The sequence below is a fragment of the Polyodon spathula genome, chromosome 6 (genome assembly GCF_017654505.1).
Source record: "Polyodon spathula isolate WHYD16114869_AA chromosome 6, ASM1765450v1, whole genome shotgun sequence".
In the NCBI taxonomy this organism is placed as follows: domain Eukaryota; kingdom Metazoa; phylum Chordata; class Actinopteri; order Acipenseriformes; family Polyodontidae; genus Polyodon; species Polyodon spathula.
In genome coordinates, this window is record NC_054539.1 from 20438503 (window position 1) to 20564209 (window position 125707).

The 125707-nt window shown below is 37.3% G+C and overlaps 4 protein-coding genes across 11 annotated transcripts; 2 read left to right on the forward strand and 2 right to left on the reverse strand.

Annotated features, from left to right (window-relative positions):
* The first annotated feature begins 6440 nt into the window (after positions 1-6440).
* On the forward strand, positions 6441-78274 carry LOC121316989 (cAMP-specific 3',5'-cyclic phosphodiesterase 7B-like). Of its 3 annotated transcripts, XM_041252461.1 has the most exons (14): positions 6441-6833; positions 20526-20586; positions 35891-36333; positions 53997-54080; positions 63119-63270; positions 64035-64098; positions 64211-64306; positions 68378-68478; positions 69415-69546; positions 70654-70745; positions 72153-72297; positions 73513-73609; positions 75620-75700; positions 76409-78274. In XM_041252461.1, exons 3-14 carry the CDS (start codon positions 36099-36101, stop codon positions 76600-76602), a joined length of 1473 nt encoding a protein of 490 aa, XP_041108395.1. In that variant the 5' UTR covers positions 6441-6833; positions 20526-20586; positions 35891-36098; the 3' UTR covers positions 76603-78274. The 3 variants fall into 3 exon arrangements, with proteins under 3 accessions (XP_041108395.1, XP_041108396.1, XP_041108397.1); XM_041252462.1 differs by lacking the exon at positions 35891-36333 and having other exon boundaries at positions 6445-6833; XM_041252463.1 differs by lacking the exons at positions 35891-36333; positions 53997-54080 and having other exon boundaries at positions 6445-6833.
* Positions 78275-79680: 1406 nt separating this feature from the next.
* Positions 79681-87610, reverse strand: mtfr2 (mitochondrial fission regulator 2). The gene is made up of 8 exons (XM_041252465.1): positions 87555-87610; positions 86851-86997; positions 86450-86554; positions 86066-86190; positions 84666-84886; positions 83457-83781; positions 81388-81568; positions 79681-79926 (listed from the first exon to the last, which is right to left on the reverse strand). Exons 2-8 carry the CDS (start codon positions 86920-86922, stop codon positions 79858-79860), a joined length of 1098 nt encoding a protein of 365 aa, XP_041108399.1. The 5' UTR covers positions 86923-86997; positions 87555-87610; the 3' UTR covers positions 79681-79857.
* A 70-nt stretch (positions 87611-87680) lies between these two features.
* On the forward strand, positions 87681-95847 carry armc1l (armadillo repeat containing 1, like). 2 transcript variants are annotated; one of them, XM_041252466.1, is made up of 8 exons: positions 87681-87755; positions 88114-88259; positions 89184-89364; positions 89895-89986; positions 90691-90880; positions 91039-91155; positions 94447-94521; positions 94614-95847. In XM_041252466.1, exons 3-8 carry the CDS (start codon positions 89212-89214, stop codon positions 94803-94805), a joined length of 819 nt encoding a protein of 272 aa, XP_041108400.1. In that variant the 5' UTR covers positions 87681-87755; positions 88114-88259; positions 89184-89211; the 3' UTR covers positions 94806-95847. The 2 variants fall into 2 exon arrangements, with proteins under 2 accessions (XP_041108400.1, XP_041108401.1); XM_041252467.1 differs by lacking the exon at positions 87681-87755 and having other exon boundaries at positions 87765-88259.
* Positions 95848-99563: 3716 nt separating this feature from the next.
* On the reverse strand, positions 99564-118139 carry LOC121316993 (bcl-2-associated transcription factor 1-like). Of its 5 annotated transcripts, XM_041252469.1 has the most exons (12): positions 118031-118139; positions 115412-115566; positions 114135-115034; positions 113277-113951; positions 112986-113158; positions 111077-111182; positions 110808-110871; positions 110062-110246; positions 109251-109416; positions 105371-105523; positions 104485-104694; positions 99564-100156 (listed from the first exon to the last, which is right to left on the reverse strand). In XM_041252469.1, exons 2-12 carry the CDS (start codon positions 115513-115515, stop codon positions 100151-100153), a joined length of 2742 nt encoding a protein of 913 aa, XP_041108403.1. In that variant the 5' UTR covers positions 115516-115566; positions 118031-118139; the 3' UTR covers positions 99564-100150. The 5 variants fall into 5 exon arrangements, 2 of the variants coding, with proteins under 2 accessions (XP_041108403.1, XP_041108402.1); XM_041252468.1 differs by lacking the exon at positions 99564-100156 and having other exon boundaries at positions 102528-104694; XR_005950474.1 differs by lacking the exons at positions 99564-100156; positions 104485-104694; positions 105371-105523 and adding an exon at positions 109798-109938 and having other exon boundaries at positions 109324-109416.
* Between the last annotated feature and the right edge of the window lie 7568 nt (positions 118140-125707).

Here is a 125707-nt window from a genome sequence, read left to right on the forward strand (position 1 = left end):
ACTTGGGAGCAGAAGCAAGTTTTAAATGCCATGCTGGTATGTAGGCATCAGAAAATGAGATATGCACATTTCAGGAAATATTTCGTGCTGCCAGGGCACTGACTGCTGGGTACACACAATGTGAAGCTGTTGGGCACTATGGGCCTAATTAACCGAGTATTTAAATTTGACTTCTCTGTTTTGTTCTTGTTTTAATTGCTAATTATCTTTTAATGTTCATGTTAGCGGATGTGGAAATTTACATATACACCTCATTGATTTCATATTTACAAAGTTGAATCTGTTTATTATTAAGATAAAACTGTAGACTACCTTTTAAAATGCATGATACTGTATCTAATGTACAGACATGCTTTTGTTGTGATGAGCTCATAATAGTTCAAAGAGACTGAGTCAAGTAAACAAACATGTTTACACATAACAGGTAACCAATATTTTATCAAAAAATGTATTGCAAGCTTGTACCTTGTATTAATTCCTCTCAGCTCCAAAACATATCACGTGAAAGATTTATTTAACCCTTATAAAAATCTACTGCAATATCACTGAAATTTTTATGAAGTACAAGGAATGTTTTTACTGAGGTTTTGCTTCTAAAACCTTTTTAAAATTGAAATAATCACATTGGTTTTATTGCATTTTAAAATAGTTTTTTTTAAACACCTTGCCATTGTACTTTCTGCACAATAAACACAGTGGCAACAAGACACATTTCCATACAGTAATAACTAAGGTTTACATATGCCTTTTATTTAACTGAACACACAGATGAAAACTGTCAGATTTAACTAAAATAAACTCATCTAAAACTACATGTGGAAAAGAGGGTGTTGTACAAAGAAAAAATCTTTCTGCTTTGCTTTTTGTTTATTAGTACTCAACTCATAACAGAAAATAGAATCTTTTCGGTCAGTAATCAGTGATATAGAAACAAAAGACACTCATGTAAAAATATTAGACCACTTTGTGCTTTAATTAGGCATCTTAAACAACTTGTCTGTGCTTCTTTTTTTACTATTTTAAATTAATTGCATGTGTGCCCTAAGTAATCAATTAAATCAGACATTCCCTGATTTGCCTATTTGACATATCTACAGTTGTTTGATTTCATATGCACAGGAAATCAAAACCAACATAAGTAACAGGGTGTTCTAATAAATGTGCATATTACTGTAACTACAAATCAAAAACTATGTTCAGTTATGAATGTATATACCTATTCATTTTAGACCCAATCTGCCTAAAAATTAAGGGCCATATTCATAAAAGATGGCATCAATTTCCAGCCATTAAAAAGATTTACCAGGCAGTATTTTACCACGTGATTTATAAAACTGCTGCCTGGTTATTTTACCAGCCAGTAATGGGTTTAGATGATTTATAATGATGGCTATATAGGAATGAAAAATATTGAGTGTTTTCATGCATTGAGTTTATATGCATTAATACAGGGACAGCCTTGTTTCTAGCAGTTCAACTCTTCAGTACATTAGTTATCCCAAAAGGTGAATAATTGTGCTCCTGTTAAATCGATACCTCAAATCACATCAACATAGTAACATACAGAGCAAGTGTGGATGTGGTCACATGATCAGGAGCAAAGTTGGCAAAATGTGAAAAAGGCCATTATGGAGGAACCAGTGCAAAGATTCTATGATCCTGCTGAAGACACAAGAATATCAGCAGATGCCTCACAGTTTGTCTTGTCAAAATGAAGAGACCTAGCAACCTGTTGCATATCCCAAATTGTGATAGTACCTCTGTGACAAGGTAAAATGATCCTGTACTGCAATTTAACCTCCCAGCCGCCAGAGGGCTGTGAATCGACCACAAGGTTCCCAACAAGGATATCGTGATGGGGGTGGACATCCTAGTTTGAGACAGGAGGCTTTTGCCGTTGGGGCAGAAGTCCAGATACAATGGTCACCATCTTTGTTGGGCTGGCAACCCGGGAACACGCTGGAACATTCTCGAATCGGCAGATGATTAGAGCGCTGCTGTTTGAAGGGGCATTCCCTTGTGTATATAGGGCCGGGGTTGTAAAAACTCAGGCTTGGTTTGTGGAAGGAGACAAGCACACTGCTTGCACAGGTGCTCATTAGAAGAGGACGCAAACACTCTGTGTGGACTTTTTATCAAATAGATCCAGAGAGCAAGAGAGATGGAGAGAACCCAACGGGACGCTGACTCTTCCCACTTGGTGAAGCCCTCCAGGAAGCTAAAAACTTTAAATCAGTCTTTTGTTTATTGTAAGACCTTGGTTAGCGGTTCTCTTATGTTCAAGATTTTTTAATTTAACCAAAACAAATATCATTTTTGGTAGGAGGGGAGGGTTTTCTTGGAGTTTAAAGGAACTTTGATTTATTAAAATAAGAAGGAATTTATAAACAAACGTGTGAACAGAAATCCTGTGGAATTATAAAGATTTGATTTGTGATTGCGAAATATAATAAACAAAAAATAATTCTTGGAGAAGGTCAGGGTGGAGCGACAGTCCTTCTGGTCACTCCTCTGTGGCCTTGTTTCTTGACTCTAGTGCAACTCAAAGTCAACTATGGCAGATCCCTCTGCGAGTGGCTCTCCTCTCTCAGGTGCAGGGCGAGCTGTGCCTCCTGGACCCCGGAGCTGATGCAGCTGTGGGTCTGGCCTTAGGGCTGTCAGTGGTGGTTATCTCCACCATACAGAGTGAGAGAGATCCCTCAACCAGATCACAATACTCAGTTAAGTGGTAGTTGTTCCAAGACTGGCGTCTGGTGGAAAGCCAAGACACTGTCTTGTCCTATGGCCGTAGTCCTACAGTTTCTTCAGAAATCCCCCTCCACTTTGAATGTATACTTCCATCTCTGCCTGCTACGTTCAGATTGATGTAGCTTATTTCCTAGCAACCTACAGGTAGTGGACTACAAGCATGGCTACAAGAGGAGACCTCAGTGACTTTGAAAGGGGTGATTGTTGGGGCATGTTTGGCAGGAGCTTCAGTGACCAAGACAGCTCAACTTGTTGATGTTTCACGAGCAACGGTGTCTAAGGTGAAGTAGGCATGGAACTCCAAGAGAAAGACACCATCAGCAAAGGGCAACAGTGGGTGGAAGCTCATACTCCAGGATCGTGATATCCGTGCATTAATTCGAAGTGCAAGGCAAAACAGGCGAGCAACTGCAGATCAATTGACTCCAAATTTCAACCTGGGCCGTGAGCAGCCAGTTTCATCAAAAAGGTTCCGCCAAGAACTCCACAGAGCGGGATACCATAGTTGGGTTACAGTGCACAAACCGCTCATCACACCTGGCAATGCACGTTTGTGAGTCCAGTGGGGCAAAGAACACAGGCAATGGACTATCAAGCAGTGGAGAAATGTGATATGTCCAGCTGGCCACATGTGGTGGCCCAACGCCCTATTAAGTGAATTTACATTGGTGTTTCCATTTTTTTGTCCACTACCTGTAGTTCCTTAAGTGTGCGATCGAAGCCCTTACCAAGATCTCATTTTAGCCTTTCCACTCTGCGAATTCGAGGTTTCTATCTGTGAAAATGGTGTTTCTGCTGGTTATTGCCTTAGCAAAATGGGTACTTTCAGTGGTCCCTTCATGCATTCACTTTGCAGGAGACGGTAAGAGGTAATTTCCCCATTTCACAGGAACTAATTGGTGGAGTTGATGGCTTTCCAGGGGGAGAAATTGTTTCACACGCTCTGCCCAGTGCGAATATTATGGTGTTATATGGACCATACAAAGGGGTTGTGACACACAGAACAGCTGTTCTTGTGCTATGGTTCTAGGACATTGGGCCAGGCCTTGTCTAAACAACGTCTGTGAATTGTGGACAATGTCAACTGAGCGGGTGATGGCACACTCGACCAGAGGTATGGTGACATCATGGGTCCTCTTTCGAGGTGTGCCCCTACGATATTTGTGCTGAACCTTTCTGGGCTACGCTGCACACTTTTATGAGGTTCTATAAGTTGAATGTACTGGGACCTTCAGCTCCGTCCTTTGGATCATCTCTTAGGCTCTATACTACCCTCAGATCCGGACACCTACTGTAGGGTGTCAGTTCATTGGTCTGTGGACTGTCATACTGTATCAGAGTACTGTATTCTCAGTATGTGGAGCTCATTGTGTTGTGCTGTACATAGGCCAAGTCCTGGACTATTGCCCTTGTGGTAAGGGCTTGCACAGCGTTACACTACATGTATATTATGTTTAAGGACCCCTGTATTAATAACAGTGTATTAATAACAGTGAGTATCACTGTATCACATAGCACACTTTTAATTACAAAAATAAACAAAAACAAAACAGACACCTAGCTCCTTCAGAGCACTGACTAAACATTCGTTACAGGTTCCTGGCTAGCTTGCAGGACGGCTACGCCGATTACCTGCCACATACAAAAATAACCACACAGGTTTAACATAAAACTTACAATAATTATACGACTGCTCGGAAACAGAGCGCACCTTCTGCTTCCTTCTACTCAGCAGCCCCCAGCAGACTAACTGCTCACCTTAAATACCCTGCACCTGCACTAATTTATAATAACTACCAGGTGTGGGTGATAATTAAACAATAAAATAATAAACAAAACGTGTATTCGCCCATGTTTTTGGCAGGGAGGATATTAACCCCCTCCCTGCTGTGTTACTATATATATATATATATATATATATATATATATATATATATATATATATATATATATATATATATATATATATATATATATTATATATATACACACACATACATATATAGTGGCAGCAGTGTGCTGTGGGTTCCCAGCGACAGAGGAATGAGGAGACAGGTGCCAGTAGTCAATTCAAGCAGCAGTGAGCAATGCTATTTATTTGGGTTCAACAAGCTCTATTAGAAGTTCTCTTCTTGCAATCAATTTCTCTCCGTCACCCAACACCAACTACTACCCTCACGCTGCTCACACCGAGCACTCACAGATTTGCAGGCATTCAGTCACACAAAGCACGGACCCACTAACACATTACAACACTTAGGATGGTGACTCTCGAACAACACAGTACACAATCACGCTATTTACAGTACATATCCCCAATCCCTCCCTGAGCTCAACCCAAAGTCAAAGTCTAGTCGGTCGTCCTCAGACTGCCTCTCTGCTACAATATGATGTCTAAAAGTTCGATTTTATTTGTAATACCGAAAGTTCACAGCAAACCATGCCGATGAATAAATGAATAGCTTAAGTAATCACACGGACAAACTTCAATGAAACAATCTCAAAGTAGCACAAAATTCAGCAAGGGGCAGAATTCGTCACGACAACAGTGTGGGAAGAGGACTGGGTGGAGGTGTCTGAGGCTGATAAGTCCACAAACTTGGAAGATTGTAGTCTTGTGCTGTGCAATGAGACCAGGAACCTACAGTTTTTATATATGCATTGGCCACAAACATTTGCTGTTTTTCACTTTTGACATAAGCAACCAGGAAGAAAAAAAAAACCCAACGTACATGTGCTAAAAGCGACAAAGGAAAATTGTAAGTGACTGCCTGCACGTGCATGCCTAATTCCGCTAGCTTTAAGTGGAACTGGCAACCCTGGCTATTAACCCTCCCTTTTAATTTCAGAAATTAAAGGCGATATCTACTTTTTTCACGGACTACTGATTTCCTGTGACACCAGCATCAAAATAAATCCTGGTACTGAGTACCAGTGAATACCAGCAGAATTTCACCCCTGGCATTTGGGAGCCTTTACTGCCTTTTAACTTGTTTCATGTTATAAAGGGCCACCTTATATAAGAAGCTGCATTGTATTCTACTACTACGACTAAGCTCCCACTGTAAAGGAATAGGATATTGACTATAAGAAACAAATATATATATATATATATATATATATATATATATATATATATATATATATATATATATATATATAGAGATATTATATATATATATACTGTTCTTCTTAGTACTGTAAGTCTTATTTTTTACTTAATATACATACTTTCTGAATTACCAGTAGGTTAACCTTTAACAAACTACAAAAACATAACAGGTTGAAAAATGCATTTTGTGAATATAGAGCTCACATTGCAAGGCTGGGTCAAGTTATAATAAAAATGAATGATGTGTTTTCTTAATCCAGCTGAAGTAGTATTTTGGTATATAGCCCATTTGGCTTAGTTCACCAGTTAATCTTAATAACAGAGGACACTGCCTGTACCTTGTCACGAAAATAAGAGAGATATCACAAGCATTGACATGCAATCCCCATTCTCCTGACAAGGAAATGTCACCACACACTGCAACTTTAAGGGCAAGAGAAAGTCTCTCTGAATCACTGGCACATTCTTCTCATAGTAGCTCTTTTAAATTAATAGCACATGCTGGGGAAAAACTAAGCCCTTTGACGTCACTATGAGGAAGCATAAACAGAAGGCTCTCCACTCCAGCAGGGCCTGGCAGCTTTGAAGCCGATTGGTCTGTCTCTTCTTGCCTCTGGCGACTGACAAACACCTCCCCAGTGGTGCTGGCCCTCTGTGAGCAGCCAAGGCATTCAGTCAAACAACTAAGCAGGCAGGCATGCAGACTTCAGCAATCTAAAACAACTCCATGCTACTAGCACAGCCTGAGGGGAAGCGAGAGAAAGAAATAATAAAAAGAAAGACCAAATAGAAAGCAAGAACAAGAGAAATTGCACTTGTAGACTGTTCTATTAAATTAAATTGTCCTGGATGTGATTGTTGGATTCTGCAGAGCAAGTCTTCTTCATGAGCAAGCTGCAACTCTCAGAAATTTCAAGGCATTTACAGGTCACAGATCTGCCACTATGGTTAAATGTCTTGTTTAATGGTTGAGGTACGTACTAAAACCTTAAGGCTGCATTTCAAAATAAAAATGCGGGGGGCTGAAAATATAAAGGACTTTTGTAGTTATTCTGTATGCTTTTGCTCTGTGCTGTTGCGGACAACATTTGTAGTTTCCTTCCTTTGCTGTCTAGATTTGGTTACACTTTTAACCCACTGGTTGGGAGCTGTTGCAGCTTGTCACTCAGGTGAAGCTTAACAAAAGTGTTCTGTTGAGTAAAGCCATGAATAAATGGTAGAGAATGATATTGACAGGTTGACAAACACAGTTACTGTGTGTTTAAAGTGCCATGCTTTTTGTTTCAGGTTTTAGAAACACTTTTACAAAATGTGCACATGGAAATTTGGATTACACTGTGAATACATTTTTCGAATTGCAGACAGTTTGTTTAAATTTCATGAAGTCTCAATGACTGTGTCAATGAAGTGTCTCAAATTACCTACAATGAAGATCTCTAATTAGATACTATGTTTTTTTTTCTGAAGGGAGAAAAACACACACAAAGTTACAAAACTACACATAACTAAAAATGTAATTGAATGGAATTTAGGTATTCTTACAATAAGTTATTCCTTACTAATGTTGAAACATAAGCAGGTGTTTTTCTCCTTCCAGAAGAAATAGCTATGATACAATTGAAAATAATATCATATGGACCTTATTAATAAAATATTAGCATTCCAGCAAATAAATACATGGTAGCCCAAGTGGTACATTGATGCATTGTTTTATTATGAATGTAATTTTGTATTTATTCTTTCCTCCAGTCATGCTCACCTAACTTGGATTTTATGTTACAAAATATTGGCTTTGAACTTAGGAAATGCAACTTGTGCTTATTGCAGTTGAAAATGAATGTTTCCTGCTATTGTAATGTGTAGACTAGTTGAAAGAGAAATGGAAGCCAAGACTTTGTCTGGTTCACGAGGGGGACAGAAAGACTCCCACCAAACCATCTGCTTTATGTACACATTTAGCTTTCACATCACGTTGTTACATTTTTAGGGTGCTTTGGTTGGCTTGGGTTTGAACTTCAGAATTTAAATCAAAACATGTAACTTGATTCAACACTGTCAAGTTAGCTGATTTTTTTAGAGTAAAGAACTGCTCCATTATCAGAACAATGTTTACAAAATGGAATACCCACTTTGAATCTGGTGTATGGTGGTGACGCACATTTGGACTTACTACAGCTTTTAAGTCTTGTTTGAATGCCTATGCAATGTTTTGTTATTGATAGGTCATGGGATGAGTTCTGAACTGTGGCAGGACTGTACTGTATACAGTAGGTAAAATAATGCAGTTTAGATTAACTTGGATGCAAAGACACCACTATGAATGTAAATATAATTTTCCATTGATGTTCACAGAAAGACCATCCAAAAAGCTAATGGAAGACCAGAACAATTCAATTTTCTTAAAGACTGCTGTATATTAAAATAATTTTAAAGTTCCAACCACACAACTCTAATGCACTAATATATTTTTTATAAATGATACATGTACACTGTGTTAGAAATGCAGATTTTATTAGAAATATTGAAGAATTGTGCAACATCTATCAGAAATAGCTTTCCTGAGACAAAAGACTAAGCTATCAAATGTTACCTAATAATGTTTTGTTTTTTTAAGGCTTTCCAGTTACTATGAAACACACATAAAAAGAACAAACATTTTCTGGAAACAGCAGAACAGAACGAATGATAAAGCACAGTGTGCTGTGCTGCTACAGTAGGTTTGCTCCATGTGCCAATTGAGAAAACAAGGACTTGGTGTACTGCAAATACATAACCAAAAACTCTTTCACACGACGCTGAACAAAAAACACCCAAATCAAGTCTGATATCACTTCTTCAAATAACATCCAAAGCAACCTAGCAGTCTGATATTAGCAAATACTTGACAAGTTCCCCTTTCTTGAACTTTCTTTGTGTCTGTTTTTAAACATTGTTGTGCAGTTGCCCCTCTGTAGGTATGTTGTTGTTAGCTTATGTTTCTGTTGCAATTCAGTAGCTAGAAATGTCTGGAATTTCATCACACATTAAATCTGATTCCATTTCAATCAAATTTGCTTCAATTTTGCCCATACAAACTGAATTTAAAGTAAATGGGTAATTGCATTTGTCAGGAAATCCTTATTGTTTTACTTTTGCTCAGAGGCTATAGTTTCAAAAGCCAAAATGAGCTTCCTAACCCTCTGGCCTGTGCAAATAACAGGAATCATTTTGAATAGCTTGAGGCTTTATTATTACAAAGTACAATAGTCTTTAAATTCCATTTTTCTATAGAACCATATGTAAGATTTTATGTGGTATGTCATATAGCTAGTACTTGCAATTTCTAAGCAAAATATTTAGTCTTAGAGGGCTTATCAGTGCACCAGATTAAATTATTTTCTAATTAACCATTTTTTTCATTTCCTGTTTAAAAGCCAGAGATTGAGGTAGAGATGATTTGTTTGATAAACAGTAAAAAGACAGTTTGCAAGCCATGACTATACTTTATAAAATGTATCTGTGAATTAAAGTATTTTAGACTTCATTGACTGCAATCAAATGATTATATGTTTGTGTGACAAAGTACCCTCCCCTGTGTGTATTTTCTATTATATGTTGCGTGTGGTGTGTTAAATGTTGTTGTATAGTCATTGGTACAAGGGATATAAACGGGTCTGTGTAAAACGAGTGTTTAAAATGTATATTTGTATTTAGGCACGGGATTGTACATCACTTCACGTACACTTAAAGTAGTTAATATGTGAGCACGAGGTTGCACATAATTAATTCACGTGCTGGGATTCAAGTAAATAATTAATTAGTAATTGAATCCCAGCACAACAGTATATATAGATGCACGTTTTACTCACTCGCGGTTGGGTGTTCGGTGAGTGGAGAACGGGAGAGAGAGTAGGAGAGTGATAATTTCAATTGCTATTGCGTGCTGGTGGGACCAGCACGATACTTGTTTATTTAACTCACCGTGCTTGTTTGTCGATCTGCTCACCGTTTGTAAAGTTTAAGTCCGTTTTTGTTTGTCTTTTTATTTTGGCGAATGTGCCGTGTCCTGTGTTTTTCGTGTTTGTTTAAACCCTTTTATTTTCAATAAACCTGCGCAAGCAAGCGCCATCATCATTTCACTTCATCCGTCCTGTGTTTGTGTATTTCATATCTTTCCTGGTTCTGACGCCCCCCCTTTTTGGCAGTCTCTGTGACAGTTTGTTATTAAAATGTAATCTATGCTCAAAACTTGTAGTAGCCAGGGTGCAAAAATATAAACATATGGCAGATCTATTTCAGGAATATGCTTTTCAACAATATTTTTGAAATAGTTTTTTTTTTTACTTTTAAATTATATATTTTTTTCCATGACATACCAAAAGTCTGAGACTTTGTGTAATTCTGACAATTCTTTTCATTTTAACTAGGCAAGGAATTGTCATTACTGCTCCATGAGATTGGCACAGGAGCATTGTCCATAACACCAATATACTGTAGTAGCAGGGCCTCTTCTGGAGTAGCAGATTCTAAATGTACCCTTTACAACCGACTGCCAAATTGTGTAACAATAACTTTGATTGAGCCTGAAATTATCATATCTGACAGCATTCCAAAGCCCTCAACGGAGAGAGAGAGAGCTTCAAATGGGTTTCTGTTTGCCACTTTAAGGAGTTTGATTGAAAGGAGACTCTCTTCTTTGCTGTTGCATATTCTGTGGAGGACATTTAAATGGTGATTAACAATGGTTAACAATTTGCTTATGTATTTGCTTCAAGGTCAGGAAAGGCAAGGTAGTGTAAAAAGATTATTCTGTGGTGTGGTTGAGCATACTGCCTTCCATGAAATAATGTTGAATGGAATGGAACAATGGCCATTGTTTATAATCAGGAGTGTAATTAATAAAGTGAAAACAGATCAGAAAATTAAACACTTTGCTTTAAACTCCAGCAAAGTATGGCCAAACCACTGCCAAGGAACACTGGGTTGTTATTTTCTCAGGCAGGGAACTAGTGGCAAGTGAGAAACACCAGGATTTTACTGTTAAGAGACAGTAGTACTAAAACCACATGGAACAATCAGAACTCAACAAACAACAATAAAACACACAACATTACTGGAAGTGCAAAAAACATCAAAACCAACAAAGACATAGCACCTCACATGTTTCATTTTTAGAGAAACTTAACATGAAACAATTGGATTTGGTTCAAAAGACTCTTCGCTTGTAGATTAAATCCCCATGCAGCACTTTAAGCTAGTGGAAGAAGTTATGCCTGCGCTGCCACCAAGGTCTCATTATCATTTTCACTTAAACGATTTTGAAGAGCGGGCAAATATTTGTCTTTGCGATACAAACAAACATCCTCAAAGCAGGACTTTTGAAAGAGAAAACGGTATCACAGGTATACTGAGTATTTGATAAATAAGCAGCTTGCTAGGCATACAACTAAGCAGGCAAAATAAAGCAAACTAACAATTAACGTAGGTTTAAGCAATGTATTATTTATTTAAATTAAAAAAAAAAATCTAAGTCAATTGTATGATGGAAAAAGTTATCATCTTTGTTAACTAGTTGAATGTAGTGTGTATGTGTAAAATAATACAACATTTCACTGCATTATACTTTGATGCAACACACACACATGTGTTGTACAGATTTACATTACAGCCATTCGGTACCATTCAGAATTACATATTTACAGATAGTTACTGTGTGATAAATTATGTGAGTGTCTATATAGTTATTGTTTTGCTTTATTTCTGCTGCAATAGTATTAGAATTACAATGGTATAATGTAATCATATAAACAAAATGAAAGACTAAGTACAGTAGCTTTAAATGCATTTTTTTTACATGTCCTTTACTATTTAATGATGTTTGCAGTCATTCTAAGTGCTTGTGGGTTTTGTTTCTCTATTCAGTTATTATAATTTTTTCTAAATCAGCCTTTACCTGTCTGTTAATTGCTTTGTGCCTGTCTGGCAGGTCCACCTCTTCTGCATTTATAAAAATAGAGTAAATTGGGCTGGCAGAGTTTAAAAGTCACATTGTCATATGACACTTGAAAATGATGATAACTCAATATTGAAGCAGCCTAACACAGAACTGTTTAGAATTGCTGCAAACATCATGGCATGGTAAGGGAAAGTAACATTTAGAGTTACATGCTTTCTGTTTTCAGTGTATTTCCTTTCCCTGGTAAAGGAAAAAAAAAGTGGCTGGTAGTTTGTTACTTTGAATTAGTAGTACTTAAAGAGAACCATTTTGAGGGCTCATAAGCAGCTCTGGGTTCATGGTGCTTTGTTTTTGTTTCGTTATTTGCACCCTTAAAAGGTTTGTTTACCTCTCCTCAATCTACCTTACAAATCAGAATGAATGGTGGTAGTTTTCCCATAAACTCACAGTGCTGATGCAAAATAAACATTGCGTTTGATGTGAAATAGCTAAGCCCTCTTGTGTGAAAGCTTCATCCAGATTGTTTATTTTAGTTAGGAATTTTGATCGTGGAATAGAATGCTTCCTACAGGTTCTGTATACCATTGATCCTTCAGCTAACAAAACAGATTGAGAGCTTTAAAGACTTTAGTGCTACAGGCAGAGACTTTTCAAAACACCCTTGAAAGGTAAATGACATAGGAAGTTTGCTGTTGGATTTTCCAAGCTTTTTTTCATTAAGTTAGAACATGGGCCCTTGCTAATTTATCAGGCTGTGTAGCATAGAGTGTAGGGGCTACTGTCATTTTCCAAGTTCTATTTCAGCAAAGCCAACTGTGTGTGGATGAAACCTCAGCATCGAAGAAGTCAACATCAGAGCAAAATAATGAGGCTAGTGTACTCAACAGATTGTGTGCTGTTGATACAGTACAAGCCTTGAATAGAAATGCCTGCATACAGACAAAGGGGAATGAGCCTGAAGCCCTGCTCAATAAAACTGTAGTGTTAGAAACGTGTTTGATTCACTGTTTTTGTCTCCTGTGCTCTTCGTTTCTAAGAAGGATCTTGTTTAAAATATGATCATTTTATTAACATAATTAACTTGGGACTGTAGCTGAGTACATTCCATATTTGCAGGAAATCGAAATCATAACCAGGAGATTACATCTTAACATCATATCCCTAGTGTTGTGAATTGTAAACATCATTGTGGATCTGATACCATTTGTTGCCAGTGAGCTACATTTTAATGATAGATGCTTCGACTACAGTAAATATTTTCATGAACACAAGGTATCATACGGGGTGAATTTATTGCGTTCTTTTAGTATTTCTATATTATTGTAGGACAAGTTTTTAGTTCACTTTTTATTTTAAGTGGAACATTGTTTCAGAGTTGCTGCAGACAGACAAATATTGTGGGTTTACCCATTTCTTGTAAATTTCAATTCATCATATGAAATAAAATTAAAAATTCTGAAAAAATGTACTGTGTGGTTACAGAAAAAAAAACTTTGCAGCCAAACAGATAAAGAGCTTAAGATTCAGATAGAGTAGAACTAAATCAACTCGAAGAAGTCTGCCAAGTGATTTTTCTGTTGATTCTAGCTTGTGTAAATGATTCATATTCCACTGTAGATATAACAGAGATAATGAAATTTACTTGGGCTTCAAAGATGTTGGCTATGCCAAGCTTGCAGTTCATCATTCCAATCAATACATGCTGATCCTTTAGAAATATATCAGACATTTTTCCTGCTCTCAAAGTTCATCCCAAAGCTTCTTTCAAAATGTATTTTGGTCTTGAAAGATGTTAAAAAAATAGTCTTGATTTTAGATTTATATGAATAATTTGTGTTCCCCCTGTAATCATGAAAGTTGAAAGGTTTGGCTTATTTTTCTTAGATTTTTTACATATAAACATCTTTAACATTATGCTTTCGCAAGATTGCACAATATTATAGGACAAAGCAAAATCTTTGATGGGCCTTTGCCATAAAAACTATTATGATTAACAGGTTTTTTTGTTTGTTTGTTTTTTTCATAAAATATAAATAATAATTGCAATTGTAAACACAGTTTGCAAGAGACTGTGTTTTGTTGAGGGCTTTTTTATTTTATTTTAAAGGGCACTATGATGTATTATTAAGTTTTCCATTATCAGAACTTTTTCAGGCATGTTGTTGAAGTGACAGAAAGCCAAGCCCGCCTTGGGAACAAACTGCCTTTGCCCTGTAATGAGATTTTAGAAACTTAGTTTGTCCCGTTCTTTACTATCTGCTTTAGTGCCAGTGGTCGGCATAACTTATGGACTGTGGCTGCATTTGCATGCAAGCTTTGAGAGATTTCAATGGCGGTGCAGATGGGTCGACTGAGTTTCAAACTAACCAGGCAAAGGGAGGTTTATTTGAAATGCAGGCAAATGCAGGCAAGGTCATTACTGAAAGGGAACAGCAAGCGCAGCAAGGCAGCTTCAGCAAGAGAGAAAACACACTTTTTCAAAACAAATGTCTATGTAATATATATATATATATTTTTTTCTTATGTTTTAAAATAATAATATATTTTAAAATAATACTCACACACTCAAAAACACAAAATTCTACCAGATTTCTCATCCTTGACCTTTTTTTTATACTAATATAACAAAACACTGCATATATCGTGGGTGTCGGGGTCCAATATAAGTACGCTATATATCGAGGGCCACGATATAGCGAGAGACCAATAGAAAAACAAATAGGCTAACGAATACTGTACAACCACTCCTTCATTTTATCAGGTGTGTCAGGGTCCAGCATAAATCCTCTACGCAACCTGCTTTTTCTCATTTTTCGTATAAAAAACAGCACACCGTTTTAATTCATACAGCGGAGGGTAATTGCTTCTCATCAACTTCAGTCTCCAATTAATTTCAGGAGTCTTCTTTCTCAAATGCACAAACCTGCTGCACTTACAACAACAACATAGGAGGCTTGTTGCTAGGGAGCTGACGTCACGGCAGTGTGGCTTTTGCTGCCACACGTGAATACCTCGTTGGCTACAATAAAAACTGCTTCAGCAAATATAGTTTGCTTTGTGTTATTGTGCAGTACGTGTGCATATGATAACAATACGATATTAATGCTTTGTTTTTAATTGTTTTGTATATTGTTGCTTGTGATGTGCAGTACAAAATAAACGATCAATAATTCTGTGTATATTGCAGTTAAGGCATACCCAGTTAGACAGTAAAAATTGGGAGCCAACTCCAGGACCTCGCTATATCCAAATCCGTAGTATAGCGAAGGGTGATATAATGAGGGGTGGGTGCAGTGCTTCATTTGTGGCAGAGCTCGCCAGAGCTCAGCTCCGGTACCTCTTAATTTGAGATTGTCCACACTCCGAGACCTCTAAGCACAGCTCTGGCTCCTCCTCGTGACATGAAAAATTAAACATGCATGTTTACAATTTAAAAATAATTTTAAAGATGGTCACTGTTTTATCTCGTTGACTCCTCGATTACATTTCTGCAAAAAAAAAAAAAAAACCCTGATTTGCTCACTACAATGTGTGAATATCTTCATAGCCCCGCCCATGTGTAATAGTCAATGCTGCATCATGCCCTCAACAACTGATTCACGTCATCACTACTCACCTCACCTTGTCTAATTGTGAAATGATTGCAACCCTAATTGTGAAATTGCAACCCTGTTTGTGTAAAAAATGACCAAAAGGCAGTCTTGTTAAAATAATGCATATAGGGTTTAAAATATGATTGAATTTCAGTTGTTATAGTTTAAAATAAAAGTTTTGTATTTGTTTAATTCAAATGTCAAGAATAATTTTTAGCAAGATTTTCAGACCTATTTTGAGGAAATGTGGTACAGCACAAACGTAATGCTTTACGTTAAACATTTTTAATAGTTCTATAACCCTAATACCCCCTGGGTCATGCCTTGCAAAAAAGGGTGGGCTGTTTTTCACAGACAAATACTAACCGTGACTACTCTGTTGGAACAAAGAGCAAAAGGCTGAATATAAACACAATTCATTTTACATAGCATACATGTCTCATACTTCTGCTATTGCTGTAGTGGGGCCCTCTTTATCACACACTCCTGTTGGAAGTCTTGTTTGTTTTCCTTTTAGGCTAAGGTGTAAATTAAGCCATCATGACCAACAAACTGGCAGCTGTTGATATCCTTGTATAGTTGGCTTGCCTGTTGATTTTGTGCCAAACATGTATACTATTGAATCCCCATTTTACTTTTCATTATCACATTTCACTGTGCAAAGCATCTAAATATCAATGCAACAAAGAAGAAGATACATTCTTATGGCCCACTACAAAAACATCATGTGTATCGCATTCTATTTCTCCACTAAACAGTTTTAACAAATAGCATTTACAAATAATACCAAACACGAAGATATTTTTTTTTTTTTATGTTAACCAAACTAATAGGACAAAAACATCCTCATCTCTATTGAATATTACAAGGAAGTCTTCCTGGATTTTACAGTTTGTGAAATGTATCTGAAGTAAACGATCAATTTCTACCTGCACTATTCAGACAGAATCAATAGACAATGACCAAGCTTTCATAATATCTCCATTGGGTGCTGTATAAGTAATGGTTATTATGTAATAACAATTTTGCAAGCTACTCTAATAGAGTTTTTTTTATTTATTTTTTTAGAATGAAAATCACAGAACAACTCTGTTAAACATAATCCATTTGTTGCATTGTATAAAGGTGCAGTAAAAAGATAGTAGCAATGTAAAGTATATAGGAATGCGTAGAGAATCAGGATTCATTTAAGACATTTTATACATTGATAAACCATGTATACTATAGGGCTTTAAATTCATATTGTGCCTGTGTACACATCAATCCCTCAAGCATTTCACACATACAGCATTGATATCATGCCTTAATCCTAATACTAATTCAGCAAGAACAGGAGCCTATAGTGTGAACAATTTTACTGACATGTTAAATTAAGGGTCTGTTCGAAATAAATTGAAATAAGCATTAGGGTTCTTTTGAGAAATTGTATATAGAAAAGGGCACCATTACAATGAACAAAATGGCTAATAGCTTTTAGAAGTGGGACACTAATTGAAAGCACTATCAGTTTTTCTGGTATAGCAATTAGGGTGTTATGAGTTTGTTATCCCTTTTCATACACCCCTGACACAGCATATTTGACTCTTTAAATTACAGGAATCTTCATCTTAAGAAATCCCTGTTGGTTTTAATAATACTGTGTCCATTAATTATAATGAAAATTATTTTTCACTGACCAGGCATAACCATGGTCTCCTGTTATTGCTACAAAATACTGACATTTGTTAAAGCATGCCATAGTAGAGTGGAAAGAATGTATTTTTTTTTTAATTTATATAATAAAACAATCAATTGGGACTAGAAATAGAAGTTTGTTTATTATCAATTATCCAGTCACAGAATGGTTAGTTTTTGGACCCTGTGATAGGGTATAGAGTTGTCAACCCATGCGCAACATTTTTTTGAAAATCAGTTTTGTCTCCGAGCAGATCTTCTTCTGGGTCAGACATGATCAAAGTGTGCACAGACTAATGACATTACAAAGGGGCATTCCTCTTTGAAACACATCTTCTTTGAGGACCTGCAGTATGTGGGGAAGATCTAGAAATCTTAAAAAGGTCAAGTAGACAAATGTTTCAGCTAATGTCTTAGTCAGTGTTATGAGACAAAATATTTGTTTCTTATAGTTTCACGTTATAGATGGACAAGTTATATGTTTGTTACAAACCATGTACTCAGTACTTAGATAGATAGATAGATAGATAGATAGATAGATAGATAGATAGATAGATAGATAGATAGATAGATAGATAGATTGTATACAGGGTGGTTAAAAGTGTGAAACAAGTAACTCACCGCAGAGCAAAAAAACTCAGCAAGTACAGGCAACCACAAAGATTCATGTAGGGCTCTTGGATTCTATACGTTGTATGGCATAAACTACTTAAACTAACTTAAACTACATTCTTAAGGGATGACTTTTAGCTTAATATCATTTTGCTGAGGCCTGTTGATGTATACCTCTTTGGTCAGGTATGGTCATTACATCTTTTATTTTTTTGCAACCCAAAAACAAATACCATTTTTCAACTGCTTAGTAAGTGTTGTCCTATTAAAACTAATGTAATGTGTTCACAGTAGACACTAATTTGTCAGTCACAACATTCAGGCCCATGAAACTGGTCATCCTAACTATAGTACTGTGAAAGGGCTAATGTGTGATCCTGATCCTCAAGGGATGACTAAAAGTTCCTTTGGTTTTTCCATTCAACTTGATGATGAATGCTTCTGTACATGACACATGCAGTGGCAGCACACATGGAACAAGGTGGCACTGCCAAGAAATAATTTCATTTTATTACATGCACAGTCATGCACACTATATTGTATTTCAAATATTTTAAGAATGCTAATCAATATTTAATGATGTGTTTTTTCTTTTTTGTGGGTTAATGTTAAGATGTATTTATAATAACCCTGGTATTCACGTACAGCACTTCTAGAATAGACTGAACATATTTGTAAAAAAAAAAAAAAGAGAGAGAGACATTACCAATATTTAAGATGCAATTCAGTAGACTGGATAGTCTGAACCAGATTAGTCCAAACAGACCTATCATAATGCTTTCGTACACTAACTGTAGAAACCAAACTCTACAACACAGATTCTGGTAGTGTGTAATTTATATTTTATACTTTATGTGCTCAGTATTTGTAATTTTCGCAATTGCAGAAACACACCTTCCTGGGAAAGATATAAGGTGCAGATCCCAGTACTGACCAGTAGGTGGAGCACAACAGCTCTGTTTAGTACCTGGAATTGCTTTAGGATGAAGAATTTTAAGAGCAAGCTGCAGAGCATAAATATGGCATTTATGTTAAGACAATCCACATTTGCATTGCAGATTGCAAAGCAATTAAAATCTTTATTTGTACATATTTAGGATGGACAAAAACAGTTGCACAATCAGACCTTATAATAATAATAATATCTTTATGTAGCGCTTTAAAGAGGTAGGCTGTGAACTGTGCATTATATGCAGAGTCACTTACAATACAATTTAACATCTCATCCAGAAAATGGAGCATAAGGAGGTTGGGTGACTTGCTCAGGGTCGCACAGTGCATCAGTCAGAGGTGGGAATTGAACCGCTGACCTTCCGGTTACAAGCAGCTGGACTTTAAGCACTGGACCACACTACCTTATAGTGACAGCTTAATTATGATAGTATTGCACACAGTTTAATTCAATACAAGGGACTTAAATGGAGAACGAATATATTGGGACCCTACTCTTGAACCTGGTGGGCTGGTGGGAAGCAAAGATTTGTATCTAGAAACAATATTTCTTTTTTTTAATTGTGCACAATTTTTTGCTGGGCAAAGAGACAGTCGCACAGCATGAATACATTAACTGTATGCTAATGAAGCGCAGCTAATGAGCAGAAACATTAATTCACATTGATTACAACCATACACCCAGATAGATCAAATAAACTATATTTGAAACTAAGAGAACAAAGGAGAACATGAGTGAACTTTATGAAACACATGACTGAGCAGGAATGGAAAGCAATTCAGCAATAAGAGATTGAAAAGAACACAATTTGAATAGGGTAAAATTACACAGACACAAAAATGTAAAAAGATAAATGTCAGGAAAACTAAGCAATAGAGTAGAAAAAGGTGACATACTGTTTGAATCATAGAAATGGATTGTGTAGTAGGTGCAGGTAGCACATTATCCACACAATCCACAAACTATGTGTGACTCGATGGGTGCACCACTGTACATAATAATAATGTAATGTTCCACAATAACTGCCTGAGTACTCAGGGGTGCAAATCCTTTTAAATCCTTTTACTGGTGCTAAATTATCAAAACCACCCTAATAAAAAAACCCTTCCATGCTCTTCAATTAGTTTTTAGTGTTTTGTGTTACAGTAAGTATTTTTTGATGAGTGTGCATGGGTCATGTGAGTAGTCCTGACCCAATTAGAAACTATCATCCTCTATGGTTGCTGAGGATTAAAAAAATAAAATAAATTCTACTGGCGCCAGAATGTAATGTTGTTGCCGTTATATGAGGTACCCTGGTGCTAGAATCTAGCGCCATAGCGCCAAATTTGCACCCCTAATATTGAACAGTACCTCTAATCTGTAGTCCAGTTCTTACTTTCTTTTCATTCTAAATGTATGATACCATTCGATCATATATGTTGTAATTCCTGGTGACCTATGTTAAAAAGCTTTTGGGATAATAAAGGATCATTAGTAAGACTGTGGTCCACTTCCATGGTGTTTTATGCAAAGGAAAGCCCATAGTTCCCTTGTCATACACCAAAACCATAACAGTTTGTTGGGGGTGCACTTCAATGCTTTAAAACTTTAATCATTTTCTCTGTAATATACCGGACTCTATATGAGTCCTCCCAACAGTGAAGTAGGCTGCAGACAATGACCTTTATTTTTTCATGATTGCAGTGCAATATCCATGGATTCATTAACAAATTGCAGACATTACCATTGTCAAGACAAATGAAGATGAATCAATTGCCGCTGCTATACTAATTGTCAGTGTGCTGCAGGTTTAAAGCAACCGTTTAGACACAAACACTGGTGGAAATGGTTTTCCTTAAAGCAGTATAGTCTTATATGAAAACATTTATTAATTATTGTTTTGTTTCTTTCTTTCAGAGGTGTGGAGCAATCGCATTTGAAAGTCCTGATCAGAATGCCATATGTTTTTGCATGCTTGGTAAGACCTGTTTTTCTATCTCCCATCAAGGCTTTACCTAAAGTCCCTGTACATAATGGAAGTTAGTACACCATAAAATAAAACTAATACAATGACTTATATATTTGTTTGTATGACTTTAAAGAGCTACTGTCATGTTTTTTTTTTTTGTTGTTGTTTTTTTTTTAATGGAAAAAAATGGCTTTGGGGATTTCTTGTCTGTTTCCCAGAACAACAATCTTTTTTTTTAACTAAAAGAGTTGCAATTTATCTGGTGTTTTGTTTGTTTTGTGCATTGTTCTGAAGTCCTGTGAATTAAAGAAGGTATTCCAGAGGTGACCTTGTTAATGAAAGCAGTTCTCTGGTGGTAGGGCTTGTAGGGGGTGCAGTCTACAAGGGGAGTGTGTCCCTTCAGTTTTAGATGCTAAATGACGGATTCACTATTTAAATTTCATACCTAAACATTGTGTTTCCTTTCTCTCTTTGCAATCAAATGTGGTATGGTTTGGAGTTCAGGGTTCTGTTCTTCATTAACCATAGAAAAGTGATGCAGCTGAAGTGGTGTAATAATACTTTTGAGTAATATGTTTGGCTTTTTTAGTAAAATATTTGTGTATTCTAAATTCAGGTACAATTTGTTAAAGATCACATTTTGTACTGGGACATCTGTCATAAAAAATAGCCTTTATAACAGATTCCATCAAATTTGTTTTAAACTTCTGGATAGATTCTGTAAAAATAATTTGATGTAGACCACTTTGTAAAATAGAATACTTTCAGGTTTTACCTTTATGCATCAAGTGTGGCAAGTTTCTCCTGTTTGCATTTGGAAAATAAATTTATAAAGCCTTGTTATACATTTCTGTAAAGAAGGGCTTGTATGTCAGGTTGGCGGACAGAACAAAAAAGGTTAAGAATATATGCACAGAATATAATTCACAGAAGTTTCAAGGGTAGCCTTCTGCAAAGCAATCAAAGAAGCAGATGAGCTCACTTCCTTCCTTGGTATGCTTAAAGGCTCTGGAGAACACGTCTATTTTTCTGCTGTAAAGACAGGATCTATTACTTTTCAACAGGGAAACACTGTCCCAGTATGTTCACATATGCCCTTTAGTTGATGATTTGAAAAGCAAATGTATTATAAAAACACACTAAACATATTCTACCAGCTAAGGTTCAAGTTCTAGTAATCTTGAGGTTCATTTGTGATCCAGGGAGTTCCTGAAACAGAAGGTATTGCCAGTATGTTTGTTGCCAGGCAACATTTTCCAATTTTATTTTTATTTTTTACTTTATTTTGGCTTGCTTTAAAAAAAAAAGAAAGCTGCATGTTCAGAGGACCAGTTTCCAGAGCTTTTTTTTTTTTTTTTCCCCATTTATTTATTTAATTTATATAGAGCATCTTATACAAAAGTATTGTAAAGTGCTGTACAGTACATAGCAGTGTGGAAGGGGTGTGGGTAATTCACTGACCAGGAGACAGACAGGTGTAATTGAAAACACCACACAGGTGCCCAGTTTTATTTCAGGGGCACATTGGGTTTCTTTAGCCCGCAGAGGGCACTGTTGGTCCGTGGTCTGCTTACCAACTATGGTAAACAGAACCACGGGAATACCAAGCAAGGGTAAACAGTTCAGGCGCACTTGCAGGTGCTTCAAAACAATACTACAAAAATCGAAGGCACAAAGAAACAGGAAAAATAAAACAGTAACAAAACTACAAAGAAAAGGTGCTGCACTCTGCAGCAATATCCCGGTCGCCGCTGCCCGTGCGACCCGGATCACCGTCCTACGCTGCCGGCTACCTAGCCTGCTCAGCTATCCTTATTCAGGGATCTGCCCAAGGGTTCCCCTCCCTCACTGTCTCACTCTGAACCTCCGTTCCGTTCGGTCGTGGACCAGCGTTTCCGTGCACTCTACGCGTTTAAAAGGGCAGATCTGAGGAAACAACAGAGCGTTAATTTATAGGGCTAACAATCTCCCAAGACACGCCTCTCAGCCATTCAGAGAGGGGGAAAGTCCACACACCCACTTTCCCACCTCCCCGTGTCACTGCCATGACTCACAGGCGGTTGTTGGACGACTGCCTCCCTCTTCCTGCAGCCCGTGAACACGCCAGCAGAGTCAGCACAGATCTCTCCCTGTTACAAGCAGAAGAAAAGAACAAACCACAGTACCATTGTGTAGCATGTCACACATACAGCTGCCACAATCAGACCATTTAAACAACAGATTTAAATAACAGTATACACATCATAATACAAAAGCAGCAATTTTAAAGTTACATTAAAACCCAATAAGATAAGAAAGCCATTTTATAAAAGTGTGTTTTCAGTCTTGACTTGAAAACTGTAATGGTACCAGTTTCTCTGACAAATGAAGGCAAAGCATTCCGTAATTTAGGAGCTCTAAAAAAAAAAAAAAAGCCTTACCTCCCGTTTGCTTTTGTTGACCCTAGGAATAACCAGCAGCCCTGAGTGGTGATCTCTGAGTGCAGTTTGCAAATAACTAGGTGCTAATCCACTTAGGGCCTTGTAAGTTAACAGCAAAATCTTAAAAATCAATTCTATACTGCACAGGGAGCCAGTGTAAAGAAGCCAGAAAAGGGGTAATATGTTCACTTTTCCTGGTTCAGAATTCTAGCGGCTATATTCTGAACAAGCTGCAAGCTGGATACCACACGTTTGGGACACCAGAAAAAAGTGCATTACAATAATCAATTCTAGATTAAACAAAGGAATACAGTATATTTGTCTCTCGGCATCAGACATGGAAATAATTGGTATAAGTTTGGCTATAGTTCTCAAATGGTAAAAAGATTTTTTAGTAACTTCCCATATGAGTCTCAAATGATAGATTTAGGAGGCAAGCCAGAGTTCTCTATTTTGTAACCAGCTCAATTAAAACCATTTTACTCAGTACTTTTGTATTTCATGGTATATATTTTATATTCTTGTATATGTAATTTATAGTAGGTCCATGCATTATTATAGGTACAAAGCATTATGTACTTCAGTGGTCGGCAATTAAATTTCACGGCGGACCAAACAAATCCTATCCCTTTTGAAAACAAACCAAAAGGGATAAATATTAGTAAAATAATATAGCATCTTTGTTGTAGCTATTAAGAGACAAAGTTTAGTTTAACATTCCGACATGTTGTAAGTGAAATGTAACTCAAAACGATGATAGACTTTATTGTACAGCTGAAAAACAATTTCAGTGCTTGCTTCAGCAGTCCCAGGTACGTATCGTTTTTGTCCGTGATCCGTTTTCGATCAACCCCGATGGTGATTTCTCGTCCCATGCAAAGTAAGTGCTTCCCGCAATCGATGAAGCAGCAACTAGACCTAGTAGTATATTTGCAGGCATCGTCGTTGCTGAAAACTGAATTAATTAACAAAGTAATCATTCTTGTCTGCCTATATATGTCCAGACCACTAGCGTTGGCTCTGTTTGTGCTCTCCATGTTTGGATCTACTTACACATGCGAAGCTGCTTATTCCACAATGAATGCAATATTAAAAACGGATGCACGAAACAGGCTAACACAAGAATCTTTGGAGGACTGCCTGCGTATAACTATCATGTCTATCACACTTAGGGGTAGATGTACTAAGATGGGCCAATCGCAGTGCAAACATACCGCAGTTTGCATTTTCGTTATGAAAATTTGCAAAGTGCACATTTTGACGTATGTGCTAAGAAAAAATACGTTAATGAAGAGAGCCACAATATACTAATTTAAATATTATATATATATATATATATATATATATATATATATATATATATATATATATATATACACACACACACACACACACACACACACACACACACACACACACACACATATTGGTGTACAATGCAAATAAAAGATTTTTTTTTTTTTAATTGAAACTAGATCATTTATTTATTTATTTATTTTTATTACTATTATGTTTAACTTGGTCTACTTAGTAGCCTACACAATTAACACACAATAGATCATGGTCCTATACAGATGTGTAGAAAGAGCTGGAGGGGTTAGTGGCACATGTTTGCGGTCTGTTGCTCTCAACACGCTGGGAAAACCAGAAATGTCATAGAAATTTGTTTTCAAGGCTTGTAAGCACACCCTGACTTTAGTGTAAATTGGGTACTTGGGTGTTCATCTCAAAAATACATTGAGCACAACTGGCAACACATGAGAGAAAGCGGACTGGGAAATGCCAGAGACAATTGCTGCTGTTTAAAACATGCTTTCAATAATTCTTAACAAATTGATGCAATGTAAGTGTCACAATTGCCCGCAGCTTTAGTACATCTCATTACAATATTTTTTATCTTATTTTCTCTATCTCCACCCTGTATTCACTATCTCCACCCTGCATTTGCCCACCACTGATGCACATACATTGTGTGCTGGCATTCTGAAGTGTTCTGTTATGTAGGAATTACATTTTTTTTTTAAATTAATCTTAAACAGGTTTATAAAAATGAAGAAAAAATTAGATTTGCCAATAATTTGATCCTTGAACATTTCTTTTAATATACAGACTTTTATTTTGCAAGATGCATTGTATTGTATATGGATGTATTGTTACAGTGAAACATATTGATAAAGCTAACATATTTGGAGTACACATTATGGAATGTTTTATCTGAACCCACTTTACTTTTTCAACAAGCTATCGACATTCACAACGGGAGGCAATGCAGTCTAAATATTTTAGATGGGACGGGTATCAGGAGAACCTATTGCATTTTTTGATTAATAAATAATAATAATGCCTCCAGGCTTTTCATTGTCCCATGGTAAAATGTACCCACACTGAATTTTTTTGGATGGGTATAACTATTGTATGTGTTTATAGCAACTACTCATATCACATTAAAAAGGATACTGAAGTAGACTGAACAATATGCAAACTCATGCCTTTACTAATGGCTCGATAAGGTAGACTATCATTTTACAGTGCATCACTGGCACACGCACAACATTCATTTTTTATCTCTGCTATCGAGCATCTGGATAAGAAAAGATAAACAAATGGAGTATTTACTGTGCTGCTCCTTTTATCTTACTAGTCTGGGCAAGTACTAAAACATCTGTATAAATCTCACTGCGGTATGATTGGAAATGCAACAATTGTGGTCTGATTTTCAAAAACCATGAGTGAAAACTCATTTGATATACCAAAGTCCTGAGATACAAGTGACGCACAGTCTCAAATGCCAAGGACATTCAGATAAAGCTAAATATTTTCAAAGAAACGTATTACAATTGTTGTAATTAAAGCCTGAATAACTTTAAGCCTATATTGTATGCACCAGGGTCTGCTTGGGAAGTATAACCTGTTGGAGTTAAATAAGTTCAATGGTTCATAGGGTTTCTTGTAGTTTTTGTATGTATGTTGATTGAGAGTTCTGCCCTGGGGGTCGTTGTTATTATATACATGTTAAATTTTAACAATATCTGAAACAACACTTTTGGACCATGTCAGGAGGTATGTGGTGTGGGAAGAAGTGAATGCCCAATACTGTGTCATTTGTAATCCAAGTCCCCCTATACCAGCAATGGTATGGAGTAAAACAGCAGGTTTTCAATACCCAAGCAAAAATATCAACAACTAATAAAGTCCCATTGTTTATTCCACCCATGCATGGAGTAGGGCCCTGGGAGTGGTGTTGTTACTGTGTTGTTGTGCTCGGGCAGATAGTGGTGCTCCAGGGTTTGTGCTGGCTCTGTGGCTGCAGCGCCTAATCCCCTACTACTCACAAATACACAAAACTAAAACAAAGCTCCGGCGCATTGGTATTTTCATCTTAAGGGGCTATATTCATGTAGCTGCGTCCCTTTCGTACTGCCAAACACCTCCCTGTGATCAGCCCGGTGCCACGCTCTATCCAATCGCTGTGTGCCCCACAGCTGATCACAATAGATTTGTTTAGCAGTCTTGAAACTACACCGTTTCTCCAAGGTGGAGAACTTGCGGTTCCGTCCTACCATCGAGTCGGCCCATCTCTGTGAAAGCGCATCACCAACCTCACTTAGCACCCTTTTTTGATTACATTTTTGATTACATTTGATTACATTTCCTTCATGTCTCCTTTGCTTTTTCTGTGTACAACTTCAGACTAAGCATGGTGAAAATATATACTTATTGGTTTCATGTGTCTATTTGTTTATCTGCATGTTTAACACAGTGGTGACTTTAGTTGCCATAACTATAGACATATCAGTAGACAAGCACTGCACAATGCTCTGCACTGTTGTTGTCACTAAAACATCACCGGTTGTTGTTCAAAGTGAGGAAAGTAAATACGAGAAAGAAATGATGGACAGGCTAACCATTATACATGGATACCTGTTCTACATAGCATATGTAAAACAGGAAGAAATCTAAAATAACAATAAATCAGAAATTAAATGTACCTGTAGTGCACTGGAGTACAATAGCAATGGAAGGGGAAGATGGTTCATATCTGTTGCAAACACTTTTCACGCTGAATATAAATTTGAAAAAAATCAATTAGTACATTAAAGGAATTTGTCACATCTCATCATCCAGTATTTTCCTTCATACTTATTAAGCAAAGGTTTAAAATATGCTTGGAAATGAATTCCTTTTGCTTTATATGGAGGGCTTGAGTTAGGTTATATCTTGGAATGATATGCTTTATTGGCAATAATTTCTGCTTTGTTTCTGCAACGCTTTGTGCTAAAGAAATGTAGTTCTTCATCCCAGATTTTAATGGATACTGTGCAATGTATTTACCATTACGAAAGAAAATGATGGCGAGAGTTGGCGCTTACTGTAATTTTCCACAGTGAACTTTTAATGCATTGAACTTTACAATTGAGAGAACTGGGGGCCAGGAGAAATTAAGTAAATCTTTTTTAAAGTAAATTTGTCAAGTCTCTGTTTAATAATGGATTAGTTGTGGAACATACCAAATCTAAACTACAAAATATTTATATAAGGTATTTTAAATAAACAGCATGCTCATGAGACAGATAACTACATAATAGATCATATTATATATCATGAAAAAGATAAATAATTGAACATTGGGCTAAATGTTTAGAAAGCACTTTGGTCTAGTGGTTGGTTCTGGGCATAACATCCAGCTAACTGTGGATAGCTTTTATGATCTTGGGCAATTGAATTTATGTTTGTCCTTCAAGCTGTAAAGGTGAAGTAAGACATGTTATGAAAATGTTAAAATACAGGACTGGGAGTGGGAGTTTACATGGCAAAGTGACATGCCTTGCATATCAAGGAAGGAACTCCAACAGACAGATCCAATGGAATTGTCTACTTTCCAACAACCCCTAATATTCAGAATATTACCCCTTGCTTTGTGAAGAGAAGCACACATTACCCTACAGAAAGAAGAAAGAAAGCATGCCACAAGCAGTGGCAGACAACAAGTTTATTTTTGTTCTTTTTGAAGCAGTGCAGAAATGGTCATCAATCAATTATGAAACACAAGTCGGTGCTGTGTTTTGCTAGTGATTTGTATCTACCTTTTGTGTGGGGGCAATTAGAATCCCCTGTGTTTTCTTCTAAAAAGTCGGAAATTGTATTCTTCTAGGAAAAATGTTCTCTTCCCAGAAATACTACTTTCTGACCTTGCTGTGCTTTGAAAACTGTAATTAAATACAGAGATAATTAGATGACAAGGTTGTCTTTAATGGACTAGAAGTACTTCTGGTACTAAATGCATCACTCCTGTAGAATCGCTGTTAAATTAAAAATGAATGTTTCTAGGCCATATAGTGTGTTTGTTGGGCAAAAATTTCAATTGTATAGGACGTCAGATGTTGTCCCACCAGTCTGGGGCCCTTCCTGTAACACTTTCTGTGTTCTTCTTAAAATGATTTGAAAGAGCATTCTCTGTTCAGTTACACATCTGATACAGCTCTGCATGGGTTTATGCTCTTCAATGAGCACCTTGCATGTTTCTTCTAGCTCTTGTGAACTTTTATGGTGTTGTGTTCTAAAAAGGCTGGTGTTCACTAGTTTGTTAAGCTGGGGCAAGAGGTTTTTAATTTTTTTTTTAACTTTGGGTGTGACCAAATATCAATAAGTCACGCACATTTTTGTAAAGTTGCTGTTATCAGCAATCTTACATTTGCTGTGCATGTACGTCCTTAAATATGTTACCAAATGCAACCAGCAATCTTATCCATGCCCATGGAGGGCATCTTCCAATCTCAGTTTGTTTTCCCATAGGACCATTGTTAAAACATCTCGCCTAGCCAAGTTTCATGTACAGAAAAGTGCTGTAGACAAATACATTTTTATTTTTTTAGTAAGGGCATAATGCTAAATATCTTCAGAAGTCAGTATTGTGGTTAGGGCAAGTGCATTTACCTAGAATGCCAGTACAGAAATGATCACATCATAGGAAACTGGGCACGCTGGCTACAGCCTTTAATATGTGTAAAAAAATATACAAAAAATTATTTCTAAACACATGAAATATCAACTGCATTACTTAAGTATCAAAGAAAACGTCCTAATATATACTTTGCACACAGAAACCTGTTGGTTTGCTTTGTGTGAATTTTTTTAGTGTTACTCGGCTACAGTCTTCAAAATTCTGAACTCTGCTCACAAGGGTTGAACCACGTGTAGCTTGTTTAGTCTATTGTGCTTTTATCAGAATCGCTTCCCTCATTTCCAAGAATCTACACCGTAGGTTTCCCGCAAAATGCCTGAGTTCCCACAAGTCAGTGCTATCGTAATTGGTGATGGAAGAGGACAGTTCACATGAAGCAGAAATCCTTTTTATAAATGGTCGGGTGTGGGGGTTATGGGTGGGGGGGGTTCAAGACACTCTCCAATCTGTACTGACCTTGGAGTATAAGCTGTTTGGTATGCATTCTCATTCACGCATTCTGTGTTGTGTCCATTTTCCGAGCTTGTTGAGCTACTTAGCTTAAGAGAACTTTAAGGTGGCCTTCAGATAAATATACAGTACCTTGAAAAAGTATTTGACCCCTGTGATTTCCTGCATTTTTGTACATTTTTGATACTGAATGTTATCAGATCTTCAACCAAAATCTAATATTAGATAAAAGGGACCCTGAGTGAACAAATAACACAAAATATTGATACTTATTTCATTTATGTGTTTAAGAAAGTTGTGCAACACCCAATGCGTGTGAAAAAGTAATCGCCCCCTTAGACTCAATAACTGGTTACGCCACCTTTAGCAGCAATAACTGCAACCAAACGCTTCCTGTAGTTATATATCAGTCTCTTACAGCGTCGTGGAGGAATTTTGGCCCACTCCTTCATGCAGAACTGCTTCAACTCAATGACATTTGTGGGTTTTCGAGCATAAACTCCTCGTTTCAGGTCCTGCCACAACATCTCAATGGGGTTTAGGTCTGGACTTTGACTAGGCTATTCCAAAACTTTAAATTTCTTGTTCTTCAACCATTCTGATGTAGACTTGCTTGTTTGTTTTGGATCATTGTCTTGCTGCATGATCCAGCTGTGCTTCAGCTTCAGCTCACGGACAGATGGCCTGACATTCTCCTGTAGAATTCTTTGATACAGAGCATAATTTATGGTTCCTTCAATTATGGCAAGTTGTTCAGGTCCTAATGCAGCAAAGCATCCCCAAATCATGAGACTACCACCACCACGCTTGTCCATTGGTATGAGGTTCTTATTGCGGAATGCAGTGTTTGGTTTTCGCCAGACATAATGGCGCCCATGTTGGCCAAAAAGTTCCACTTTTAACTAATCTGTCCATAGAACATTGTTCCAGAACTCTTGAGGATCATCCAGGTGCTTTTTGGCAAACGTGAGATGAGCATTCATGTTCTTCTTAGTGAGCAGTGGTTTCCGCCTTGCTACTCTGCCATGAATCCCATTTTTGCCCAGTGTCTTTCTGATATAGAGTCATGAACACTGACCATAGCCGAGGTGAGAGAGGCCTGCAGATCTCTGGATTTTGTTCTAGGGTTCTTTGTGACTTCCTGGACAATTTTACACCTTGCTTTTAGAGATTTTGGCAGGATGGCCACTCCTGGGAAGATTAACTGCTGTCCCAAACTTTCTCCATTTGGACAGTATGGTTCTGTGGCTGGTGAATGGGGAACAGGTGTTGCGGTGATGCGGTGTAGGAGTGAAAGGCAGACAATTATGATCCTTTGAAAAGTGCTTTTATTCTTATTCCAGGTCTGGTGACCATTTAAATAATAAATCCCCGGCAATACACAACCATGTGTAAAGCATGGTGATAACAAAACAGGGCACAGTCCCGAACAGAAAATTAACACATGGTCACCAGTTCTGGGTAAATGCAGACATGCTTGTGGTGGGTGAAGACACAGGTATCTTGTGAAGGTTTTGTGCAGTGGTGATCCGGATCGTGCTGACCCTCGGTGACAGCACCGGATTCGTGCGCTAGCTATCTAGAGGTGCAAAACACAGACAATTTCCTGGACAGACAACACACAACACAACACATTTTTCCTTTCTTAATGAGAGCTCCTCTCTCGGTCCTTCTTTCTACTGAGCTTTTACCCAAACGAAGGAAAAGATCAGTGTTACCCTGGCCCCTATATGCAATCCCGCTTGACATCTATTACTTGCAGCTGCTCCTCGTTTACCTTTCAGGTCAATAAAGTCTTACAACAGAGCCTCGCTTCTTTCCAGGCTGACCGACTTCCGGCCCCGGAAATAAACTGTCAGGCCAACCCTTCCAGATACTTCTCCTCCCGTTCTTTAGTGCCCTCACAGGTCAGGAGGGAGATTTCTAACTGTGGTTTGGAGGAGCCCCAGAGCCTTAGAAATGGCTTTGTAACCCTTTCCAGACTGATAGGCATCAACAACTTTTTTCCCAGAGGTCTTCAGGAATTTATTTTGAGCGTGGCATGATGTGCCTCTAGAACCTGTGTGCTGACAACTTCACTGTGATGGTAAGGGCCAAAGTTAGTCAGATTTATATTGGGTAGGGCTTGTCCAAATCAGGCCTGATTGTTAACCAAAGTATTCAAACAGCTGACCCTCATTATCCCTTTAATTGGGTTGAGTTAACTAGGGGGGCAATAACTTTTTCACACCTGAAGATTGCATGTTTGACTACCTTGCACACCAAACAAATGAGAGAAGCACCAAACTTTGGTATCATTTTTTTTCAGACTCCCTCTATGTACTAGTTTTCTGAGAAAATGGTCTGGGGGCTGAGATGTTTATAAATATGCTTTACTATACATCAGAATGGTAAGTTGTGACAGTAACATTAATACAAGGCTACACTGGAGCCTTGTATTTGGAGTTCTCTTCAACTCTTTTCCAGTAAAGTTCTACATAAAGCCTGTATGCTTATGTTGCATATCATATGATCACACTGCTCTTACACAATCTTATGTACCTATTTGCCTGATTAAATGGTAAGAAGAGCAGATAGTATACAAAGTTATTTCTAAATACCTAGTTGAAAGAATTCAACCATTTTACACAATAATACATCTAAATACAGTGGGCCTTTAAATAAAAAAGAAGAAAGTGCACCTCAATTTTCTTTTGGGGTTAAATTAGATTTTTTACAGATTTAGTGGTTAAAGTCCAGGGCTTGTAACCAGAAGGTCACTGGTTCAAACCACACCTCTGGCATTGACTGGCTCACTGTGTGACACTGAACAAGTCACTTAACCTCCTTGTGCTCCATCCTGCGGATGAGATGTTAAATCAATGTCCTATTGTAAGTGACTCTGCATATAATATGTAAAGTGCTTGTGATGATGGTCCACTATGAAAAGAGCTATATAAAGATACTATACTACCATCAATATATACTATAACCAGGATCTGCATAGCCATGATTTTAAATCTGTTTAATCTATGAACTCACATGCAAGATGAAATACCGTAGCAGCTGAAGAGGCTGGATTTCAAAATAGAAAACCAATCAAAGCTGCCCTTACCTAGCTCTAACAGCATCAATGTGCATGCAAACAGTAAATACCCCTTTAAAAATCTTACTATAGTTAATCCTGCCCAGGCACGTTTGTATCTCTAGTTCTAAGCATAAAGCTAAGATTATTTTTTCTAAAAGCACTTTTAGCAATAAATGTTCAACCCATAATCTTTAGTCACGGTTTCAGTATTGGGTACAAGCTGTGGTTTCTTGTGTGTATTTGTTGAATTCTCCAAGTAACCCATAATTTTCTTTTCTTTACTGTAGGTTGAATAGAATTAGAGAGGTGCTTACCAGAGATTGACTGTCCATCCATCTGTAAAAGTATCCTATAGTTTTGTACATTTTTATAAATATTTATAATTTTCCATATTTCTGCCTTCCCTGCAGAGATTTGCCTTCTTTGTGGGTTGTTTGCCTATAGATACATTAACTTTAGCAATAAAGATATCTCATACAAAAAATAGCATTAGTTTCCTATAACAATAGTTTACTCTAGATAATTATACAGAATACAGTAGTATTGTATATTATAGAAGAAACTATTGTACAATATTGTATGTGTGTGTGTGTGTGTGTGTGTGTGTGTGTGTGTGTGTGTGTGTGTGTGTGTGTGTGTGTGTGTGTGTGTGTGTGTATATATGGGGATACAAGCTTTCATGTCCAACAGTATATTTGTAGTCAGATAAATCCAATTATTTACATTGGGTTACCCCAATTTAGAGTAAAAGCATTACACGTGTTAAAATTATATACACAAATAGGCTAACAAATAAATACTGTACAACCTCTCCCTTGTTTTATCGGGGGTGTAAGAGTCCAATAGAAATCCCCCACGCAAACCGCTTTTTCTCATTTTTTGTATAAAAAGCAGCACACTGTTTTAATTCGTACAGTGGAGGGTAATTGCTTCTCATCAACTTCAGTCTCCAATTAATTTCACGAGTCTTCCTCTCCTTTCTCAAATGCACAAACCTGCTGCATTGAAATAATCCATTCCCAACATAGGAGGCTTGTTGCTAGGGAGCTGACGTCACTGCCATGTGACTTTTGCTAGTGCATTGCTGCCACACGTGAACACCTTGTTGGCTAAATACAAACCGCTTCACCAAGTAGATTTTTAATTTGCTTTTTGTTATTGTGCAATACGTGTGTATATGATAACAGTACGATATTAATGCTTTATTTAATTGTTTTGTATATTTTTGTTTGTGATGTGCAGTACAAAATAAACAAACAGTAATTTGTAATGTGGATATATCTGAATCTGCAGTATAGCGAGGGCCGATATGACGAGGGGTGGGTGTATGAATGAGCTGTACAATATACTATTTTAACCTTAGCAACAAAAACAATAACATGTCTATACATTTGCACATACCATACATAAGTCCATGTCTTTAAGATATAGTAAGTACGTAGTTTAGTGTGATTTGTGTTGGATAGTTTGAGTCAGTAAAATCTCAACTGGAGGTTTGCATTATGGTCCTTGCTCTGATTAAAGCGATAATACATTTTAGCTTGGTAGGGAACTAATTGCAAAACAAATAAACAGCACTGTGGGAGGAGGGGGTTATACTAAATATGAAACACAAAGAGCTTCTTCCAACTTTTTGTAGGACCTCTAATATTTAGCCTGGCAATGCAGAAAGGTTATGGGTTACCTGTGGTACTGTGAAGTGGTTCTCTAACTATTGACAGACCACACCATTAGCATCACAATTGATCTTGAACAAATATTGCATCTTAATAGCATTCTGGAACTGGTATGATACCAGTGTGGCTGCTGTTGTGCCACCATTTCCCTTCGTATAGAACCATGGACTGAACAAGCTGCCTGCCTGCCTAAATCACTCCACCCAGACAAAGGATTCTTCCTGGCTTTTATAGTCCGTGGCTGGAGCCCAATTAATCAATAATTAACAATTAGCCCATTAAGGCTCCAGCCACATGCTCACATGTATTTGGGAGGGAGGAATTTAACCCCTTCCCTGCCGATCCAAAATAAACAAGAATCATAATGAAAATCATAATAAAAACAGTAAACATTAACACAAATTATAGGAGGCTGGCTGATACCCCATCACAGGTTGAAACAGATACATGTATTTAAAACTACTAAATTTCCTCCCCAAATTGGCAGTGAATCAGAGTTGGTTTATGAAACTTGAGTTGACTAATACATCACTGCTCGATGTTTATGTGCCCTTGTCATGCTGTGTTTATGAAGGTGTGGAGCTGATGGTACAGATTACTGTCTTGTATGGTGTACACTATGGAATATTGCTACAAAGCTTGCTTAAAGAGTCATCACTGATCTGGGATTACCACTGTAATGCATTATTTGATGATGTACTACCTATTTTGCTTTCCCCCGGCCCCTGACTGTACAGTACATTCCTAGTTGCACCTCACAAGCCTTCTTCATCTCCGTACAATCAAAGTACAAATATGGTAATTTGCTTACTATGTCACTAACTTAACCTAAACTGGCACAATGAAGGGTATTCATACTCTTACTTGTCCACATGGTCTTACACCCAACCTTGGCGAATTTTGCTGTACTACAGCAGAGATATTTCAGATCTTTTACTGCCTTATACAACTGTTACGTGCGCAACTGAGTCAGTGTGAACGAGGGGTTTTGTTGAACATTCTCATCTAAAACCAATTCTGTCTCTGGGAAAGCTGGAGTGCCAAAGGAGAGGGAGCATTGTGGTAGTAGTCCAGTGGAGTGAAATGGTTAGCTCTTTGTAGTCAGATCCTGTTGCTGTTTTTGCTGCACTCCTTTGTTTCCAACTCCTTTAGAAAGCAGAAGAATCAGGGAGCTATATTTCCCTCTGAGCTGACAAACGGACAGCTGATTTGAGTAACAGATGCAATCCCGTTTGGATGGACTGCTGTAAAATGAAAGGGAAGCTAAAAGCTTCTGGAATTGTGTTACTGTTTATAAATTCTTGCAATCTTCTTAGCATTACAGCCATAATACATTAACGCATTGCAGGGCAATCAGGGACAGACAGCTATGAACTCGTTTGCTGAGATGTTGAACCTCTCTGTTCATTATGTGCTCGTTTAATCCTGGGAGCTCTCCTAATATTTGTGTATGTGTCATTCCAGCCTGGTATTGACCAAAACCAAAAAAAACGTATTATTTCTTACTGCAGCAGGTATATTTTCCCTATGTTTGTACGTCTGAGTGGAGTGCATAGAGCAATCCACCAAATTCTTGTTCTGCCTCAGCCTTATGTGGCCTTGTTATGTGGACTGACGTATCAGAGAGTGAATCTGACATTCTCTCTCTCTCTCTCTCTCTCTCTCTCTCTCTCTCTCTCTCTCTCTCTCTCTCTCTCTCTCACACACACACACACACACGCACACACACTTTCTCTAGCTTGCTCACTCTCAATCTCTCTCTCTCACTTAGGAATAGTTACTCAGGCTACAGGGACCTTGAGAGTACATTTGGGCATTTGGTTTTGTGAGAGAGAGACACAGGCACATAGACAGGAGTAGGAGGAACACTGATCTTGCTGTCCCACAATACGGTCCTGTGCAGTACCTCTGCTTGTTTGTAGTGCTGGAAGTGAGCATCCAGGAGGATGCCTGTATTAAATAGATTCTTGAACTCGGAGATAGGCAGGAGGTGGATGGCAGCTGAGGAGCTGCTCCCTAGCTCTGTCTGGACACTCTCTACCTACCAGCAAGGAGCACTGACCCTGGAGCTACCTGAGTTAATCCAACTGGTGAAGCTGGTGTGGAAATCCAAGCACAACCTACAGGGACCAAAGAAGAGGGGAATGTTTGAAAATGAAGATGCCTTGTCTAATTATCAAGGTAAAACTTTTGTTTTATGAAGCATGCTTTATGCAGACACCTGTTTATAAAACCTTCTCCGAATGAATAGTGATGGTAATGTATGGACTAATACGCTTGCTGAAAGGAAAATCACTGTAGTTATGTGTGGTTCTATGAGTAACCATGAATGTGAAAAATATTGTATTAGGCATTTCATGTTTCGTGAAGTATAGTGTATAGATTTCTCCAGAATGTTGTGTGTCTTTTTGGATCATGCAGATTGTGTTTTGAAACACACACTAGAACACAAGTAAATTATCATATTATGAGATGTGTGTGTGTGTGTGTGTGTGTGTGTGTGTGTGTGTGTGTGTCTATATATATATATATATATATATAATATATATATATTATATATAATATATATATATATATATATATATATAAATTAATAGGCTTCTTTTTGGGAATTAAAAGCAATCCTCAGTCATATTATTTATTTATTTATTCTTGAACATTCATCAAAAGGAACAAAAGAAAAAAAAAACATTTCATCATGCAGGACAAATAATTTAGGTTGATTTAAAAACAAACTGCATTGTATTCACATACACTTGAGCTCAGCTAATGTATGCTAATCTTGGTTACAGAGTGACAGTGCAAGCAACTCAGTCTGGCCCTTACTGGTAATACTTTGGACTGGTTCATACTGCTTCTTTTACTCCAAGGCATACTGTAGATTAGTGCTTTGACCTTACACACAATAACAGCTTCTGTCAATACTGTAGTTATATCGTACCAGTATTTTCTCACTCAGTCTCACTACTGGCATGAAATATTAATAAGATGTGAATACATCCCCCTGTATGACCCAAGGATTATCTCTGTGGGAAGCTTGTTATTCACATTTTGAAAGAAAGCATAGCATTGTACATTCTGGGCAGTCATGGCTGTGTCTGAACCCCTGTTTTACACCTTTGGGGAGGTGGTGGGGGTTTATTTAGTCCAAAGAGGTTTTCCTTGTAAAAATAATGACATACTGTCAGTCATGTGCAGTATTAAAAGCATACTTTCGCGAGTATTATGTTATTAATGTACTGCATAATCTGAAAGGATTTGCTAGCTGTTGTTGTTGTTTTCTGATCATATGCAACCTTTCACTTCAGATTTGTGTTGACAGTGTTCCTGTCACACTTTGAGAAGAGACACACAAGGTAAATGAGCAACAGTTGTGCCCGCACACCCTTTGCAATAACAAATACAACCAAGGTATATAGTCGCCACCGCTTAGAATGGACACGTTTGTGTTAATGTGATTCACCTGCAGTAAGCGATGGACGGTATAAACTCCCACACAATAACCTGACATTCAAAATGTCCCCCAATCACCAGTACAGTATTAAGACACTCATTACACTAATAAAAAAGATGTATTAAAACCTATGAATGTAATAAAAAGTACTGTAAATGCAAAAAAGTAATGCGTGTGCAGAAATGTACAGGACAGGTAGGCTACATTACTGTGTTACATATGGAAGGCTATTCAGGTCACAAACGCATACCAAGTACACGTATTCATTTCGACCAATCAGGATACATTAGATACTATGCATTCTAAATAAATGTAAATTAGTTACACATTTTCTACATGGTGGAATTTTACAGTAGTACCTACATGGTGGCATTTTACAGTCATGCAGTGTAATTACAAGAGCAGGCAGTCACCTTCGGGATAACATTTTTTTTAATTTCAGACCTGAAACAAGCTTTAAAAAAAAAAATCCAAAATTAAGCCCGGAACACAGAGCCCGTCACATCTCAAGGGAGAAGGTCGCGTCACAAAAAAAAATCTTTGCCAGCGGGCATCACACACTGCCCGATGAAATCGCTGGAAGGGACGCACAATTTGTGATTTTTTTTTATGTTTGACCTGCGCTGGATGTATAAAGTACAGCGGAAATGGCGCAAATCAATGACAATATGCGAAAACATAAGGCTGTGGCACAATTTTGGCAAGAAGGCGATGTGATCGTGAAAACCACATATCTGGAGACATGCATACATTCTCTCTCTATATTCATTCCTCTGGAATCTACCACACTCTCTCCTCCTCAGCCAAGAGCCTTGGAGTAATGTTGGACCCCTGCCTCTCCTACTCCCAAGACATCTCCTCTCTAGCATGCACCAGACGATTCTTCCTGAGCAACATACAAAAAATCTGACCCTTCCTCACCAACTATTCCACTCAACTCCTTGTCCAGGCCCTGGTACTTTCCCACCTAGACTACTGCAACTACCCTGCGTCCACCACCTGTCCGCTCAAGCTCTTCCAGAACTCCGCTGCTCACCTGGTGTTCTCTCTGCCTCGCTTCTCCCATGTTACTCCACTGCTCCGCTCACTCCACTGGCTCCCGATCACCGCTCACATCCAGTTCAAGAATCTTGTACTCGCCTACCGATGCCTTGACCAGACTGCACCCAGCTACCTCCAGACCCTCATCTCTCCCTACACCCCCTATCCGACCTCTCCACTCCGCCTGCACTAGAAGATTGGCTGTACCTCCTCTATGCTCCCCTGCCTCCAGAGCCTGCTCCTTCTCCCTCCTCGCCCTGCAGTGGTGGAACGACCTTCCTACGGATGTCAGGACTGCACAGTCCCTGACCACCTTCTGGCGCCTCCTCAAGACACACCTTCAAACAACACCTCTAAAACTCAACTCTTCCCTTCTGGACAATATAGCACTCTGCCTTTAATGCACTTTAACTTGCACTTATCTGCTCCCTATTTTCCTGTATTTAATCCTGCACTGAACCCAATCTGTAGTATTTAGTATTTCACCTGCACTCGTATCTAACCCTGATGTAACTATCAACACTGTTATTGCTCTTGAACTGCCCCAATATCAAATCATACTGTGTTTTGTATTTGCTCTTATTAGGACTGAAGTCACTGTATTTTGTATTTCGCTCTTAATTGTACTGTAATCCTTGATATGTATTTTTTGTATACAACTGTAAGTCACCTTGGGTAAGGATGTCTGCTAAGAAATAATAAATAATAAATTATATATATATATATATATATATATATATATATAATATATATATATATATATATATATATATATATATAATTTTTATAAAATTTAAAAAGAAACTTCTGTGTACCTGCAAAATCAAAAAGAAAATGATAATATCGGTATAGCAAATATGTGAATACATTATATATATATATAGTGTATATCATATATATATATAGGGCAGATATATATATATTATATATATATAAACACTTGTGAGTACGTCCTTCTTCAGCTTGAGTTTTTTTTAATCAATTATATTTACCTACATTGCCTTTCTCTTTGACTTATATATGAAAAAATTATGTACTTTCCATTGCATATGTATACAGATATTTTAACTCAGCATTCCAGTAAAAAACAATGGAAATTAAAAACAAAAAACTGTGTTTTCAGTAAGAGCTGACAAGGCCAAAAATGACGGGAAATTGTCAGGTAAGGCCGCCACTGCACTCTTACTTCACCCATATTCTGACAAGGCTTTTCTGACAGGCTCAGACACATAATGGTACTTTGAAAGCACTATTGTGTGCTTTTATTAATGACAAAACAATGAAACAAACAAAAACCTAACTTCACCTTGGAGTACTACCTAAACTTTTCTTCCAAGTCTAACTATGGCTGGACAGCTAAGCTGTTTTCCAGCAAAAACACTTTTTTCACACACACACACACACACACACACACACACACACACACACACACACACACACACACACACACACACACACACACACACACACACACACACAGTACCTTACTTCAACTCCGCTCCACACTTAGCTTATTTTTCGTCAGCCTGTTCTCCTTCAGCAGCCCTAGTTTCTCTTGCCTTTATACATGGACTTCAGGTGCGTCAAATTAACCTGAGAAAATACAGTAAATAATTATGTTTGAGAGTGATTATGGCTAAGAGCAGTTAAACTTAAACTATTTGGTTATAACAGTAAATTCCATTAAGAGCACACAGTAAGTACAATAAATAGATAAGAATGATTTCAAATAAGAGCAAGTACAAAAAACGTGAATACAGTTACATTTTAGAGTAAAATCAAGTACAAGATATAGAAAATATAATTATGATTGAAAGCAGTAGATGATGCAAGTACTGATACAGTTGGGTGCTATATAGTCCAGTATAGTGGAGAGGTTTACAGATGCTATCTGAACAGATGTGTCTTGAGGAGACGGGGAAAGGTGATCAGGGACTGAGCAGTCCTGCTATCTGTGGGTAGATCGTTCCACCGCTGAGGAGCAAGGATGGAGAAGGAGCGAGCTCTGGAGGCAGGGGAGCGGGGGGGGGGGGGGGGGGGGTACAGCTAGTCTGCCGGTGGCAGAGGAGCGGAGGAGGTATGGAGAAATAATATTCAAGCAGTAGGAGGGGGAAGAAGGTTTGAGACAGTGATGTACAAGAGTTCTGAATTGGATGCGAGTGGCGATAGGGAGCCAGCGGAGGGAGTGGAGCAGCGGAGTAGCATTGGAGAAACGACAAAGCAGAAGAGAAGGGAAAAAAAGAAGTGAAAAGACAAGGCGAGTAGCAGTTTTGGATGAGCTGAAGCGGACAGATAGTGGAAGAAGAGAAGCTGGCCAGGAGGAAGTTGTAGTAAAGACGGGACAGTACCAGGGCCTGAACTAGGAGCTGCGTGGAGTAGTCGTTGAGGAAGGGGCAAATAGAGATAGAGATCAGTGGTGGGGGAGGAAGAAGGAGGAAGAAAAGGAGGTCGGATTTGGAGAGGTTGAGTTTATGATGATGGGAGTGCATCCAGGAGGAGATGGCCAAAAGAGGTAAAGATACGGGAGATGTGGGAGTCAGAGGGGGGAAAGGAGAAGAAGATCTTGGCATCATCAACATAGAAATCATAGAAGAAGCCACAGGAGGAGATGAGGAGAGCCAGGGAGTGAGTGTAAAGAGAAAACAGGAGGATTCCCAGGACTGAGCCTTGGGGGACATCTGCAGAGTGACAGCAAGAGGCAGAGGGTGAGCCATTCAAGGACACCGATACATGCAATCAGCAAGGTAGGAGGAGAACCAGGCAAGAGCAGTGCAGGAGAGTCCCAGGTCAGCTAGGGAGGACAGGAGAATAGAGTGGTCGACTGTGTCAAAGGCAGCAGAGAGGTTGGGAGAATTAGAACAGAGGAGAGGGAGGTGGCATTTGCAGAGAGTAGAGTTAGTGACGGAGAGAAGAGCAGTATCGTTGGAGTGTGTCGGGTGAAACCAGATTGAAGGGGGTCAAGCACAGAATGTGTTGACAGGAAATTGAGCCAATTGAGCCTAAACAAGATAGATAACAACTGAACTACAGTATTCCATCCAAATTGTGGCACACCAGTGAATGCATTGGTCAAATCGGTCTGGAAAACTGCAACACTTCAAGGAGTAATGACCACTGAGCTGTGCTCTCCAGACTGATTGGAATGTTTTATTATTTTTCTAAAGCGAGCTTCCTCGTTAATTACTTTTTGTTACTTTGTCAAAAGTAACCAGTGCCGTCTGCAGTTTTGCATGTGTACAAAAAATGTATGAGCTGCTGAAATTTAGTCCTTAAATCATGCATACATCTTTATAAGATACAATAGGATTTACTGCTGACTAAAGCCATACCCGCCAAGTACCACAGAATGGAGTCCTGCTACCACTTCCCCCCATTTTTATTGCCCAGAATGTGATCAAATCTGAGTCAAGAGCAGGTATGTAATATCCTCCCTGAGGTATTGCACACCAGCTGTTGTACTCTTGTTTGCTGTCGTTCTTTAGCCTGTGTTTGTGGTTTTATACTTTTTAATTCTCAAAGAGACACAGTGTTTCTTTTTACTGTTCTGTTTAATTATTTTATCAGTCATATCATTTCTGAAAATATGTTCTGAAGAAGCTTCTGAATTGATGGAATAAAAAATGTAAAGGTATTTTAAGGTATTTGTAGCAGGGTGGTAGGAAAGTCCTGCTGTTCGCATTGTTTGTTCATTTTTAGAACGGGGTCTCCCCCTCTGTCCCTGTGTTGTTATTTTGTATTTGTTTATTGTTTTATATTTGTGTTTTATAGATGACGGTGAACCGCCGTGTGTTTTGTTTGTTTATTATTTTGCATGACAGCGTAGCTGTACTTTTAGTTTTGTTATTGTTTTGCAGCGTGGATGGGAAGCCCCATCCACATTATAAAACTCGTGCAGAAGGTGGCTATCTCCTGAATTAGTTAAGTGACACTAATTTGTTGCTAATCGGGAGATGGTCACCTGTATAAATACCTGCAGCTCTCTGCGCTCCTGGTTGGTGTTCAGAGGAGGAACGAGAGCGAGCGAGCGAGCGAGCGAGCGAGCGAGCGAGGCGCGAGGCGCGAGGCGCGAGAAGTGAGGAAAAAGTAAAGTTAAAAGAATATAAGGATCCGTGAAGGCTACTGCCCAGCCGGACCTTAATTCATTTGTGTTCAAGATTTATTTTTGTTTAATTGTTTTATTTCTGCTCTGTGAGCAAGTGTTTATTTTTGTTCAAATATTTTATTTTTTGTTTGCTTTAAATAAAACGGTGCACGCGTCACTGCACCGTACCATTGTTTTTGTTGTGCTTTCTTCTGGTCTGGGTCACCGCAACGCCATTTCCTGTCACAGTATTTTAAACAGGTGTTACATTTTCAACAACATTAGCAAATGCTTTATAAATAGGTTATAAATAGGTAAAAAAAAAAAAAAAAAAAAAAAAACTGGGCTGGATCGCTCTACCAGACACTCAATAGCCCCTAGTATGGAAGCATGGTAAACTGCATTCCAAGAACATTAAAAAATTTTATAAACAGTTTGCCTAAACAAACTGTTTCTCAAAGTGATCATGAAACATCTGAATGCCGTTTAACATGTTTCCTCCTGATTATGCCTGGGCTTTGTAGTAAGTGATTAAGCGATCCTGTCCAAGTTGACCCAGACATTATTTATTTTACATTTTAATACATAATTTGCAAATGGTTAAATGTATGTCCATTTGGTTGACTTTAATAAGCCATTTACATAACAAACCATCATAGGAGGAAACAATGCCATGGAAAAGAATGACTCCCAGAGCTATGGATGGAGGCTCTTTTGTAATCAGAAGTCAGAATTATCAGTTAATTTTTAGATCAGGTTTGAATGGATCTTTGAAAGAGAGGGTAAAACTTAAAAATACAAACGGATGGAAATATCTATATTATGGTATACTGTAAGTGAAAAACAGTGAACATTGACACATAAAAGCTTACTGTAGTATTAAGTAGAATTATAAACATAATTAAGCATAGAGTAGCCAAGTGTGAAAACAGGTGCAAGGAAGACTGTTAAAGCATCAAGAACAGTAAAACCAAGGAAATGGCTGATGCATATTTGTGTGTGTTCCGTTACTGTAAAAAGAAAAGAAGACCCATTTCTTTCCGAATAAAGCTTTTCTGAATCAAAGAATAAAAGAGCAGAAGCAGATAGAGAAAGTGGGCAGCTTTAAGGGTCTTGGTGCTGAATAAAAGGCTATTTTAAAGGCAGTTCAAGGCTAGGTCCCAGGGTTATATAACTTGTCATTATGAGAGGCAGACAGTGTGTGGGAACACACAGTTAACTGTTTCTGTTTTATTGATGCAATCCCAACTCCTGTGCACAGAATAAGTGCAAATGCAGGGAACAAGAGAAATCAGGGATTATATAAAGTAATTTTGCTGTATTGATGTGTGTGAGGTATGGACCATGGGAGGGAGGCTGTGAGGTCAGAGCATGTAGCGAGGTTATAGCACAGGAAGTGATATTAAAAAGGGAAGTAGCCAGTTAAGCTTCTAAATATAATACTACTGTAATAGTTGAGGTACTTGACAAAGTGTTGTACTTTGGGAGGGACGACACAATTACAAAAATCCCTACCTGTTTGATATTAAAATCAGGATGTAAGTCTACCATCAATGGCAATTTTTATAAAACATTATAGTACCTTTTTATTTACGTAAAGATTAAACATATGATATGAACCAGAGTGATCCTAATTGAATAATTCCACCATTTTTGACCATTATCTTTACACTGTAGAACCCTTAAACAACTATTTACCAACAGTACCAACAATAATTTAATCAGAAACTTGAAATTAAACTTTATTTTCAAAAAGGGCATTTGAAAACAGTACAGTGACTAAACCTTCTATTAAATTTTCCAGGGCTGAAAAGTGCGCACAATGGCTCTGACCCTTTTTGGGGTTTTTTGTATTGCTTTTTCAGTCATGTGACCCTGAGCAGGCCCTGTAAGCTCTCTGTGTCCCCACATCACCTCAGTTATAGCAAGATAGTTTTAATTACTATTTTAATTAAAATAGTTTTTAAACTGCAATATTCTGGGAACTATAGGGCATGGGATTCTGGTATTCTGTTTGGCTACCTTCAGATCTATATATCAAGTTGGTGCCCCCCTCTTAGTAAAAGAACTATAGAGAAGTCCTTCAAATATGAGATGGGCAAATCTCATGGTCTATATGCACAAGTTTTTTTTAAGAATGTTTGTTCTAAGGAGCTCCCAAGTGGCGCATCCAGTATAGGCATATAATTCGAGTGCAGGGTGCGTCTTATAGCGTGGGGGGTGGTAGCGGTGAGCTGAGCATAAAAATAATTGTAAATTGGGAGAAAATTATAAAAAAAAACAAAAAAAAAACAATTGCCAACTATAAAATAAAAAAGATTTTTCTAACTTTTCTATATTTGGTAGTTTTTTTTTTAATTTTTTATCAGTAATCACAATGTAATTCAGTCATCATACTCTCTCTCTCTCTCTCTCTTTTTATCTCTATGATTTAAAATCTGGAATGCAGCAGATATGAAGAGGATGTGCGTCATAGAGATTTATGCTTGCAAAGCCACATTTTGCATAACTTAGCAGGTTTCAGACCACATACGAAAACATGAGAGCAGTTTTTTTTGTTTTGTTTTATTAAGGTACTGGTATCCTACATGCAAACCATGAAAATATTATCATTCTAGAAATTACTGTGTTGGTGTAGATACAATTCTCACTGGAAGCAAATCCCTGCTTTAAGCTTTCTAAAGAAAATGTAGTACTTTTGTGTTTCAAAGGGTGTGGTTATCAACAGTCAAAACAGTTTTATACATAGTAAATGTTATAGCCATACGAACATAATACATTCTGGGAAATAGAAATGTTGTTGTGCATTTGCAAATCTTGTTACTATATACATATTGCTACCTCTTTACACAGTTTTAATTATTGTAGTTGTAATACAGTAATTACAGTTTCATATTCATAAAATGTTTAAGATTGTACTGAATTCTTTGATAGCAGTCTGGAAGGGTTTGCTGAATACAAGCTTTGTGAAAACGACCCAATCATTTTATCTTTCTGTATTTTAATGGGCTAAATTCTCAAAAAATCATTTACTCCAGAATGAACACAAATTACATTTCTAGAATGAATAAAAAACAACTTTAGACATACCCCAAGATTAAATTACCAAGTTGTTTGTTAACTTTACTGTATGTGTAAATAATTTAAATAACTAAGACTCTATCCCTATATGTTTGAATATTATGCAGGATAGTTCTGGGATATCTCTCAGTTAAATTTCAGTTTTTAGGTGACTATCTTCTGTTAAAATACGCTCATGTCATATTTTTAGATAAAGTGCTCTGCAAAACAAAAAAAAAATAGTAAAAAATAAATGAAAGATACAATTCTTTGAATAACATGCCAAAACCAGAAAGAAAAAAAAAAACCTCTTTAACATAATCATTTTGCTTGTGAAGCAAAAGCAGAAAACAGCGATATGACATTAACTGGAGATAGTGGGCTGTAAGGGTCAGCAGGAAAGGAGGGGCATGAAGAAGAATTACAGCCTTTTGAAGTCTGACAACAAAACAATATCGGGAAAACAGCTTTCCAAACCCAGAGTCTAACCTTTGCTGTACCAAGTAAGTGATTAAAAAGCAAAAATCAGAACTTGATGGATTAGAAAGAGATATTATCTAGATGGTTTGCAATTTTAATTGTACCACAAAGCATCTCCGGGAAAAAGGATTCATTTTTGGGCTTTGGTTTACTCGTGGGGTTATAAACACGCTATAGTAAGTACAATAAAATATCAGGCTTTCGTTGTGCAGTATGTAGGCTAGTGTAGCAAACTTAATTTTGCTCATTTTGAAAGCTTTATAACTTTGGACTTAACAATTTTTCCAGCTTTGAGTGAATTTTATGGTCAAACAATTTCCCTATTTCTACTGTTTGTTTGTACATTTGTGGGTATCAATTCCCAAGCATTGCCTCTACGCCTCTACACAACCTGTTCACCTAAGAATTACTAGTCAAAATTTCTAAAACATTCAAATGTTCATATCTCAATTGTGTTTATTTTCTTTATATATAGTGACAAAGTGAACTAAAAAATATATGGTAAAGTGGTGGAGGGTGTGCATATTGGTCCAAGAGTAACAATGAGCCTTTATCCTTTCCACTGATTTTGGTTCACACAAGTAAATTGCAGTCTTTGACTGCCAAGTCAGAAAAGACTACAATTCCCAGAGTTCCACAGGGGTGACTATTCTGAGACAAGGGTTTTCACCTGTCTCCAATTAAGCAATTGTGTAAAGGATATGACAGACGGAAAGACCAATACTTGCCTGAAATAGATTAAAGGTTGGTGTTCTACCTAAAGGAAACAATCATTGCCGAGTTGAAGTTGTGTTTTGTTTAGTCAGTAAACAGCTTAGCTGTCTGATTTGTAGAAAGGGGTAGTTAAAAGATAACTAAAATGTCTAGTTAGCGCTAGGTAATAAAGAGCTAGGCTTTGTTTGCTTTATTTTGTTTATGTTGTTGACATTTTTTTTTTGTTTTTTTTTTTTAATCGGACTTTGGAATATATATTTTCTCCCTTGTTGGAAATTACAAAAAAAATGTTATTGAAGCAGCTGATGTAACCAACAGTTTTTCTTTATTTGGCACAATTATTGAAGCATGGCCTCTCTTTAAAGGACTCTAGGTTGAATAAGAGAACAGTCAATTAAGGACACACTGTAGGCATGCGTGTGACAATTGTGCTAGCATGGCAGTGTGAAAGCATGCCTGCAATATAGAGATATAGAGTTTCAATTCCAATACTACCAGGCATCGCCTTTCATGCACAAAGTTCAAGTTAAAAGGTATTTAATTAAAACATGATAAATAATGAATACTGTTAAAGCAGAAGCCCATCAACAGTGGTTTAAGTTGTGGCCTGTTAGGGCAGTAGGTCAAATTCAAAATGCAGAGTAAAAAATGAACTGAAATGCAAACATTTGTTGTGTAATAAACACAAATGCAATTACACTCTTCTGCAGTCCATTTTAAAACAGTTTTGAACCTTATTGATTGCCTGTCTATTCAAAAGAAAATCCAATTAAAGTTGTTGTGCACATTGCACCATGTAGCATCCTGCCATGGTCACCATCATTGCAAATATCTCACAAATCAGCTTACAACACCATGTTTTCAGTGTTTTGGAAATACAGTATTATGTTTCAGTTCAACTTCAATTATGTTACGTTTTTAGCTATCTGAAATCACAGCCACAAGATTTACATACAAAACAAATATCTCCACTATCTTTTTTTAAATATTTTTTTAATCTGTTTTATTCAGTGTTTTTTGAGTAAGAACTTGCAAGGTTTGAATGAATCTACGTCAATTTGCTCTTCCCAAATATATAATATGTCTAGATGGGGAACTCATGCACAACAACAAGGTACAGCAGCAACTACATGCAAAAGAGCCAGGAGTAGAAATGAGTGCTGCCAGAAGGAAAATCTCATAACATTTTTTTTTAAATGCTGCAAGACAATGGGGTCTGTTAAAACTTGGTCTCGCTTAAGTTACTTCACTTAACAATGCACATGGTTCAATGTGATGTCATGAAGTATGTACTTTTTGTACAGAATAGAATTAGATTACATTTACATATTGTCAGTTAAAGCCTCATTGCTTTAAGATTTAAAGATAATAAATGGGATGTTTCTTAGTTCAATGAAAACAAGTCATTTCTCTACAAACACAGTAGAAAAGAAGGATTGAAAAGTAAAAATGCTGTTAGTAAAGAAAATATACCTGGTTTTGTTATTTGGCAGCTTGTGAACAGAAAACAAAATTTGAAATTCTGTTGATTTATAGAGTTCATTTTAAGTATTTTGCTTTTAAAAATAAGTTTTTTTTTTAAAAACAGACAAGTCATCTTGCATTTATCTACTGTATTGTTGTTTTGGCCTCAGGTTCTGTGCAGTCTTTTACATTCTGAGGCTTGTGTTCCAAAGGGACAAAAAGAGAACCTCATTTATAATTATTATAGGAACCAGATCAAATGTTCACATGATATCTATCATAATGTTCTGCCTAGAGTTTGATATTTTACTTAAAGAATTTAATATGAGCTTAGTTGCAAACCATGAATGACAATAAACCAAAATACGGTCATTTGAAGTACACATTGTGAAGTGCTGCCACCATGGTAAATTTAGCATTTATCCAAATGAAGACATCACAGAAGCATCGTAATATGTAACATTTCGGTAGAGTAAACTATCAAAAGTGCAGAAAGGGAACTGCATAAAACAGGATTGTGTCAGTGTTTAGAGCACAATAAAATAAATATGGATTACTGTTTTATACAATGTCAGAATGTTGCACGGTTTTACTCTGTCCCCATAACTGAAATAATGGTTTTGTCAAAAAGGAACTTGGTTTATGTCCTTTCTGTTTTTTATACGGTATCCTAGAGGAATGAAAAAATAAATAGTGGCCAAAAAAAGAGTGTATCCTTAAAATCTGCTAATAAATATGAGGTATTGTAAAGAAATTGCAATGAGCTGGGCAGCAAGAACTTTCCTCTTTTGCAAATGAGTAATGCTCCCATATAAATAGTAGCTGATAACAAAGTGCAATCTACAGGATTTGTGGTTGATATGCCATTTTTTAAAACCCCTGATTATGGGCCACTACCAGCTAAAATGAGCAGCCTTAAGTCAGGGTTCATGTAGGTGTATTAAGAAACTAATTGATTTGCAGCTTATTGGTAGTTGATGAAGTATACAACTACATAGGAATCATTCACAGATACCCAAATCTGCCTTCCCACCATTAATGTATCTGTCACCATTATTTCCTGGTAATTTTCAGGAATCAGGAATTTTTCTACATGACCTAGAGTTTATCTGGCTCTTCAAATATTGAACACCTAAAAGGTTGATTTGATTAGATTTTTTCTTATTTGACTTTTCCCATTCCATGTACTGTATGTGCTGGCAGAACAGGACAGCAGGATAAACTTGCATTGGCATTCACGCTCCTAACTATAGAAAGTGTTGAGTATGTGGTTTCATGTTCACCTACTGCATCATTAATAAGGTGACCAGACATCCCGTTTTGGGCGGGACAGTCCCATTTTTAGAACACTGGCCCCAGTGTCCCCAGAACCTTTCTTGGGACGCTCATTTCGTCTTGTTGTTTTCTCAGAACATTGTCACGCTGGTAACAGATTATTGTATCTTCAAGCAGGTTGCTGTGTTACTAGCATGTCTGACGTTTTACAGTACAATGCCACTTGACTAAAGGGAAGGTTGAACGACCAATAGCAGTAAAAAGTGGGGTTTAATAAAGTGTATACATGTTGAGTGTTTAACGTTTTAAACGTAAAACTTAAACCCCCACAAATATTTCACCTTTCATGCTTTAGTAATGTTTAAAATAACAATGAAAATAATATGCCCATCAATTAATGAGACGATTACATGCAGTACATCCGTTACAAAAAATGTGGAAAAGTAATACTGCAAGTGTGCCAAAATAAGATAGTATCAATAGGACTGTAACTACTTGCAGTAGCCTATGTTACTTTTTTGTAAGAGATATACCGAAACAGTATACCTAAAGTGAAAGTACGAGTGCTCTGGATGGGGAAATTTATGCAAAAATAACAATGAACGATTTTTTTTTCTAATGTATTTATTAAAAACAAAAAATATATCCTTAATACTTTCCGTAAAATTAACACATTCAGACATGTTTATAAACACAAAAGTACACTCTTTTCATGACCATAGTTTCTCTTAGTACGTACAACAAAATGTATACTTTGCGATTTATCGCAACAAAAATGCAAATTGTGGTATGTTTGCGCTGGGACTGGCTTAGCACATCTACCCCTGAGTGTTCAATTTTAAAAAGTGATTTAAATATTAACATCCCAAAGCTTCCTTACTGAGCTTTCTCTAAGGGCAGCAAAGCTATCTCCAAAAGTCATTCAAACTTGGTTCATGGTTTATAAAGCTGCAGGAGTCCTTTCAGGAGCAAGTCATCCTGTTCCCAAAGCAGCTGAACAGGGCCTATAAATTCAAGCACTTCTGTAGTTACTGTTGCATAAGAATGGCTCATATCTATTTTTTTTTATTTATTCTTGATTTATCCATGAATCATCTATTGCATAGTTGGAATTTAATTCTACTGTAGAGGAACATACAGGAGTAAATGTTTTCTAGCAGCTTTAATGACTATTTTATAAAGACTGAGTCATAGTGCTTCATACTGAAATATGAATCTTCACTTAAGAGAATTTGGGCCAACACAGCTGCCCTTTTCGACAAGTGATGCAAGACCTAGAACACTCACAAAGCAAACTGGACTTCCGTGTTGACAGAAAGAACGTGGCTATATTTCCCATTAGCAGAACCAGTTGCTGTATCACTCAACAGCAAGAATCCCATCACCTACCCTTATTTATCTTTCACTCTCCTACAAATCATTGGCTTATTTCCCAGCAAGGGAAGCATGAACTAAAACCAAAAAACAAGGCAATAAATATACTCTCAAAAGAAAGGGAAAGACAGTTTCCACTGAAAGGCTTTTCTTCAGGAAATACCTGTAGTTGAGAAAGATAATAGGTTAGCTTAGGGTCTCTCCAGGTATTTCCTGTGGATGGCCTGAAAAATTATTATTATTTTTTCTTTCCTTTTTTATGATCTTGTTTTGGTGAGGCTAATCTGTTTTATTGAAATACACATATAGATAAATCATCTGGCAACATGTAGTGCAGTGCCAGATAAGAAGTCCAGTAGTTGAGACACCTTACAAATGTAACACACATTCACACTTAAATGGTATAAATGTGAAGTAAACCGGAGACAAAAAAAAACATATAAAATTGGGCCTCTCAACAAAACCAACTTTAGACATGTTTTTCATAAGAAACCCACGATCAAACTAGGAAATGCTAGTGAAAGTTTAAGATTTTTGACCTCCAGGCCAAACAATCTTTTCCTGTTTTCTGACTCTACATGCACTGAGAAGGCTTTACTAATCATTCGTGCTAAGACCTGAATAAACCTCTCTGGAAACAGTGCTTTGCTCCAAAACACAGCTCCTGAAACCACATACAGGAGAAATAATCCAGAAAACAGTAGAGTGGAGGTCCCTAAGTGCAGACTCTTGACTAAAATGTTTTTCTTTTCACTTAAAACACGAAAGTTATTCAAACACAAAAGCAACAAAGAAATAACTACACTAACTTGTTAAGTGGGCATACACATTATATGACATAGCTCAAGGGGGTCAAAGTAGAAGACTTGAGTTCTGGGAATTATTTTTGAATTGGTATGTCACAGTTTTTAAATGTCATCTCGAAATGTATCAGATATGTTCCAAATCGAACTCTTTGCTGTCCTAGTACAGGCAGAGTGGCCCAACTTTTTCTCCTTAAAATTAATTCAGTTAGTTAAAATCTGGCTCCATTATTTACAAATAAATAAATAAATAAATAATCAGATAACAACACAGCATATATTAGTGTCTTGGCAGTCAAGCATTGGGAACTTGTAAGAGTTTTTGTGGCTTAATTTAAATTCCTGTGTTATATGTTTACATGTTAAACATTTTCATTCATATTTAGGTGATAATTTTGTTTTACCTATGCATATCTACAACATTTAGCAAAGTTTTAAAAATAGTCAGTTTGATGAAGACATTATAAAGTCTTAAAAACAAAAACAATGATTTTCTGTCATATATAGGCAGATATGCAACAGCAACCCTTGGTAGGCCTAGTACATAAAACAAAGTAGATTTTCATTCTGTTATTATGGGCTAACCCAAGGGACATTATAAAGGTAGCATAACATTGAATATATTGTTAAAATAGTTTACTTGGCTTTACTACTGAGCTTGGGACATGTTCTTTTTTTTACCATGGAGAATGCAAGATGTATATGAGTAACTTGAGTTATTGTTATATAGGCCTAAAAAAGTAATCGCACAGTAGTCTAATGGCAGTGTTCATGTGACAGTACGCTTTTAGAAATATCCATAAATTTATGTTGACTTGACCTTTTGGATGTTCTGTAATGTCAATATGGAAAACCATGTTCCAAAACAGCTTGACCCATGTGGTGTTTTGACTACTTTCTTAACTCCAAACACAGCTGTTGTTTGGTATTGGAAACTCTGTGAGTTGAGACTTGTGCACACACACACACAAATATGCATACACAGACACACGAACACTCTTCTCTCTCACACTCTGTCTCTGACCTTGCAATTGGTAGGTCTATATCATGTATCTGCAATCTTAATCTTTTAAATACTAGTTTTATAGCAGAGAACAAGTCACATTTTACAGTGAAAGATATTAAAAATGAACTATAACCAGCACTTGAACCAACATTACAGTCTCTTGTGTGACCAGTTCTAACCAGCTTAAACCCAGCGCTGGAATTTCTTACACGCTAGTGGGGAAGGGAGGCTCTGTGGGGGGGGATTTAGCACACCAGAGTCAATAATCTGCTGTACTTTTTCATATTCTGCCATTCCTATTGTAATTCCATGAATCAGACACTCAGAAACCTCATTATCACAAGACAGGATTCAAGTCTGGGACACTCAGCCTGAGGCAATTGGACCTACTGAGCTAACGACTGCATTATTTAGCAGTGTTACTGAACAGTGTGCCAGTACAAATAAAAAAATTCTTAGCATTGCCTCACCCCCCCCCCCCCAACCACCACATGCACACACATAGCGCTGTGCCAGCTCACTTGTCAAACAGGAACTGTTTTCATTTTGTGAGAAAATGCCAGGTGGCCACACATAGAAATTGTGCATTGTAATGGCTAGTGTTTTTTCTTCATATGTTTCTTACCTTTCTGCTATATAATACAGTTATTTTATTTTAATAGGGCAAATAATACCAAATTGTGTATCAGTGGAAACAGCAGAAAAAAAGAAGAAATAAGAAAGTGCAGTTTAAATGATAGAAATTGTCAAGGCAGTAGTTACTATATTCTTTCTTCAACTAAAATTGTGTGAACTTTTTTAAACTAAAAAATCACCTTTAAGCACAGTACCACTACTTAACTTGCACAGGGTGTTTGGTAGATGGTAAAACCCTTGACCTCTGGTCTTATCATGTGAGAATACCAAAATGTGGGCTCAGCAAACGCAAGGCAGCTGCCAGTTAAAGCTCTAAAGCCAGTAACTGTAAACTGAGAGCTTGACATTATGAGCTCATTATTTGTCCTACAAATCATACCTTGTCCTGCAAAACATGTCTGTCGATTGTCTCGCAAGGGCAACATTACTGTACTGTCTTTATTTTGTGTTTTTCAGGAGATGCACAAGTGAGAGAGCAAACAGGGGTTCTCTCTGAGCGCAGAGGATCCTTTCCGTTCATAGATTTCCGATTACTAAACAGTAAGTCCCTTTCATGACTTGCTTTTTCAGTTTTAACCTCACGTGAAGCTGCCCATTCATGATGTGTCACCTTTTAAAATAACCGCTCTTACACGTGAAGGGGTGCAGATTGGCTTGTGTAAATCAGCTTCTATAAATGACAACACCGAAACCAATGTGATTTTCAAATTTTGGATTTTTGGCAATGAACCCCAAACTGACGGATTCATATTTATAATATGGCTTGCAGGCGACTTCAGGATCCCAGTCTAGATCTAGAAGAAGACAAACATTTCAACAACAGTGATAAAGTAGACTAAGAAGTTTCATTAGTTTTTAACAGACCCAAACAAAGCATACTGATAAACCCAACCTTCTCCACACAAACTCACTATGGCATCAAGACTGTAGTAGCTGCATGTTTAACCTGAGTTGTTGCCAGTAAATTGCAATATAGAGGGTCATTTCATCAACAGACATGCAGAGCTCTGACAGCAACCTCGCCAGCATCAGAAGGGATATTCTGATCGTACTAAGCTTCTTATCAATGCAATTTAGAAAGTTTTTATAGTAAATCTATATTCTCATTAGTATGATTTTTTCAAAAGGAAAAAACACATCCATTAAAGTTACCAAATTAGGAAAACAACTTGGATTCAAATGAATTTAAATACTAGTAGGTAGTTTGTGTGTCACTTGGGGGATGGAATTGGTAAGGGAGAGGTAGCAATGTGTTTCGCCATGCAACACAAAACTATATACTGAAACATTTACACTAAAGTTCTTGAAACTAAAATATTGTCTTTGTTTTTGGACAATACATCCCAAGGGATTCAGAAGCACTTTATTTTGTATGTGTGCCAGTAAGACTGGATCCATCAGAGTTTTAAACCTAGATTATGTTCTTATCTCATCAATACAAAAATTGGTTATGCAAGTGTTCCAAAACTGTAAGAACTTTGAGTAAATCCACAATAAAAGCTTTATCTAAAAAGAGGCCAGGCATATAAAAATAAGCCTGCTGTCAGATTACTCTTTATTTGCAAATGCCAACTCTTGTAGGTCTTACTGTATGTAACCCATAAAACTTCCTGAGTGCTGTGACTGAGAGCTGTGTTGTGTCTCAGGGCTGTTCTGTGCAAGCCCGCTTGTCAAACAGGTGCTGTTCTCATGTCATGAGGAGATGCCAGCCGGCCACATATACTTCCAGGAAATTGTGTACTCTAATGTTTTCTCATATGTTTCTTACCTTTCTTCTATACAGTACCGTTATTTTAGTTTTAAATAAGTTAAATAAAACCAAAGTATTTATAAGTGGAAATATGAGTGTAACAGGGAGAAGTGCATGGGTCGTCACTGAATAATAATGAGTCACATACAGAGCATTGGGTGTTGATATGCCACACAGGTGCTGGCACTAGGGTACCAGCAATGGTAGCCCTAGTATCAGTTTTAATAAAGAAATCAAAACATCCAAGCTAAAAATAAGTTTGCCACACAAGGCGAGCACTAGCCTCATTAAAAGAGATGCTCCAGGAACCTACTACGCTACAAAACCCTCTCTATACTGGTTGGGATCAACATCCCCTAAACTAACCTACTGCTGTTGCTCCCAAACTCCCAGCCTCCCAGCAATTCCAGGTCTTTACAACAGTCTTGGCTGAGCAGAGCCTTCATAGGCAACATCTTGCAGTTGAACGGTTCCATACTAGTTATCCTACGGAGCAGACACTTTCCTCCTTGATGTAAACAAAACGTCCCTCTGTGTAGCTTGGCATTGCAGTCTCATCAAGCTGTGGCACAGACATTTTTTTGAGCTGCGCACAGCCTCCCCGGACACGCCCCCCCAGCCAATCCAGACCTCCTGATCAGCTCACTGCCGGACAAGCCTACCTGCTCAATTCTACTATACTCTTTCTTCTTTAACAAAAATGTAAACCTTTTTAACCAATAAAAATCTCTAAGCACATTGACCTCACCTGACTTGCACAGGGTGTTTGGTAAATAGTCAAACCCTTGACCCATTACGTACGTTCAGTGAGAAAGTCACAAAAGTGATGACTCTTGGCAATTCTGAAGATAGGCTGCTGTATATTTCCACCCACAACTTCTCTAAAGAAACAAGAGGTGCTAATCACTGAGGAATTGTCAAACGTATTATGTCTAATAATTTTTCTAGCGCCACTACATACACAATTCAAGAGCCACCTATAAAAAACTACTAGCAGTAGGTGGTTAATAACTAATAACTGTAGATTTTGTAATAAGTGTACTCGTTTCTTCTATCTCATTGTTTTGAATCTCGAGAATGCAGCAGAGTTTATTAGTCTATTAAATGATTTCTGCATAAACTGGTAACATCCATTTAAAGTGAGCTCATGTGGTGCCTGTTGTGTTTGGTTGTTCTGTGTTTGTTACTGTTCATGATGTGTGTGTGTGTGTGTGTGTTGTCGTAGGTAAGTGTGTGTGCTGGTTTTACGGCAGTAAAACCATGCTGGAAAGAGATAAGTTAGTTAGCTGTTAGTTTTACCACAACATTTTACCATAAGTTATTGGAGTCAGTTTTTTACAATTCTACATTGGTTAAGAGGATGGTTGATGTTTTTCTGGCTCTACCTGGTGAGCCGCCTGTTCCCTGGACTCGCTGGATTTCGTCTTTCCAGACGTATCTGCTTGCACTCTGGCTGAAGTGAGCGATGCCCGCAAGCGCGCCCTGATGCTGCACTGCTTTTGGACTGAGGGACATCGCGTCTTTTCCACTTTGGGACCGGCTGACACGTACGCTGAAGCTGTCTCTGTACTCCAGGGGCATTTTGTCGACACACAGAGCCTCCGGCGTTTCAACTTCAGACAGCGGGGCCAGCGGCCGGGTGAGCCCATTCTAAAATATGCAGCTGCATTGCAGGAATTGCCGCTACCATGTAAATTTGGAGCACTGTATGATGAAATGATTCGGGACTTACTTATTGAGAAAACCTCCAGTGTGTAAGTACGTGAGAGACTGTTATTGGAATCTGATGAGTTAACTCTAGCCAAAGCCATTCATTTAGCTTGCCAAGTAGAGTCTGCTGTTGCCTGTGCTGCTAAAATTACTGGGACTCACTCTGTTGCTACATCTACTGAACTTGCAGTGCAGAAAGTCTAGCCTGTCTTACTGCAACAGGACACAAAACCTGGTCTCCCTGTCCTGAAAGCACAGCAACTTCCTACTCATTTTAGGCAGCGTTGTGGTCCAACAGGCACGAGTCTAGAGCTCCTTATTTCCCAGCATGGGGGAAAACCTGCAGAAACTAATAAATTAAACCACATTGAGCCAGGTAGTGTCGCTCTGCACCAGCAGCAGCACCAGTACCAGCTACAGTCCACACTGTGCTCTTCATCACTCCTGACCCGGCCGGCCAGCCTGCAGACACAGAAGACGACCTGGTTCAGTTGTTGCACACTCCTTTTAGGCTGCAATTTCCCTCCTTGAGCTCCAGCAGGCATTGGCGGAGGATCCCCTATTCTGTACCCTGCACTCCTACATCTCAGGTGGCTGGCCTGCCCAGGTGCCTGACGAGCTTTTGCCCGGATCAAGGAGGAGCCGTCATGCTAGAATGACACTTGTGTGGCCCAGGGTCACTGTACAGTCGTGCTGAGCACTCTGTGGGCACGAGTGCTGGCTATGGCACATGAGGGACACCTGGGCATTGTCAGATTGAAGCAGCGATGTTGGGACCTCGTGTGGTGGCCTGGTATTGACCATGATGTTGATGTGATGGTCAGGGACTGTATGGCCTGCCTGCTCAGCAGGAAAACCGTCCAGGTGGCTCCATCAACCTGCAGATGCACATCTGTGGGGAAATCCATGGTGTACCCACCAGCTCTTCCTCATGGTCATCAATGACTTCCATTCCAAACAGCCTGATGACTTCACAGTGGGCTCTGTCACCTCCCAGGCCATTATCAACATCCTAGACACTGTCATCACCTGCTTGGGGCTGCCTCAGGCCATTACCACTGATAATGGGCCACAGTTTATCTCTACCGAGTTCTCCACTTTCCTCAATAACAAGGGGATCAAGCACATCCGCACAGCTGACTATCACCCGCAAGCCAACGGGGGGAGGTTGAGTGGTTTAATTAAACCCCCAAGAATGGCATCCGAGCACATCTGGCCCAAAGCTGTGCATTCCAAATGGCCCTCCTTCAGACCCTCCTGCATTACAGAGCGACCCAGCATACTATCACAGCGCTACTAATGTTGGGGTGAGAGCTAGTAGTTCCTCACGCCAAATTATCAGTGAGAACTGCCACCGACTCTTTATACAGCAAGGATAGTTTACGTGTTTTCAGGGTATTGGCATAGCAAAAGTAAATCAGCCAAAAGCACCATTTCATTTTTGATTTTCAGTTCCCAACACTCTTAGGGGAAATGTAGAAAAAAAGTACCTGTCATACAGTACGAAAAATAAGTCACCAAAGTAAGGTAAAAATGTCCTTCTCTTTTTCTTTTTCTCCCAACTTTTTTAGCATATTTTTCAGTCATAATTCATCTTCATCGTCATCATCACTATCATCATCATTCTGAGATTCTGATCTTGAGCTCTGAAAAATGTTGGTTTCCTGTCAGTGTAACACTCATTTTGGTCCATCTTGGTGCAAGCAAGTATGGTTCCTCCTCTCGATACTGGTTGATGAGAGTAACGCTGTTTGTGGTCCCCATTGTACAAAAAGGAACGTACATTTTTCAGAAAATTAGCTATGCTGAAGGACAGACTATATATTTGGTAAAAGTAAAAGATAAATAAATAAATGAATACATAAATCAATACTTAGACATATATTTATTTCATTATCTATCTTGCCCCAATTTTTTCTGCTAATTAGGTTTGTGTTTTTCAGGCACAATAAAAGCAGATCAAACTTACATCAAAAACACAAGCTAAGTTAGTAGAAACAATTGGGACAATTTTGGCCCCCATCGCTTTTACAGTTGTGCCTATTTGCTTGGTGCTGGCCAAGGTTGCTCCAATTGTTTCTTCTAACTTGACTTATGTTTTTGATATGTCCACTTTAAATGGCTGGGCACTTTTGATAACTTGGCATTTTTTCACATTCCCAATGTGTTTTTGTTTCAGATGTAAAGACACTACAGAACTGCTAGCTACTACTGGTGTTGGTTTTGATGTAGCTTCACCACATGGTACTAATGTTCCCAGCCTGGATTTGTTATTCAGGAAAACAGCTTACACATTCCTAGAATCCAGTGAAATAATGGTCTTATTTTCACAAATATAATTGTCATAATGATGGGCTGGAATTTGCAATGTTACCCTTTCAAGCCTTTACCTTTCTTCCAGAACTATCACATCGATTTATAATACCAAAGAATACTCCTCTCTCTCCTATTTTTAATGAGCGTTCAAGCAGATCCAGTTTTTGCAGAATGGGATTATGTTTGGGGCTAAACGTTGTCAGTCTCTTGTTTTACCCTATTGTTTAACATATAGTTGATCAAAGATTTGAGTTTGCTTGGTCATTCTACTCAGTGTGTGTTGTTTGTAATACCTGGTTAGAAGTGCAAATTGTCATTTTCGTGATCACAGTTTTTCAGTTTTTTATTCAGTACTGGGCCTTGTTCCAATATTTTGCACAACAAGCAATGAGCTCTAATGACCTAGCTGGGAGCAAAAGTACATTTTGGTTCATTCAAGGGTAGCAGCACTAAAGTCAGCAGCATTATCAAAGGCTGTGTTTTGTGGAACACCTTTTTTTGCTCTCAGCATGTAACACTAGACTTAGTTCTAAATTAGTTGAGGCTTTTTTTTAAATCTTCACATGTAAGCATCCATTTTACTGTTAATATGTTATGCATTCATTTTGTCATCATAATTTGTTGGAACTGGTTATATCCATAACTACAAAATACTCAATAGTGCAAGATTTAGAGAAATGTGTTCAAAGACTTTGTATTCCTAAAAAAAAAAAAAAAAAAAAAAAAGCAGTTTTTAAAAACTAATGGTAGTTAAAGGTTGAGATGCTGTCTGTTACAATTGTGTTGTCTCACGCATGAGGCCAACACCAGGAAGTTATATTAAGAAATACCAGTGCAGCGCTATGTGAACAATACTATTATAAGTAAAATTCTCAATGAGGAAACTGTGTTTTATTTACAAAAATACTGTTATATTTTCTGAATAAGCCATGAAATTATACAAATGCATCTCTAACTACCCAATTAAGTGTAGAACCTAAACCCTCTTCCTTTAAACAGGTATATTATTTTCAATGCAAACCTGTGTTTCATATCTGGTTTATACAGAGAAGCAGCCTTTCGTTCATGAACAGTTACACCAATAGTATGTTAAAACAGCATAAATAACATGACACTGATGGCATGCCATTCTGTGTTTTTTTGACAGACTGTAGTATAATACCTGTTTCCTTTTTCCTCTCCAAACTAGCCTTGACTTGGAAACCCCCCCCCCCAAAGAAAAAGGGTGTTTTAACAGTCAGATTACTGATGCCTTCACAATGGAATGGATTACTGTACATACAGTAAAGTTGCTAATAATAGCCCTGGTTAAAAACAATAGTACAATAGCAGACGCCTTGAGTATTATAGCCAGTCTTTTCTAAAAGGACAAACTAACCCTTACCTAAAGCAGCTTTGTTTTGCTAGATTATTTATTTATTGCATTCCTAGGTCTGTGGTCAAAAAGCAAGCTTCTGGAAATTATTGCAAACTGCTAAAATGTGTAACAGCATTTTATGAATCTTTGTACGGGCTTTAGTTATGTGTGTTACACTTAGTAAAACAACAAAATGTAAGAAAATGTATGTTACCCACAGCCAACCTGGGCCCTATTAAAAGCTAGGAAACATTTGTGAATGCTGTCAGTGCATTAGGTTTTAGTCACTGCTGAGTTACATGGGAATTACAGCAAGTCAGAATCACTAACAAAATTAGTTTGTGTTAGTGATTTCTCCATTGTGAAATGCAAAAGTCAGTCATTTAGGTGAAATATCGTCAGAAGATTGTTGACATTTTCATTAACTGAAGTGACCTCATCTGGTTTGAAGACTATTGAGGTATCTTATTGTCCATAAATAGACATGTAGTTTGCAAATAATATCAACAAGTTGCCAACATGTTTGAAAGAGTGACATTGAACTATGTCTACAAAATTATACAAATGAATTGTTTATGCTTTTTGAATACTTACTCTGAAATCAGCCCCTTCCAAAACACTGCCTTCAGTTATTAGCTTAATTACATCTACTCATGTAGGTTACAGTGCTTTGGTAAATGTTGATTATTATTATTATTATTATTATTATTTATTTATTTATTTATTTATTTATTTATTTTTGGTCACCAGTTTAGCAGTAGAGTTTGGATTTAAGTCAAATAAATTAATTGGCTTTTCCATTATTTGCTCATGCTCTCAGATCAGCTCCTGGTAATCACACAACTATCATCGTATTTCCACTAAGCAAAGACTTTAGGCATTTTCCCCCGTATGTGACAACAGGACAACAGCTGGGGAGTTACACAAAGATTTTTACTTCAATATTTGATCATTAGCACTATTTTCTACTTAGCACCAGAACATTTTTTTTTTAATTTCTAGTTTTGTAAATTAAATCAGTGTCAGGCGCTCATGACACATGACACTTTGGACTGTAAATTTCCCCCATAATACACTTGGGCTGTGTCACTCGGCACCACACCAGTGACTTCATTGTAATTGTACACCATACCCTGTTGACTAGAAGGACTACAGAGTTACAATGTGGGCAAGTTATCTTTAAAGCTATATCTAGAAAAGGGTTGCCTTCATCAGTGTATTAAGTTTCAGTCTGTGTTAATAACTGAGTAATAACACGTTGAAGGTAGATGTTGCAATTGACCTGTCAGCGGTGTCGCTCTGTTTGTGTTGCCAAGGCAGAGGCTGGCATCTGTTATTCCCGTAGTGTTTCACTGGCATAAAAATAGTCTTAGTGTTCACTTGCTGTGAAGCCCACATTGAAAGTTTAGTTCGACATAAATACCTTCATAGCGTTAATTTAGGCTGATTGTTTCAGAGGTCCACGTCATCTTGTCCTGCAGTATTCACTCTGGTCTAGTTTAACTTACTGTGCACTTTCAGAAAAGGCATTTGGACAGAGGTAATCATTTTTCCATTGCTATCCTCCCCCTCTAGTTTACCTTGGTCTAACGTTCTATTAACTTTTCCCATTACTGTCACCCTGAGTACTATGATACAATGTCAATTAATCTTTAAAAGCCTCAGCCAAAAAAACAGTGCCAAACTCCATTCCACATTTTCACTAGCTATAAAATGTTAGATTTTTCAAAGATGAAAAGAGCAAAATGATTGATAGTAAAGAAATACTTTTAGGCTACAGTTCTCTGTTTTTCAGGTTACATCCTTAGAAACAGCTGTCATCCAACGTAAAAAAAAAATTTAAAAAACAGTTAACTGCCAACAGAAAGCCCCAAACCACTTTCCTTTATGATACAGTGGTCAAAAGTTTTGCTACTAATCGTTTAGTCCTTTCTAAGTAGGTTTACCTCATCTGCCCCAGTGAACCTGCTGGTTCATTAGGTGGCATTTAATTAGTCCTACACCTCTTTCCTAAATACATTTAATTCAGTTTTCTCTGCACCTATAAATGTCTAAAAGCATTACCAAATAGATACACAGATATTTACAAATGCTTTTTGACTGCTCATGGCCCTTGTGGTATTCATGATCTTCAGTTTATGGTTATTTCAGTATCCTCAATGCAAGTGCTGCCATCATCCCTGATAAGACTGTGCCACACTTGTTGGTCATTTGCCAGTTTCAGACGAAGCATCAAACTAATATTTTCCTGTCCTTGATAATCAAGGCACTTATACAATGAGCTCAGTTGTTTTTATTTATAATATTTATTTTACTTTGTTGGGGTTTTTTGGGGTTTTTTTGTTTTTGTTTTTTGTTTTTTTTACCAAAAATAGTATTCACACTCATTTTCTGGTATTTCTTTTTGGATCACATTATTTTTTTCTGTTTTCACTCTTCTCACAGCAACAGCAAATTCAGGAGAAATCGGCACCAAGAAAAAAGTGAAGAGACTGTTAAGTTTCCAGAGGTATTTTCATGCATCCAGACTGTTGCGTGGAATTGTGCCACAGACCTCTCTACACCTTTTAGACGAAGACTACCTTGGACAAGCAGGGGTAAGGGCCCTTTCTGTCTAATATGTTTTACCAGAAGAAAATCTATTTTCAGTAAATGTAATACAGTACAATGTGCTTTTATATATAACACTCTTCATGTGGAGCATCCCAAGGTGCTGTAAAATAAAAAATAAGCTAATGCAAACAAATAGTTTTTAAAATTTACATTTAAAAGACTCAGCTGTTTTTGATATGGTTGAGTACAACAACTAAAGGCCCATAACAACAACAACATACCATACTTGAGGAATGGGTTGAAATTATATATCAGCCAGAATGACCATGGTGTTTGTAAGAGTTTCAAATGAAATCCTACTGCAGGTACTGTGTTCAATATATAATACATGCTGAACTTTGGCCTCCCTACACACACCTCCTTGTGGGAAAGTGGGCTGTAACAACCATTGCTAAACCCAACAGGCCTGATAATTCAATAATCTACCCCAAGCTCTTCTCACTCATCGTTAACAGTACAATCATGTGCCAGAACTGGCATTAGAAAATGCACATATTAGCTTTAAGGAAACTTCATATCTAAGATTCTCAAGTCTTGACCGAAATATTGTTTTTTTGTTTGTTTTTTAAATGCCTTTTGACTTCTAACATCATGCATGAAAAGTCATCGTGATTCTTGGCATACCTACTTTCAAACAAGGGTCTTAATTCTACAAGTTAATAAACATTTCCTGTCACTAGAATTGCAGAGCTGTTGTGGCATAAGAAATGTGCAATATCTAAATATTATTACATTTGCTTCAATACAGCACATGTTGTCGAAGGTTGGAACATGGAATTTTGACATTTTCTTGTTTGACCGACTCACCAATGGTAAGAAAACAACGCAATTTACATTTTCATGCAACCTACATTAATGAAATGTAGGTCTCAAATAATATAATGATGATGTGATCCCTGATGTCTTTTTGCTTGTTCTTTATAGGAAACAGCCTGGTTACTCTTTTGTGCCACCTTTTTAACACTCATGGTCTTATTCATCATTTCCAGCTGGATATGGTGAAATTGCACCGGTTTCTAGGTAAGTGCTGTATTTATAAGGTCTCTTTGAACCATGAGTCAATTAACAATTTCAGAGTCAAATGTAGCTGACTGGTTAAGTCAATAAATATTAGAGTACATTGAAGCCTACAAACGCAGTTGTCAGAAAACATACTGTTTTTACAGTAATATGCCACAAACACAATGTAGCAGTAAAATAGTGTTAAAAACTAAATAGAATATTGACTGAAAGCACTATTCGGTAATACAGTGTTAAGAGTAATTGTGTTTCTGAAAAATAGAGTGTTACACATCTCCAAGTGTTGCTACAACTGTTTAAATAACATACCTGTATTTTTTCGTTTCAATGTTAACACCCTGACAATTTTTTACACTTGTGAAGTATGTTTCAAAGCTTTTTTCAAAATGGCCACTCTAGTTCACTGGTAGTGTGTCAGGGTTATTGCCCACGTTCAGGGCCGGATTAGCCCAGCACTGGGCCCTAGGGAAGCATACACTTGCGGGCCCTCTACCCCTGAACAAATAGCCTCACACACATATACACACAAACCATACATACACATACACACACCTCTATATACATTATAGCCTTTATAACTAGCCCTCCACCTACAACAGGTATAATTCTCAGTTGAAAGTAATTATGAACAACTTTGTGAACCTGACAGAAAATTAAACTATAGGGGTTGTGCTAAATACAAAAAACTAAAGCCTATGTGAAATCTTGTAGCACAGCTCCACAATGACTTTTCCTGATTTACTGAATAAAAAGGCAACAGTTCAGACAAACAAGGAACACCATATGAAGCTGAAGGGTGCTCAAACTTTTGTTCATTAACGGTAGCTCCACAAAAATAAATAGTACAAAATGCCTGTACATTGTTGTGTAGTCAAATACATTACAGTTTGCTGCACACAAAATCGTAAATGTTTTTTTTGCTGTTGTTGATCGGGTTAGTTTTGACTTGCTTCATTAAAGAAAATGCCCTTTTCTCAAAGTGCAGTGAAATTACCAATGTTTTGGCATACAAATAGGTTTAGGTGTTAAATATGGTAGATTTCTGTACCCTATAGAATTATGTACTCTTGGTGATTCCACGCCGACACAGCTGCAACAGTATTTACATGTACTACAATGAAAATGTATTTTAAAAGAAAAACAAGTTTAACAATATTTGTTGCAAGCTGCAGCAGAACTCAGTGGAGAACACAATGGGGTTTGGACGCAGAAATATCACGCAATCTTTTAAAAACTGCATCTGCACACGCATGGAATAATGTGGGATACATAGTCTATGGGGTAATGTTACACAAAACTGTGTAACACCTGTCAGAACAATTCGATTTTGAGATCCATGCCTCGGTTCGAATGTGAGTGAGTGACGTTTTTCCAGTCAAATCTGTATATGTAGTTTGCCTATGTGTTAATCCGGCCCTGCCCACGCTGTCAAACAGGTAACACAGCAATAATGATCCATGATGTGAAAAAAGAACAGAAAAGCCAGAGCTTTTGTTGTTATGTTTTTTCTCTGCTGTGGTGCTGTTTAGAACACGCACGCTTAACTGGCTCCATTGATGGTTTCAAGCATGCCTGGTCTGTGAACTAACCTAGCGTAAACGCTGCAGTTTTTGCTTTAAAAAAAAAAATATATATATATATATATATATATATATATATATATATATATATATATATATATATATATATATATGTATATATAATATATTACACACAGTAAAAGTCTATGTATGTAAAGTGCTTTGTGATCCCCAAAAGGCGCTATATATTATATATATATATATATATATATATATATATATATATATATATATATATATATATATATATATATATATATATACACAGTGCCTACAGAAAGTCTACACCCTCTTGAACTTTTTTCATATTTTCTGTGTCAGTACCTCGAGTTTCATGCATTTAAATGAGGAAAAAAGTTATATATTAAAAATGCAAAACTGAAAGATCATAATTGGATAAGTCTCCACCCCCCTGAGTTAATACTTGGTGGAAGCACCTTTGGCAGCAATTACAGCTGTTGGGATAGGTCTCTACCAACTTTGCACACCTAGATTTGGCAATATTTGACCATTCTTCTCTACAAAACTGTTCAAGCTCCTTGGGAAGCGTTGACAGAGAGCAATCTTCAAGTCATGCCACAAATTTTCAATTGGATTTAGAGTGGGGCTCTGACTGAGCCACTCAAGGACATTTACTTTTTGTTCATTAGCCACTCCAGTGTAGCTTTGGCTGTGTGCTTTGGGTCATTGTCATGCTGAAAGGTGAACTTCCGTCCCAGTTTCAGCTTTCTTACAGAGGGCAGCAGGTTTTCCTCAAGGACTTCTCTGTACTTTGCTCCATTCATTTTCCCTTGTATCCTGACAAGTGCCCCAGTCCCTGCCAATGAGAAACATCCCCATAACATGATGCTGCCACCACCATGCTTCACAGTAGAGATGGTGTTCTTTGGGTGATGTGCCATGTTGGGTTCGAGCTAATCATAATGCTTTGCATTTAGGCCAAAAAGTTCAATTTTAGTTTCGTCGGACCACAAAACTTTTTGCCACATGGCTACAGAATCTCCTGAGTGTTTTTTTGATTACTTCAAACAGGATTCAAGGTGAGCTTTCTTGAGTAATGTCTTCCTTCTTAAGAATATAAGAACATAAGAAAGTACACAAATGAGAGGAGGCCATTCGGCCCATCTTGCTCGTTTGGTTGTTAGTAGTTATTGATTCCAGAATCTCATCAAGCAGCTTCTTGAAGGATCCCAGGGTGTCAGCTTCAAAAATATGGGGAGTTGGTTCCAGACTCTCACGATTCTTTGTGTAAAAAAGTGCCTCCTATTTTCTGTTCTAAATGCCCCTTTGTCTAATTGCCATTTGTGACCCCTTGTCCTTGTTTCTTTTTTCAGGTCGAAAAAGTCCCTTGGGTCGACATTGGCCATACCTTTTAATTTTAAATGCTTGAATTAGATCGCCGCATAGTTTTCTTTGTTCAAGACTGAATAGATTCAATTCTTTTAGCCTGTCTGCATATGACATGCCTTTCAAACCCAGAATAATTCTGGTCGCTCTGCTTTGCACTCTTTCTAGAGCAGCAATATTCTTTTTTTAACAAGGTGACCAGAACTGAACACAATATTCTAGATGAGGTCTTACTAATGCATTATACAGTTTTAACATGTGATTTGAAAATATTATTGGTTTGTCGTAAACCATTTTGTTTAGCTGTAGTTTGTCATAGAATGAATTTACAAAGACCTGAATGATTATTAATACAAATGAATTGAAACCTAGAAAGCTCTTGCTTTGTTTTTTTGTAGGCACATGAAATATATATTCTCTGTCCCTAGTGTACAATCAATAACACAGAGCAGTGCAATTCTTTGACTATGCAGAGCCCAACATAAGCAAACATGCTTTCACCTCGACTGAGGTGTCTCATCTCGCCTTCCGTTTATGGATAGTTACCTGCACTTTGTATCTTATTTTTAGAATCAGTCCCTCATGAAGTACTTAAAGTAACAGATGGATGGTGTCTGTGGTGTGATATTGAGTTCATACCGTACTGTCCTTGTCTGCTTTCAGTACAACACAAAATACATACACTATGCAGAGCAATTAAAAAGCTTAGACTTCAAGCTGAAATAATACAAATAGGCCCCTCTACAATGCTAAAAACAATCCACGTGTTAGTTATATCAGCTGCAGGGAAAGTGATATCTATGTTCTTTAGACCTTCAAATTAAAAATGAACTGATACAAGCAGAGCTTACATTCTTACCCATGGACAGTTTAACCAGTTAATAAGTGTGATTCTTTCCAATGGTGTTTGCAGAATTATATCTTTTGGGATGGATAGGAGGGGGGATAGTTGCAAGTGGCAACAGATTGTAAATTAAAGGTCCTCGTCAGGTTTTAACTGTTTAGTAAAATTTCTATGGGCTTATGTGGCATATGTTTTGGGAATCTAAACCTTCCAGGTGGAGCTGACTTACAGTCTGTCGAGCTTTAAGTTTAAGCTATGAATCCAGGGTTTAATTGACTGTTTTCCTTTTTTTTTTAACAGTTATGGTGCAGGAGGACTACCACAACCAGAATCCTTACCACAATGCTGTCCATGCTGCTGATGTAACTCAAGCCATGCACTGCTACCTAAAGGAGCCCAAGGTAAGGACCCAGCCTTCCAGCTCCCCTGCAAGTGGAGCTGCGTTTGCACATCGTAGTAGAGATTGCAGGAATCTCTCCATGCGCCAGTGTGTCTGGTCCATTGTTTAAATAGCTGACCTTCACACTCAGAACTGACAGTGGCAATGATGCCTACCATTAGTAGATATATGTCTGGGAGCTGCAGACTATGGGAAACAGCTCACCATGTTGTTGACTACGTCATCAGATAAAGGCAAACAGGTGGGCTATGCCCTTCATCTCAAGGTGAGCTTTTTCTCATTACCTTCTTATTCCAAGCCACTGGTCTACAATGTATAATCCACGAGAAAAAGATCAGTAAAAGCATTTAGAACCAATTGGTTATAGCCTTCTACCTTGAGAGCCAAATTGGAGAATACAACAAGCTTTAGAATGTTATTGGGGGGGGGGGTTATTCCAACTCAGAATAATCCATTGCTGTGCAGGATGTTATATATTAACTAGCTAAAAAACTGTGCAAGAAAATAAGTGCTGTAAGTCAAGAATAAGCATCTGTAGTAATCACAGCTTTTTCTCTCCTTCAAAAATCTTTTAGTAAAAAAATCCTTAGTCGGAATGCTGTCATTTGAGACCTGTTTGCTAATGCTTTTAACTGCATTGTGTCACGATTTACCTGGTCACTTAAAAAGAAAAAAGCAGCTTACACAGTGAATGGAATTCAATTACTCAACTTAAATACAGGGAGGGTGCCTTGAGAAGTCAATGTGTAAACCTAACAGCTGGTGCCCAAAACAGTGGCCAGGGACCCTGTGATTTCAAATTTCTACAGATTAGTTGGGTGGGAGTCCTCAGTCAAGATGCTTGTATTTTTGTGGGTCAGTGAACCAAGAGAGTTTGAGAACCCCTGCCCTAAACTAGCTAAATACGTGAATGTTTTTCATTGTTCATCTCTTTTAGCTTGCCAGGTATCTCACCCCTCTCGATATTTTCCTGGGACTGTTAGCAGCTGCAGCTCATGATGTTGATCACCCAGGAGTCAACCAACCCTTTCTGGTCAAAACCAAACACCACCTTGCAAGCTTGTACCAGGTAAGAGCTGATGAAGTGAAAAGCTGACAGTGAGTGAATGCCTGACTGGAGATGTTAGCAAAGATGACAGACACAATGCATTAGAAATTGTAAGGCATGCCCTACAATCAGATGAATATAAGTTAATTAGATTTGGAAGTTTTGAGTCTTGTTGTAGGACAAGTAAAGAAAACTTAAAATAGATGGTATTAAATAAAGTGATGATGGAAACAGTAAGATAGTTCTAATAATATGCCCCGTATTCAATATTTGTACTGCATAAGACTTCAAACAATTAATAATAATCTTTATTTTTATATAGCACCTTTCATAGTGGACCACCATCACAAAGTGCTTTACAAGATACGAGACTAGGGTGTGTGAACTATGCATCAGGTACTAACTGGTAAATAATCATCACCAGAGTTCTCCTTAGTAGTTAAGAATTAAATATTGATGTTTATCTGATGTAATTATATTTATTTTTTCTACATACCTTACAATAGCCTTACATTTAGCAAGCTGAGTCAGACTAGTGCATTTATATTTATATCTATTTCTCTGAAATATATATAGCTCTGGGGTACAGTGCTGAATAAATTCAGAGACATAACTATTGAACTATTCTTACAGCTAAAGAAATCCAGTTCAAACATGTTGTCTTTTTTCTTATTTCTTCCCTGTTTAATATCATGTTATGTTTTGTATAGTTCTCTATTGTTGTTTCTGCGTAGATCATTATCCGACATGCTTAAGAAGTATTCTTGCGAAAATTGCTTGCACATTTTTCAGTGCACAAAGTTTGCTTGTGGGCTTCAGTGCACTGTCTTAATTGCTCCCCCACCTAATTTTCTTACAACATGCCTTAGGGTATATTTTTGCTGGGATAGTTAGTAAGCATAGTAAGTTCGGAAAAGCCATAGTAAAATCCAGGCTTCTAAAGTGAAAGGCATTATTCCCTACCAATTTATACACATTTTTAACCTTTATCTGAAGCAGAGTACAAATATAAAAAAAGCTTCTAAAACATAAGCCAAAAAGCCAGAATATTTGCTCTCTGTCGCTAGTACATATACATTGATGATCACCTTCATGCTTGAATAATTAGCTGATGTGTTTGCCTTTCAGAATGTGTCCGTATTGGAAAACCATCACTGGAGGTCGACAGTGGGCATGCTTCGCGAGTCAGGGCTCCTGTCCCACCTGCCTGTGGAAATGACGTGAGTGCTGTTCATGAGAAACTCTTTGACACCCTCTCTAGCAGAAAATCAATGATCATACTTCAATATTTCATAAAGAGCCGGCAGTCAAAAAAGGGTGCTTCAGTTTTTAAAGTTACTGACAAGACTCTGGGAGTAGAGCCAGCTCCACACTTCTGTACTGACTGGCCACTGTTCAGGGCCCGGAAAGCTAAACATAATACAAACTGAACACATGGCAGCATTGATTTCTCTAGTCCGCAGCTCTCATTATAGTGTTGTTAAATGTCTTATTGAGTTTGCATCTGTTGCTGGTAATACATTGGATTTGTTTTGCCTATATTAAATTATTTTGCATTCAGCGTTAATCAGTTCTGACATTGCCGGTGCCAGGGTTTTCATTCATGTTGAGAGTCTCTCCTTAGTTTATTTTTTTTGTGATGAATTTTAGTGCGCATAAAAAAGGTGCTGACAGCCCCAGAGACTGAAGTCCTCTCTATTTATCCACAGAGCAGGGATAACACAAACAGTGTCAATGTGAGCTTTCCAGCATTTAACTAGGAGTATGCTTCACCACCCTCTTAGGGGATGAGACACCAATTTGGTCTCCATCCTTGACCTCTCTCTTTGATGATGTGGACTTCTGCACACTGAGAGTTTTGTTAAGATGAACAAACTCATTTGACGTGACCTAAGCCGAATTCAAACCCAGGTCTCCAGAGGTGAAGGGAGAGTTTATCCATCTGTGTGATTTTGAAACATTTTCCCCACTGAGTTGGGAATTACAGATTGTTTTTACAGGTTTTCCTTTCCTTGCCATTCTGTTCAGTATGATACGTGGAGGTAAAATCAAGTTTATTTGCAACTGACCCTCAATAAATCTTAGATTAATTCCACACAGTGAGACGCAGCCACTTTTCTGAAAAATGTCTCTGTAATAGGCCAGGCCAATGGTTAAAAGTTTGCTCAAAGATGTCACTCCATCAACTGCATACAGTATATGGTTTTAGTGTCCAACTATAAATTGTGGAGGTAGGAAAACCAGGAGTTTGTTGAAATGCCACTAGTGTGGCACATCACAGCCCAACTAGAATAATCTGAACACCATAATATTCGGGATTTTGCATCATTCTGTTTTATTCTATAAAATCATTTGCAGCCTCTTGCCCCTGTTAGACATTAAAGGGTTTTATTAATAATAATACATTGACAGATCTAAATATCACTGTTAATTAATTGTTATTTCACAATGAGTTATTTCATTGTCAATTCTTCTGGGAAAAATAGGAATCAGACACCAAAGTGGCTGGCATGTGTTTGTAATAGTAAGCTGTGAAAAGTGACACTGTTAAAATATGCTGAATATGAAAATCATTAAAGGCAGTGTTTAGCAGGATGCATATTAATTCAAATCTCATTTCACCACAGGCAGGACATTGAACAACAGTTGGGTTCCCTAATTCTGGCAACAGACATTAGCCGGCAGAATGAATTTCTCGGCAGTTTTAAAATTCATCTGGATAATGATGATCTGAGTTTGGAAGATGCAGAGCACAGGCATTTCATACTGCAGGTTTGTGATGTTCTTTTTTTTTTTTTATGACATATTAATGTATTGCATAAAATAACAAACATATGAAAAACAATATATCTATACACACTGCTTTGCAAAAGTCTTAGACGTGTTGCATTTTTCTACTCTAATGCATTACGAGCATCAACAATTTACTTAAAGCCACCAGTAGTGTTTTCTACTATTATAACAACCTTGACTTGCAAGGAAAAACATTGAGTATCCAAAGCATAATCAACAAGTACAGAGAAACATAATCTGTAATTGACAAACCCAGGACTGGAAGACCAAAAAAGCTGTCGAACAAGGATGAGCAATGGTAGAAGATAATATCCTTAGGGAATAAAAAGAAGACACGCGTGGAATTGACAACAGAATTGGCAGAAGCACAGGTGTTGTTGTCCATCCATCAACAGTCCAAAGCATCGTTGAGCATTGTTCCATAGTCCAATTTCTGTGTTCCTGTTCAAATTTTAGCCTTTTAGTCTTGCTCCCCTTTCTTAACAGTGGTATTCTCACTGCAACACATCCTTTAAGTCTTGATTTCAAGAGTGACCTTAGTACTGTTGATTTGATGGACAACGACATCTGTGTCTTCTGCCAGTTCTGTTGCCAATTCAGTGCTTGTCTTCTTGTGTGTGCACACGTGTTGTCTATATATATATATAAATATATATAATATATATATATATATATATATATATATATAACAAAATGTTTGAAAATCAGTTTTTTATGTGTGGTCATACAATATTGGTTGTTCTGCCAAACTAGATGCTATTAATTAGGAGATGGACAGGGCATTAAATGTTAAAAGGGTTTTACGTGGCGCTCTTCAAACATGAGAATTCTATAGTCCCAGATACAGCAGAGAACTTAACAGTGATTACTTCAGTTGGCCTTGTAGATAAAGCTAATTTTGTTTCACGTTAACATCTGTAGTGACAAAGGCTCCCTTATATAGTGTATCTAGAGTGAGGGTTAAATGAGGAGGGACACACTAATTGCAAGCTATGTACACACACAGCTGTAACTATACTCAGGTTCCAAGATATAGTGTATGAAAAAACCCTTAGGCCAAGCACAGCTTTTTTCAGTACTATTCAATCCTTGTCATACTGGGCCCAATTATTTGACAATAATATAGCTTGCCTATAATCTTATTGGTTGTTCTGTTTACCTAAAACTGGCTACAAACCTCATTGTGATTTCCAGATTGCTCTGAAGTGCGCTGATATCTGCAACCCTTGCCGGGTGTGGGAGATGAGCAAGCAGTGGAGTGAGAGAGTCTGCGAGGAGTTCTACAGACAAGGTCAGTAGTCTAGCTATGAACAAGGTCCCCACTTTCTTTCAGAATGAACCCCCCTCTAGTAAAGTGTTCCTTACCAGGGCAGAACTGCTCAGTCTAACCAGAGAGGTAACGTTCCTGCTCAGGCTGGGTGTGCTTAGTCTACCACTTCCCTTCTCTGGTCTCCAAATGCCAATTAAACCGGGTGTCACTGCTCTGGCTTTCCGGTTCTTGTAGAGGGTAATGAGGTGCAAGGACAGGAAAAAGCCTGACAAACAGGAAGACCACATTTTTTTCAAATGGTGCAGGCTGGTCACATACCACACTATTATGGGTGTTTCTGGTCTGACCTGGAACATAGGGCCAGTGCTTTCCAAGCAAGAGGTAAGCAGAGGTTAGTAATACTGTTAGCTTAGTATAAGCGTTAAAAACACATTTCCTACTATTTAAATATAGTAAGGAATGCTAAACGTTTCGATTTATTGACAATATCTCCAGTAATCTGCAATAAAAAAGCATATTCAGTTTCGGGAACATATTTTGCCTCACGCCTTCTGACTAATGTAGACAGAATGGCTTGGTGGTGATTGCAGACCAGGAAGATACAGACACAAGTACTGCAGGGTTGAGATGCAAATGTGCTCATATTTCTTCAATAATAATAATAAAAAAAAAAAAAAAAAAAAACATTAAAACAAAACACTTTACATAAAACAAATAATGAAGAGACAAACAAGTTGCAATTGTTTATGTTTTCAGTTCTTACTTTTTAAGTTCCTTCTCTGAACAACCCCAACCCAGACTGAGAGATTCCTGCCTCTTTTATGCAGTAGTGTCAGAGCTTGATTGCTTGTCAGTCATTAAATCAGGCTCAGGCACGTTCTACACGTTAATTGATTTGGCAGGGGAAACCATTAATCCTTCCTTGCCAACCTAAAACAACAGTGCAAATAAAAATCAGAATACAAATAAACACAGGAGCGGGGTGTACTTGGTCACATTAACTATAATTTATTATTTCTTAAAATAATTGTGCTACAATAATTTTATTGTGCTAGCTAACTTGTAGAAAAGCACATTCTGTAGTGCTTATGTTATTTTACATTACAGAAACTGTACATCATGTACTGTTACATAAGGATTTATTTTTTATTGTAGCAAATTCTTCAATAGTCTTTGTTCTTGAAGTGTTGGACTGCCTAGCTTTTAGACCACCCTGTGTGTGTGTCCTAAAGCTTATCTATTTACCATAATTGTCTTGGTTTACACCTTTTTAAGTTCTTAAAATGTAGGTATTTTAAAGAGACGTTGGCTCTGCAATCAGAACACTTTTTATTCTGGATATACCTTGCAGCTGTAGCTTGTGTCTGCAAACAATGTATATTAGTCAGAACAAATATAGAGAATACTATATGATGGATATAAACTGGTATTTAACTAATACTAGAACTTCTAGTGCCACTGCTTTTCCCAGAATTTTCCATGCTGTATGTGCAGATTTGCCAGAGCCACAAGGTCCTCAAATCAACATCTGAGAACAGCAGGCACAATTCCTTCTTAGTACCTCCTTTTCTTAGCAAAAGATTATCACCTGCTGTTAAGGCTCCTCAAAGTATGTTTGCTTCAAGGGAGACTAGACAGATATCGGTATAACAAGGACAATGCCATTAATAATCTCTACAAGTATGTGCTTTTTCCTTTGTTTTATCTTTGTATTTGTTATTGCTGCTTGATTGCCATACTTTCAGCGTGATGCTAGATCTGAAGTGCTTTGAGCTTTGTTAAATATTGAAAGTAAGCTGCAGCATTCATATTGAGATGCATGAATTACCATTGTGTTGCTTGCAAGTAGGGAAAACAGTTAGTAAAAATACATTAATACCTGTTTCTTGCAGTTACATTTCAAATTATTACACTTGTCATACAATTAAATGTTCTTATTTACGTATATATAATACAATAATATAGCATTTTTTTCTAGTCTTTTAAGTTTTTTTTTTGTAGCCCAACACATCCATTTACTTTCTCTTTCAGGTGACCTAGAGAGAAAGTTTGAACTTGAAATCAGCCCTTTGTGTAATCAGCACATGGATACCGTTCCTGCCATACAAATAGGTAAGCGGATTTATTCTTATTTTTTATTTAACTGTTTCCCTAATGTTTTTTTTTTTTCAATTTTACATCCTGGCTGTAGCATAGTGACAACCCAGTCAAGCACCTTTCAGTCTGCAGGGAGCTATAACTCAATGTGAAAGTACTTTGACTTTTGCTTCATTAAAAAATGGGTTTCTGCTGCAGCTTCTCTTACTAGTTGTCTTCAGTACTGCCTCAGTAGTGTCCACAAAAACTGCTATGCTAAGTGCATCATTTTATAAAAACACACGTTTAAATAATACATCTGAATTAAAAGTAAATTCATAACATCAGGAAAAAAGGCTGCTTCTGCATTTGTTTTTCAATGAAATATAGGTAGTGGCAGCAATTACACATAAACTACTAGGTAATGTTTAATGTATAATAAAATATATATTGCTTAAATGAACACAATCATCCAAATATAATGTTCTTAAATGACAACTCTGGTCCACATTAGTAGGCCAACAGATTTTCGTACACCAGTGTAGTCTTGTCTTGTAAAGCACTTTGTGATGGTGGTCCACTATGAAAGGTGCTATATCAAAATAAAGATGATGATGATGATTATTATTATTATTATATAACCAATGGGCTGAATATAGGGTCATTATAATATAGGATGAGTGAATCTTTGTTTCACCTACAAAAGTCAGGATTTATCTCCTTTACATTTTTTTCTTGCTTTAGGCTTTATGACATACCTAGTGGAACCCCTCTTCGATGAATGGAGGCGATTCACGGACAACACGCCCCTCACAGAGGCCATGATGAGCCACCTCAGGAAAAACAAAGCCAAGTGGAGGGCACTGCATCACCATCAGCCCTACAGGGGTGATGATGGCTCTGGCCAGCGCAGCGAGGTGGCTGAAGCAGGACCCTAACCTCATAACAGGCATCCCTCAACTAGGGTGTTGCTGTTTGAACTCCTCATGGGAGGCGTCGGTGTTGAGATCTATCAAAATGTTACAGGGTGCTCTTTAAGTGTTGCCAGTGGCAGAAAAGAGAAACAGAAAGAAATCCTTTGCTCCCCCTCTACTTGCATTCATTTTGGATTTGGTGGTCTTGCTTCCTCTGAAACGTACTCAATCAACCAAGTTTGTTTTCCAATGTGACTCCAATGGAAGAATGCCATGGGTGAACGAGGATAAGAGGCAACACAAGCAAAAAAAAAAAACCTGACACATTTAATGCAAAACATAGCTGAAGTGAGCATTCAAACAGCAGCTGGGCTGCACATAAAATAAAACCAGTATGCAAACTCAAATTATACGTTTTTGTAGTTTGCACCAGCCACTGGTTGAGCTTTCATACTTTGGACAAGTTTCCTTTTTACACAAGTTTAAATAGTTGTTGTGGCCTCATTTTGTATAAGCAAAATATGGTATGCTTTCTATTAAAAGAGAATCTACTGCAAAGTCTATTTTTTAATCATTCAAGGGTATAACCAACAAAGCACCATGTCTGCATTTCAGCTTTTTATATATCTTTATGTATACTGTTATTGGTTATCGTTGTATATTTTTGTAAATAATTAAGCTGCTGATTCACATGCCAAATTACTGTATAAGATTGGTACCTGTACAAAATAGTGGCATTTGTTTGTGTCACCCTTTAAAGAATACTGTTACTTTTAATACAAAGGGTATTTGTAAATATTTTACAAAAAAATCATAATACACTATTGTGTGCATAGTTAAGACTTAACATTATAATTATCCACTTTAGTACAAAACTATCTTTGTGATTAAATTAAAACAGCATTTTTATAACATTTTTTGTTTATCAAATCTAGGGCATTTCTGGAAGTTCACAATTCCCAAACATTCCATTGTGTCTTACACTGTGCTTATTTTTGCAATGCATTAGCTTACACACAACAGACAGCTTATTAGGTTTGAAACATATCTGTTTTAAATTCTAGGGAAGTTTCATTATAAGATCTTTCTTATTAAGCTTCTGGCAATAAAGCAGCTCATTTAAGTTTTGTCAACATTAATCCAACCCATATGGACCACTGTTCTCTTCTGATTAATTGTTTGAAATGCAATGTCTGTGCAAGTATGCCTAAAGTACCATCTTTATTATAAATGCATTTGTATTTCTACTCGTAGCAACACATAAAAACGACAACAACAAAACCACTGGTAACACCTTTTTTTTTGTTTTTTTTTTAAATCATAGAATTAACCCTATTAGAACTTTAGATATTTTTAAATAAATAAAAAGTGACTGTTACCTCACTATTGTTAGTCGTGCATATGAACAGAAATATTTCTAAGACATTTATACATTTTTTGTATCTACCTTTACAATGAACATCCTATCCTCCTACACGTATTAAGCAGTCATTTAATCACTGCCAGGTTTGTTTGTTTTTTTTTGGTACATGTAAATCCATACAAATTGCCACTGTGCCCATACAGTATTTGAAATCCAAAGTAAGCCTGCTTATTTAAAAAAAATAAAAATGTGTTGTACCTATTTTCTCATCACTGTGACAAGCAGAAACTGGCTTTTTAAATGTTCAAACTATTAAATGTGATTTCTTCAAAACTATTGTATGTTAAATTGTTAAAATATTTCGTACTACATGTGGGGGGCAAAAAAAAAAAAAAAAAAAAAAAAAAAACTTTTACTTTATTATCCTAACATTTTAAATTGATTTGCACCTAAACTTATATGGCCGTCAGCCATGCCAGTTGTCCAAAAACTGATATTTGATCATTTTGAGTAGTTTTCGTTATGACAGTGACAATACAAGGAGTTGATGAAACGGTTGTCAAAAGACATGCAAATATAATTCGCACTGCTTTCTCCAATTTTTTTTTTTTTTTTACACACACACACACACACACCCCCCTCTCATTTTGTATTCAATGTCTGAAATAAAACATATTGCCCTTTTATAATTGAACGTTAGAAAATTACTTGTTCCATTTAAGTAGCCTAGATGTTTAATTTACAGGATTAGCCAGATTACATAAAACAAGCTGAAATGACTGCTTTGGAAGCACACTGGATAAAACTGCCTATGGATTGTACTCCCTTCCAATAAGTCTTGGCCAGTATCAGCCAAAGAACATGGTTCATTTTTGCAGTAACAAAACTTACATAAGGGAGCTTGTCATATGTGATCCAAAGCAATCGTAGTCATCTAGAAACCATTAATATATACAAAAGGGCATAAAACATTTTTTTTTTTTATATTTATTTTATGGCACTAGCATAGACAAAGATGTAAATAACGTTTTAAAAAAAAAAAAAAAAAAAAAAAAAAACACCCCTTGCTTAAAGAAAATAAATTAATTAAAAATCCACCAGCTGAATCTCGCATTTTCCCAGGTCTTTAATAATTTCCATAAATCAAAATGTAATGTAGGGTTCCTGCTAATTATTTCTCATACAGGTTTTACCATTTGCTTTACTATCTTATATTTTAGATGGGGCTGAACTCAGGCATGAATAATTTTATGTTACACTATAAACAAGCACATATATGGATATGCATTTTTTCTAACTTTTTTTTTTTTTTAAGTAACTCAAGCTTCAAAATCTAAGAATGTTATTAGTAAATATTGCTGTGTTTGTTACTCAGCGATGCCAAGAACTACTTATTAAAAAAAAAAAAAAAATGTAACCTCATAAACTATGTTGTAAGTATTGATACTGTTGTATTACAAATAATAAAAAAAATAACAAATCAGCACTTGATTTCTACCCAATTTATCATCAACTACTGATCAAAAATACAATTTCAAATACTTACAAAAGATGATGATAGAAACATTAACTGAGGACGTATTCAAAATAAAAGATATAGTTGGACAATTACACCACTTATATAAAATATAAAAGAAAACACAGAATTTCAAACATGCCTTATGTATAATGACAGTAAACAAAATTGCACAAAATCCAAAAAACAATAAAAAGAAAAGGAAAAAAAACAGAAGACCAACTTGAAGGAAAAGCATGGATTTTAAAGCATATGGAGATGTTTTACACTAAAAACAGCAAGAAGCACAAACAAGCTTTAACATGAACAAAAATAAGCAGCATTATTTGCTTTAGCCACCAGTGATCAGATTGCCCATAATCAAAATATCCATGTAGCATTTAACAATATGCCCCAACTCTCACTGTATGCTTTTTATGATCTTTAAAGGAATATGCTTCCCAGGTACCTTCAACACACAAGGTTCAATCTGTAAGAGAAAAGCAGTAGGTGAAAATCAAACATCTAAGAAAGGTTTCAATAAAAACAACCAATATCCCTAACTCAGCCCAGTAGCTGGAAACTTCACGTTGTATGTAGTCTCAATACAGTGGTTAGTGGGTACTAGTGCTGCACAAACCAACAATTTGATTATTCAGATTGAGCTCTCTGCAGAAATGAGGTGAGGGTCACTGCTGTTGACTACTTTTTTACTGTCAGAAACACCAGCAAGAAGTCCTACGCTTGTATAGTACCTCTCACCTAAACAGAGTATTCAGCTATCTGACATTCCGCTTTACAGAGTAAACTGTTAAATATAAATAGACTTGGTACACATTTTTTTGCAGGAAATAATTATTCAGCTTGACATGCAGCTGTGTTCTGTATTTAAAAGCCACCACTAATACCTCCATAAAGACATCTGATATTTACAGTACGAACACAAAAAGCTATTTCAACTGGTTCTTACCAAAATTATTTTGAAGACAAATATTTTCAATCTAACTACCTAACTGTACAATAATGTTATTTAATAAGCTAAGATAAGGTGTGAATAAAACAATCAGGACTATGTTGAAAAATATATTGCCATGACACAGATAACACAGGCTAAAACATGTACAGCTATGCATTTCTTGAAAACATTAACAGTTTAGTCTGCTATATACACAAATTCTTAATTATGTATGGAATAAACCACGTTGTGTTTAAATTCTGTATGACCTGTGTAATATGCCAGACTGGGTACATTTTACGATTTCTTTTGTCGGCATTCAATCCTAAAACTACCATATTCACCACAAGCAGTAAGTTATCCAAGTTACTTGGGGATCTACAGAAAACTTCAACGTTCATTAATACACAGTAGGCAATACACAACAGACCAAGTCCCAAAGTGCTCTACTAAACTTACATTAAACCTACCAATTGGTCCATAACTATGAATATAATTAATCTACATTTAAAGTGTTCTATAAAGTACAGTATCTAGTATGACTTATGTTAAGTATTACTAAAATTTTAATGATACATTTCATTTAACTGTCCCATGTCTATCCTATTCGACATGCCGAGCATGATTAAAGCATCGGCACCAAACTTATTATACACTCCTAGCCACCTGCAAAAGTTTCATATTGCATCTGACTACAGCTTTTCACTTGCCATGTGTTTATTACGTGATTATGAGGAACCTATTTATGTACCTGTGTCTTAGGGCCTTTACAAACTAATTTATCAAACATATGTTAGAGAAAAAGTTACATTACCAAAACATTCAGTGTTTTTTTTTTTTTTTTTAACTTTTCTTCCCCACATCCCACTGAAACAGGATGATTTCTTAGTGTGCTAGCACCACCTAGGCAGCTTACAGTGGCACTGCAATCCCATGGAAGTACAATGGAAGTATAAGCCAATAGCTGGAAGCAATTTTAGTTAATGATACACATACCCTACGAGTCTCTGGACTTCCAAAAGGTGAAGTCTCAAATGATCGGTTTTCTTTGTCAAAAGAATCTTCCTTATGTCTGTGTGCAAACTTCCGCTTCAAAGCATCAGCAATTAGTGCTGCAGGGTCCGAAAGAGATACCTGCTTTTTATCTTTCTTCATAACTGGTGTGCCTCCCGGCGATCTGCAAATCATCAAGCATGGAACAAAGCGATTTAATTACAAAAGGTAATTACACATTGCAGATGCCAGACGAGGGAAGCAAAAACAAAGTGTTTCTAAAAGACCACATATGCCCTGAAACAACTACAAACTATTTTTCAACATTTTAAATATTTAACACGTAACTTGATGTCTGCATTTTTGGACCCAGGGCCAAATTTTGATCACAACTCAACATGAATGACACTTTTCTCAGTCAAACACTTACTAGTTTGTCACTCCCATCACATTTGTTCTGAATGGTACAATTCAGAGTGGTGTGTATGTTTATGGCAAAAGTCTGAATATTGTTAAGATTTACTGATAAATGTCAACATTAAAACAAACATTATAACGCTTTACTTCTCACATTTACCGGTAAATCTCAAGAATAACCAATGACCAAATGTCTTTCTAATCACTTTGTGCATTGTCATCATGATAAGGAAATTGTTTCTAAGCAGTCCCTTTCTGGTGGGCAAGTGTTCAAACGACATATGTGCAATAAAATGCGTTCCAACAAAAAGTGCTATTGTAAGGCTTCTGGAGTCCCGTAAAACTCAAAGTGCCTCAAGTCTACAATGCTACAATCAGTAAATATGTCTATTCACTGCCTGTCTCTCTGGTGTTTTGTGTCATAACCAAAGTGTGATTTTCTGTTGAAGAAACTAAGGTCCAAAATTATTTAATTTGCATTTAACATTTTTTCATCAAACTACTACATATTTGGAGTACAATGTCCTTCAACACCATTGTGAATTGTTTCACAAATTTACCAGAATGTTGGTTGTTCTACATTAGTGGATCACAATATTGTTCAGTACCATGTTGAACTAGTTTAAATTGCTCAGTTGTGCATTACTATAAGCTCATCAATTTTTATTTTGTTAATGGAAAATGTGTATGCAGCAATGCATACATTGTTCAACATTAATGACTATTTAGTTTATTGACCACAAAAGTGGTCACTGCATCTTGTACAGCGCTTTGTGATGGTGGTCCACTATGAAAGGCACTACATAAAATAAAGATTGATTGATTTGCAGAAATAAACATGTTCCTGGAACCCAATTCACATTTTTAATTTCTGTACAAAATGTGCATGTGTGTGTGTGTGTGTGTGTGTGTGTATATGTGCATGGCAGGGGGTTCTTTGGGTGGTAGAGGGCAGGTTACAACGTGCTCACCTACATACACGTCAAATCAGATGAAATAATCAGATACGAGTCACACTCGTTTAACCGTCACTGAAGTCAAAATTTGTTAGGGTCGGATATGCAAGTGCTGACGGTAACTATCATTGATACGTTCTGAATACTTTAAACCCACCCCCAACTACTGAGTGACAGCACATTCCTACATTTCTACTGGAGATCGCTTGCGAGCTTAGGAATGGTGGCTTGTTCGCTGGATTTAAAACTGTATTACAGTTAAATACGGATGATTTAAAACAGAATTGCAAATTCTGTCAAAAAAAAAAATAAATGCTTACACACAAAAAATCCCATTAGAATGTGGCCAGGACCATAAGGATTTTGTTGTGGAAGACAGAAAAGGAAGGAAAGTACAACTTATGTGTGCAAGTACTGTTGAGTTAATATTATTTTGAAAAGTAACTGAAAACACTAATTTTATACAGTATATAAAAAGCAAAAGCCCCCCTCCCCCTCCCAAAAAACCCCGATTTACATAAAACAAAAAATTGATCAAAATAAGCACCGAAAAATGAAATTAATAAAAACAGAAGCCCTACACATCTAGCATTAGCGCTGCGGCTTGTGCCGTGATCATTATTTGGCCCACAGGCTTACTGAACGTTGCTCTTTAGTTTGAAAGAGTTCCACATTAAGAATGTTCTTTTCTATAAATACCTCTCCACTGCTCGTAGCCGAACCTTGTTCATTTCCTTTAAAACATCCAACATACTGGGGATGGAGTCAGAAACAGAAACTTTATCCCTGTTGCACTGCCTAGACCTGTTTGTAGCATGCCGCTGTCTGATCAGGTCACCAGCTGAGACTTGAGCTGTTCTACAACTGGGTGGTGGCAAAGGAGTCGACGGAGGGGGAGGGGGAAGGGGAGAGGGAGGGGGTGGTGGAGCAGGCGTACAGCTAGGAGTGGATGTTAACACTGGAAGAAGAGACATCCCAGGGGTACCAGGAGGCTGCATGAATCCTAACTGGGGCATAGAATAACCTGAAAAATAGCAAGAATTGAAGGTCATCCAAAAAAAAAAGGGGTGTACATTAACATAATACTGTTATAAATACTGATGAATGACAAAAAAAGACTGATAAAGTGGTACAGTATTAAATAAAAGAAACTGGATACTATTCAACATGGGAGAGATCCAGCATCAAAAAAACATATAACACAACTTTTTTTTATTTATTTATTTATTTTTTTTAAACACGTCTCATTTTGGAATCTACCTAGCATTTATTCAAATTTAACCACAAAATGGCCAGGCAAAACACAAAGTTCCAAGTCACTCCACGTTGCAAAGCAGATACAGAGCTTAAGCAAAGAATACTCTCCAAATTCAGCTGTTTAATTTAGGGTTAAAAGACTTTCTAGAACATACATACATACTACTGGTTATATAATAAGAATATTCATTAAATAAATATCAGAGACGTTATATCATGAGTATTTGGTTATCTTATTTGCAGAATAACTATAATATATGAACGTGCATGGTGTATCCTCTATGCAAAAACCAAAAAGGGGGGGGGGGGGGGGGGGGGGGGGGGGGGGGGATTGAAATTGTTTTTTTAGAAAAAACAATATGAAAAAGACTTATTTATGTAAAAGGAACAGCATCCCCTCCCAATATTGAAATCAATATTATAGCATTTAGATTCTTAGAGATAAAACTTCATGTTAACCTTGTGTTAATTAACTGAATGGAGGCTGATGTAAATTGAGCTGCTGTTTGACTATTTAAAATACAGCACTCCCCAGTTTAAAAAAAAAACAAAAAAACACAAAATTAAAAAAAAGAAAACTCTAGAGTGACCCACATGCACTAACAAAAAACAAGTGCAAAAATCAGTTATTTGGATCGGATGTATTCTTACCTTGGTCCTGCGTTGTAACAATCATGGCAATCTGTGCACGTAACCGTGATAACTCATCCTCCAGGGCTGTGATTTTCTTTAGGGCACATGCATTTGTACTTTGTGAGTTTCCTTTTTTTTCTACCACTCTTTTCACTGACTGAGACAGCATGGAGATATGTTCTGGAGGTACTGGGGTGCAATTAGTTCTTCGTTCTCCTCTACAAGGACTAATTACATTTCTTTAAAAGGGAATAAAACCAAAGAAATGTGCTGAAGATACTTAACATATGAAAGTATACAAACGAGAGGAGGCCATTCGGCCCATCTTGCTCGTTTAGTTGTTAGACCCTCATAATTCCCAGTGTAAAAAAGTGCCTCCTATTTTCAGTTTTGAATGCCCCTTTATCTAATCTTCATTTGTGACCCCTGATCCTTGTTTCTTTTTTCAGGTCGAAAAAGTCCCTTGGGTCGACACTGTCAATACGTTTTACAATTTTGAATGCTTGAATCAGATCGCCGCGTAGTCGTCTTTGTTCAAGACTGAATAGATCCAATTCTTTTAGCCTGTCTGCATATGACATGCTTTTTAAACCAGGAATAATTCTGGTCGCTCTTCTTTGCACTCTTTCTACAACAGCAATATCCTTTTTTTAGCGAGGTGACCTCAGCTGAACACAATATTCTAGACTTGAAATTGGGAACACTATAGATGAAAATGTGTTGCCACTTCCAAGTACCTAATCAATGCACATGTTGTAGTATAGTTACTCCGGTTGTTGATGTATTCAAACATTTAAAAGATCCTGAATGAACATTAAAAAAATAAAGTGGCGCATCCAGTAAAGGCGCTCAGCACAGATTGCCCTATTGCCTGGAGATCACAAGTTCGAATCCAGGCTATGTCACTGCCAACCATGACCGGGAGTTCACAGCACACAATTGGCCAGGCAAGGGAGGGCTAGGTTGGCCAGGGTGTCCTCAGCTCACCACACACCAGCAACCCCTGCAGTCTGGCCAGGTGCCTGCAGGCTTGACTGTAAGCTGCCCAGAGCTGCGTTGTCCTCCAACACTGTAGCTCTGGGTTGCTGCAGCATGGCAAGTCTGCAGTGTGTAAAGATGCAGGATGTATTCAACCATTTAAAAGTTCCTGAATGAACTTTGTCAGCACAGGGGTGGTAGCGGTGAGCTGAGCCTAAAAATAATTGGACACAACTAAATATACTGAAAAAATAATAATTGGTGACAACTCAATTTATAAAGAAAAAAATAAACACATCGTGACTCCTAGCAACAGATAATTCAGCCCACAAAAAATATTGCAACAGCAGCACTTCCTATCGCATTGTGTAAAACTAAACTCTTCAGTCATGCAGCAATACTTCTGCATATAATAGAACTGCACATTATTCAACTATTACCTTAATGAGACACAGGTTTCGTCCTTATTATCAGCCACCCACAGTACATCTGCAAAAGAAGGAACAAAAGGACGGGAGACGGGCGTGCTCGCTGTGCTGTGCTGTGCATGTAAATCTGGGATTTTCTGAAAAACAAATTATTTCATGTTACAGTCTGAAATGTTCTCATCCAAACAGTCTTACTCATTAGAAATAGAAACACAATAAAGTAATTTTTTTTAGTTAATTTGGTTTTTCTCTAGTTTTACAGATTTCAGTTCAATATGTTGCAGCACCTACTAAAGGTCATCCACTGGATTCCTGTCGCATACAAATAGTTCACTCAAAAGGTAGATTAATATAAAATATTAATTGTCTGATACAGCTAGGACACAGGCTACACACCTGAAAGCAGACTCTTGGGCAGGGACTCAAAGGAAGATTTGTTCCAATCATGCGAACAATGCTGCGGTATTGGCCACAGAGTTGATTTGCCCATACTGGAACTAGCTGTAAAAAACAAAAACAAAAGATGATCGATTGAATAATTACACTGCAAGTCATTTGACAAAACCCAACTGCATTTTCTTCAGTTGCTAAATTAAGGAAATACAGTACATAGTCAATTTCAACTCATGCTACACTAAAACTAAAAATAACTTTTTTATGGTTTTGAAAAGTCATTACCTTTTCAATCGCTTCTACATAATTTTCTAATACATTTGTCTATAAGCAACACCCAAATACAACAGAAAACAAAGCATTGAACAAGATGTACCTAAATTGTTTAAGGGTTAAACTCTTACCAGATCAGTTGGTACTCCAAAATATTCCAATAAATATCTTAAAAGATCTAGCAGATCCAGATAGAAAGACATTTAACACAATAGCATTCAGGCAAGGTAAATAAATAAATAAATTTAAAAAATGTCTGGTCTTTTCACTCCCTGGCTCTGTAAAGGCAAGACAGAGCAGAAAGTTAGAAATCTCTGCTATATATATATATATATATATATATATATATATATATATATATATATATATATATTATATATAGCGTATACACTTAAAGAACACTTTCAGAACACAAAACGTCACTAACTCACCCTGCTTTGGTTAAACTGAGCAGAAGAAACAAGAAATTGTAATAGATTGAAGTGATAGTGTAATAATACAGACTAGTTTATTGTACAACCCAGTATAAACTTACTTACGACAGAAACATAAGCTGTCAACTTAAACCCATGAAAAAATAGTTACCGAAAAAACGGAGAAAAATAACAGAACTAAAACATAGTACGATCTGTTTTTCTACAAACAATACTGTTCGGTCAGTGTTATTACAACGTACACTTCTGCAAAATAGTAAGGTAGGACAATATTTTTCGTAATACAAATATTTTTCAGTTTTAGTTTAAATCTCTATCATTTTTCTTATTTATTTAAATACTGTAATATTTTTTAAAATAATATGTATGTATTAAAAAACAAGGATTCCAGTCACACTTACCTCTGTGCCAACTTCCAGTCAGACTCAAATAACGCCGCCTCAATAATCATTGTCCTGATTGGATACTGTAACTTCATAGGTACAAGTTGACCAATTATAACTTCGAACTTCATGAAGTGGAAGAACTAGTGACCAATCAGAGGGCGACGTGCGAATATTTGGATTTTGCTTTCGGGTAGAATTGGGGGAGCGTTATTTGCGGTAAGAATCATAACATCGAGATTCATAATATATTGTACAGAAAGTTAGTATCTGAGAATGGTTATCATCAGACATTCAGTAAACTTCATTGGATCAAATAGTAATTATATTGCGGGTACCCGGCATACCTTGGTTCAATTTCCCCCCCAAAAAAGGGAGATAGATGAATCGATAGCGCCGGTTCGAACGGGGTCAATAGGTTTTTGTTTTTTAAATCTATTCAAATGTAACATGATTACCGTATCTAAATTTAAATCGTTCGATTTTTGTGGCTTTCTGACTTAAACTGCAGCATGTCTGTAGAAACGTAAATTAACCGTGTGTTTTTAAATGTGCAATTTGATTACACTGACTACAGGCCTCCGTTGAAACTCCGAGTTGCATCATTCATCAATTTACTATCACGACAAAAAGCAAGGATACACACAGAATAAAAGGAAGGCCTGCGTGAACAGTGTTTTTGTGCTACCATCATCATCATCATCATCATCATCATCATCAGAGGTACACTAACTAGAACAATTCAGCTGCGCTGCAGGTGCAAACAAAGGCACTGTACTTTAAAAAAAAATACCGTATAATGATGTGTTTCGTGGTTTTCTGGTAGTTGCATTTTGCCCTGTCTTGTGAGCAGTCGTTAAAACTTATGCATATTAATTTTAAATCATGAAACCCGTTGTTGAGAAATGGATTTTGTAGTTTAGTGAGCACGTTTAAATAAGGCTTATGTTTTGTTTTCAGAATAATTTACAATAACGTCAGAGTGTTTTGCGGTAATTTTATCTTATGTGATATTTGTTTTATGTTAATATTTTCATTCTGGATATGGGGGGTGCGGCTTGATTTTATTTGGCTTGTTTTATAATGGTAGTGTTACAGTTGTTAATGTAAGCTTCCCAAATAAGATATGTTTACGGTGTTATTACAGAGCATTTAAATCATACAACAACGTCTAAACAGTAAAAAACAAACCAACATTAATAACAAAAAGACAACAGAAGGCAAATAACGAGCCATAGATTTTTTTTTTTTTTTTTTTTTTTTTGACCAGGGCGAGTCGTTTTGCTTTTTGTGTTTAGACTCACTCAACTCGCTCACTCACAAAAAAAAAAAAAAATGCTGCAGACAGGGCATTCTATTTCATCTACACAGTGAGAAATCGTTTTTTTTCCTCCGAGGTTATGTAATATTACTGTATTTTAAAGATGCTATGTACAATAAGGGTTTGCAGACATTGTTACCTTTGCAAACTGATTTCGCAACAGAATTATATTTTAATGAAATAGAAAGACATGTCAACTGTACAGTATTCTCAATCCCCTACAAATACCTGTACGTGTTTGTTTTCACATGGTTGTCTGTGCAATCATTTTATATCGACTTGCATGTTGTTGTTTTAATTTTTTTTTCTTTTTTTTTTTTTTACAGTAAGAGTTTTTCACAGATAGGCTTATAGATGATGGACGCATTGTCTGTCGTGACCCAGCTGAGAGACTTGGCTTCAGAACCTCAAAATAGAGAAGCTATTGTTCAGGATCAAGGGTGCCTTCCTGGTCTGGTTTTGTTCTTGGATCATCAAGATTCACAAGTGCTGTTCTCTACATTACAGGTAGTGAATGCACTGTATTTGTTATTTGGCTTTGGTAATTCATACCATAAGGTTAAGCCAATAAATAGGAGGGTTCATTTTAGGTTTTTTTTTTTTTTTTTTTTTTTTTTTTTTTAACTGTTAGTCTTGTAGGTCTATCTCGCTCATCAATTTTATAGTTACCCTGTAAAATGTCACCAAAATTATACACAACTCCCCTTTTTGAAAATGTAAATTATAACCTTCTGCAGCACGAGAATGACTGTTTGCCTCAGTGTGGTGTAGTGGCAATAAAGCTACATTATTTAAAATGGTAGTAAATTGTCAAAATCCACTATAGACTGGCAGGGAATCACAACTATCGGTAATTAGTATTGAAGACAAGTACATGATTATGGACGGACCCCATTCAGTGCTGAATAAATACTATTTTAGTTGTACACCAGACTGAAATTATTGTTTTAAAATAGCTCATGTGCTGCTAATTAAGAGTTTCGATATACCAGCAGTTTTTTATTTTTAATATGCCTTTATTGCTGTCTCAAACTTAGGCTCTTCGGTATCTAGCAGAATGTCCTTCAAACATAGCGATAATGAAACATGAGCTTGGAATGATGGTGAGCTTGGAGCATCTAATGGAGCAGTAAGTTATTCTAAGTAAATAAACTTGGCAAAGTGTCTAACCTCTGAATAAGTATTATTTGTAGACACCTTTACCTAAGGCGACTTACAGAGACTAGGGTGGGGTGTGTGAACTATGCATCAGTCACTTACAACAAATTCTCAACCAAAAGACTGAGCACAAGGAGGTTAAATGACTTGCTCAGGGTCGCAGTGGATCAGTAAGTGAGCTTGGATTTGAACCAGGGACCTCCTGATTGCAGCCCTTTTTTTTTTTTTTTAACCACTGGACCACTCAGCCTCCTGTATTCATGCACAATTTTAAAATGACCATATTCATGGAAAAGATGTAGGCGAAAAAAAAACATAGTATCAAGAAAACTGGAAGAACACAAGAGAGCATTTACACTGTTGAAAATATAATGGTTTTAAAAGCCTCTGATAGTCCAAAATCCAGTAAAAGCTTCCGCCTTTGATCTTATTGACTTATTAATTTGCCTAGATGTTAAAATAGTGTTGGACCGGGTTAACATTTCTCATGTAATCTCAGGAACTGCCCTACACACATTGTAGTTAACATGTTTAATTTTCTTCCACCAGCTGTTAGTAGATACAGTAGAAAAACATGTTTGTTTAACAAATACCAAAGTTCCTGCTCCCTGTCTGTTCAATACTAACAAGAACCTCTGTGTTAATGCAGTAGCTGACTTACCATGTGTTTTGTAGGGGTGAAATCAATGAAGAAATCGGTGTGTTAGCAAAGGATGTATACAACGTATTAAATTCCCCTGTTAACAACGTAGCTGTCGGGACTCCAGAAGCACCGAGAAGAAAAGCAAAGTCACAGTTTTTTATTAACAGTTCAAACAAGAAGGCTAAGTCTGTCACTCTTGAAATCCAAGGATTGGATAACACAGTAAGATAGTTTTCCTTCTTATGATTTCAATTTTCTACTGGTAACCTTTTGATATTAGAAGTGTGGCTAAAATAAATTAAACTAGTAAATAAATTAAACTAACTTTAAAACCTGATTGCTTTTTCTTTAGCCTGTTTTGTTTTTCTGCCCATTTGCAGGATAACAGAGGTCTTTGTGAAGAAGCTTTGTTGAAAGTTAAGGGAGTAATCAGCTTTACGTTCCAAATGGCTCTCAAGAGATGTACTGTGCGGATTCGTTCTGATCTGGCAACAGAGGTAAGAAATGAAATCAACCATTTTCTAACACTTTGATTTATAAGTTGATGTGTCTTAATCTTTCTTTCTTTCTTTCTTTCTTTTTCTTATATATAGACACACACAGTGCCTATAGAAAGTCTACACCCCCTTTCAAAATGTTCACCTTTTGTTGCCTTATAGCCTGAAATTAAAATGTTGTTTTTTTCATTTATCTACACATCCTACCCCACAAGTGAAGAAAATATTCTAGAAATTTGTAAAAAGTTAATTAAAAATGATGTAAAAAAAAAAAAAAAAAAAAAAAAAAAAGGATGGCGAGAAAGTAGATTCAAGAAAATGCACAGAGTCCTTTTCTTCAATTAGTTGTTAGGTTTATTGAAATATGCAGGGAGTCTGGTCCCAGGTACAGGACAAACAGAATACTGGTCCTTACAATTTTTGCATGACATTAAATGCCCCTCTGTACAGATGGTCCACCTCCTCTTTCTCTGACATTTAACCAATAGCAAAGGTACAACACATTATTCTGTTACCATATACTGTATGTATTTAATTTAGTGTGTGTGCGTGTCTATATGTGTTTGTGGTGCCCCAAAAGGTCCATACATCTAGTTTTTGTCATCTTTCTTGTTCATATTTCTCCTTATTGCTTGAGATCCTTTGAGTCCAGTGGCATTATCTCGTATTCTCCCTGAGAACCTTTGGGTCCAACGGCAGTCCCTTGGAGCCTTTTAGACCCTTTATGCTTTGCATTCCAAAAGTCTTAGAGCCTGGTTCCTTCTGGTCCACAGCACTGTTATAGCTTGCAGTCAATGCTGGGCGAGAAGCTTGTAGACGCAAGGGCTCTATCAATTGTTAGCAGTACATGCAATTTGAACCAAACAGTCTGCTATCTGCAATATTTGTCTCTTTTTAGAAAAAAAACACCAGTATAGCTCTGCCAGTCGACATGTGTAGCAAACTGCTAGTCAATTCTAGATCCATGTTTTCCAACACAAAATAAAAACTGAAATAGCTTGGTTGGATAAGTGTTCACCGCCTTGTAATATAATTCTTAAGTTAGCGCAGGTGTAACCAATCACCTTCAAAATCGCACACCAATTGGCCTCCGCCTGTGTTAAATTGTAGTGATTCACATGACTTCATGATAAATTCAGCAGTTCCTGTAGGTTTCTTCTGCTGGGTAGTACATTTCAAAGCAAAGACTCAACGATGAGCACCAAGGTGCTTTCAAAAGAACTCCGGGACAAAGTTGTTGAAAGGCACAGATCAGGGGATGGGTATAAAAAAAATATGAAAGGCCTTGAATATCCCTTGGAGCACAGTCAAGACGATTATTAAGAAGTGGAAGGTGTATGGCACCACCAAGACCCTGCCTAGATCAGGCCATCCCTCCAAACTGGATGACCGAGCAAGAAGGAGATTGATCAGAGAGACTATCAAGAGGCCAATGGCAACTTTGCAAGAGCTACAGGCTTTTAATTGGTCAAAGTGTGCATGTGACAACAATATCCCAAGCACTCCACAAATCTGGCCTGTATGGTAGGGTGGCAAGAAGGAAGCCATTACACAAAGCTGAAACTGGGACGGAAGTTCACCTTTCAGCATGACAACGACCCAAAGCACACAGCCAAAGCTACACTGGACTGGCTGAGGAACAAAAAGGTAAATGTCCTTGAGTGGCCCAGTCAGAGCCCCAACCTAAATCCAATTGAAAATTTGTGGCATGACTTGAAGATTGCTGTCCATCAACGCTCCCCAAGGAACTTGACAGAGCTTGAACAGTTTGTAAAGAAGAATGGTCATATATTGCCAAATCTAGGTGTGCAAAGTTGGTAGAGACCTATCCCAACATTCTCACAGCTGTAATTACTGCCAATGGTACTTCCACCAAGTATTAACTCAGGGGGGTGGAGACTTATCCAGTTATGATCTTTCTGTTTTGTATTTTTAGTGTATAATTTTTATATATCTCAAAAGCTTTTTCCCCCTTGTGTGTGTGTGTGTGTGTGTGTGTGTGTGTGTGTGTGTGTGTGTGTATATATATATATATATATATATATATATATATATATATATATAGACACACACCGCAGTACACAGCCCTCAAATTAAAGACTTCCTTGTATTGATGCTACAATCATATATCAGCTTTATAATAGAGGCCACCCTCAAATAAAGAAACATTAAGGTTTTTTTGTTTTTCTACTAAAAAAACACACACACAATAAATAAATAAACACGCAACATTGACTGTACATGTAACGCCCCCGAAGAGATGGGAGCCTCAATCTAGCACGTAAATTACAAACTAATTACATAGTAAGCAGATTTTTTTTATGGTAGTACAGTTCTGAAAGAAAATCCAAGATAAACTACCTACAGAACAGCAGTTTTTCTGTAGTTCTTATAGGTGGTTATGTTTTGTTTTGTTTTTATTTCATTTGTAATTCCTGTACTCAATCCCGTACAAATAAAAACAATGTACTTACTATCTATGAGAAGATTTAGTTTTGGTTTCTTTTGCAGAGAAATTACAAACAAGCAAGTTACGTGAGGGGAAAAAAAAACAAAAACGAGTAGGATATATTGAGTTTTTACAGAAATCAAGCTGGTATTCTGAGGTAATTTTTGGTGCAGATAAACATCTACGTCACACTCTTGTCTGTAACTGCCACACCTGCATTGTCCCACCCCTTAACAACTAATACACACTCCTGATTCGCTGACACAGTACTCCCCTGACCTTCCAACTTTAACCTAATAGGCTCTCGGTAACTGTCACCGATAAATGTACTGTAGTCAAAGTAGGTTGGCCACACACGCTGCTACATACAGGTAGGCTACCCTATTACAGAAAATAAATGATATCATGTAATAAAATTTTGCAGCTTTTGAAAATCTTGGTATTGTTAATAATGATTGCTCTTGTATAACGGCCACGCTCTTTTAAGCGCTGCAGTCATTTTGATCAATTCAAAATAAATTATATATGTATTTTTTTTTAAATGGCACTTGAAAATCAAATACACAATGTTTGTGTATATGAATGGCAACATGTCAAACCAAAAACCAAAAATACTTTAGTTGAAGATTTTGTGCAAGAGGTACTGTTTTGTGTATTGAGTTTATTGTGAGACGTGATTATTCTGATATCTGATTCTGATTTCTGAAACATGATTATTCTGATTATGATTATTCTGATACCTGTTAAATGCTTATAGTTCAAATTTAATGCAATAAAATGTGTTTTTGACAAACCTTTCCATGCTTTTTTTTTTTTTTTTTTTTTTTTTTTTTCTTTTTTAGTCACTGGCATCAGCTATCGCAGCTACTAAAGTATTAAAGGCACAACAGGTCGTGAAAAATGAAACTGGAGAAGAGGTAAAAAAAAAAAAAAAAAAAAAGGATAAACATAAAATTAACTTTGTGTTTCATTTGATCACATTGGTCTTATTCTTTGTTTTGTTTTGTAGATCTTAATTGCACTTAACACTACAAATACAGAAGTTCAGGAAAATTCCAATTTACCAGATTATCTGCCTGAAGATGAGAGTCCAGAAAAAGAGGTTGGCAAAGCAGTTTCACGAACTGGAGCAAAACAGGATGCCAATGGAAGTTGGCTGAATGCCGCTGCAAGCTTCCTTACCAAAACATTTTATTGGTGAAATACGACAAGAACTTGTTTTTTTTGTTTTTTTCAGGTTTTGGTTTTAAAGGGGCCTGGTTAAATTAACAGATTATTTAAAAGTGCTCCTAAGGAAACACACAAGTTCTATTTGAATCCACAGAAAAGGCTTGTCTTAAACACCAAGGAGCTTTTTGTTTTTCATGTAAAATCTCCCATGCAGAATACAAAGATATGAAAGGATTATTAAGATTATAGTCTTGCCCAACAGCTGATGACATTTTATGAGAATACTAACTGCTTTCTTTTACAAAGCTATTTGCCATTACAGTATGGTGTGCTTAAATACAGCAGATTATTTGCAAAACAGTATTCACTGAGGAATGTCTTCTAATTATCAGCATGCTTGTCGAAGTTTTTTCTTGGTACGATGGGCATTTTCTCATCTTTGTCCGTTAGTGTTTTTTTTATTTTGTGGGAGTTCATGCTGTAATTTCATTTCATTAGGTTATTTCAGTAGATTGTAGTGTTGGTTTTTTTTTTTTTTTTTTTTTTTATTTGATCCTTTCTGTTGTGTCAAAAAGGGTATTATACATTTCATTAAAGCTTGAGTTTTAAAGATTGAGAAATAGTGCCACTTGATATTTTAGAACTAAAAGTCTACACTGGGTTAACAACGGGACTGGTGCACAGTGCTGGAAACTACCCAGTTTTTTTTTTTTTTTTTTTTTTTATTTGATCCTTTCTGTTGTGTCAAAAAGGGTATTATACATTTCATTAAAGCTTGAGTTTTAAAGATTGAGAAATAGTGCCACTTGATATTTTAGAACTAAAAGTCTACACTGGGTTAACAACGGGACTGGTGCACAGTGCTGGAAACTACCCAGTTTTTTTTTTTTTTTTTTTTTTTTTTTTTTTATTTGATCCTTTCTGTTGTGTCAAAAAGGGTATTATACATTTCATTAAAGCTTGAGTTTTAAAGATTGAGAAATAGTGCCACTTGATATTTTAGAACTAAAAGTCTACACTGGGTTAACAACGGGACTGGTGCACAGTGCTGGAAACTACCCAGTTTTTTTTTTTTTTTTTTACTAGATCCAAATATGCTATACGTTTTTTCATTTAGATCATAAAATGCCAATAGTTTCCTCCAATGTCAGAGCCACAGGCTGCAGGGCTGTATGTTTAGACTTTTAACTACTGGCACTTTGGGCCACTGAGCTAGTGTTTTTACTGCCCCAGATGCAATTTTATTTGGCCCAATATATTTGCATGTTTTTCATGATGGTTTTTATTTTCAGTATGTTTCTAACTGTACAGTAACCGAAGGGGGTCAATGTCTCAAAAGAAAAAGTGGCTAACCAAAGTCTTTGAATATATTTTACTTCAGCCATTTAACATGCACACATTTTTCTGCTTGTCAGAAAATGGAAAAAACTATATATTTGAAAATGAATGTGTACAAACATACAAATTTTTTCACAAGCAAACCCGCAACTGAGCTGTTACCATGTAGTCACAGCAACACCACAACTGAATTAGAATAATCCTAATTCAGGATGGGTCAGTGCAGAGATGCCAACTGCTACTATTTGGCCATAGCACCTACTATTTTGGAGGTTCTGCTACGGAACTATGGCAAAGGGGTAGCACCGATAAGAAAAAGCAGTATACTTGGAATTGGAAGGGATAGTAATGTCAACATGTGCACTGACCATTAAAAGTAAACCGTATGTTACTTGTTTTGAATTATTTACAGGTTATTGAATAAACAAAGTAACTTGACTTGGATTCATCTGAGGTCAGGACTTAATGGCAAGTTGTAATTGGTACTACTGGAATCCATTTTGTTTCTTTTAACCAGGTTACAATATTTGCACACTACAGATTATTTTGTAAGATATTATTTCTTAAAATTAAACAGATGTAGAATATTTAGGTTGCTGTGGAAGGGTTGTGGGTAATTCACTGACCAGGAGACAGGCAGGCGTACTTGAAAACACCACACAGGTGCCCAGTTTTATTTTGAAGGGTGCCTTATTTCTTTTTAGCCCGCAGATGGCGCTGTGGGTCCGTGGTCTGATTTACCAACGATGGTAAACAGAACCACGGGCATACCAAGTACACAATACCAGCGCCCTTGCAGGTGCTTCGAAACAATACTACAAAAATCGAAGGCACAAAGAAACAGGAAAAATAAAACAGTAACAAAACTACAAAGAAAAGGTGCTGCACTCTGCAGCAATATCCCGGTCGCCGCTGCCCGTGCGACCCGGATCACCGTCCTACACTGCCGGCTAACTAGCCTGCTCAGCTATACTTTTAAGTGGTCTGCCCAAGGGTTCCCCGTCCTCACTGTCGCTCTGAACCTCTGTTCCGTTCTCTCCGACTGGCAACAGCAGAGCATTTTTTTTTATAGGGCTAGCAATCTCCCAAGACTCGCCTCTCAGCCATTCAGAGAGGGGGAAAGACCACACACCCACTTTCCCACCTCCCCGTTTCACTGCCATGACTCACAGGTGGTTGTTGGACGACTGCCGCCCTCTTCCTGCAGTACTGTGAACACGTCGGCAGAGTCAGCACAGATCTCCTCCTGCTACAGTTGCTATATGATATTTTATTTTGAATACAGCAAAAATGATTATTTGCGCAGCATAAAGGTCACACTATAGCATTTATTCTGTGTTTTTAGTTTAAAAAAAAAAATTGAACCTATGGAATTGAGTACTAACTTTCACACATGAGCGTAATCGAGGCAAAAAAATTAATCGACATGTTTGATTTCTGGACAAAAAACGCTGCGATTTCCAGAGTCCTTCAACATTTGGAGGCAATGTGGATTGGGTGCAGGCTCCTTCATTGTTGTAGCTTTGAAGAGAACAAAGTAGAAGAATGTGGGTTCACATCCATAAAATACCACTGATTTGCATATACCTGATACACACAACAGACAGAAGAAAAAAAAAAATAGCCTACCCGTATTTAAAATAAAGGTAGAGGTAGCCAATTTGATCTAATTCCATTAAATCACAATACTTCAAACTGCAGTTTGTCATTTCTGAGCTGCAGGGTTTACTGAAAGCAGATGCATTTACTTAAGTTCAAACAAGAACAAAACAACTCAAAAAGCCTGCAGAGAGTGAATGGCAGTTACAGTACAGTATTTGTACCATGAAAGTGAGTAGAGGGAATTTCTGTTCAACCTATTGGTAATTCTGCTGAAGTTTATATATGATAGTAGGTGTTTTGCTTCAACTTTCTCTTATTTTTTGTTTATTGCATATCAAGATATTTTATTGTGCTGCTTATAAACAAGCACTGCTAGAATCAGACGTTCCAGTGGACATTTGAAGAAGAGAAAAACACTCGTGTGACTACAAAAAATCACTGCGAATTGGCTGCCATAAACAGCGATAAAATGCTGTGGAGTGTGTTTAGCCTTTTATGCTACTATTGCTTTAATTGGAAGAGACATGCACTGTGCCATTGCTGCTCGTGGAGTTCTGAATTTTTATTAAGTACTAAACAAAAGGAAATAGAGCATTGAACAAGTAAATCTCATCTTGAACATTGTTTGCATGTTTCGTGAGAGCTTAAGAGCAGGGACTAGAGTTTGGGTAATCGAATACACAAAAATTGTGGATCCTGTGTATTCAAATAGGAAACTATTAGAATTTATCCCTAATAATACACTTACAACAATCATAATAAAATATATAAAAAATCCTCAGCGTGTTGTCGTTTAGCCTTTCCCAAATCAGCGCCAATCTTGCTGAGCGATACCAACGAGTCTTGAAAAGATTGCGAATGACATTTTTGACCTGAACAGATCGGCTCCCACATCAGTTAGACAATTCAATCCCGTATCTGGGCATCTTGTGGATTTTTTGCTGCAATTACAGCAGACGAAATATTTCGGCAAGGCTAGATATAATGTAAACTAAATGTTGAATTCACAACCAATAAGGCAGCTGTTTTATCTGCAAGTCTGGGAAACTGTCGGCAACACCAAGGCAGAATATTGGATGTAAACATCAATCTCTCTTTCCTACTTTTACCTGAAAAGACCTTTGAGGTTTTGACAAGTTGGTGATAATTTTTTGTTTAGTTAGTCCAATAAAAGGTATGTCTCCTTCTCTTTCTCTATAATCTCTGGACTAATATGGCTACCATTTTATCAATCAACAACTAATGTTGCAAAGAAAAAGTTATGTGTTTGCACTACAAAAGCACATACAGTGCCTATAGAAAGTCTACACCCCCTTTCAAAGGAGCAAGGGTAAGGACCTCAATCATTTTTCATGACTGACTACGGCCCTGTATATATCATATTGGTTCAATGTAACCGGCCCACTTGGTTCTATGGTACTTCATAATTACAGGTAAAACCACAATCTCTACCAGCCGCTGGACCATGGTAATATCGAACTCTGGGCTGGATTTGGACTGTATGCTAAAAAAAAAAAAAAAAATTATATATATATATACTATCCAGGCTTTCAGAGTGGTAATTTGTGTAACAACCAGTTCTTTTGGGAAGGAAATGTGAACCTTTCCCTGGGCAGCTCATACAGAACTGGATCTCCTATATTTTAGTTTTTTATTCATAGTTCACCCCTCACAGCTCCCGTGTGCAGTAGAACAAAATGACTTGGTTGGAGGCATTACTAACAATGTATGCTAGTAATTTCAACAATTGCACGTGGCATTGAATCTCAAAACATGCATGTCAAAATCAGTGCATGGTGTTTAAAGTTGAGGCTTTAAAGAAAAATTAAATGACCAACATTTCAGTTAGAAGTTGTTTTTTTTTCCCCCCAATGACTTCAAGACACTGAAAAACTGTTAATGTTTGTTATTGAGTAGTTTTTTTTTGTATTTCTAAATTCACTATTGAGTGTTGAATAGTTACAGATGATATGCTTACACTGAGCTAACAGGAAAAAGATGCAACCCTTACAACCTTGACATTATTTTGATTGATAGATTTAAAATATTAATTTCCAATGCTTGAACAGTACGTACCTTTTTAACAGCATATACCAATAAACAGAAGACCAGCAACTGTAGAATGTTTTACTTAACATTGAATGCAACCACTTAAATGCTAAAATCATTTAAAAAAAAAAAAAAAAAAAAAAGTTAATTTTTCACAAACAAGGTTTAAAGAAATTGAGTGTCTACAGTTTAATCTTTTGGTTACATACAATTAAGGTTCAGCCTAGTATGTCAACAAAAAGAAACTGATGTATACCAAAATTGACAAATAAAATCCCACTAAAATGCCAACATTCATTGAAACACAAATCACATTAAAAAAAAAAATGGGATGATCAATTCTTGAATGGCATGAGACTTCACACTCCCTTCTTCCACTGGAGCTGATTATTCCTGAAAGAAAAAATTAAAATGTTTAGTTTTGTTTTGTTCGAAAATGCTGATCAGACACCCGTACTTTGACATGCCAAGCAATATCACAGTTCACAAATGTGGAGAAAGACAGGTGCGAGTAATCTCCATGTGCGTATGTTATGTTCTGTTGATATTGTGCATACCGTTCTGATTGTTGTGCTTGCAATGCGATCAATGCTGTTGTGGTTGCTGGGTTACATGTCGCTTGATGTCAGGGCTGGATTAAGAACTCACGGGGCCCTGGGCACAGACTAGATAAATTGACCTTTTGTTGAGCAGCTTTGAATGTAGTTAAGAGGCTGTTGCATTTCTACTGTATTTTTTTTTGCCTGCAGTTTCTCAACATTACCAGCTCCATGGGCTCTCTTGCTCCTTGTCGTTTTTTCAGCCACTTCACAGCTGTCTTGTAGGGGCTTTTTTTTTTTTTTTTTTTTTGTAAAAACAAACTAAACTTTGGATTTTGTTGTACTAAAGCGGCGGCTTTTAAACCTTTTTCTTTTTTTTTGTTTCCGTTTATCGCCCTCAATTGAGTAGCGACGGTTGGATAACTTGCTGAATTAGACCTTTAATTATTTTTAGCTCTTAACATTGCATATTTCAAGTTAGCTAAAACATTTTATAAGTAAATTGAAGTCTGCAACTGTTTAACAGCTGAAAACAATTAAAGGTTTAATTGAGAAAATGAACAGTTCAATTAAGGGTCTAGCTAAGGAATTGTGAGCTCAGATGGAATGAAAACCAGCAGACGCAGGGGGCCCCAGGACCAGGGTTGAGAAAAACTGCACTAGGAAAGTCAGTGCGTCATTTGTTTAGCAACAGGCTTAACAACCACAAACCTGGTTCTAAACAAACCAGCAAGATGGTGTTATGGTTTTATTCAGTAATGAACCAAAACATGTATTGAAAATATAAAAGTGATGTACAGTTATGCTTCTACTAAGGCATATTAAAGTTTCTTGTGTACAATTACTGCCTAATTATTATTAACATTATTATAGCTACATGCATATCAAACCTTAATCCCTCAGAGTACCAATATTATTTGTTTATTAAGCAGACACCTTTATCCAAGGCGATTTACAGAGACACGGGTGTGTGAACTATGCATCTGCTGCAGAGTCCCTTACGTCTCACCCGAAAGAGGGAGCACAAGGAGGTTGTGAGATGCTCAGGGTCAGTGAGTGAGCCAAGACTTGAACCGGGGACCTCCTGGTTATAAGTCCTTTTCTTTAATTAATTACTACAGTATGCAACAGTCATATGACATTAAGTATGTAGTGTAACAGATCCGCGTGCGGTAAGACGGCATAAAACTAAAATCTGTTACATTTCACAATTATCCCAATTCAAAATGCATCCAGGAGTTCTACACTGCTGGAATCCTAAATGGGGAGACACCCTCACTTCAACACAGTAAGTTGACTTTTGTATATGTATTAGTGAAACGTACATGCAACATACTATAGAAACCGAGTGGTGTTTATTTTTAATAACCAAAAATACTAGTTAATTTCTGGTGGACACAGACTTGTTTTTTTGCCTTGGACTTCCTGGAACAGGAACAGAGTTTGTATACCACTTGGCCTGAACCCGTTTCCAGCATTACTATAGTCCATCACACATAACCCATTTGAGGGCAATGAGAATTTTCTTTTTGCTCGGACGACAACAACCAGGGGCTTGTTTCTATATTGCGAGATTGTAAGTTCAAATATGAGAAGTCTTTCGATTAGCTATGACCTACAATCTGTGTGAGCAATGTTATATGGACACGCTATATAGTATGACATTGTGCAATACAAAATGAGCCCCAGGTCTTTCATGTGACCAAATTACAACTACTGTATATAAAAACAAATCTGTTCATATTTTAGTGGGTTACTGTGGGATGCAAAGTAAATACATAAAGAATTACACTTATGTAACATTCTTAACACCCTACACAAATCTGATGGTGAAACAAGCCAAAAATCGCGTTTGTATTTAAATTAGTCAATTTGTTTGTCAATTCATGAATTGGTCCCTTTGTCTAGCGATTAGTCCATAAATAACAGTAATTCATAAACCTATTTGTTAATTCATCTAATAATTCATTCATTAATTTGTCAATTCATTAATACGAAAGGCTGTACGGACTTTAGCGTCAAGCACTTGCGCAGTGCTTGACCTGCAAATTTCCAATCAACCAGATGAACTTCCCTGCAAACTTCCCAAACAGTCACACTTCCCACTGTCAATCTCACACTGTGCCAAAAACACTGCAACCTTTCTAGCCAATGGGACCACCCAGTAATATTTTAACCAATGAAAATCCAGCCTCACTCAAAACTGCTTCAGCCAATAATATTGCAGTTTATTAGAAATGGCATTTCAAGTTATTCTATTTAACAAGATAATCTACTTCCGTCTCACTGTGCACAAAGCATTGCTGTATATACAGAGAGCTCAGCAAAAAAAAAATGGAGGTGTAAGAAATGTTGCTGGTTTTCGCCATATTAAAAAAAAAATGCATCAAACTTTTGAAGTCTTTTCACATTTGTCCAAGGTCTTTTGAAGAAAACAGCAACTTTAGCAAATTAAGACAATACATAATTATTATGAAAAATAATATTTTTCTGAGCACTATCCTGTTTCCGCTGCGCATGTGTGTAAATATACTTAACTGATGATCGCACATGTCATCGATGATATTTACTGATAGTTTTCAGAAGCGGGTAACAGGAATTTTAAAAGATTATCATATCAGATATTTTATTACTATTTTTGTGTGTTAATTATTTGTGAAATAATTTTCTAACATATACGGTTGAACATTTTTTTTTTAATCGGGAAGTTTGTCTGGTTGATTGGAAATTTGCAGGTTAAGTAGTACCCAGTAAACACTTAACACTAGAGTCCATACAGCCTTTTGTATTAATGAACTGGCAAATTAATTAATGAATTATTAGACGAGTTAAAGTTTATGAATTACTGCATGGATTGACGAATTGCTGGAGAAGTGGACCAATTCATAAACTGACCAACGAATTGACAAATTAATGGCTGTATAGTTTTGGCACAAATGGCGCTCCATATTGCACAACTGCAGTCACCACCCCTACACAACCCCAAGGCAAAGTTACTAGATCATCTATTCACTTGCCGGATTGCGCGGCCCTTCCAGTATGATTGACGCTCAATGACAAATACTAGAGTGAAAGCATTGTGCCAAAATTAAAACAAATAAATAAATGTAAATGTAGTTAGATTTATTTATTTTTTAAATTATTTTGGTACGAATTATCCTCCATAGTCCTGCCTAGTAATACATACAAAAATGAAAAGAATCTAAAACAGAATAAGCCCAATGGGAATTTGGTTGTTTTAAAAGCATTTTTATTTTAGTTAATATAAGACATTTCACAGAACAACGTCAATCCATGAAAGAGTTCAATAGCAAAATATAATGCACAAGAACTGAGAATCGATTATTTATTCATTTTATTTTTTTTGTCTTTCATGCAAACATACCATATTTAACACTTATGGCTCCTTATGAACTTTTTTTTTTTTTTTATGCTATATTTAGGGCTTCCGGGTTTTCCGCATTAAAAGAGAACTTTTCAGGACCACGAAACAGGTAAACATCGGTTAAAACAACTCTCCTACCCATATTCCACAACATAAAACTACTAAAATTCGGTGTACATGTACAATTTGAACAGTAATGTAATATTAACAGTACTAACAACAATAAAACAAAACTATAGTCGTAGCTTGTGACACTAGTAGAAGGCCTTTACTCGCCTGAAACCATGCCTGGCCAAATGAAGGAACTGTGGAAAACAAAAGCTGCGCTCCACAGTCAGCTCCGTTGAAATGAACTTTTGCACATCCAACTTAAACATAAAAACTCCCTATTCGCCAACAGTTTTAAAATGAATAAAGTTTGCTTTGACTGTTGTACATGCAGTACGTGTATTTTTCCAAGCAGCCTGCTTCTTGGAAGACTGGAAACTAGAAGTAGAAATGATCAGTTTAACCACGAGTTCTGTACTAAAGTTGATATCAGCTGATTCCAAACCGTGTTCCCTGTGTTTTTCACTGCAATTAGCACCAAGTACAGAACTGGGGAAGACCTGCAGACAGTATATTATTAGCTAGTACTCAATTTAGTACAGAAACAAGGACTAAACTCAAGCAACATGGTGTACAATAATAATTATGAACAGAATTATCATAGATACAACTAGGGCCACTGTCAATGCATAAAAAGGTTTAAGGACCTGCTACATCATATTACTATTCTGTCCCATTACACTCTCTACCTTCTCATCTTTGCGCTTGTCCTTCCGTTGTTCATTGTTTTCTACTTCCTCTTCATCTTCCACATTTCCCTCACACAGATACTTATCATGCGTCCACTTGGGACTGCTGCTGGACTTTTTGAAACTGAACCGCCCTCTGCCACGCTGAAAGGTGCCACGTCCCCTTCCTCTTTTGGCCCAATAGTCAATCCCATCATCTCTGTCATCATGCTACCACAAAATATAAAAAAATATATTTTTAAAAAGGTAAGAAAGTAGACCTCAGGTTGCCAGCCCAAGTGAGACTAATAGTTAAGGGAACGCCAGTATGTGTTTCATTATTCATTTACTTTCTGCAGCACATGGAATGCCAGCGTGGTTACAGAATAGTGTGCATGCAGGTTGGTTACACAATTGCACACAGCTTTTTGAAGAAGCAGGATTGACCTGGGTGACAGAACCAAGTACTCAATGCCCTGGAAGTAGAAACTTTCACATGACCACCCATTCAAATTTTCAGACTTTCAAGGCGGCATGCTTGTTACGGACACTTTTATCTAAGCCTCTGGAATGAATCGTCGGCCCAAACGTTGATTAGAGCAAATGTTTCTTCAAATCGCTCCACGCTGTCTCTGCAGCAATCTGGATCAAATTAACAGAAATATGGTTAAACAGAATAAACATAAATTGCTCCTTGTGGAAGTGGAACCTTCACACAGGTGTGGCTGTATGTCACTACATCCGCTTACGAACGCCCATCAGGTTCTATCCCCCCCCACCAACAGTCCAAAATTTAATTCAAAGCAAATCCAAAATCAACATAGAAATGGAATAGAACACAAAGCATCGAAAAAATAAGATGGTTTTGACTGGACCCTAACTATACTTAGCAAAATTATCTACGCACCAGAAAATATTTCTTGCTCTTTGGAGTATATTCAGGATCCCATTCCTCTTCCTTTGGTCTCTTCTGGAAAGGTACATTAGGAATACTGGGTGCGGCGTTCTGCCCTGAAAAGACTCCCCTGCCTCTTCCTCTGCCTCCTCTTATCCGAAATTGCTAGACATACATAATGCATGTTAAGTTAAATGTACTCAAAGGCTTACCCGTACCAGGGTGCATGTTCTAAATGCCTAAATTAGATAACACTTAATGAAACAAAATATGTAGCAGTTTTTAAAAACACTAAAATCATTCTGCCATGGCTATAACTACTAATAGCCATCAGCACCATGGAAAATAACCACCATATAGTGTACATACTATATATAAAATTATATATATATATATATATATATATATATATATATATATATATATATATATATATATATATATATATATATATAAAAAATTGGAAAAAATTGAGACCACTGCAAAATTTTCAGTTTCTCTGGTTTTACTATTTATAGGTATGTGTTTGGGTAAAATGAACATTTGTTTTATTCTATAAACTACTGACAACATTTCTCCCAAATTCCAAATAAAAATACTGTCATTTAGCGCATTTATTTGCAGAAAATGACAACTGGTCAAAATAACAAAAAAGATGCAGTGTTCACAGACCTCGAATAATGCAAAGAAGATAAGTTCATATTCATTTTTAAACACAATACTAATGTTTTAACTTAGGAAGAATTCAGAAATCAATATTTGGTGGAATAACCCTGAAAGCTGTGCTTGAAAATCATGCATCTTGGCATGCTCTCCATCAGTCTTTCACATTGATGTTGGGTGACTTTATGCCACTCCTGGCGCAAAACTTCAAGCAGCTCGGCTTTGTTTGATGGCTTGTGACCATCCATCTTCCTCTTGATCACATTCCAGAGGTTCTCAATGGGGTTCAGGTCTGGAGATTAGGCTGGCCATGACAGGGTCTTGATCTGGTGGTCCTCCATTGGCACCTTGATTGACCTGGCTGTGTGGCATGGAGAATTGTCCTGCTGGAAAAACCAATCCTCAGAGTTGGGGAACATTGTCAGAGCAGAAGGAAGCAAGTTTTCTTCCAGGACAATCTTGTACTTGGCTTGATTCATGCGTCCTTCACAAGGACAAATCTGCCCGATTCCAGCCTTGCTGAAGCACCCCCAGATCATCACGATCCTCCACCACATTTCACAGTGGGTGCGAGACACTGTGGCTTGTAGGCCTCTCCAGGTCTCCGTCTAACCATTAGATGACCAGGTGTTGGGCAAAGCTGAAAATTGGACTCAGAGAAGATGACCTTACTCCAGTCCTCTATGTCCAATCCTTATGGTCTTTTGCAAACATCCGCCTGGCTCTTCTTTGCTTCTCATTGATGAAGGGCTTTTTTCTAGCTTTGCACGACTTCAGCCCTGCCCCTAGGAGCCTGTTTCGAACCGTCCTCGCCGTGCACTTCACCCCAGCTGCCGTTTGCCATTCTTTTTGTAGGTCACTTGATGTCATCCTACGGTTGCTGAGTGACATTCGAATGAGTTGGCGGTCATCCCGGTCAGTGGAGAGTCGTTTTCGCCCTCTGCCGGTCTGTAGCTTTGTTGTCCCCAATGTGTGCTGCTTGACCTTGTTCTTATGAACCGCCGTCTTTGAAATTTTAAGGATGGAAGCAACCCGACGCTCACTGTATCCCTCTGCCAGTAAAGCCAGAACTGAACCCTTCTTTTCCTCACTCAAAACTTTCCTTTTCAACTCTTTGGGCATGGTCTATAGTTATTTTTGATTCCAATTACTTTTGAGGTACTACTAGCACTGTTTTGCCATCCAGCTGGTCCTATTGCAAGAGGATAGTGATGACCACAGGAGTGGTTTTTATACTTTTCCTCGTTAAATAAGATTTGGTTCAGGTGATCCCCTAATCAGTACCTCATTCACTAGAATGAGGTGTGCCTGTGTTGGAATTCAACAGACGCTGGAATGGAATGGCTGCCATACATGTAGAGATGCTGATTTAAAAAAAATTTGCAGTGGTCTCTTAATTTTTTCCAGTCTGTGTATATATGTATATATATATATATATATATATATATATATAATATATATATATATTATATATATATAATTATATACCATACACACACACACACACACACAGGCTTGCAAAAGTATTCAGACCCCTGACTAATTCTCTCATATTACTGAATTACAAACGGTGCATTGAAATTTCATTCTGTTTGATATTTTATTTTTAAACACTGAAACTCAGAATCAATTATTGTAAGGTGACATTGGTTTTATGTTGGGAAATATTTTTAAGAAAAATAAAAAACTGAAATATCTTGCTTGCATAAGTATTCAACCCCCACACATTAATATTTGGTAGAGCCACCTTTCGCTGCAATAACAGCTTTAAGTCTTTGGGGTAAGTATGTACCAGCTTTGCACACAGTGTCGGAGTGATTTTGGCCCATTCTTCTTGGCAGATTTGCTCCAGGTTGTTCAGGTTGGTTGGACGACGCTTGTGGACCGCAATTTTCAAATAGTGCCATAGATTCTCAATGGGATTGAGATCAGGACTTTGACTGGGCCACTGTAGGACATTCGCCTTTTTGTTCTTGAGCCACTCCAATGTTGCTTTGGCCTTGTGCTTGGGATCATTGTCCTGCTGAAAGGTGAATTTCCTCCCAAGCTTCAGTTTTTTAGTGGACTGAAGCAGATTCTCTTGCAGTATTTTCCTGTATTTTGCTCCATCCATTCTTCCTTCAATTGTAACAAGATGCCCAGTCCCTGCTGATGAGAAGCATCCCCACAGCATGATGCTGCCACCACCATACTTCACTGTAGGGATGGTGTGTCTTGAGGCATGGGCAGTGTTAGGTTTGCGCCACACATAGCGCTTTGAGTTTTGGCCAAAAAGCTTTATCTTGGTCTCATCTGACCACAAAACCTTTTCCCACATCGCAGCTGGGTCACTCTCATGCTTTCTGGCAAACTCCAGACGTGCTTTCAGATGGTACTTTTTGAGTAACGGCTTCTTTCTTGCCACCCTCCCATACAGGCCAGTGTTATGCAGAGCTCTTGATATGGTTGACTGGTGCACCATTACTCCACTCCCAGCCACTGAACTCTGTAGCTCCTTCAAAGTGATTGTTGGCCTCTCTGTGGCTTCTCTCACAAGTCTCCTTCTTGTTTGAGCGTTGAGTTTTGAGGGACGGCCTTTTCTTGGCAGTGCCTGGGTGGTGTGATGCAGCTTCCACTTCCTGATTATTGATCCAACTGTGCTCACTGGCATATCCAAACACTTGGATATTATTTTCTATCCTTTCCCTAATTTATGCATTTGTATTACTTTATCTCTAACTTCTGTAGAATGCTCTTTGGTCTTCATTTTCCTTCATATTCACAGCCTTACCAATGATCCTTCAACAGTGGGGTTTTTATCCAGAAAATGTGACAGCAACTTTAATGGTTCACAGGTGGAGGCCAATGGTAAGGTAATTGTGTCCTCGTTAGGGCAATTTCTTTCATCAGTGCAAACTGGGAGCTTCCACAGCACAGGGGTTGAATACTTATGCAAGCAAGATATTTCAGTTTTTTTATTTTTCTTAAAAATATTTCCCAACATAAAACCAATGTCACCTGACAATAATTGATTCTGAGTTTCAGTGTTTTAAAATAAAATATCAAACAGAACAAAATTTCAATGTACCATTTGTAATTCAGTAATATGAGAATTGGTCAGAATACTTCTGCAAGCCACTGCATGTGTGTGTGTGTGTGTATATGATATTTATATATATATATATATATATATATATATATCTATATATATATATATATATATATAAAAACGCAGATTGTAGATACTTACAAAAGTTCCCCTTGCCCTATTTCCTCCCTGATAACATGAGTAATCTTTTTGTTCGTGGTGGGACTTGTATTCCTCGTCCCTTTCTTTCCGGCTATCCTTATCTTCCTGTGACACAGAAGAGGAGGATGACGATCTTGAATGGTCTCGCTCTTTGTTTTTGTGCTTGCTGCAAGAAAATAAAGAGCCCTTCAGAAAAAAGCTTTATTTGCATTTTTTGGTTAATTGCACCTTTAAAATACATTTGCATAAAAATCACAAACAATTATATTAATACAAACCAGCGGATCAGTTGTTCTTTATTAGTGACATGGTAATTATTGCATACAGCACACTTTTTGTGGTAAAGTATAAAATACCAAGTACTAGATAGGAAAAACTTTTTTTTTGGGGGGGGGGGGGGGGGGGGGGGGGGATCTCAGATTTTATGACTGCACACACATAGTTGAAAACATAATTTAATAACAATCATAAGTGAACAGTAATTATTTCAAATCCAATGACAACAGAAAAAACAGCAACATCAAGCATTATAAACCGCAGTTCTTACACATTAACTTTAAGAAGTGCACTGCAATGAAGTCCAACCTCTTGTTGTAGTCTGGATTATCTGACAGTTTATTATGTCATTTTTGTTTGCTAATCCCAATTGTCGTCATCCAACATAAGCCGCAAGAAAGACAACAGATTACTGCTGTAAAACAAAATGTTTAATTGTGTATAAATATTGCAAGAAACAAATGATCAAATATTAAAAAGAAAAGTGTACATTTCGTCAATTAAAACCTGCAAGATGAAATAGATAAATGCCTACCTTTCATCACTGTAAAACTGGTAGTCTTTGTAGTCCTTGAATTCTTTGCCCAGTTTGTCCAGTTTTCGTGACGGGCTGGGTTCACGAGAACCCCTCGAGTCGTCTCGTTCCCAGCTCCGCTCCTTTCGCCGACGATCAATGTCATGCCTCAAGTCAGCTGAATCACATCTTGATTTTTTCTCACCCTGTTGAAGAATTACATGTTCAACCTCAACCAAATTAAGCTTAAAAACTGAAGTTCGGGAGAAAGGACAGGCCCCTACAAAAAAAAAAAAACATGTAAATACCCCTGCAGCCCACCCTCTCTTGAGTTTGATTCATTTGCATCCCACCACCTCACCAGTAGCTTCTCTAGGTTGTTCAAATAAATATATAAATAAATATTATATATATATATATATATATATATATATATATATATATATATATATGGGTAAACATGGGTCTCTTGCCTCGTCCAGGCGGCCAGGTGGTGTACCCACAAACAAAGCATGTTTGATGCCAAATTGTTTCTTTCATACAATCGCATAATCAATAAAATATTTCTTAATGTCAAATTTCTGCGTTGTGGGGTTTGTATTGAACTACTGAATGCCCTTTTGACACAATCCTACCATGCTGAATGATTGCAAGATTTTAAAATATGAGGTTTATAAGCTTCTGGGCAAAATAGGTCACTCTTTAGATCATACAAATACATCCTGTTAAGTTAGTAAGTGTCAAGCTATGTTGTATGACTAAATTACCTTGTGACCTTCTTCCTTAATGATTCTCTCCTTCTTAAAAACACTGGGGGAGATGTTGATCCTCCTGTAAAAAGTAAACAAAAAAAAAAAAAAGAATAATTTTCCATTTTTGCAGGTTATACATTTACTATCCACAGCCCCAAACACAATCTGTTTACCACAAAACTGAATTCAGTGACAATGCAGAAAGGCTGCTGAAGCCATCACATGATGAGGGTGCACATCCAGTATTTCCACCTGCCACAACTGCAAACACAAAATGTTGTTACCTGTGAATCTCTGGACTTTTTGGTCTGGCTTCATGTCCTTCAGCAGCTTTCTGATGGACAGTGAACCGCTCATGGAGGGTCATTCCTGTTGACTTGAAGTAATGCTCTGTTGGTTGCAGAGGAGAAATACTGCCCAGTTAGTTTTAATTTCACCTATTTACACAATATTTCCAAACTTGACAGGGGATTGGTTACGCAGTAGGCGAGTAAAGGAAAGAATATTCAAGAAACCTATCAGAAGAAAAAAGGCAGATTGGTCAGCCATTGCAAGAAACCTACTGTATGTTCACATTCTAAAACACAATTATTTAAAATACACTGGTATAGTGTTGATTCAATTTTGAAAAGCAGACAGAACATTAGACAAACACCAAGTAAAGGCATGATGTTTTTATTTATAATTATAGTACCTTCAAGTCCCATCAATTTTAGTTGGAACACTGCAGCAACTATAAATAAAAAGCCATTTTATTTTAAATTCACACAGTATGTGAAACACTGCTCATGATCATCCAATTTGATAGTAATCCATCCATAACCTCAAGCATTGAAATTCTATTGTAAAACATCGGTGCCTTTAAAATCGGTGGAGAATATAAAACCGAGCAAGTCAAAGCTACAAAATTAAACAAATGGCTTGAATTCAGATGATCATGTTAGTAAGCTCTTCACAAGCAGATATCACTGGGTGACAATAAAGCAAGTTAAAACTTAAACAAAGTCCCTCGTCAGTATTTACGGTTACTTTGACAATGGAACTAACACAGATTATGCCTAAAGCAGTTAATGGAAAAACACGTATAGGTTTCATCTACAGGGCCCCTAAGTTGACCAATTCACTGCATAATCACCCAGTATAGCAAATTATTCAATATAAATGTTTTGGAATCAGAAGAGACTTTTGTACACATTACCAGTTAACTAAAAGTAGTGACCTCCAACCTTACCTCAGACACAAATCTTTCAATAGATTTTTGTTTCAGAGCAAGAATATTGTAACTAACAAAAACAGTTGAGAGCGAAGCATTTAAAAGTTTAGATTTAAAAAAAACATAAAAACCTGCCAGTAGATGCATTTGTATAATTACTACAGTACGAATCCAATAGCATGTCAATTTATAAAAAAATTAAATCAGGAAATTATTCTGCAAAACATCATCTGTTATATCTGGACATGCTAGTTGGAGAATACAAAAATAACATCAGCAGTTATTTTCTTTAAAAAAAAGATTTTAAAAAACCCTCTGCTTTTTCTTGTTAACAAATGATATCCATATTTCAACTTACCGCCTTGTTTCCAGAAAATGTCTCATAACCAATCACTAACACTTGAATCAGTCACTACAAGTGTAGTGTCTCAATCAAACCCAACATGGAGGCAGAAGAATTTTGGAGCTAGTAATTGAGATTTTAGGTCAGGAACACAGAAGCTTCAACTTTGTCTGTTTTTGCATCTGTGTCTTTCAAACGTAATTACATTTTGAACATGGAACTTGGCATTTCAATGCATATTCCAGGACTGCCATGACCTATTTATAATGAAAAAGAAAACATCACTGGCCGTTTTCAGCTCCTCAACCACAATGAGCTGTTGTACATTACCACTTCTGAAGTGCAGCACAATGAAATCCTCCATTCTAAAACTAAGCAGACTTGATACGAGCGCTGCAAGAGCATTAAAGCAGATATACTTAAAACCATGAGGCTAAATTAAATGTAAAATTTCATAATGAGTATTACTACATGGCACTTTTTTAAATAGTATTGTTAAAATAAAGAATCTTTAATAATTCGTACATAGCGAATCTTGAAAATCAACAATTACAAAATTTAAAGCGATTGAGATTACAGTGATAAAATACAAATTAAAGCAGCATTTATTAAGCAACAGACTGTATTTGTAACATACCCTTTACATGGTGAACCAAGGACACAATATGCTGAATAAAAGACTCTGCAGAACTTTTGTACTCCTGAGGCCCCTTTATGTGGTCAAAGATGGAACGAAATCCTTGCTCCCTCTTGACAGAGTGGACAAGCGCACTTGCAAGAGATCTTTCACTTGCGACGGAAGTCCCTGGGCTGAATAAGGAAACAAAACAAACAACAAAAGAAATAGAAAATGGAGTTGGAATTCTTTTAAGACATGGATTTCTCTTTCAAAATGTGCTACAGGTAGTTTATAAAACAGTATGTTTACCTTGGGTCATCATACACCACTTTCACCTCAGGACGGCAGGCCTCATTGGTGACCATTTTTACCCTAGCTAGGCTTTCATCTCGAAGCAATGCCTTATCCCTCATATCAACAGTCTTTTTCAGCAGACCACCATGCTCATAGAGCTCTCTGAGCTTCTCGGCCTTGAGCTGCTGTGGGGACACTGTGTCTCTCTTTATGGTAATTTTCTCGTCAAACTTTTCTGCACTCTTACCCTCTTCTGCGTACTTCCCTTTATTTACACCTAGCCTGTCCACCAAATAGCTGGTATCCTTAAACTTGTATGTCCTGTCCTCCCCAAACCTGTCATAATCCCTCTCTCCTTTTGATAATGTTTTAATTTTATACTTGCCACTTTCCTCCTGGCTGTCTAAGCTCCAGCGGGACTCAACTGCATAAGTCTTAACCTGCTCTACCTGACTGGTCACTTTAAACTGGTAGGGCTGCCTATAGGCTTGAGACTCGTCCTCCTCCTCCTCCTCTACTTCAGGAGAGTCACCCAGGAAAGGCACTTTTTCACCCTCCTTTTTGCCCCCGAGATCTAAGCCTCCCTGCTCAGCCCTGCCTTTCTCTTGTACTCTGTCCTTCTGGGCATCTTTCTCCCTCCCGTTACCCCTTTCGTGTAGGTAAACTCTGCTACCATCCTCTTCTGTGTACCTGGTAATAAAAAATGAGTTAAAATTGTTTTCCAGCAACAAAAGTCCCACAACAAAGTAGCTTAAAAAAAAAAAAAAAAAAAAAAAAAACAGTATAAGTAGATGATAAAAAAATATGCAGAATACATTTTACTGAATTGTTTGTTATGGAAATAGAACTGAACAATATTAACGTAATGATCACCTTTTGAGGTACTTTCCAGCTTTTGGGAGATCCTGCTCATCACTGTTAGGGAAAAATGCTCTGCTGCTCTGACTGGCAGAGAAAGCTTTAGCTGGACTCCTCCTGGGGGAGGTGCAGTAGAGGGGGCTGTCATGGGAGGGGCTGTAATTCCCCAAAAGACCATCAGGGCTATGCTGCATGGAATGTAACCGGTGTGAAGGCAAGGAGGGGGGGCTGATTTTAGAGGCAACCTGGCGCGAGACAGTGTCTGAGCGCGAGGAGCTCTGGCTGGGCGGGGTGGGGGTGGGGGAGGGACTGCGGTGGGAGTGGGGGCTGGTGTCGTTGTAGGCAGCAATCCCTATCCAGCTCTCAGCAATGACAGCAGGGGTCCTCTTGAGGTCAGAGATCGACTTGGAAGACAACAAGTTGGCTGCCTGTTCACTTTTTACATCCCCCTTCTCATCCAGCTGCCTGCCTGCCCCTTCGTCCTTCATAGGACCCCCTTCCAATTTCTTGCCAGGCTTGTCCTTGGAGCTGCGCTTCTTTGAGGCAACGGGGGACCTGCTGTAGTGGGAGGAGGAGCGGGAGCTGGAGGATCTGCGGGATGGAGAAGAGCGTTCGGAGTGGTGTGATTTGCTTCGAGATCTCTGTGAAGCTGACCTGCGTTTTGGAGTCCTGGACCGAGAGCGCCCCCTTCTGGGGCTACGAGAGTAGTGCCGGTTCTGCCAGTTGGGCCTGAACCCGCCTCGGTGTTGAAAGCGCCCACCACCCTGATGATAGTAGCCTCTACCCCGACCGCGGAACCCATAGGGGCGCCTCATCCCTCTGTTCATGCGGTAATCTCGTCGATAATCTCGGGGGTAATTACGCTCACGTTCCCGACTTCGGGAACGGGAGTATGATCTGGATCGAGATCTAGAACTAGAAAAAAATAAAAATAAATCTAAATCACTGTGGACTACATCTTGTTTTTAAATCAACCAAGGAAATTACATATTAATCAATTTAATGAACATGGCACAGCTGTTTAGCTATGAATAGCAGACAACAGTAAAAATCTGCCCTGTGATAACTAAAACGGATAATTTGACATAGATCAATCTTTTTAAATAGACAAAAAATATAACCATAGTATTCAGATTAATTAATTAATTCTTAGGCTCTGGTAAAACCAAAAAGTAATAAAATCCAGTACCTACTACATTGTACAGATGGTAGTCAGATATATACCCCAACAGCAACAATTTATTTTAAGTCATATTTAATTTCCACATTAGCACAATTTTCCCACAATTTACCTGTATCTCTTTTTCCTTGAACGTGATCTGGTACGAGATCTTGAGCTAGAGTGAGACCCAGATTTTGATCTTGAAGAATGCGAAGGGGAGTTGGATCGCACCATTTTTGTTAACTACTGGTGCCTGACAGTCAATCTGATATGCTTCACTTCAACCTTAGGAAAAATGTAGACATTACATCAAAATCTGTACAGGCACTTATTTTGAACTACCTGATTTTAATATCCCAGATAACACCACGTAACAATTATTATTTTTTTTTGTTCCTGGGTAGTAAGTGTTATTTCCTAATTGCTTATGCCTCAAAAGTATAGAAAATGGCTATTATTCCCCACAAACTTTGCTTTTGTGACCAGGACAGTGATATTTCAAAATATCACTATTTCCAATGGGAAAATGGGCAAATGTGTGTCTTTTCGTTCACATAAAGTCAGAAAAAAACAACATATGAATCCAAATCAACATGTATTTATACTAAAGTAATACAAAAATGACTACAAAAGATTTAGAAGGGAGTAGTTTTTCGAGATTTACGATTATACTGTAAATACAGTAAGGTCTAGCATTCAGAGGGCATGATGACAGTGATTCACACAATAAGGGGAATACATTACTTTTTTTTTCCCCAATGATCTGAAATAAGTCTAGTCTAAATGTCCCTGACTGCTATTCACAAGGGCGGTTCTGCCATAAGGCTTGGGGCTTACGCCCCCCCTCCCCCCACACTTTAAGCCCATTGAGCGGACAATCGTAGAATTACCTCATTTTTGCCTAACCTGCACTATCTCTGCACACAGCTTTTGTTCGTTAATTACACACATTTCTCTCTTCTCTGGTAATTTGTAACAACTGTAAATGTTCTAATGTCATCAACCAACGAGAGAGCAGCCTATAATGCCCCCCCCCCCCCCCCGCCGATAGCTTTTACCCCTGTGATTTTTTGCCTAGGCTAATTCTCACCCCTGTGAATTGTATTTTAGGCTCATTCTCACCCCATAGTGAGAATTAGCCTTGGCAAAATTTAATGGGAGTGAAAAGAACTAGCCAGCTAAAATTCATTGGGGTGAAAGGATTAGGCTGTGACACCGGTGTGAAAAAAAACTTTAGATAAATAAATGGCCAGACACAACAGTAAGAATTTATATCGATTAGTTTTATTAGTTTGATTTTATCAGGTTTGTGTTATGGTGTTTTTTTTTTTTTAAATATTAAAATGTACACTTTGCTTAAATAAGTAGCTAAATCAGATTTGCAACAAATGTGTGTGATGCACTGTACTGGTAGATAGACGATTTTAATAATGTAGGGAAATCATGTAAAGCGATTCTTGTAACACTTTTTTTTTTGTTTAAGGCGACAGCAGTAGATACATCTTTGGACAGCTTTAAAAAAAAAAAAAAAAAAAAAAAGGTATTCCACGGACAGCAGGAATGTAGTAGTTTGCACCAAGGCGAATTATTTTGTTTGAACTATTTCAACATTGCAGACCTGTATACAGGTCTAGGAAAAATAACACAGCAGTAAACTGATATAATATACTACATGGTTGTTTTAGTTTTTTCCCCAGTATGAATATTGTTTATTTCATTATCCTAGGGTAGTGCAACTCCTCAGTGCTGAAAGACTGAAACTGCACCTCACGTTTTTGGCAGTATTAGTGGACATTTACTGTATAAATGTTCTGAAAACTGATTATTAAAATGAATGTGATATATAACCCAAAGCTTCTAAGTATGTTTTATCGTTCTGTAACCCTACATCGAACTGTTTTTAAAGCTTTATCACTCAACATTCCTCTTTTTTTTTAAACTCCCAACACAATTTTGTTGTAACTGAAAAGTTGACAAAGGTTCATATGCAATTGAACAATGTATGTATTTATACTACAGCTCAGTTATCATGATACTGACTTCTGAGAAAACTACTGCTATCGTCGAGTGTTCTATCGTTTAAAACCAAAAGCCTTAATTCTGATACAGCACTATGCAGTTGCTGGTCTAGTGGTTCTTCAAATACAAAGCGATTCAATATAGGTTTATTCCAGCGTAAAGAAGTTTAACATGGCGCTACATAGTCGTTTGCCATTAACAAACGAGGCAGTTTTTATTAAAATAAATTAAATCATTCAATTACAACCCCAAACGGATGTGTATTTATCGTGTCGCCCCCCTCCCCCCTTTTAGCACCAGTTCTCCACCGCACAGGTCCAATAAAATGTGTTGTGTGAAATGTTTGGAGACAATGTAGCACCCCAAACAAACATTGAGACGCGTGTTGTCTAACAAAAAATAATGGGCACTTTAACAACTGAATTATGCAATAAACGGTAACGCAATTTAAGTCAGGTTTACTGTACATTTTTCACTTTATCGAGGGGGGGGGGGGGAGGGGGGGGGGGGGTAATATATACTACGTATATTATATATCATATACTTGGTATGTTTTTTTTCTAAAATTCATAATAAATATACGGTCTCCCAAACAGTATTAAACTGAAGCTAAACGAAGGCCATTTTGAGAACCCTCCCCGCAGCACTAATTGTTATAATGTATTAGACATATTTTTAAAAAAAAATCTACATAAATGCATCCTGACGAAGTATTAGATTTGTTTCCTACCTCGTGGAACCTTTGATGATGATTTTTGTAGTTCTTTTTTTTCCTCCTCTTTTTCTCATCTCCCAACGTCTTACTCCGCAGACATTTTTTTTTCCTGTTCTCAGCCGAATCGGGGTCAAAGGGTATAGCTCATCACCCTTAACAACGGGGGAAAGCAGATGCTTAGGTCCAATAATCTTCCACGCTGTTTTGCGTGCTATAGTTTCCACGTTCACGCACATAACTGTACATAGTTTGTTGACTGATACCGGTTACTTGACACTCATTTGATTTCGAAATTGTCAGGTCCTCTGAATTTTATATTAATAATTTATATTTCTATTGACATTTGTGGAACACCTAGTCTACATAGGTTGAAAAACTGGGAATTTTATATATATATATATATATATATATATATATATATATATATATATATATATATATATATATATACACACACACACACACACACACACACTATACATATATATATATATATATATATATATATATATATATATATATCTATAATTATATATATATAATATATATTTAAGTTTGCATAAATTATTCCTACTTTGTGTGTGTGTGTTTGTGTGTTGTTGTTATTAAATAATTACACACAGGATTAATTTATTAAATGACGTTGAAAAAAAAAAAAAAAACCTACCTGGGAATAAAATAAGAAGATAATAACCACTAAAATGAAGAAATCTGACTTTATTTTAAATGATACAGAAGGTTATCATTGTGAATAAAGTGATTAAAATCTGAAATGTATATCTCATTTAAACAGATATGCTTCAAATCATGCCGTTGACTTGGATGAGGACATCAGTTAATGTTAAAATCAATTCAACATTACTTTGAATAAAAAGTAATTTATGAAACTGAAGAGTTGTTTTCAACTTGAAAATATTCTTTCCTTTTTTATCAGCAACAGTTATGAGATTATATCAGTTTGCTGAGGATGTAATATAATAATAATAATATATAGCGCTTTTCATAGTGGACCACCATCACAAAGTGTTTTACAGAGGAAGGCTGTGAACTGTGTATTATATACAGAGTCACTTACAATAGGAGATTGATTTAACATCTCATCTGCAGGATGGAGCACAAGGAGGTTAACTGACTTGCTCAAGGTGGGTAAGTCAGTCAGAGGCATAAGCAGAATTTGAACTGGTGACTTGCTGGTTACAAGCCCTAGACTTTAACCACTGGACCACACTGCTTCCTAATGTAGGTACATGTTTCTTCCTTCTGTATGTTTTATTAATATCCTTTCCAGGGGGCAAACGTACTACTAGGTTACAAAACAAGTCAACATCATAATTGCCTGTTCAACCAGTTAGTGGCTATAGCAAGATGACTACCAAATTTAGATGGTTTAAATATCACCACACGCAGCTGTGCTGGTTAAACATGATAGCACTAAGTTTTTTTGGCATATGCATTATGATGTTTTAGACAATTTTACCACACTTTAGGTACCCTGTTGATCTTAACTGAATTTTCCTTTGCTGCAGTAAATACCCAAGTGGAACTAATGGCTAGGGCTGTATTCCTCAGCTGAAGGCTCGGGTCCTCCAGTGAGCCTGTGTCAGAATCAGCAATCACTCTTGTGGCAAGGTGAGAGCCCTGCCTGTACAGTTACTGGGTAGTCACTGTGTGTGTATTTTGTAGTCCATGGTAGTTGTCATGGCCTAAAAGACTACATATCCCAGAAGCCTCTAGGCTGGGGAACAACCTGTATGCATTTGAGGGAATTGTTAATTGGTAATTAACGCCATGTGCTTGTGTATATAAGCCTTTGTCTGGTGCTGCTTACTGTAACTATGGGGCTTTGTCACACTGTCCTCAGTGCCCTGTCAGAAAACTAATAGCATTTAGTTTTACTCTAACATTTTGGATTAGCCATATCAAAATTGATACTGCTGGATGTTTTGGTACAGTCTTTTAAGTGATGTGCAAAGGGTTAAGTTTCACTTGCCTGTGATCAAGTATAGAACTGGGCTTGCCATCTTTTTGAGGGGGTAAAACCTGGAAGTGCACAGCAGCTAAGAATTATTACAATATTTAGTTAGTCACAGCCACTTAAAATAGTTTGTATAGAAAAGTGGTACTAAAAGGCATCAATGAAACAGGCCCTGATGGGGAAAATTGATTTTAAAACATTTAACAAAACTTAAACATATTTAATGGGAAAAAATATTTTACAAGAGAACTGAAACAAGAAAATCAATTTCAAGTGGCTACTAAAGTACAAAACAATAAACTATCTCTGGGCACTTAGTGCATATACCAGTACCCTTGTGTTACCAAGTGTGCAAATTCTAGGTTCTTGGCAGAGCTCAGCTATATTTCTGTACCAGTTATTTCCTTAAACAACAATACATTAGGTTATTCATTCAAAGAAAAATGCTATACCAAATCCTCTCTCTCTCTCTCTCTCTCTCTCTCTCTCTCTCTCTCTCTTCAGTCCTATCTATATATATCCCTATATCTCCTATATATGAGATAATATATATATAGGTAAAAGTTAATTGTCAATTAATGTATATTTTTTCCCCCAGTGATTCTTAACCTTTTACAGAAAGGTACAAAATCTCTGAGAATTAACTCTGTCAGGTATTATTGCTAAATGTTATCTCCACACTATGTTAAACAAATTAAGCATAGAAAAAAAACAAAAAGGTATACATATACTGTAGACAGGTACTATAGGGAAAATAACTCCACTCCACTCAACACAGCAGACCAGTTAGCCAAACTCATTTTCTGATATGTTCCTATAAAACATTTGTATAACTTGCTTCCATATAAGACATTAAAACCGTTTCATTAGTTAGAGTAAGGTTGACTTTTTGTTAGAGGTGAAATGGTTACATTGTAAAACACTAATTTGTCACAAAGTACTTCAGTTAAACTGCCCAACCCAATGCATCCTCCTTCAGACAGGATACAGGGCACCATATGAAATGGGAACCAACTGGAGACTTGAGTATTGCATCATACAAAATATGAAAAGCTCACGACATACCACAACATACTTTTTTAATATCAATTTTCCTTTATTGTACATATTTTCAAAATTAATATAAAAATAACTGAAAACAAGCATATTTTATTGCATCTAGGAAAGTAAGCAAAACAAACAAAGTAGTAGTTGTCAATATAGGCTTGTTACTGCAGCCTTTAATCAAAAGTGCCTTCTGCACCAAACTTGGCCTTTGATTGTCAAATACATGATAATTCTTCTTTGGTTTATTTTTCCTTGGTGGATGAAGGCTTTTTCAAGATGCCAGTTACAGAACTAACCTAGTAATCCTCAACCACTCTGCCAATACTACCAGGAACCTGAGCTCCAGTCAGAGTGATCAGGTAACTTGCATCTCTCAGCCCAACTAGGTAAACACATGCCTTACATTGTGTATCCTGGAAAAACGATAAAACCCATTTTGGCTTTATATAAAGTTTAGCGGTGCAGATAGAGAACCTCTACTCTGGAGATATATGTCGCACTGGATATTGAGATAAAATTATGCTGTGTAGGCCATTCATCTACTTTTTAACCCTTAACCTCTGTGGGCAGCTCAATGTAATACACACAACAGTTAGCCATCTTTTAAGGCACATTGATCTTGTACAACCTTTTTTTATTATATTTTGGAAGGTTTGCAGTTTGCATTATTGACCTGCAAACCTCTCCCCCCCCCAACCCCCCATCTTTGACCTTCATAAAATACCACACCTTGATAAAACCAACTATAAGAGACCTAATGCACACAACGTTGTGGGTGGAAAGCAGGAACAAAAATCATATTATCTTTATTTGCTTGAAGAGGTTATTCCACAAACTGTAGCTGCCCTGCATTGGCTGAGCTACTGAAGTCCATATCTATTGCATCTGATTGTGTATAGTTCATACTTAACTACTTTTTTTTTATTTTACTTCTGACCCGATAACACGTTGACGTTTATGCAAACAGTTGGATTATATATATATATATATATATATATATATATATATATATATATATATATATATCATATATATATATATATATCCTATATAGGAAATAGTATGAAATCCTCAAAACAAGTTATGTTTTATCATTGGGTCACTTTCATCCATTCGAAATGCTTGATTTCCTCAAATTCTGATACCTATTTTTTTTTTACCTTAATTGTCACAAATCTACAGTAATTGTCAATGATATCCATCAGACAGGCTTTTTGAAGTGTAAAATCTAAAAACTAAAACTAAAAATGTTTGTTTAATATGTCAATTACACATCAAGGGTTTTATACATATGCATAACAAGTTAGTACAGCTCTTGGTCTAAAAATCACTGGACTAACATAATGCCTTGTTTTACAATCTTCTAAGGGGCAAATGACTGTTACATTATGTTTTTTTGCAGTTGAGAACATCTTAAAACCTAATCTGCAATTTATCTGGAGGCACTCAATTTGTTGAAATTGAAAGTACCCTGCAGACGATCATTAGTATTGACCTCAGTACCAGAATATCATCCCCAGTTACTCTCTTGTTCATCAGTTGCAATTGATCAATTGCAAACGTGAAGAGTGAATAGTTTAAGTAGCTGAAATGGTGTTTTTTCAGACAGGTGTGAAGTTTCCAGTAGTCATGTTGCACCATGCAGCACATAATACAGGATCACAGTACTAGTTGTTTGTTCTTGGGACCTGGCCAAGTCCTGCACACTGAGTTTCCTTTAGGCAAGCAGGGCGGTCTAACCTCTCAGCCCTGCCATCCAAAATTAAACACATTATTAGTTACAAGCGTTACATTTTTATTTACAGACCAACCTATATTTGATTTATAAACCAAACACTAATATAGTATTTACAGAGGCAGGCATCAGCCCTGCAACACATGTACACACAAACTGATACAAAATAGCTATAATTGTAATTAAAATTAAGCCATTGGGTGACTCTTGTATAGTTTATGTCAAGTTGTTTTTTGTTTTTTTTAAACTTTGTAGCATTAATTAGTGTTTCTTTTTCATTTTTTAAAACTGCATATCTGGCCCTAATCAATTAAACCAATTGAGGAAGACAAAGAATTGTAACGCATCTTTGGTGGACACAAAACGTCATCCATCCTAAAGCGTTCGCAGACTGCACTGGCTATGTCAGTTGCAGGAGACGGTCATATGAAACACACATCCCCATGCTGGAAGTGGTGTTTCGCGTCTCAGTTGTGACGAACTGTACCAGAGGAATCCACAGCTTGTGCATGTTTCACAATGTTGAACATCAGGAGCTGAGATATAGAGAAAGCTGCCATTGTACTGGACGTAGTGACAACCTGAGTTTGATACTTGATGCTTGGATCCTCCTGTATCATGTTCACAAGAGCCAACAGGGATGGTGGTACAGCATCTTGCTGGGATCCTTGTTTGAATGACCCATCAAATGAAAACTTTCTGTCGAACATTTCTCTGCGCATGACTTGTGCTGCTCGAGCCAAATGCATTGCATCACTTCATAGTCACAGATCTTCCTAAGAGCACCACCAATGTCATCATCAAACGTGAGAAGTACACATTAAATCAGGAAATAAAGATTGTAATCTGTTTTTTCAGTCTCGTAGTGTGAATTCAGCCGTGACAGAAATAGAATGATCTTTGGTGGTAAATCTCCTGACCTGTGAGGGTGCTAAGTAACGGGAACAGAGTACCTGGGACTGTTTGGCCTGACAATTCCCAGGCTAAAAAGAAAGTCAGTCATCTAGAAAGGGGGCAGAGCTGCGGTGCACTAACTCATTGACCTGGAAGGGAAACAATGGCAGCTTGGAGGAGCAGCTGCAATCGTTTACCAAGGGGCCATGTGTGACGGTACATGAAGGGGACAAAGCAACATAATCTGTTCCTTCATTTTGGTTAAGGAATCGACCAGAAGGACTTGTGTTATATTGTGCGTAAACGTTTTGTCTTGTCTCTGTTACTTGTTATTTAGTAGACAGTTAAACATGTCCTGAGGTGTCGCCAGAGGCCAGCACAAACCCAAACATCACTTCACTTGTTACCATGATTAATTGTATTTTGCACCACAGCACTCACCCAGGACTGGTGACCGTGTTTGTGTATTGTGCATGTACTATTGACTCTGTTTATTACTTGGGGCTGCAACCTGTTTATTTATTCCAGTGCATTACACATTGTTGTGTATTGCCTGGAATTACTGTTTGGTCACCAGACCAGGATTATACTTAAAAAAACAGTTGTGAGTGGATTACACTTGTCTTCTGATTAAAACACTTCATCATTCCTGCACCTGTACACGGTAAGCCACTTTACCACAGGTTCTCAACAACAGCACTCAGCTGTTCAAGATTACATGTGTGCCAGATCAGCTAGCTGGAAGACTGGGGAAACACATTCTTCCATGCAGAAGTCTTCCATGTAGGCCACCAACTCTGCAAATGCCACCTGTGCTGTCAGCAGCTCTTGCTCTATGATTGAGTTTCACAAGGCTCATCGCAGAGGAAGCAAATGGGCTGTGTGAGGTAAACTTTGCCATGACTTGAATGTGTGTGCACCGCTTATGAAGTAACAGCCTTCGGTTGTTCTGTGGATTTCCTCAGTTCTTCAAGCTTTGTTTGGTTAATATTTCAAATAGAATGTTTTATGCCAGCCAGCGAGGTGTGTTATCATTGCGGCCTCAGTGCCACCCCCATCATTGAGTCTTTCATTGTCAATGTTCATTGGCATGTGCCCAAGTTCCTGAAACTGAATGAGGTGACCTGCTAATGATTTGTAGCCACTGCCAATGGGTGCCTTGGTTGATTTAGCTGGACACTGCAAAGCTTCCCCAGCCTCCTTTTGACGAAGCACACAGAGTTCCCAATTAGTAGTGCCAGCTGGCATGGGGTGCTGGGTTGTAGGTGTGGTAGGGTCTTGCAGGATGTGGCATTTTGCCATGGTGATAGGACAGGAGATGGAACCAACACCAAAGAAAAACAAGTTAGTGTTCTAACACTAATGAGGTCCTGAGAGCCACTCCTTACATACCGGTAGCCAGGGGGTTGATGGAAGAATTGACAAGCCATCAATCACCCTTCGCTACATTCTCACAGGGACAGGTTTTTCCATCCGTCATACACTATAATATCTATAATAATAATAAAAATAATAATAATACACATTTATATACCAAGGGGCGGGCACCCCACCACAACTAGACAATAACTGTAAACAGAAATTTTCAGAACATGCTGCAGTTCCTCAAGCATATACACATGTACACCTCACACTAATTACAAACCAATTAAACAATAATTAAATTTAACACTCCCATTAAATGCACCCTGGTTTTCCAATTCAGCCCTAAAGGCTTCTGGGATGTGTAGTTTCTAGGCCTTCGGCCATGACACCCCTCCCGTAGACTACACAGTTGCACCACAGTGATTATACAGGCAGGGTTGTCGCCCTGTCACCTTCCCCTGTGTTTTTAACTAAATACTAAATAAATTGCATCACCCGTTCGTAACACAAAACAATACATTTAAAATCACAATAACCCTTTCTTTTTCAAATCATAAACGTACATTTGCCCTGCCCCACTGATCACACGCAGGGCTCTTCTGGCCTGCCACAGTCACCAAGAAGTTAGATTCCAGAATCTGGGAATACTCACCCTCTGCAGGCTGAATGAATGTAG

Excerpts from the sequence above, each read along its gene's own strand:
- LOC121316989 (XM_041252461.1), top strand. The coding sequence starts at position 36,099 with ATGCCTGTATTAAATAGATTCTTGAACTCGGAGATAGGCAGGAGGTGG. Across the intron at positions 63,271-64,034 it reads ACTACCTTGGACAAGCAGGG|CACATGTTGTCGAAGGTTGG; the intron begins GTAAGGGCCCTT and ends GCTTCAATACAG. Across the intron at positions 64,307-68,377 it reads GAAATTGCACCGGTTTCTAG|TTATGGTGCAGGAGGACTAC; the intron begins GTAAGTGCTGTA and ends TTTTTTTAACAG.
- armc1l (XM_041252466.1), top strand. The coding sequence starts at position 89,212 with ATGATGGACGCATTGTCTGTCGTGACCCAGCTGAGAGACTTGGCTTCA. Across the intron at positions 89,365-89,894 it reads TGCTGTTCTCTACATTACAG|GCTCTTCGGTATCTAGCAGA; the intron begins GTAGTGAATGCA and ends TCTCAAACTTAG. Across the intron at positions 91,156-94,446 it reads GTTCTGATCTGGCAACAGAG|TCACTGGCATCAGCTATCGC; the intron begins GTAAGAAATGAA and ends TTTCTTTTTTAG.
- mtfr2 (XM_041252465.1), bottom strand. The coding sequence starts at position 86,922 with ATGTCTTTCTATCTGGATCTGCTAGATCTTTTAAGATATTTATTGGAA. Across the intron at positions 83,782-84,665 it reads TGTTACAACGCAGGACCAAG|GTTATTCTATGCCCCAGTTA; the intron begins GTAAGAATACAT and ends GCTATTTTTCAG. Across the intron at positions 81,569-83,456 it reads CGGCTACGAGCAGTGGAGAG|ATCGCCGGGAGGCACACCAG; the intron begins GTATTTATAGAA and ends GATGATTTGCAG.
- LOC121316993 (XM_041252468.1), bottom strand. The coding sequence starts at position 115,515 with ATGGTGCGATCCAACTCCCCTTCGCATTCTTCAAGATCAAAATCTGGG. Across the intron at positions 113,159-113,276 it reads GTGGTGTATGATGACCCAAG|CCCAGGGACTTCCGTCGCAA; the intron begins GTAAACATACTG and ends TTCCTTATTCAG. Across the intron at positions 110,872-111,076 it reads AAAAGTCCAGAGATTCACAG|GAGGATCAACATCTCCCCCA; the intron begins GTAACAACATTT and ends TACTTTTTACAG.